The sequence below is a fragment of the Acinonyx jubatus genome, chromosome B3 (assembly GCF_027475565.1).
Source record: "Acinonyx jubatus isolate Ajub_Pintada_27869175 chromosome B3, VMU_Ajub_asm_v1.0, whole genome shotgun sequence".
NCBI lineage: Eukaryota > Metazoa > Chordata > Mammalia > Carnivora > Felidae > Acinonyx > Acinonyx jubatus.
Window position 1 is genome coordinate 117,349,324 of NC_069386.1, and position 121,896 is coordinate 117,471,219.

The window sequence follows — 121,896 nt, forward strand, 5'->3', positions numbered from 1 at the left end:
TCTTAAGGACCTACATATGCGTCACCTGGCCACACATGCACACGGGGAGAAGCCTGCCCCTGGCAGGCCAGTGGGTGTGCAGTGGGGACAGAGGGACCTGGGGTTAGAGAATTTCTATCGAGGAGGGGCTTGAGGTGGTGAGCTGGTAAGAAGATGAAACTGTGTACTTGGGTTAAGCTGCCTCTGCATAGCGAGCACACTTTTTCTTTGGGCAGGCTGATAGAACTCACTCCATGGGGGATAGTCCTTCCCCAGCTACTCCTTGGTTCTGGCACCGAGGGCATCCGCAGGAGATGCTGGTCTATACTGATCGCTGGGGCACTTACCCAGCTCACTCGCACTCTGCTTTCAGTTGTGTGATCAGACCCCTGTAGCCCCAGCAGGTTTCACTAGCCCCCACTCTTCGTCTGAAGACTCAAATGCCCAGACCTGGGGGACTTCTCTAGAAGGACTCTTCCTGGAGAAGGCTTCTGAGGGCCTTGGCCATGGCTTCATGGGCCCCATTACTGGCATCAGAAATGGTCTACTGAGCACTCACTGAAACAGGATGAGTGGGGCAGCAGAGCACGAGCTGGAGAATCAGGGCGAAGGACAGAGAAGGGGCCTGTTCTTGTGACCTCTGTGGCCAGCGGAGTAAGCATCTGGTCTCGCTCATGAATTTATTTGACATTTCAACGGACCCCAAAGCTTGTGTGGTTTTTGCAGTCTTACAAAACATTCAAAATAAATTCCTGCAGCTTGGAAAAGCTGAAGCCCGTTTCTAGCCCTTTGGCCCAGAGTTGTGGGGAACTGCCTCCCAGGGAGCTCCCAGAATATCCTCCCAGCCAAAAACTGTGCCATTCTGGCCACCTTGTAGCCTCTCTGGACCACTGCCTTCAGCAGCTTCCTGGCTCTATGAGAACCTCCTCCCCATCAGGCCCATCAGGGCCCAAGTCACTGGGTTCTGGGGAAGGGGCTGGTCCTCATACCCAGGCTTTCTGAGTGTGCACGCCGGTGGAAGGGGTGGATATTTTACCCACCCATTTGTAAGTCACTCATAAGTGACAAGTCCTCACAGGGGCCTAGGGGTCTTTGAAAGGAAACAGTCTGCATCCCCTGGGAGTTTCCTAAGAACTAAGGCCTGTTAGAGCTCAGACAGCACAGACTGAGGGGCCCATGTGGCTAGGAGGTCATGGCATGGAGCCCAGCCCAAGGAGGCCCCCTGAGCCAGCTGTCACCCCCAAAGCCCTCAGGACAGCTTTGCAGCTGAGTATAGGAGGCAGCAGCCAGCTCTGCCCTGCCTGCTAGTGGTAGAACACAGGGAAGCCTGGTCAGAATCAAAGACTGCCAGGCAGAGGGGGCCAGAATGGGGCTGGAAGGGCACTCAAGAGGGATTTGGGTACTCAATGGAGGACTCTGAGAGTTCCTTCTAGGCCAGTATCAGAATCTTGGGTAGAGGCCCAGGGAGGTGGGAAATGACCACTCAGCAGGCTCTGGCTAGCTGGAGGGAGCAAGTGTTTGACTAGCTGGGGCATATATGACCCAGGGATTCTGACTCCCTGGAAGGTCATTTGAGCCCAACCTTCCAGGTGACACCTCTCAGCACACATCAACTCAGTATCCAGCATCATTGTCCAGCCCTTGGGGACACATCTGGCTAACAGCCTGGGACAGCTGCTGTTCCACCTAGGACCAACGTGGTCACGTTGGTACTTGACCTTCCACAACCAAAGCTATGATCCTCCAAGGCCGCAAAATGTGTTGTCCCTGAATTGTACCACATAGGGTCACATTTTGATGCCTTTGCTTAAACTGCTCTCTATCTAGAATGCCTTCCTTCTCTTTGCCGATTGAAACCCTTTGCATACTCCAAGACTTCCAGATCGAATGTTACCTCCTTTGTGTGAACCTCCCCTGATATACACTCAGCCTTTCCCATTCCCCATCCACTGCATTCATTTAGAACGGATTGTCTCAGGGCCTGGGTGGCTCAGTCGTTTGAGTGTCCAACTTCTGCTCAGGTCATGATCTTGCGTTTTGTGGGTTCGAGACCCGCATGGGGCTCTGTGCTGACAGCTCAGAGTCTGGAGCCTGCTTTGGATTCTGTGTCTCCCTCTCTCTTTGCCCCTCCCTTGCTCATGCTCAGTCTCTGTCTCTGTCTCTCTCTCGAAAATAAACAAACATTAAAAAATTTTTTTTAAAGATTTAGAACTGATGTCTTGGGTTATTGGTCATATGTGTCTCCATCTTGACTATCTGGAGAAGTCTTTCTTATTCCTCTTTGTGTCTAACACAATGCCTGACACCTGGTATACATTTAATACTTCTTTGTTTCACTTAATCCACTGTTTCCCAAATAACGGGAGCCACACCCAGAGTAGGAAAGGGGGTTTTAGGTTTCCACAATCATAGCATTCGACAATGCAAGAGATTCCCTTTTCAGTGATCTTTCTAGCCTGATTAGATGAGTGAAAAAAAAAAAATCTGCCTGAGGTTAGGTCTCCACGCCAGGTCCTTCCCCTAACATTTCCCAGTCCCCCCTTTCAATAGGAAGCATACCACAGGGGTGAGCTTCCTAAGATAACTAGAATTTGAGAACATTTCATTATTTCAATTCTCCTGCAATCACCTTCTTTTTGTGACAAGTGGTACTATTTTCGGCTCAATAAGAGTGATACAAAGTGTCCTCGAAAAATGAATTTATTTATGTAGAAAAATGAGCCAAGCACTATTTGCAATCGCAAAAAAAAAGGTAAATCATCTAAAGGGTCAAAAACAGGAGGGTGGATAATTGTATATTCAGACAATGGCATAATAAACCACAGTTAAACTGAATAAACGTGAGCTGAATATACTAACCTGGTTAAACTTAAAAATCTAATGAGGAAGGGAGAAAGCAAATTGTAGGAGGATAATACAGTATGGTATCACTTATCTAAGTTTAAAGATATGCAAAACAATACTGTGTATTTTACGGAGCCGTGCATTCATAGTAATTGTGTAAAAACATACACTGGAATCATGAATGAACTCAGGGTAGTGGTTAACTCTGGGCAGAGAGAGAGAGAGAGAGAGAGAGAAATTTATAGAGGAATTTTCAACTGAAAAAAAATCAGAAGCAAGATGTGCCAAAATCTTAAGGTTTGAACAATCTGGATTGTTAGGCATATTATTTCCAATACCTTTTTGTATGTTTGTACAAAACTTCATATTATAAAATACTTTAAAATTGATAAAATACAAAATCCTGCTATTTTAACAGTATATAAATTCAAAGGAAAATAATAGAAGAGGGAAAAGATCAAGGAAAATATTATAAAAGTGTTTGGCTGTGAGGCTAGTTCAAGATATACTGCCTATTTTGAGACAATGGCTTTAAAAGTCCCCTGTAGGGGTGCCTGGGTGGCTCAGTTGGTTAAGCGACAGACTTGGGCTCAGGTCATGATCTCACCGTTAGTCTGAGGACTCTGTGCTGACAGCTGAGAGCCTGGAGCCTGCTTCAGATTCTGTGTGTCCCTCTTTCTCTGCCCTTCCCCTGCTCGTGCTCTGTCTGTCTTTCTCAAAAATAAACATTAAAAAATTTTTTTAAGTCCCATGTAGACCATAAATTTCATTAGTGCAGGATCTTTCGCCTATGGTTACAATGTATCTCACACACCTAGCATTGTGCCTCGCACAAGCTTACTAAATCATCCTTGTGTGCAATAAATTCCCACTACATGCCAGTTTCGTGAGGACACGCGCTGTGCCCGCCACTGCTGTTATCTCCATGATCCAGCACAGCGCCTGGCATATAGGAGGCTTTTCAAGTACTTGTTGAAAGAATAAAGAATCCCGGGAAGTCGTAACGCAGTTCCAAGCTCCACCAGAAGGTGGCACTTGGTCCTTGGCCCTGAGCAACCCACTAGGCAATTGCCAGAGAGGTCAGGCTGGCCAGAAGCCATTAGCCAGAATGGGCCTGCGTAGAGGAAGCAGATGGACAAGACTGCCACTCAGCCCTCCCCAGCTGATTTGGAGCGGTTGTGTGGACTGCCAGATGAACCCACCCTTTATCAAAGCTGCAGAAGACTATCTGGGGGAGAAGCCGAACCCCCAGATACACAACTTGTGATACCGTGTGTGCGCCTGTGTATGATAGGTGCCTACGGGTGGCACCCCGTCCATGTTCTTACACGCCTGTGCACATATACCGGCTCTATTGTGGTGACAATCTGCTTTGCACATCTTCACCTCATTTCACAACTTCTAATAGTGCACCCTTCCACTCCCACCCTGCACTATCGCACCTTCCCCCCAACTTCCACCTAAATGCCAATGAATAAGTTCCCCCATGATCTCGCCCAACCTATGGCTCCAGCATCACTCCTATGGCTTCCCTACACCAGGGCGCCCGCTTGTCCCCAGGCCAGTGCCAATAGTGAAAGGGCCTTGTCCTCGGGCACTGCTACACCTCTGGACCCCACTCCTGCCGCCTCCCCTCTGCTTCCCCACAAACTGTCCATTGACCCCCAGGGACTGCAGCTCACAGGGCTGCCTTCTCCTCCGAGCTCCTCAGCCATAGCTGTCCCATTTCTTTATGCTTTAACATGAACTTTCCGTTACTAGAAAGCACATTCACTGGCACATATCTGTTCATCTCTCTAACTCCCTCTCTCTAACTTTTAAGTAATTGAGTTGCTTTCCCTGCAGGAACAATGCCTTTGTCACTGGGCTGCCATCTCCTATCCCCTGCTCTGCACACTAGCTCTTAGGAAGCATGTATCAACTTGCACACATCAGGAAAGGAAAAAACTGAAACACGTGGGTGCTCCATTAACCCTTGTTGGCTGATCCTGGGTGTAAGCAACTTGGCAGTGCGTGGGTGTACTCTCGGCCTGCTTGAAGCTGGGCCTTCCGTGGGCAGCAGGGACTTCATCCACTCATTCAACAGATACTCAATGAGCATCGATTATATGCAGGCACTGTTCTAGGCACTGGTAATATAGCAATGAACAAAACAAAGCCTCTGTTTTCATAGAATTTACATTAGTGTGGGCTGGGAGACCAAACCATAAATGCGGAAACAGAAACAGGTAAAGCAGAGTGAGGGGAGAGAGGGTGGGGCAGGAGTAATCAGAGACCTGTCTGAGCAGAGATCTGAACGAAGGGAGGCAATCCTGCTGAAGTGGGAAGAGTGCAGCAGCCAAAGAAAACCCGGGGTGGAAGGCCATGAGGCACACGGTCCTCCAGGATAAAACTGAGGGTACAAGTGTCCTTACTGTGCACTGGGACTGAAACCAACTGGCATATTGGGCCCAGGCCATAAAGCCAGAGCCCTTCCCAGCCTCCCCCATCCTGCCCCCAACCAGCTGCTCACTGCCCAGGGCTCCCGTGCCCTCTATTCTAGAGACACCTGTCATACCCAGACAAGGCCAGTGCCCCTCAGCCATGAGGATCCCAGCTGGGATGAGGGCTGCCTGGGAGGCTCCCGACGCTGCGAGGGCGCCCCCAGCGGGCAGCAGGGATGCCCGGGGAGAGGGGAAAAAAGCAACTCGCAAGGTTGGGGAGAGACTTAGTCCTGTAGATTGCACGAGTCGCGCTGACACGTAGCTGCACAGATGAGCACACAGACCCATTCTCCCACGTACCTACTGTACCCCAGCTCGAGCGGGAACAGGCTTCGAACCCAAAGTGCCCTTGAGCCCATACCGCCTCCCACGTCCAGCCACGCGAGGGCCCAGGCAGACCTGCGTCCCAACTGTATATACACTTGTAGCCAAGTTGAGGCTTCGCTGCCAGCTCCGTTCCCGGAGACGCATCTGCCTTGGCATTCTGGAGCCCCGACCTCCTCTACCTACCTGCGCTCTGAGCCCGCTCGACCGCTCTCGGGTCTCAGGCGCCTGGAACGCCCACCCCGCTGCCCCTTCGGGGCTCCCTTTTGGTTCCCGGCAGCGCTGCGGGAGTCTGCGGGCACCAGTTAGCGGAGGGCAGGCGAATGCACCCGCGCCTTGCGAAAGGATTTAACGTCAGGTCTCGGCGAGCTGGCACGAAAGGGTGAGGATGGTGTTTGTCTCTGCCCTCAACTCTTCGAAAGTGGGGCGGATCTCCGAGCCTCAGCTTCGGGACCCCGGTGCTGTTTGCTTGCAGTCCTGAGGCCAGAAGAACCAAGGACACGAGCCCGGGGCCCTCTCTCCTCTCGCCTGCCCATCCCTCCACTAATGAGCACACGGAGACCCGCCCTCGCTTCCCCCGACCCCTCTGCAGTGCTCACCCCGTAAGTCGCCCTCGCGGCGGGGTTGGGAGCGCAGCCCCGGGCCGCTGCGGGGTTCCGAGGCGCGGGAGAGCCGGGGCGGCCCGGGCGCGGACTGCGGGCTGCTGCTGGCCCAGGGGACTGCTTCTCCAGGTCTGCGCAGGTGGCTGGGCTCGGCGCGGCTGCTGCGCGCGGGGCGGCCTCCTGGCCAGCGCGTTGGCGGGCCTCCGGGCGCTCCCCCAGCCGAGTTGGGCCCGCTCCGTGGGCGGCAAGCCCGGGACGGGCGCGTCCTGCTCTCGGAACAGACTGTACACCTTGGCCGCAGCCGCGGCGGGGTGACTGCCCCCGGGGCGCCGCAGCCGGTTCGCCTCCCTGCCAGCCGGCTCGTATCTTCCCACTGGGTCCCTCTGAGCGTGACCCATGCCCACGAAGAGAGCCAGGGTGAGGGCCAGGAGGCTCCCGCAGGGGTTCCGCAGGGCGCGCCCGGTGCAGCGGTGGGTGGTCGGGGGCCTCATGGCTCCGGGGGCGACTGGAGAGCGGTGAGCGCGGGGAACAGCCCCGGGGGCTTGCGGCGCCTGCGCTCCGCTCCCCTGCCGGCGGCCCGCTACTCCTGGTCTAGGGGCTCCGAGCCAGCCTTCCCCGGGCGAGGGCTGGGCGGCGTGAGCGCTCCGGGGCTGGGCGCCCCGAGCCTGGCGTCCGCTCGTCTCCAGCCGGGTGCGCACCGCCGCTGCACTTTTCGCGCCTTCTCCCGGTCTCTGCGGCCTTCTGAAGGGGAGACGGACGCTTTTATTTTTGGAAACTTCCCCCTGTTTTTTCGTCTCTTTTATCTACATCATGCCCCCTCCTCGGAGGGACAGCTCAGCCCCCTCATTACGGGAGAGGGAGAGAGGAATTCCAGCAACACCCACTTTGGCACCGGGACGCGAGCGGGCGGCGAGGGGGGTTAACCCGTGAGGAGCTGGGGGCAGCGCAGAGCTGACCCGACGGCTGGCGGGGGAGACGACGCCTGCCGGGACGGGGGCACCTGGTCACCTTTCTCTCGTGCTGGGCAAGCTCGAACTGCTGACCTGTCCCGCATTTATGTCCTGCCCCCGCGCTCGGGGACAAACTCCCGGTTGGGTGACACAGGCTGCGGCCTCGAAGGTCTGAAGGAGGCCAGGAGAGGTATTAAGAACGGCGTGACAAGAGACTGGCCCGGCGGGACCGCCGTCCGGCCCCTTCGCTTCCCGCCCCGGCCACTGGGGGCGCCCGCTGCGGGATCCGCTAGCCTGCGGCGGGGGCGGGGCCGCGCGGGGCAGAGCACGGAGCTCGCCTCCCCCTCCTCGCGGCAGGACGCGTGAGCGCTGGAAGGTCGCCTAGGGCGCGCGCCCTGCCTGGGGCGCGCGCCCTCTAGTGGAGCTAGCTGCGTCCTCCGCCACCTTGCAGCCGCTGCCGGCCGCCTTCGCTCCTAGGTCTTAATCCTTTTCCTGTTGCGTCAGGGTCCAGACTAGGCCTGAGGCGGCGATGGCGGATCCTGGAAGAGATATCATCTTTTAAACAAAGGTATAGATATAGAGGATCTAGAATAAGGTCACACAGGAAACAGCGTGTATCCAAAAAGGGAATGAAATCCTGGCCTCCTGCTTCAAGCTCAGAAGCCCATACTCTGGACCCCCAGCCCCTCTTTCCCAAGGGAATTTCCTGGAGGTGGGAGAGCCGGCGGATTTGATGAGTCTGTGATTGACCTGGGTGTGCGCAGTGAGCTCATTCACACCATGACCCTCGGCCCCAAAGTCTAAAGGCCTGGCAACCATGCTGTCCCGGGTGGCTTTCTACAGCCTCCTGTTTCCCAGAGAGGAAGAGTGACAAAGCAGGCAGGACAGCACCAGTGGATAACTTCCCACACTACCAAAGTACGGTCGGTCAACACCTGATGTTGGAATTCATGCCCGCTTCCCTCTCCCTGGAACACTCACCTCCAAGATGTTTTACAGAATTAGCTTTTTGTCACTTCCCCTCCCAACTCAAATATCACCTACCTCCTGGAGTGGTCTCTCTGAGCCTCCAATCTAGAGCAGCCTTCCCGCTCACTTGCAGCAAGCACATCACGCTGCTTTGCGGTCATTGCTCTAATGCCTAGCTGAAAGTATCCTTTTTATTTGCTTGCCTGTGCAACTGACCTATTGAATGGGCTGACCTTGAAGAGGGACTATCGGGAAACAGCTACAGTTTCCTCCCCTCACTGCCTTTACCCATGTTACGGTGAATTCCTCTTCTCCGCCTTTAATGACATCTCAAGCAGAGTCCTTGGCTTGCCCATCCCCACCACTCACAAGAACAGTCTCATTTCTGCAATTAAGACCAATTTCCAGGCACTAAAAAGTCTGGTCCTATCCAAATCAAAACCTCATCCAATTTAATCAATCTTCGCATCCAATTTAATACTCCTCCCCTCCCCTCCCCCATGGGCCTGTCCCCTGGCTGGAGATCCTGTTGTGGGGAGAGTAGGGCATGGTCTGTTTTTCTAATCTTCCTTTGCTGCTGTGGCTCCCTTGTGTCAGAGTTGGGGGAGAGGTGTCAGAGGGAAAGTGGCAAAATCCTATGTGACAGGTGCCCCTGGCTGGCAGGTGCCAAGCGCTTGCCCTTTCATGGGCACCTTTGTGGGCTCTTGGGAGGCTCTCTGCAGGACCTCCATCCTGCACTGCTGTACCAGAGCACTCTCTGGCCAGCCTCTTACAGACCCCTGTATTTCCTGCCTCTTGTGGGACTTGCCTGCCAATGCCAGCAAGTCACTGGTGACTTGGCTGCTCTTGCTCTGCCATAGAGGCCACTCCAGCCAGGCTCCACAGTCAGAATTCTCCAGACAAAAGAAATGCACACAAGTCTCTTCACTTATGCCCATCCTGAAATCCTGAAGACATGTGTTGGGCTCCTTCCAGAATGTCCTTGATGTGCTTGGGGGCACTGGAATGCTTGCGACTTCCAGCAACTCGGCCAGCATCCATGGAAGGAGAATGCTAGTCTCCTCTTCTTGGAGGCCCCCAATCTCTATGACTGGTTCTTGTGGGGCTTGGTTTGCATTGAGGAGTGCCCTCAGGGGAAATCTCAGCCTTGCCTACTAATACCGCGGTTCCCTACCTCAACAACTTTCTTCAATCCCTTTCATGTATAGACTGGAATTGAGGGATGTGGCTAAGTGTTGTTGAACTTGTTCTGCCTTTAGGAAGGTGTCCAGTACTTCTCTTTGGAATGTGAGAATATTTAGTCCTTATTGTTCTAGGCTGTGCAGCCTCAGAAGAAATTCAAAGATCACAGAAAAATCCTGTTCAACAACCTATAAAATCATGTCTGATTTTCCAAGCCACAATGATAAAGGAATAGATATCTTGTCCACGTGGCTCACCACTCTTTCTCCAGAACCCAGAACAGTGCTTGATTCCAATAGACAGCCATGAAATATGTGTTCACTGGGTGGCTAAGTACACGAATGACACAATGGTCCCATCAAGTAAAAAGGGCTGGCTTCAGGGCGCCTGGGTGGTTCAGCTGGTTAAGCATCTGACTCTTGATTTCGGCTCAGGTCACGATCTCACGGTTGGTGGGATCAAGCCGCATGTCGGACTCTGTGCGGACAGTGCAGACCTGCTTGAGATTCTCTGCCTGCCTCTCTGCCCCTCCCCTGGTCACTCTCTCTCTCCTTCCCCCCCAAAATCAATAAATAAACTTTTTTTTTTTTTTTTTTAAGGGATGGTATCACTAGATCCATTTTAAGAGAGAAAAACTCAGTTCCTGGTATTAGTTACTGGTCTAAGTTCATGTGCTGGCTTCCTCCAAGGCTGGTCCTAAGGATCTCCTTGACTCTTGTGCCTTGTGTTTTGAGATGAATGCCATCTGAATTTCCGGAATGCTCAGTGCTCTCCCTGAGACACTGCACCTTCCCAGATTTGGGAAAACCTCAGCTTCACATTCCACCCCCCCACCTTGCCCCCTGATCCACCCCACTCTTTAACTCTGGGCTCCCCATTACCTGCCCCTTTCCTTCAGGAGCTCGCTTCATCCTTCGATGCTCACCTTACAGCCCCACGAGCCTCCCAAGGCCAGAAACCTTGGCGTCATCTTCGTCCCTGAGCTATTTTTTCCTCCCATGTGTCCAAGTCATTATTACTGCTCCGTCTCCTTCGTCTGCATTGCTGGAAGTCTGCCGCCCATTCAGTCTCTCACCGCTGGCCTCAGCCAAAACCCTCACGCAGACACATTTCCCTCACCACTAGGCGCCCCGCCTACTCCTTGGTGAGTACAAGTGGTCCTTGGAAGTTCCCACCCTGGTCTCCCGGGGCTGCAGCCTGGCTAATCTACCCTGAAGACTCTCCTTCTGCCCCACCCCGGTGCCATCCTCCTGTCCTGGCTCCCGCTCACTGCCCATCCCTCCTCTCCCTATAACTGGATTTGTTGCTACAGCTCTTCAGCTTCTCCAGTCCCATAAACACTTGAGCTTTTTGTTTGTTTTTCTGTTTTTGAGCTGCCAGAATTTATGGAGCCTACTATGGCCCAAGCACTGTGCTAAGCATGCTACATAAATTGGCTCATTTCAGGAAATAGAGGAGGCATTATGATTTCCCCGTATCCGAAGGAGGAAACTGAGGCTGGGAATTGCTACCGACTTGCTTGTGCAAGATCACTCGGCTGGCACGTAGCAGACGCAGGACTCCAACTTTGGCCATTTCCATCTGAGCCAAGCTTGGAAGCCTGTATCGTGCTGTTTTAACCCGGGGCTTGGGCCTGGGCAGGGCTCCTCATAGCTGAAGTGGTACCTTTCCCAGCACCTCTGCTGTTGGCACTACCTAAGCTCGTCCACTGTATATTCCCCACTGCCCCTTTCCCTGCCTGCGAGCCCACAGCTCAGTTCCCCCTGTAATGAGTTCCTAGAACCTTCTGTCCCTCTCTACCCATCTGTCCGGTAAGAGAAGGGGGGCTAACTGTTTCCAGCATGGCCCCTGACTCACTGTGTGTCACTTCCTCACCCCTGATCCCAGCTTCCTCCCTAATGAGGCACAGAATGCTGCTGAGCCTAGTCACCCCATCTCTGGAAGGCCTGCAGAGAGAGGCAGAAGGGACTGATAAAAGATTCCTGTGGGAAAGGTTTGCCGGGACGCATGCACCACAGAAGGCCACGACAGTCTGCTGGACACCCAGGGCAACCTTTTTGCTTTCCCGTGTCTTGTGGGAATAATGCTGGCAGCCACATAGCTACCAGAACTTAAACTAATTTGGTAAATTGGGACCAAAAGCAAGGAATGAATTTCTGTTCCCTTTGCTGAGACCCAGACTTCCAACAGAATTCCAGGGATTTTTCCTCCTTGGAAGTGACTGGACCTCCAGCCCTGAATTCCTCTCCCCAGGAGAGCTTGTTCCCCTGCTCAGAACAAATAACACATTTCCTGGTTAATCAGTGGGCAGAACAGCTGAAGGAAGCTGGATTGGGCCCCCAGCCTTCCAAACTGGAACAGCCCATGGGCTCAGATGTTCTTGTCCAGACGCTGGGCAGCTGGGACCTCTACACTGTGAGCCTCAGCCTCCATTTTTGGAAGGTGGGGGCTGGATGAAGAGTCCCCAGCTTCCTCCTGCATGAGGCCTTCAAGGCCCACAGGGGCTGCGGAGATCATTCCACCTTAGACGCCACGGCCTGGCATCTGCCCAGAGCTCACCACCACCCTGCCTTGGTCTTCCAGTACTGTCTTTTCCAGGTGGGCATGAATGCCTCTGTCTTCTGTGAACTGAGCTCAGCTCTCAGCTGTGCTTGGCTTCTATTTCCTCATCTGAAAATGGAAACAAAGATGCTCCTCTTGCCACCCCAATCTCCAGGGCAGATAAGATAAGCAGCCCATCTAACCCGTGACGGGGAATCAATTACCATGATTCCATCTGCCAGCTGATCTTTCTTGAGCGCTTAAAATGTACCCGGCACTGTGCTAAGTGTTGCACAGACATTTTCTCATCTGATCCTCACAGTGCTCTACTTCATCATGGAGCAGACGAGGAAATGAAGGATCAGAGAGGTAAAGAGGCTTAGCTACAATCACAAAGCTAGTAAGTGGCTCCACTAGGATTCATTCCTGGCTTGTCTGGTTTCAGACATGAAACTAATGTCAGCTTCCAGAGGACCATTTCTCCGCACCTCTGACTGGGAACTGGAAACATTCACAGCTGTTTGTGGGGTGTTGTTGTGTGTGTGTGTGGGGGGGTGCCGAAGGCCACTTGGGCTGCTGTCATAAGATAGCCCCCACCAAGCACACCCCACCCTCCTCAAGTCTGTTTACAGCTAGGTATCCATTTTGGGTCAGGGGCAGATAATGTTATCAAGCCAAGGGGAGTTTCAGTGAATCTGATTCCCTCTCATCAAGGAGCAGGAGGGAATCAAGCTTACCCTACACCAAATCGGTTTCAATTGCTAAGTAAGGCTCATCTCCCCCCTCAGCTTTTTTCTTTGGAAAAGAAAAATGACATCAATAGAGCACGTATGCGTCCCTGTGTAGTAGGCATTGTAATTCCCATTTCACAAGCCCAGAGGGGTGAAGACTCTTGCTCAAGGTCATGTAGCTAGGAGTCAAGCCAGAATTCCACTAAAGAGTCTAACAGCTCCAAAGCCCATGTTGTTTCCACTATAGCACGCTACACCTGCTCCAGAATGTTTTGCAATGATGTGGAAATGCAATTCTTCAAAATAACTGATTTTACTCCGTTTCTCTTCATTTCCAGTCTCTTTCACAGTGGGCTGATCTGAAAGTTCTGGGCACTTAGCTCAAGCTCAGGCAACATTTTCTATTCACCTGCATAAATTCCTTCAGCCTCTGGCCAAAGTAGAATCTCCTAGAACTCCTGGAGGGCTGAAGCATAGCTTCTCTCCAAGCAGAGTCTCTGAAGACCTGAGCAAGAAAACAATGTGGGCAGCCTGGAAGGGATCCTCCTTTTATTTCCTTCCAGTAAGACCACAGGGGCTTCACGTGCTCTACTGGGGGTGGGGGCGGGGGCTTATTTGGATGGGGAGGAATCCCTTACTCTGTAGTCCCATGGGCCAAAGGACTGTGTAGACTTAGCCAGGATTCTGGAATGGCTGTACTGGAATTTGAGGACAAGGCAAGTAGGAACAACTTCCTTTGGCTGTCTTTGGGGTCTCCCAGCCTGTCCCCACCATGGCTTCCTGCTGGATGCAGTGGCATTCTCTCATGCCCCAAAGGATAAGAGTTGTGGGGATAGAGAACAAAAGGTGCTGTCCAGTCTTTTCCAGAAAAAGCCGTTCCCAGGGAGGCTCGTAAGCAGCCTCCCATGCGTTCTTTATCATCCAAGCAAAGAAAAGGGGGATAACACCTGCTATCATCTCTTGACCTCTATTGTCCCCTGGATCACAGGCTGAGAATGGAGATATCCTGGTGCCCTCAATACTCTCTCTAGGACCCCAAGCCCTTGTGGATACGCTTGGACTCTAAAATTTTTCAGGACAGGGCACAGACACCAGTCTGGGGAGTGGGGGAGGAGGTGCAGCCAGATCCCAGTGGGCCCCAGCCTGCCTGCATGACTCATTCCTTATTTCTGTCCACTCTGGTCTGAGTGCCTTGGCCCAGGGGCCTCCAGAAGGCTGTAACATAGGCTGGCCCCTCGCCCATCGGGGCTCAGCAGACAAAAATTAAAGATCTCACTGCTCAGGAACTTACACAGACAGCAGAGGCATGCTCTGTGCCTCACCAGACCAGACCTCAGGCCAGAGGACGATGATGGCCAAGGGAGGAAGGAAAGGCGTCTCTGACATCTCCCCCTCCTCTCTATCCCCTACATCTAGTCGTGAAGCCCTGGCCACTGCCCACTCTCTTCTCACTCCTCCTCAGGTCATCGCCCAAAGATGGTTGTGCCATGGGCATTCCTCGTCTCCACTGCACTCCTCCCCACCTCTGCCTGAAGACAACAGTGGAGGAGAAACAGACTTGTAAACAGCTCATCACACGTTTTCTGGCAACAGAGTTCTGATCAGGCCTCTCACCTGCTCAACAACCTTCAGTGGCTCCCCATGGCCTCACAAATCAAGCATGAACTTCTTACTAGGCCTAGCACACAAGCTTGTCTCACACACATCCCCTCATGGTATTCCCACTTGCTCAGAATTGCCCCTAGTTTCCTCCCCCATGTCTCCTCACCCAAATACCTTGGCTCACAGCATTTCCTTCACCTGGAATATTCTTCCCATCACTGCCTGCCTCTTCTTTAACTCATATCTCAAAGGCCACATCTTCTAAGAAGACGTCCCAGAACCCCTACCCCACCCCAAGTCTGGAAAGCTTGCTCCCTCCACTGAACCCCTGTAGCTCTCAGTGTACCTCACTCCACCCTACATGACTAGTCCACAGCTGCCAGTCCTTAGTGGTGGGAAATACATGGGGCTTTGGAGTTCCACTCTGCACTCTCCTTTACCAGCCACGTGTCCCTGGCTAAAGTGACATAACCTGTTTGAGCCACAGTTTCCTTACTAATGAAATAGAAACTGTAATGAGTGTCTTTCTAAGCATCACATCTAGACAGAGCACCCACATTTACCGACCACACAACACTGCAGGTACAACTGATCAGGCCAGAGAGGAGCAGCTGACCCAAGGGTAGCCTTTTCGTTAGCTGGTCAGTGACCTAAGACTTCTGCAGTCTGACTTGAATGCAGACATCAATGGTTACTGGAAAAATCAAATTCTGTGTTGAAGATTTGAACTAATAGACTTTACTTTGAAAGCCAAGCCATGGGATCAAAACAGAACAGGCAAGTCCCAGTTCTTGTGAGCTTGCAGTCCAAGGTGGTTCATATAACCATAGGACAAAAAAAGCCAGACAGGTGTAGCTACTTGCCCAGGGTCACGCAGCTGGTCAGAAACACAGAGAGAGCCAGAGCTCAGCTCTCTAGAGCTGGGTTTCTTCCAGGGTCGTTGGCCCCTGCTACAGGCTCAAAGGCATGTGACTCTGAGCTAGTTGTCTGAAGAAGACCAAGGAGCCACCATGCCTGCATCAACCTGTGCCGGCCCAGCTTTTGCACAAAGAGCTACACCCTTGAAGGAAGCCTTTAACAGACAAGGTCAGATCACAGCAGGGAGCAAAGGCCCTGGTTCTAGTCCCCCATGTGCCCCTGGTGCCTGCCTGTTCTGTCCCTTCCTCTTCCAGATGCCAGTTTCCCCATCTCTAAAAAGAGAGGATTTTACTGGATGAACTCAAATTCAATGTCAACACTAAGATTTTGATTTGAGGAGCAGACAGACAGGGGTGGGTATGGATCCAAGAACTGTAGGATCCACAGAATGTGAATGCTGGAGGGGACCTCCTAAAGAGATCAGCCAGCCCATTCCTTCAATTTACAGCCAAGGAAACTGAGGCCCAAAGCGGGAGAGATACTTGTCCAAGGTCACATGAGTGGTTCTTGGCAGCCTCAGCTCTTGAACCCGGGTCTCCTGACTCCCAGACCTCTCAAGTCTTTCTCTTTCAACTCCCTCAAGAAGCTGGGAGCTATTTGGCTGTCTCAGCCAGGGGAGCCAAGAGTGGCTATGCATGTCAGCAGCAGAGCCTCAGAGCCTGGGAACATCTCCGACAGGATAGGTACATGTGCCAAAGCTGCTGGTGGGGAGGGATGCAGCTAGGAGCCAGGGAGGGCGTATTGGAGATAAGCTGTCAGCATCTCTCCTCTTCCAGTTGGCAAGAAGAAACAGAGAAGGGTCCATGATGATTGAGGGAAAACAACCCCCACTTCTGACTGAGCCATTGCTCCATGGAGGGCTGGCATCTCTCTCTCTCTCTCTCTCTCTCTCTCTCTCTCTCTCTCTCTCTCTCATAAACACACACACACACGCACATGCACATGCACACGCACATGCACACATACACTATCCACCCCTGCCTAGCTGCTGAAAACTGTCACCCCACATCCTTGGTCTCAAGATGTGTATTGATATCCTCAAGGGCACTATTTGGTGCGACCTGGAATTTCTTTCACTGCTTGAGATGTCGCTAAGCATCTGTCTACCTTCTGATGCTTGACCTGTCATGATGCCCTCCCATTCCACAAACATTTTTGAAGGTCTAATATTTGCCAGACACTGCGCTAGGCACTGGGGATGGGTTGGACATCCTCACTGCCAGTGCGATGGTGGGTGCTTCAATAGGGAATTAACAGTCTCTTGGGCTCACTGAAGAATTGCTTGCCATGCGGAGTGGCAGTTGGTTAGGAGGAATTTCTAAGAGTCTTGACTTTGACTTGAATCTTGAAGGCTAAAGGAGAGTTTACCATGTAGGGGAGGGGAATGTGTCAAGCACAGGTACTGCCTATGCAAAGGCAGGATGTTAGATGAAGTCTGGGCTATTGGGGGAATTTCAATAAGCTCATGTGGCTGGAATTTAGACAGGAACAGAAGTCATGGAAGGAGAGATGAGGGGTAGGCGGGGGTCAGTTCATGGGGGGCTTAACTCTAGTCTGCTCCTTTTCTCAGAAAGATGAACCTGTTCCCCACATCCAAGCCATCACCCTGGAGGGGCAGACCATTTATCTGGAATTCTGAAACTGATGTCCTTTGGTCAATAGCAGGGGGTCATTTGTATGGGGAGGAAGCAGCATACTCATAACTCATAACCTGTCAACCCACAGAAAGCCACCCCAAACAAACATCAATTGACATAAAGCCAGTGAGTCTGCCGTGCTTAAAAGCAATCCCCAAGCCCTACTTCCAATCAGTCTGTTCCCCCACACAGAAATTATAGAAATTGTGGAGTTGCCAATTTGGCAGGTTTGGTCTGTCCCCAGGCTCCTACTGCTATGACCCACCAACTCTTTCCAACCCTTTCACCAAGTACTGTCCTGAATTCTCCCACTCTCTTTGGACCCAGATTTTCCTGGAGACTCAGCTCCCCCCCCCTCCACAGTCAGTCTCCTGTCCCCCAGTCTCATTCTTGCTTGGTCTCAGATTCCTCTCCAATCCCATAAATTCATATTGTTGAAGTTATGTCATGCCTCATACCATAACATGAATCTCCAAGTCCCACTCTGCACCCTCCAGCTTAGCTTTGCCCCATACATAGATAAGCCATATGCACTGACGTCAAACAGAGGACTGGGGAGTGCCTAGTGCCTTTCAGCCATCATTCATTAATCATCCCTTTGTCAGGCATCAGGATTGCCAAGAAGAATAAGGCTTAGTCCCTATCCTCAAGGAGCATCCGTCGTGGTAGGAAAGGCAGCAACATCTATCACGGTAAAGGCTATGATGGAGATAAGCTCAATATAATATCACTGAATATAAGGACAGAGCGCTCCCAGCTGGGAGTGTGGGGCAACTTTGGTCAGGGAAGATCCTACTGACGATGCCATTTGAGCAGGGTCTGGAAAGTAGGACAAGTTTCAGCCTGGAGCAGGAGGAAAGGATAGTGAGGAGTAGGCACAGCAGTGAATACCAGCGTCAAGTTTGCAAAAATTAAACCACGCCAGAGTCTACCCCATTTCCTTTTTCAACGGAGTTACTGATCAGAAAAGTTTTTGCCAGATTTTTGAATGGTAGTCAAATGATATTCAAATGATATTCAATGTGGATAGGCTGGGGAAATGTGGAGCCTACAGTAATGCAGTTAGAATTATGTGTAGATGTTGAAACCACCATTCCTCACATTGAAGAATAGGTGGAGATCATTGAGGTCTATAGTAGCATATGAGCCAGGGCTGGCACCTTCACAAGACTTCTCGCAATTTGGATGAAGTCAGAAAAAGCATTTTTATGAACTTTTCACATGACATAGAACTGGAGGAATAAATGATAAAAACTGGATGATAGAAGCAAGATATAAACTGATCTAGATAAATCAAGATTTAAGAGAGATAAGTGGAAAAGTCTTACATCTTGGTCCAAAATAAGTAATGATTAAAGGATGAACGATACTTACTTTGATAGAAATTCATGTGAAAGGACTTTATTTGGGCAGGGTGTTGAGGGGAGGTACAGAGACTGTCCAAAAGGGAGATCTCGGTTAACTACTGGTTTGAAATAAACTAACAACGCAAACTTCTAAACAGTCGAGTGCCATCTTGGACAGAATCCAGGGCTTAGAACAGGAAGGGCAACAATATACTCCAAGCTATAAAGATTAGAATGGCAGTTTTGTGCTTAATGCTGCTGCCATGTTTTAGATGGCTTGTTACAACTCTGAAGCATGCCCAGGAGAAAGTGACCTGAATGAAGATAAATACAACCTAGGAGGAGTACTTGAGATACTGGAGAAGAGTCTAGCAATTTTCAACTGTTTGCAAGATTATTGGGTAAGAGAATAACACAGTTGTTCTGTGTTTGCATTAGTCATAACAGGTTAACTTCAGTAACAAAGAACCTCAAAAGAGTAAGTTAATTTTTGCTCATGTCAAGTAGGATTCCAATTCACAGGGTCATGCAGGGCCCCCTAGGATCCTTCCATCATGGAACTCCAATATAGAGATTCTTCCTCCTCCTAATTCAGCCAATAAATAGAGGGAGAGAGGGGGAAAAAAGGTGGAGGACGCACAGGGTTTTTAAGGGCAATGTCTGGAAGAAGCAAGCACCATTCTGTCCACATTCCATTGAGGAGAACAGTCACATGATCATACCTGGCAACAAAGGAGGCTGGAAAATGTAACCTAACTGGAGAAAAAGGTTGTGGGTGTGGACTTGGAAAAGACTGCCTTAGGAGTGGGAAGAGTTCAGAGTTTGATATATCCACATGAAGACTTGCACACAAACAATGTGGACTTAGCAACATTATACATAAAAACCAAAGCTTAGCTATTGGCTAAATGCCCATCAACTGGTAAAATCTGGTATATCTATACAATGAAATACTATTCATCAGTAAAAAGGAGTGAGCTACCAGTACCTGCTACCACATGGATGGACCTCAACAACATTATGCTCAGTCAAAGAAGCCAGTCCCAGAACCATATATCGTATGCTTCCGTCTATATGAAATATCAGAAAAGGGCAATGCTGTGGAGACAAAGTAGATCCCAGGGACAGGGATGGGAGAAGGGGGAGGGGAGTTAACAAGAAATGGGCACAAGTGATCTTACTGGGGTGGTACAAATGTTCTAAAACTGAGTGTAGGTGGTGGTTGTACAACTTGGTAAATTTACTAAAAAATAATTGAATTCTACAGTTGAAGATGGTGAATTCTATTACATACAAATATGCCTCAATAATTTTTTTTAAGAGTTAAGCGTTTAGTACTTTGAGGTTGAGGGAAGGAGAATAATCCTATAAAAGAAATTAAAAAAGAATATCCAAAGTGGGAGAAGGAAGTGACACAGAATCCAAGGAAAGAGAAGATTGAAAAAAGACAACTCTGACCAAAGTTATTGAGACGACACATAGAATGTTAATAGTATTGTCTCTGCCACAGCAGAGTTCACAGTGTTGTTCCAGATCCAGGATCAGAAATGAGGAAAAACAGATTGCCACTGACAGTAGATGCAACTTTTGGAGTTGTCCAACAGCAGGACAGATCCCATTACTGAGTAATGAGCTCTGTGACAGTGAAGGTGTTCACAGAGAGGCCGGATGGGCATCATAGAAAGGATTTCGATGTGGGAGGAAGACCTCCAAGGAGTATCTGAGTCTGTGAAGGGCCAGGGTCTTCCGAAGATTTGATTACCTCTCTTCGTCCAAGGCCTCCTCTCCACTCTTGGCCTTGAGGTCCTCGTCTCTGACATTGAGAGCTGCCCTTTGGGAAAGCAGAGTGGCTCTGCCTCCTGAAACCCTAGGCGTCCTACAGCCACTGAGGGCTCCTTAGAGCTGTGAGCTAGCTCAGGGGGTAGCAGCCTGTACAACAGCATGTTGCACCAAAGTCAATGCAAAGAATCGAGTAGTCCTGGGAGACCAGGGGAAAATAGACTGAAGAGCCAGAGAGATGGCACGAGAAGATTAGTGCTCATTTTAAAGTCACACTTGTCCACCATCCCCCCAGAGTTAGGACATGGGAAGGAGAGAAGGCAAGATGAAGTTCACGGTCACCGTGGGGAGGGGCCCTGAGATAGGAAGAAGAGGAGGAGACGAAACACAAATGTAAATGCACATCTCCTGAGGGGCAAAAGGGAGCGGGACCCACCGTGTGAGTGGATTTGAGAAGAATTTAATGCAGCTTTATTAATTGGAGCTTTGTTTGTTTGTTTGGTGCCCAATCTTTGTCACCTGCCAGTAATAGCCTCCATGGTATAGAAATAAAAACCAACATCTAGAAGTTGGAAGAGTCTATTTTTCAAGGACTTGGAAGGCTGTGTGAAGCTGCTGGATGGCCCGAGCAGTCATGGTCATGACTGTAGCTGCTGGCTTTGCTCCAGCATGAACTCTGATTCCAATGCAAAAGGGAAAGAATCCTTCTTAGCTCCTTAGTGGACCTGACAAGCTACAGTGCTTCCTGGTCACCAAAGCAGACCCTCAAAAGGCAATTCATTCATCCAGAAAATCTTCCATGTGCCAGGGCCCCTCACAGAGCTTGCAGTCTGTTCATTCTGAGGTACAAGGAAGACTGCCCAAAGTTCCAGGGAATATGCCAACCCAGGTGGGTAACAGGGCTGGAGAAAGACGAGCTAAGTGCATGCTTCTGAGCCTGCCTCATGGAATCAAACCCAGCGGTCTTTCTTTTCTCTAGACAAGAACCACAGCTGGAGAAGTGAGAAGGAAGGAGGAGACAGCAACAGTGTGTGGTTGCTGTCTCATTGGATAGATGACATTACCGATATCTGGATTGCTGCTTTCCCAGCCACCGGGGCATTGCATGAGATAAGTAACCAGAACTACTTTTCCTAATGCCGTAGCTCATGCCACGAGGAATCAGAACCAAGGGGCCTGGGTTACTGTCCCAGCACTCGAGAGGAGTAAAGGAAAAGTATCAAGGTGTGCAGTGTAAAGGTGGGGTCTCAGCAGAATCTCAGAATCAAAAGGGACCTCAGCAGTCACCTAATCTCCACCCATCCACCTCCCCTCCAATTCCCCCAACAACCACAGATTCCAATAGACAGAGGGTTCCAGGTTTTGCCTTCTCTGGTCTCTCCTTCCACATGCCCTGACCCCAGGGGGTCCTAGAGCCTGGCAGTTTCTCAGATGATCGTGGCCTCCCTACTTGCGCACCAAATGGTACCAGAAGCACAGGTCAGCTGGGACCAGTGGCTTTCAAACTCTGTAACCACAGCTCATGATAAGAATTACATCTTGCAGCATGGTTCACCACACATGGGCCCATATCCTTAACGAGCAAATTACCCTTGCTACATGCGATGTGCTCTCATTTTTTTTTTCTTTCGGAGTGCTGTTTGTGACTCACTACACTGATTCCACAACCCACGAATATATTACAATGCTCACCTAGGACTGTGGTCCCGAAGAGGTCGGATAACTAGGCAAATCAAGGGGGCCGGTCATTTAGAAGTGACTGGGATCGTCAACGTATATGCCCCAGAAGTAAGGTTTGAACCCCTCAGCTCAGAGAAAAAGGAGGCAAAGGAAGATTCTATCAGGTCTTCATATGTATGAGGATGTTTGTTTAATGTAGAGAAACGGTGAGGACATATTCTTCATGCTTGCTGAGGACAGTGTGGAGGGAAGACGACAGAATACTGCAGTGGAACAGATTTCAGTTCCACACAGGATTTGCAGGTGAGCACATGTGAAGAAGGGACAACAAGAGCTTTACACGCTGAAAGAGGTTCATGTGACATTCCTTCTGTTAAAGGCAAAAGAAAGGCAGATGTCCTTAAAGGCTGGTTAAATTCTTGTCAATCTGGAATGGTTTTAATGTTGTTTTTTCAGAAGATGGGGAAGGGATTCATGGCTTGAGGTGGTCTTGTCCAGCCCTTAGCGCTCATGACCTCTCAGATCGCCCCAACAAAACTCACCTGGGACTTTCATGCTGGCCGGGTGTTAGCTCAGGAAGGTTGGGTTAGATCGGTGGGATCCCTGAGCAGAATGGCCTCCCCGTTTCCAGACCCTGAAAGAGAGCCAGGCCAGGGAAAGTGAGAGAGAGAGAGAGGACCGGCAGGGTCGGCGAGGGGAGGAGGGCTGCATGCTGCGTGCCAAACGCTCTATACTGGGTGAGAAACAGAGGGCGCTGCGGGAAGGGGCCCCTAGCAGGCTGTGAGCTCAGTGTTGGGTGGGAGACCGGTCTGGCTCCTGTTGTACCTGCACTAATGAGCTGGAAGCAGGCGGAAACAGCTCAGCATGTGAAAGCCAGCAAAGGGAAGGCCCTCCCCATGCCAGCTGGACGGGAGAGGACCGAGCGGGGTGGGAACAAAGCCCGTCCCCTCTCCACACCCTGAATTCACAAACTGGAGGCTGGGACTTCCAGGAGAAGGGACTTGGGAGGTCAGGGCAAATCAGCTGAGGCCGGAATGAGGCCTCCTGGGGGAAAGGGGATTAGAAAGATGCCAAGGGTCGGTGGCATAGGGGGAGAGAGAGCCAAGGGGTTACAGAGGCACCCTGCCAACCCTGCGGAGGGTAAAGGCCCCAGGGGGGTCATCAGCTGTAGCCACAGATCCTGAGGAGAGAAACTGAACAGAGGCAAAGTCTGCATGGCCAACTGGCTTAATAAGGGCAGACAGAATGGATGAGTCGTCCCAACCCCGCCGGGGCGGCAGAAATGGCCACAAGTATTCACAGACTGTAAACACCAAGAGGGACGGGGCTTGTCTGGGTCTGCAGGGACCTGGCCAGGCCGGGCAGGGGAGGGGTAGGGCTGAGATGGAGGGCTGAGCCTGGCATTCTCTTCACTGAACTGTCCAGAGGTCCTGGAGGAAGGGACACTTTGGGAGCTCCGCAGCCAGCTCACAAAGCCCCACTAGAACCAGGAGCTGACAGAGCCCCAGGTGGGTTGGTCACTCCTTCAGGGGCCCAGGGTCCGGGAATTCAATCCTGGCATTTCTGCTTGGACCCTAGGCACGGCGCTGGTGTGCAGGAGCCAACTCTGCCTCCCAGTGTCAGGTGGGGCCAGGGCAGGATGGCAGAAATCTACCAGAAGTAGAAGCCCGTCTGACCGGTCTGATCTGTATGCTCCTTGTTCAGCACTGACTGAAGCTGTGACCTGAACTGAGGCTGTGACCAGGGACAAGTCACCTCTTGTCTTGGGACCTCAGTTTATCCACCTGCAACATGAGACTGAGCGAGCTCTGTATGCAATGATTTTCATTGGTATAGCCTTTCCCTCAGCCTGCGGTTGCCATGGGAACAGCCCAAGTCAAAGGTGGACCCGGCAGGCAGGCAGTCACTAGCCTGTGGGGAAGGTGGGCTTTATCAACGTGTCTGCCAAGCATCCCTGCTCTCTCCTATTCTGGGAATAGCATTCCTTTTTCTTTACGGAATTTCCTTCCATTTTCTAGATCATTCTAATGGGGCAGCCAATTGCAATACCTGCCACAGGGCACATGATCCAAAGTAGCCAATCAGATTCTCTTCCATGATTTGATCCTGAAGCAGAGACACACATTTATAACTGTGGCAGCTTCCAAAAAAAAAAAAAACAAAAACAAAAACAAAAAAAAAAAAACACTCCAAGGAGTTCTTGGGGCTGAGACCCTTATTGCTGCCTAGATTCCTGACCTCCTTCTCCTCCTTTTCTTTTCTTTTCTTTTCTTTTCTTTTCTTTTCTTTTCTTTTCTTTTCTTTTCTTTTTTCTTTTCTTTTCTTTTCTTTTCTTTTCTTTTCTTTTCTTTTCTTTTCTTTTCTTTTCTTTTCTTTTCTTTCTTTCTCTGAGAGACAGAGAAAGAGAGAGAGAGAGCACAAGGGAGCATGAACAGGGAAGGGCAGAGGGAGAATCTTAAGCAGGCTCTATGCCCAGAGCAGAGCCCAACACGGGGCTCAATCTCATGACATGAGTCGAAATCAAGAGTCGGATGCTTAACCAAGTGAGCCCCCGGGCGCCCCCTGACCTTCTTGATATCTACCTGTTTAATTCTTATTTCATTTTGTTTGCTCCTAAAATCTCACTGGTAACCCCACTCTTTGTTTATGTACAAATTAGTCAGAGTCCTTGTTGTTGTTGCTTGCAGCCAAAGAACCCTAATTTATACACAAAGCAAGAGAGAGAGAGGCTAGATGGATTAGAGGCTAGGCCCCTCCTCTCCGCAGGCCTCCCTCCTTTGTGATCCTGCTTTCCAACTGGCTCAGCTTTCCAATAGCACTCGGCTCATAGAGGAGACAAGGGTGAGTGGGGTCTATTTGCTCAACAAGACTGCAAGCATCAACAACTAAGGACATTTGTATTCCAGATACAGATGGTCTGGGGTCTTGTGTGCTTTAGGTGTGCAGTTTCGTTGACTGAAGATCTAACAGCTTGAAGCAGGTAACTGCAGTGGGGACAAAGCCTAACGAGTATCAGGGGATAATGTGTGGAGGGCAGATAGAATCAGCTACTGAACAGACCAGGGCTGGGACAAGGCGAATCCCAAGGCATCCAAGTGATGAGTGCTGGGAAGAAGTGGTCAGGGCTCATTTCGAGGTGTTTGGGGGAAGGCCCACTCTGCCCCCCAAAATATCTCTTCTGCCTCTTCAAGAATACTTCTAATTCCTGAAACAAAAGGCAACATTTAGATATAGAGCTGAAAATGCATCTACCCCTGGAAGAGTGAAAACAGTATTTTCATTCACTCTGAAATATAAATCATGAGAGTAGGCCTGGATAGAAGAAAAAGGGCTATGAGCATTTCCACGAGGTGTGGAAAGTGCAAAGGAGTCTGCAGGTGGAACCAGAGGGTGAGCATTTTCTGGGAAAGAAAGCCTGGTCCAAGTGCATGAGATACACATCGGCCTTGGCTTCAGGTTCTAGAAGTTGACTCAGGCAAACTTAAGTGGGGAGAAAGAAAGTACCCTGCATCTGTTCCATAAAAGAAGTGAAGGAGATTGAAGGAGGTGTTCAATTAGCTAGGCCTGGGAAGCCAGGGAACCAGGGCAGCTCTGGGAGTCTGGGTCATAGGAACCCATTTGCTGGCTGGCTTGGATGATTCCAAGCCAACTGTTTTCTGTGGTCAGTAGTGGCCCCGCTCCAGATTCGAATTCCCCAAGAGAGAGTTTGATGAGTGTACCTGGGGTCCTGTGCCCACCCTTTGGGGGTGGATGGGTGGGAGAGTCCCCCTGGCTGGCAGTCCCACCAGGAGTGCCTGGGATTGGTGCAGTGGAGTTCCCCGAAGGAAAACAGAGTTCCTTTCTCCGAGGAAGGGGAAGGGGTGGTGGGCACACAACAGATGTTCACTACACATGGCATGTCAATTTAGAGTGGAGGGAGATGAGTGGGGTGGGGTGTGGGAATTTCCAGGATACACCAGAATCTGCCATAGGGGCCAAGGCTCTTGCTCCAGCCCTGAATTCCATCTCCCTCTTCCCCTGTAAAAGCGAACACTGTTTCTGGTCTTGACAGCTCGATAGAATTGTCTCCTCAGCTTCCAGTCACACTCGGCTTCTGCTAGAGTCATTACCACCCACCTGTTCTCCATGCAACAATTCACAGCCAATGGACACACATCTGGCCTGCAAGAGACATGCTTGGAAGTCTCCCAGGCTGCTTGGAACAGACCGGGGACAGCTCAGGGTCAGCCACCAATTCCCAGGCAAGGAAACAGCTGGCCTGAGAGCCATGGTCACTGTGTCCTAAGCGGCTGCACACCCTTCCCCCGCCAGGCAGCTTGATGGACATGGGACAAGTGTGTCCTGGGACGAGCAAAACCCCTGGGATTCAATACTGGGTCCTGCCCTCTTCCTCCATCAATCATATGGCTGCCCTCCCCACTCCCACCTGGTTCTCCAGTGGTGAAGGAGGGGCTGTTACCCTGTCCTTATTAGGATTCCTTTACTTTTCTTCCCATTCCTGTCCACAGTCCTCCCTCTGAGCACCCTGGAAGTTAGGAGAAGTCCAGGTAAGGGTTTGATGGGGAGGGCCAGAAATATTTTGGTGGTGAAAGTAACTGCATCTAAGTTTTAAAGATGTGAGTGCAGAACTCAACGGGGCTCAAGGAGGCCTCTAGGTCATGGTTTTCAAACTTTTTTAAAAATTAGCAAAAAAAAAATCTTTGTGCAGTGTTTCAGCATTCAACAATATTTATTGGATGCCTGCTGTATGCCAGGCACTGTGCCAGAGGATACAGCAGTGGCAGTACGGACATGATTCCTGCCCTCGCGAGCTTATGGCCTAGCAGGGGGAGGCAGACATTAAGCCAATAAGGAGGTAAGTAGATCGATAATGAGTTACAGTTGAAGTAGAACTGTAAAAAAGTTGCATGTGGCTAGGTGGCCTCATATGGACTTGGGGGCTGGTGTTGGGGAAGGTATCCCCAGAGAAGTGACACGTGAGCTGAGATCTGGCAGGTGCATAGGAAACAAGCAAAGAGACAGGGAGAAGAGAGGTCTAGGCAGGGGATACTATGAGAAAAATCCCTGAGGTTGGAAAGCACTTACGTCGGAGGAAATTGCAGAAGGCCGCTGTGGTGACACCGGGCAAGTCAGATGGTAGGGCAAGAAGGTGAAGGGATGCAGGGACCAGAATGCCAGCTCGTGGGCCAGCTCAAGGATGGAGGCCGCAAACTGGGGAGCTGCTGTAGCTGAGAAGGGGCCTTCCTCCTACTCCCTGCCACACACACACACCCATATCCACTTGCCTTGTAGCCGCTGAAACATCTTGGAGGAATCACAGAGTTTATCAGAACACAGCTTGGAAACTCCTAATCTGGCCCTAGTTGCCATTTTCAGATGAGAAGAGAGAGACTTGGCAGTCATCCACCCCCAGTGCCCTCTCTGTCAACTCTGGGCACCTCACCCAGCCTCCCTGGAGAGAGGTTGGCCGGATACCATCCGGGGACAAACTTTGAGAACACTGCACAACCAATTGTTGCAAGAAGGAGGGGGCGGTCTTGGGGGCCAGCCCCAAGGATGGGATTTTGCCCCTGTCTTTCCCCCTGTGCTGAGAGAGTCCCTGACACCCATGGCCCCTCCCCATCACTCATCAAGAGGCACAGGAAGGCTGCCTGCCAGGATAGCAGATCCCACTCAAGCTCCAGCCTCAACATTCCTCTCCACCCGGGGGTCAAGGTCAAGTGTGGGGTATTTTCCCAAGCCCTGGGGAATGGAGGCGCCTCCTGACATCTACAGCTACTGCCCTCAGCTACAAGGGCGGCTACTGAGAAGACAGTCTGGAGAGGAGAGCAGCCAGCCCGCTCGCAAAGCAAAGCTGGGGAGGAGGGGTCTGAAAGAGATCACCAGCTGTAGCCCGGGGAAGCAGAAAGAGAAGCTGGCTATAAGAAAGGGGGGTGCATGGCAGGAGTCTGAGCTGAGGCTGGGATTTTCCTGCCCCAACTCGGCTGGTCCTCATCTAACTAAACCCCAGGGTCTGGCCTCTCTGGAGACCCTCACTGGCCTTCCGCAGCTCCTAGGCGAAAGCCTGAAGACAGAAGCTGGACCAAGACCCCCCAGCAGGGGCCAGGGAGACAGGCATTACAGACCCCTTTGCAGCCATGCAAGGGGACAAAGGCCAAGAAGGTCAGGCAGTGGAAAGGCTCTGATGATGAGGCAGGAGGCAGAGGCAGTTGCGTCTGGGCCAGATCAGGAGCAGCTCTGGAGAAAGAAGTCTCCTGGGGTCCAGAAGGTGGTTTCATCCACTGAGGCTGGCCTGAGGCTAAATTGTGCCATGACAGCCTCCTCCTTCCCACTTCTCCCTCAGCCCCTTATCTGGGCACTCGGTGAGCATCTGGCAGCTGCCCATCGTCCCCTCCTCCCCCAGAGGAAGGCAAGTAGAGAGGAACAAGGGAACAGGTGTCAGAAGGCCAGAATTCAAGTCCTAGCTGCTTTGCATTGTAACTGTGTGGTCTTCAGCAATGACTGCCACTTCTCTGAGACTTCACTTCCCCTTCTGTAAAAGCAGGATGCGTGAAACCTACAGTAAGACTCTAGAAATGATTGGATGAGAAAATGAAAGAAAAGATCTTAGTTAACCATGGATACTCCTAATGTGATAGGGAGAGAGGAGGGGGGAAACGGGGAAGTACCGGGGCACATTTGAATTTTCAGAATGGGGTACTTGATAAGTGGGGGGAGCTTCCAAAAGTTTCACATCTCATTTCCAAGCTAGAGGCTGGGCTGGATAGTGGGTGGGTACTCTCTATTATAGAGAAAACGGGAAGAGGAAAGTCAGATCTCACAACACACGTCAGCCAAGAGCCTGGGCAGACAGTGTCTCCTCCAGAGGAAGGGCTGGTGTTCTCTGCTCCATTGCCCTCTGGCAGCCACTTAGCTCCTGTTTTCCTCATTAAGGATGTCTGTAAGGATGGTCCCCTTTACATTGCTCACATGCGGTCCAGAAAAATTCAGAGTCCCCAGAAAGACAGCATCAGCTACATTCAACCTCACCTCCTGGTTGGAATAACAAGGTGGGGCCAAACTTAGGGCAGACTGCAGGGAGTCAGGACAGAGAGCACTGACTCCTGAGAGTGGGATCCAGGACCCAGAGACCTCACTGTGTACCCAGCAATGCTAAGCATCAGGGACACCATAAAATATAAAAAGCTACTGTTTGTTGAGCACACACTATTGGCTTTGTGCTAAGCACTAAAATATATTATCTCATTTAATCCCCATAACAACCCTATGAAATTGATGCCATTATTATTTCTATTGTATAGATAGAGAAATTGAGTCACAGAGTAATTAAGGACCTCAACAAAGGGGCTTATCGTTCACTGGGGTCGCGAGACTATAGGTTAATGGCTTCATGTGAGAAGGGAAAAAATTCTGAACTGCTTCCCACAATCTCAGATAGCTCATTTCACAGTTCCACTTCACCACCTACCTCAGTGTCCCTTGACTTCCACCTGCCACGATGGTGGCTGGACTCAAAGGGCAGATGGCACTCCCTGTCTAGGGTTGGTCACCCTTATTTTCCCAAAGTGTATCTAAGACACGGTCGGAATATTTCAAAAGGAACTTATCTAGAAAACTGAGAAGAAAATAGAGCAAAACATAAAAAGCCAAGAATCTGGGGAGAGATGAGTTTATAAGGCAGTTTTCATGTCCTGAGATAAGGAAAGTCATAAGAGCTATTGGTTGTGCCCAAGTATCCGATACTATCCTATGCTCTTGATATATGTTATTTTGTTTGATCCTCAAGGGTACCCATGGAGACAAGCATTACTATTCCCATTTCACAAATAAGGAAGCAAATGCTCAGAGAGGTTGAGCAGCTTATCCAGGTCACACAGTTTGTGAGGAATGGAGCAGGGAGTCAAATCAACCTTGGCTTTTAACCACCTAGAAAAAAGAGACGGGCAATGGTGGGTACAACTCTCCCAGCTGCCACAGCCCGAGTCACCCAGATCCTAAACTGAAGGGCTTCAGCTTGGCCCCACTGCTCTATCTGAGACATTTTATCTATTGCTCAGGAAAGAATCAAACACTTTTCCTCCTGGACAAAGCTGGAAACACATTGGTGAATCTGTACCTTCTGGGTCTTTGTCTTTTCCCACGTATGCAGACCAAAACAAAACAAAACAAAACAATAAATTAAAACCCTTGTATTTGTACTTGTCCTTCATTTCAAATGACCCTCATGACATAATATAGTTTCCATATTTCATTGGTCAGTCACTGGGCTGATGGTTCCTGAAGCCCAGAGATAATGTGAGTGAAGCCCTTAACCCAGGGCCGGGCATAGAATCCGTATTCAGCATATTGTTGTTGCAATGATCATCATTGAGAGACCTCTTCCTGTGACCACATCAGCAAGTTATCCCTGATCCCCTTGGTAGAAGATAACATAAAACTGATGACGAATTGCAAGTTGATACCAACAGCTACTGACAAGTAATATTTCCTGAGCAGTTACTACCTGCCAGGTTTTAGACTTTGCAGCTTACCTACATTCTCTCTTTTAATCTTCATAACAACTCAGAAAGGTAGAAATTGTTTTTAGTCTTTCCCTTTAACTGATGATGAAACCAAGACCTGGAAATAGTAAATAATTTGCTCAAGGTCCCACAATTCCCAAATGGCACGCCTTGAGTTTGAACCTTGATAGCTAAGTCCAGAACCTGCACTGCTAACCTCCAGACTGTACAGCCTCTGGAGATGAGGGACAATGACAAAGAAGGAAGATGTTGTGTGCTGGGGTAGGCAGGGAAAGCATCCTAGATGGAGTGGGCCCTACTTGAAGGAAGGACAGGATGGTAAAGCAAAAGAGAGGTAACTTTTAGGCTGGAAGATGATCCCAGAAGTCACATGGGACCCAAAAGTGGAACATCAGGAGGTCTCCCATCCTTGGAACATGAAGAATTGTTACCCCTCTAAAGCAGGGTCATGTGGCTGTCCAACAAAGGGCCCAGAGCTTGAACAGGAACCTATGGGGTCTCTAGCATCAGAATGGAGAGAGAGAATGACAATAGCTCTCCTGGGAGGCCCTGGGCATAGGATGGGCCAGAGTCAGGTGGGCCTTGTCATCTTCACATTGACCACAAGGCTTGCTTTGAGGCAGATGTTTTGCTTTGCTATGACTATGGTAGAGTTGCCCCAGCAAGTATGGACACAGAGGGGCCCACGGGCCAGGGATGGGCCACTGCTGGCCAGCGGAGGTCTGAACGGGAACATGTGTGCAAGCCCAGGCTCAGTCCTGGCTCTCACATGCACTGATGGAATTTCACTTAGCTCCAGCCTGGCCTGGCCCGGCAAGGCTGCAGCCAAAGGGAGCCTGGAAAGAAATGGCCAACCTTTCTGAGAGCCTGGCTTAGGCCAGAGGAGTGAAAAGCCTGGAGGATCCTTCTCTGGGCAGGCACCTGTGCGTGAGAAGCCCCTGGCTCCTGTCACCTGTCTTGTCTAGCCCTCACTGCACAGTGAGCTTGCTGACTTTTATTGTGGCCACGTGTGTGCACGTTTTGCTTTCCTATTCTACTTCAAGTCGCTGTCACTCCAAGTGCGGCCCATAGACCAGCAGCAGCAGTATCACTTGGGAGCTTGTTAGGAATGTTGAATCTCCTCACAGAATACTGGAGCGGAATCGGCATACAGTAATCCCCCCACTTATTTGTGAGGGATACATTCCAAGACCCCCAGTGGATGCCTGAAACCACAGAGAGTCCTGAGCCATACACACACACACACACACACACACACACACACACACACACACACACAATGGTCTTTCCTATAGGTACATACCTATCAGAAAGTTTAACTGATCAATTAGACACAGTAATAGAGTAACCACAATAAATAATAATAAAATAGAACCATACATTGTAATAAAAGTTATGTGAATGTGGTCTCTCTCTCAAAATATCTTAGGGCACTGTACTCACGCTTCCTCTTGTGATGATGTGAGATGACAAGATGCCTCGGCGATGAGATGAGATGAGGTAAATGACGTAGGCGCTGTGACCGTGTTAGGCTACCAGTAACCGTCCAATGATATGTCCGAAGGAGACCCATCTGCTCCTGGACCTGACGATGACTGACCTTAGGTAACTGAAACCACAGACAGCAAAACCACAAATAAAGGGGTACTACACGATCCCCAGTAATTTGAATGCACATTAAAGTTTGAAAAACTCTCCTACTTGGAAGCAAGAGTTATCCGTGGCAAAGTTATCTTTGGACAAGTAAGTTTTGTATCCCAGCTGCTTGGCAATAAGTAGGTACTCAATAAATATGTTTCAACTTTTTATTTTGAAATCGTTTTAGACTTACAGAAAAGTTGCAAAAATCATACCAGGCTCACATATACCCTTCACCCAGTTCCTCTGATGTTAACAGCGCATATAACCACAGGGCGGTTACCAATTCACCATGGGTAAATTAACTAAACTACAGTTCCTTTTCAAAGTTCATCACTCTCCCCTAATGTCCTTTTTCTATTCCAGGACCCCTCATGGCATTTCATTGTTGGGTCTCCTTAGTCTCTTTTGATCTGTGACAGTTCTGCAGGTTGTCCCTTTCTTGCTAATGAGTACTCCTCAGTTACTTTTTAGTCTGTCGCCTTGAGTATGCCTGACATTTTCTCATGATTATATTAAAGTTAGGCATTTGGGGCAAGAATATCACAGAACTGATTAGTGGTGATGTGAACCTTGATCACTTGGGTAAGCTTGGGTTTGCTGGGGTTGTCCATTGGTTTTTCTACTGTAAAACCACTGCTGTCCCTCCCTTTGTAGTTAGTATCTTGGGCAGGGGAGGAGAGGGATTTTTTTGAGACTCTGCAAATATTATGACTGTCCTCAAACTTCTTGCCAAGTAATGTTAGCATCCATCACTGGGTGGATCTTGCCTACAACAATTACTGCTGTTGTGCTTCTCTGGTGGTGGTTTTGTATTTCCCTCATTCTGTATGTATGTATGTATTTTTATGTTTATTTATTTTTGAGAGGGATAGAGACAGAGTGTGAGCAGTGGAGGCGGAGGGAAAGAGGGAGACAGAAACCGAAGCAGGCTCCAGGATTTGAGCTGTCAGCACAGAGTCTGACGCAGGGCTCGAACTCACCAACTGAGATCATGACCTGAGCCCAAGTCGGAAGCCCAACTGACTGAGCCACCCAGGAGCCCCTCTCATTCTGTATTTATTAATTGCAATTCTTCTACAAAGAAGACCAGCTCCTTCTTCCCATTTTTCTAAAAAAAAATTGGGGGGGGGGGAGTGGGTACCTGGGTGGCCCAGTCAGTTGAGCGACTGACTTCGGCTCAGGTCATGATCTCATGGTTTGTGAGTTCGAGCCCTGTGTCGGGCTCTGTGCTGACAGGTCAGAGCCTGGAGCCTGCTTCTGATTCTGTCTCCCTCTCTCTCTGCCCCTCCCCCACTCATGCTCTGTCTCTATCTCAAAAAATAAGCATTTAAAAAAATTAAAAAAATTTTTTTTTTTTTTTTTTACTCAGTAAGGACTCTTGGCTATTTTATTCTATGGGCTATACTCCAATCTTACTATTATTATCTCATTTTGTTCTTCAAATTGTTCCATCCACCGGGAGCTCCCACACGTTGGTGCCTTGTCCTTTTGCCACCCCCCAATCCTTTTGCAAGCATTTCCTTATTTTCTGTCACCACAAGATGTTCCAGGTTCATTTTGTCCAGTAAACATTTTTGAATGACTAAATGGTAGAATGAAAAAGAAGGTGCGTGTATAGAAACCTCAGCCCCTCTGTGATTCCCCATCTAGAAGATGCATCCAATTCCATTTTCAGCTGGAAGGAGGAATAGATGTTCCCATGACTCACAGAATCACTCACTTCCACTACCCTATGAGGGTCAGGAAAAGTGAGAGAAACTTTTAACCCGAAGGCAGAAGAAAGGGTAACTGTGGAGACTGTAGGCTGGGTAATTGGTCTGCCCTGCAAGTTCAATTCATGGGCTTAACATCTCTAAGCAATGTGAGGTGGTGCGTAAGAGCACACTTGCTGGAGCCAGATGCCTGGCTAGTTCTGCTACTTACTGTGAAAACTCCCCGTGCCTCAGTTTCCCCAGTGGTAAAATGCAAGTAATAATAACAGCACTTGCCATGATGTTGTGTAATGACTAAATGAGTTTAAACGTTTAAATTGCTTAGGACACTCTGGGGTACACGTAAACATTCAACAGTCATTAGCCAGGGGTCTCACATTTGCAGCAATTATCGCAGCCTGCTGAATTCATGCAGCAATTATTCACTGAGCATTGGGGTCTGCATTGTTGTGAGCGGGTTCCATCCGTGAGCAAAAGACAAGAGTCATTGTTCTCATGGAGTGTACATTCTCTTAGAGCACAAATAGCCTAACGCCACAAGAGGCTGCGAAACTTGTTAAGACAGTGGTAGGGGGGATGGAAACAGCTGCTTTGGCCATCCACCAAAACCACTCACCCCTTCCCGGTAAAAGTGTTCCTTTTCCTCTGCGGAGCCTCCTCGTGGTACGACGGGATTGAAGTCTAAGCCAATCAAGACATCGTACTGTCCTAGCTACAATGATTGGTCCAGGCAAAGACACATGACCCAATCAGAAGCAGGGAGATATTTGTGTTGGGGCTCCTATTGGTCAGAACCTCTGAACTCAGAGCTGAGGCAGTGGGCGGATGGCCTGAGAATAAGCTACGACCACACAACACAGGGCAGAGCTGAGAGGGAGAAAACCGAGCCCTGGTGGCCGTAGTCAAGCTCCTGAGTCAAGAACGGGCCTGCAGTCTGCCCTATTCTGGACTTTTCAGTTACACAACCCAATAAATTCCCTTTTACTACTCATTACTGAAAGAATCCTGAGTTTACTTCAATCCCTCAGAAAGCTGACACCTCAGCAGGAAGCTGGACCCTGTTCTGAGCTCCTGCCCTCCCTCTAAGCACTGAGTTTCCTGCCTTGACCTCGAGGGCAAACCATCACACACACGCACGTACGCACACTCACACCCGTCACCACTCCATCCCACTTCCTACCTCGGGCCCACTCCCCTGCTTCCCAAGAGCAGCGATCAGCCCTCCCTCCCGCATTCTCCAGAGCTGGAGCCTCTCCCTCCTGCTCACCCTACCCCCTGCCCCCCAAACACACACACCTCTCAACTCGACTGTCCTCTTTCTGAGGCAAGTCTAGCTGAATTCCCAGTCCTCAGTCTCGCCTTTTGCAGCCCCGCCTCCTCCTGTCCAGCAGGACTGAGGGGTGCTGCCCAGGAGAGAGATCGTCCTGCAACCTCAGGAGTCACACTGAGGCTCACACCCTAGAAGACTCCCTTTTCATTACCTAACTTGTCCCCAGGGTCTTTCTTAAGTCTAGGCCTGAGCAGCTGACTCAAGGATGTTTGAACTCTCTGTGCCCTGGTAGAAGCCATTTGCTAAGGGCAGACCAGAGGAACCCAAACTTCCCCTTCCTTTGAGAACATGGCCGTTTTTCTTCTCCAGATTCTAGGGAACTCACTGTCTATACCACTGCACTAACATTTCTTGTACTGTCCTCTAATCCCTGTTGTGTTAGCTTTTACTCAGTATATGATTTGCCTCTTTGACTGATTGCTGTCTTGTTCAAACTGCCACAACAAAATGTCATAGACTGGGTGGCTTAAACAACGGAAATTTACTTCTCACAGTCTAGAGGCTGGGAAGTTCAAGATCAAGGAGACAGCAGAGTCAGTGTCTGGTGAGAGCCTTCTTCCTGGTTTGCTGTGTTCTCACATAGCAGAGAGAGAGTGAGCTCTGGACTCTTCCTCTTCTTATAAGGATACTAATCTCATCGTGGGCCCCGACCTTCATGACCTTATCTATACCTAATTTCCTCGCAAACTCTACCTCCAGGCCCCATCACACTGGGGATTAGGGCCTCAACGTGTGAATTTGAGGGGGACACATTCAGACCATAGCAACTGTAAGCCTAGCACAGTGCCTGCGAACACTGAATGAAGAAATCAGTGGTTGAATAAAGAATTACTGAATGGATGGTGAAATGAGTGAACGAATGAATAAATGAATAGACCAATAAGGAGAGACAGTAACAGGACTGGGATGGAGTGGCAGAAGGATCAAAAAGCCCTAGAAGGGAAGGGGCTTGGGCCCAGGGAGGAGAGGAGCAGAGATAGGAGACAGGCAGGATGATGGGGCGAATACTATGGCAAAATGGCAGGACAGAGATATGCCACCAGATCTCTTAGTGTTCACATAGAACCTGGAGGTTGGGCTTTTTGCAGAGCTCATTTATTATCTTTGTAAAACTTTTTTTTTTTTTATGGACGTGCTATTTGTCAAGGACATTGTGCATCTTGCTTTGACGTGGTCAGTCTTGATGGCTGAAGGCTCTGCTCTGGCATATCACTCCCCCAGATGTGGGAAGGACAGCTGGTCAGATCACCAGCACACCAGGTGCAGCCTCTGGGGAAGGGCCTGGGAGGTCCCGTGGACTTGAGGTGCCTCCTGAGAGCCCTTCAGTGAGGACTCCAAGTCCTCTCCAGGGCAGGGCCAAGGCTGCTGGGCTGCTGTCTCTCCCCCAAAGGCTCCCCTTCTCTGCCCTCTGTCACCCACGCCACATCCCTGGTTCTACACTGGCATTGCCTGAGCTGAGGGGCCCCACATGACCAGAAGAGCTGCAGATGTCTGCACGGATTTGCAGCTACGAACGAAAAGCCAAGGTTTGTTTTGAATGGATTGTGGCTCTGGAGAGAAAGCCTGGGGATGCAAATCCGCCATGAGTGGGATGCAGATGGGAAGCAGATGTGGGATGTGGAAAGTCCCTGCTCCAGCTTCTAAGGCCCACCTTGGAGAACTCATCCCTTTCCCTGTGCGAGGCTGATGGGCAAGGCTGCCCTGGGACCAACCCCAACCACAGGAGCCCCAGCTCCTGGCCGAGTCTGCTCAGCTGTGGACCCTCTTCTCTTTCTTCCCTTGTGCATTTCTCTGTCTTGCATTCCTATAGGATATGCCTGTACTCCTGTGTCTCTCTGAGCTTCTGTCTCTCTTTCCATCTCCCAGTGTCTCTCTGTTTCTCTCACTCTGTCTCTGTCTTCATGTCACTGCCAGCCTTACTCTGTCTCTTGCTCTCAGACGGTCTCTGACTCTATGTCTGTCCTCTGTCTCTGGCTCTCACTCCCTCCCTCTTCTTGGCTGCTTACCAAGGCCAGTGCCCCTACCCTCCATGCTTGGATAAATCTGCCAATCAGCTTGAGCCCCTGGGGTGAGGAACAGGAAGAACAGGCTAAGGGCAGACGCCCCAGTTCCATGAAAGAAGGAGATTTTAAGCCAGAGAGGCCTGGGCAGGCCGAGGCCAAGAATTTCTCACTTACCCGTAGGGCTGGATATTTAGTCTGAGTTGGGGAGGGCAGGTGGCAACCAGCCTGGAGCTCCAGAGTCTGCAAGAGCAGCTCCACGGCAGCCCCTCTCCGGCTTGAGGTTCTTCAGTGTGACGTCTCTCTCTGCCTCCTGGTCTGCACCCTGCCCTCTCCAGCACCAGGGAGAGGCAGGACAGCTGAGCACCACGGTCACTGCCTCCCCCAAGGACACAGGCCCAGGTGAAGGGCAGGCAGGACAGGATGGGGTGTGTTTTGTTTCCCCCACTGCTCTCCCAAGAGCTGGGAGCAGCCCTTCCCTTTCAACCCCGGCGGGGCCTCAGACAGTCTCCAAAGGCAAATGTGCTTTTTCTTTGGCTTGTGTACAGTCTAAATACTTTATCCAATTGATATGGGCTCCACAATCCAGTTGTGTTATTTTCTTTTATGAATCTGTCCACAGCCCTTTGAGCCCTCAGGCAGGGCCTCGGGGCCATTTGTGGCACATTCCCGAGGCCACTAGTGTCTCCCAATGTCTCTCTGTGTAATCTCACATGTTAACTTTAAATTTGTGTACAGGCCGTGAGTGCTATACAACTTTGCTGGGGGGGGGGGGGGGTGGCGGGGCATGGATCTTGAGGGCACACTGAAAACAGGCTGCTGTCATTCCTAGGAAACTGGAATTGTTTAGAGGGCAGTTTCACAAATGCTTCTGCGGCTGTGAATGAGGATGCTGTCAGAATACAGCTGGGGCCTGTCTCCCTGGCACTCTCCAAGTCTCTGCTCCGGGCTGCTTTCTCCAAGCAGGCATTTGGTCTGCACCCTGGGGCACCCTGTGGTCCCCAGCCTGGGGCTGGCGCCGAGTGGGCATCACCACAGCACCACATCACGAGGCCTGGACTCTGGAGGCTTGTGGTGGCTAAACCCTCGGTTCTGGAACCTAGGCCCTGAGCACCTGTTAGGTGCTGACTCTGTGCTAGGCAATGCGTGCGCATGGTGAGCAAACCACATCGGGGCACTCTGCTCAGAAAGCAAGCAAAGGGTGGTGAGACCAGGGGTAATGGTCAGGGAGGGCCTGGGAGAGCACGTTGCGGAGGGAGCAGGTCACAGCCGCTGTCTCTGAGCTTCAGGTTGCTTCACCCGTGAAATTGGGAGGATTTGGTGAGATAATCAATACGTGATAACTAGAGAGAATAAGGACCGTGTAGCTAAAGCAGTTAGCAGCAGACAGGGCATGGGTACAGCAGGTGCCGTCAGTACTCTGCCCACCCTGTGTCTTCCGGTCTCTGTACCACTTGGGGACACCGTGCCAGCACCTGTCTCCAGCTGTTAGAACCTGCGTTGGCCACCTGCGTGGAGGTCAGGGAAGTGCCTGTGGAGTTCTGCCCTTGGCCCCCAAGGGCAGCCCCTAACCAACAGCTCCAGGGTGGGGTATAAACAGCTCCATCTCCAGAGCTCCCTGCACACTGAGCCACTTCCCGCTGTGGCCTCTGGCTTGACATCACATCCTTGGTTGGTGCCCCCCTCTTCCAGGACCCTCCCCCACTCCTAGGAATATTCTAAAGAAGTCATCACTTTCACCCAAATCCTTGTTGCAGGATCTACTTCTGGGGAATCCAACTGAAGACACTGGGAAATGCCCAATAAACAGAAAGGTTGGCCATTTCTTTCCAGGCTCCCTTTGGCTGCAGCCTTGCTGCAGCCAAGGCTGTCTTCGTGCAGCGCTACCTTCCGGTCAAGGTGGGTTCTCGCCTGTTCCTAAGGAATCAGTGACAATAGGCTTCTAACTCTGAGGAAATCTGTGCTCTCTGTATTTGAACACACAAAGGTCAGTGCCATAGGAAGCTGGCAGGGTGGTCCCTGGCCTCTAGCTCTCAGCCCTCAACTCAAGAAACGGAGACACTAGCTTTGGGACTGTCTGTGTCCTCCCTCCAGGGACCTGCAAAAGGTGCCAAAAGATGGCATAAAATTCATATCTAACCATTATCATCTTTCTCTACCTCTGGGAACCCCCCAATGGTTATCCTGAAATTAATCCTTTATTGTTTCTCTTCCCATATCCCATCAGAGGGGAAATGGCAGACCCACACAGAGACAGAGGCAGATCCTGATGCTGGTCTGGATTACTTTTCTAGTCTTTGTGATGTGTGTGCTATTCGCTAGCTTAAAAATCTTTTGTGACTTTTTTTTCTTATTTTAAATAAATATCCTCCTTCATACCTAATTTGTATTATTTTTCTTAACAAGGGCTCCCCAAAGTTTTTAGCTTCCAATGACAGGAAACCTCAATATACTTTGACCATCTGATGAGTAAAAGAATTTTCACAGACTGCCTTCCGAATCTGTGTATTTTAGCCCTTGTTTCTTTTCTCCTACCTGAATACTTCTGAGTACTTCTGGTACTGTGATAAGCTTTAGACGCTGCACTTGTCACTGCATCAAGTGAATCCCTACAGTGGGCAGTAGGAACATTCCAGAAAGCCACTTCTAACCACGTCAGCTAGCAATAAATGCATTTTACAGCATAAACGTAATACACATAACCCAAGTAAATGTTTTCCCAACATAACTAAGTGGCAATCTGACAGTAAACCCAACTGAATGTATTCCCAATTCAAATTCCCTTAGTCATGCCCCCGAATGCCACAGCCACCTCCCCCCACCTGACATAAGGGTGTGTCAGAGGAGAAGTCATGGAGACAGTGATCTCTTATAAAATATATGATCTTGAAAAAAAATATGGCCTTGGAAGGGGATCGTGCAAGCCAGGAGCTCCAAGGGTGTATATGGCCCATTAGCTTCTCTGGACACCTGCTTCTGGTGGCTGGACTCAATGTGAGGCATCATACTTGAAGATCTGTGGGTTTTAGCCACTCCTTTGTATGTGTGTGAGAAAGAGAAGAGGGTGCCTCACTATTATTCTGGGTTCTCCTTTCCTTTGGTGCCCCTCAACCCTGAATCCATCAGGCAAGGCAAAGGACGGACTGCAGATGAGGCCTGTGGTCACCGTTCAAAGTGAATTTGTGACTCAGGGTTGGACTTCACAGCAGGAGATATCAGGATTCATAAGCCAAATTGCTCTCCTTTTGCATTTTCTTGGTTTAATTTACCTCTTTAATTTTTAAACCAAAGTTTCTTCTGGAAAAAAAAAATTCCAGGGATTTAACTACAGCCAGGCCAGGCCAGTTGCAGGAATCAGATCACCCAAAAGGGCAGGCATGGTGGGGACAGGAGATTCCCCAATCCCAGAGCCCCACTTGGGCCAGAAGAAATGGGAAAGGCAATGTCAACATTCATAGGAGTTTCTGTGATTTTACAAAACATCTTTCACAACCATTATCTTTGAGCCACACACTCCCTCTGTATGCTATGTAGACGTTACAATCAGTATTTTCTAGTTAAGAGAAATTAAGCAATTTATCCAAGAAATATTCGACGAAGAAGGGGCAGGGGCAGGATCTGAACCCAGATCTTCCAAATTCAAATCTACAACAAAGCCAAAAAAAGCTGTGCATATTGATCTGCCGTTGTTAATAGGATACTTTTTTTTTTAGGCTTCATATGTGTCAGATTGTACAAACACTTTTCATAAATTCTCTTATTTGACCCTTACCTGCTGACCTGAGTTGGGTCTGAAGGGCGAGGAAGTTAGAGGGGGCAGAGACGGGTGGCACTCCTCACTTGCTGTGGGCACACCATAAGCAAAGGCTCAAAGGCAGGAATGTCCTGGGCTTGTTTATTTCATGCTTGCGACTCACTGTCCATGGGGCTCTGGCCCAGTTAGGTGGGGCTCCTGTGACCTCTCGCCAGCATACTCTTCTGTCCTAGTGGAGAGAGGACATGAAGTGGGCTCTGGCAAGTCACTGGCAGGAGCGTCTGGAAGAGGCCCTCAGCCTGTCACTACCCACACAGTTGCTTCTCTGCAAGACAGATGCCTGCCAGGGTGAGCTGGTTGTCACTGAGGCTCCTAACTTTCCAGCCAAGTGATGGGCTTGGTTCCCACACCTCAGCTTTGAAGTTTAATGGTGCTCCTGGCAGCCCACAGGGCCTTGGCCAGCTCCCACCCTTTAGCGCCTCTTCCATTCCCCACCAGGGGCCTGGAGCCCAGGCCTTTCTAACGCGCCTCCTCCAGCTGATCTGGATCAGAGGAGGGCCGGCCTCCTGCCCTGCAGAGGGGGGTGGATAGTGCCGGCTCTGCCCTGGAAGGGCAGCAGAAGCCTCAGGAGGCATACAACAATGGGACCGGATGGAGAATGCCGGCCAGAGGGGCTCCCTGTGGTCCCAGAAGTCAGAGGACCACACAATCTGTCTCCGGTTTGGAAGATGAGCAGAGCACTAGCAACTCTCTTACTAGCTTCTCTGGATTTGACTGTCCTGCCCCCAAACTCCAACTCCTTTGAGTTCGTGTGAGACAAAGCGTCGGGGCCAACTTGACACCTAGACTCATCACTGGACGTGCAACCCTGGGCAACTTACTTCACGGTGGCTCAGTTTCCTCATCTGGAACGTGGAAGTAGTAATTGTCTTTACCTCGTAGATTGATGTGAAGATTAAATGAGTTAACACAGGCAGGTCCTTGAACAGGGCAGGGTGTGGTATTAGATGCTGGCTATTATTATTACAAGAGTTTGGAGATTGCTCCCTAAAAGTCCCCCAGTATTTTCCCTTGGGGAGTTTCTGTCACTTAAAACGGATTGGGATTTCAGGGCAGGTGCCAGAGGAAGTTGAAATGCCTCCTGGTGAGACTTTGAGGCTGCCTTGACTAACTGCTACCACTGGATTACTTCTCTCCTCCACCTCCAGGCCTGGGCTAGGTCCACCACTCTGCTTTGCTTCAGCTTCTATGCAGCTGCTAGCAGGAGAAAGAATGTTTACTACCTCGTTAGCACTTCCCGACTGTGCATTGTGGGCACTAATCACTTCAGTTTGCTCCCTCTGGAGTGACTCCGGGCTGCCTTTGAAAAGCAGGCCATGTGATGGCCCAAAGACATCCCCAGCTGGTCCCAATTCCCTCCCTTCCTTGCTCCCTTGACCCAGGAAGTGAAACAACTTACAGGTTAGATTTTGGTGATGTGTATGCACACTAAAACAAAAACAAAAACAAAAACAAAAGCTCAGCCCCTTAATCCTTCTGCAGCACCTGAAACAAAAGCTTTAAATGACTTTTCCGAGCCTTCCTCCCCCTCCTCTTCCCCATCCCACACCTGCAGACCGGTCCCTTGCCCTCGCCACCGCGGTTCGGTACAGGAATCGGGGAGAAGGCAAGGGCCCAAATCTGAAGCAGATGTTTGGGACGATGAGTGAGGTTGGGGTGGAGACAATAGGAAGGATGTGGACCTTGCTAGAACTGCTTGTTGCTCTGACCTGCTGCCAAGGCCGAGAAAAATAGAGGGACTGTTCCTGGTTAAATACCCAGCTTTTCTCGTGCCAAACTTTCCCGGGCCTCAATCCTCAGAGTCTCTGGCTCTGCTTCCAAAGTCCTCCATATCCTTGTGCCAACCACTATCTTGGCCCCTTTTTCCCACCACGCGAAGCCCCCAAGCCCAGCCTGCACCCCAAAAGCAGGAGTGGAGTTGTGCGTGTGTGTGTGTGTTTTAATCCCTGTATAGCTAATCCACAATGGCATTTTTGGAGCCAAAGCTCCAGATACAGCCTGACAAGAGAGTTTTAAAATGCTGCCTCTGGGTATGAGAGGCTGTCTGGAAGACATAGCTTGGATGCCAAAACCAAACAGTTTTCAAGGTGTGGGGGAGAAAAGGGGGATCCTAAGTCAGAATTGTTGATCCACTGTGAGAAAGGCAGACACCCCCCACGCCCCCTTCCAGAGCTACACACATGTGCCCATCAGGATCCAACATGTCTGCCTTGACTAGGATAACAAGTGCCAGATCTATAGGAGGAATACCCAAGTTTAATTGCGTTGCTCTGACCATTTGAGGAGACACAGGCTGGCATCATCATAAACAGATTATGAGGAGAAATCCCTCCGGGAGAAGAAGACGGAAGGTTTTCCTCAAGGCAATAGCCTGACCCAAGGGCCATCCAGCTATGATCCAGCTCAGAAGCTTGGGGAATCAACATTAGGATTTGCCCAAACCCCAAAGAGGAACAGGCATCTGCTGTAGCGCACTACAAAGAGATGACGAAGGATTCCAATTTCCTGGGTGTGATGGACATCAAGGGAAATTGGGGTAAAGCTCAGTGTTTCCACCCATAATGGTCTCAACCAATTTCATGGCTGTTCACGAAGTTGACTTGTCTCTTCACGCCGCTGGACTCACTGGAAATAGCATCACTTTCTTTCCTTTGCCACCGCTGTACGAACCCTTATTGCTGTTAGTGTTGGAGATACCTCCCTCTCCCAATCCACTCAAGATTTTAATTTCATTCACCGAGCTGCAGGCTACTGGCCAGTTCCCCCATTGCCAAAGTCAACACTTCAGGTCTGCTTTGTCTGGAAGAGAAGGTTAAAGGGAGAGAGTGGGTCCTGAGATCTGAGTTCCCTTTCCCAGCCTTTCCTAGGACCTGCTCAGGTGATGGCCAATTCATGGCACAATGGGGGTCTCCTAGCTTGGAATCCATCTTTGCAAATGTTCTTGCTTCTCTGAAAATCAACAGGGAACATAAATTCCCTCCCTTTGTATATGTGGAACGAGCCAGACAAATTTCACTTGCAGCCGTTACTCCTATTCTATGGAAAGTCTCCAAGTCCATAAACAGAAACTTTCCCCCCACCCAAATTAAACAAGAATGAGAGAACCTATGGGGATTGATGGTGATGGGTTTGGGTGGTCAAGCCTCGGGGGAAGGAAATGAAGGAAATTAGATTATTTATATGTCTGTCTCCCCAGACAAGACTGTGAGCTGCTCAGAGGCAGGGATCACATTCTGTCTCGTGTGTCCCTAGCTCCCTGCACAATGCCTGATACACAGGAAAAGTCTGCTAGAATGCAAAGGAGGTACAGAGAACTAAAGGGAAAAGGGAGGCCACAGAACCAATGAGGGAACAGAAACATCAGATTTGGGTGTCTGGTTTTTTGGTGGTGGTGGTGGCAAGGGAGGTACATTTGTTGGAAACGAAATGACTGCCTGGAGCAGGATTATACCTAGAACTTATGAGATCTAGCACAAAATGATGACACACACATAACCTTCTTCTTACACAATAACACAACATTTTGTTTTCAACAGAACATAAAAGCCATCAAAGGCTCTCTAGCTGGCTTGCAAATACTCTGATATCCCTGACTCTGCTAATAGGCAAAGAGAGGAATGTCCTGGCAATTCCTTCGAGTGGGAGTTCTGAGGAGAGAGGGAACATTGTTGGTCTGCAGGAGGAGGATGGGAAGATTCCCAAAGTTTTCTTCATGTTGAAATCCATGACGCAGGTGAAGTGGGGACTGTAGAAATGGTGACCTCATCCCAGACAGGTACAGGACCCCTACCCGGGGAAGATGCTATGCTGATAATTCCAACAGAATCAGTCTTGTTTCAGACGTAGCTCTCCCTTTAACTGGCATTCTTGAAAACAGTCTGCTTCCTCAGTGAGATAACCACCAGGAATTTGGCCTTTACCAAACGGTGCTGTGTTTCATGTAAGGAAAGTTTTGAGACAAAAAGATTTATTTAAATGAGCCCTTTTCTGCAGACTTAGTTACCAGAGATAAACATCAGGGTATTGTGTAGCGTGTCTGACCTCATTCTAATGATTTCATTTGCATGCGATCTATGGATTTTTTCTACCAAACTGGGGATATTAAGATTTCAGGATTTTTTTTCCTCAGTTATATCCTCAAGGGTTTCTTGTGTTCTTTATGCAGGTTCATTCAAGCTTGGAAGACACCTCCCTCAAGCCATTAGCTGGTATTCTTTGGAACTTTCTCCATGCAAAAGATTTTAAAGCCACTACCAATAGTTATAATTCTTAGAGGAAGGCCTTCTCCCTACTGTAAATCCCAAATCATCAAGTGACTGACAGGTAAACATGAGCATAAAATGTTTATCTGTCACACAGTGTCACCAAGCAAATGCAAGGCAGAGTCACGGAGCCCTGGTGGCCCACTACGTGGGCTGTTCCCTAGTCTAACCTAATCTGCCTGAGACAGACCGGCAAGAGTTTGGGCCTTGACATGAAACAGGCCCGTGTTCAAATACAGCTCTGCCACTTAATCGCTAAGGAAGCTCAGCAGTTACTTATCCTCTCAGAGTCTATCTGTGTCTTGTGTGGCATGGAGAGAACGAGACCAACCTCGCAGGGTCATTGTCGGTAATAAGATAATAGCTATTAAAGCTCCTAGCATTAGGGAGGAACTAAAAAAAAAAAAAAAAAAAAAGGCCACTATTATCATGATTCAGTAATCAGATGAGCTACGGGAAGTTGAGGGTATTTGGTTGCTTATCTCTAGATTGCCTATTCCACTATGCCACATGAAATAAGTTTGAAATTTATACCACCTTTGGCCTTTGCAGAGTCTTATGAAGGAAGGAGAGGTCTCTTCTGACCTGGGGGCCTTTTTCACAGCTTTTTGGGCTAGACATCTTGAATACCCATTCTCTCTGGCCTGCCTGAACATGGCAAGGAGGGAAAAGAGCCACCATCCCAATCCAGTCATCCACTCTAGCATCGTCTACCACTCCTACATCCATATAGCCTCCTGCTATGGAAATTACCGGGGCCCAAAGCCATAGGCAATATGGTAGCACACATACCATAGATAGGAAAACCTCCCAAGAACTCGAAGTTATTAGCCACTTTTCTTATTTAGTTAATTGCATCATTTTGCAGGTCAGGAAACTAATACTCAAAGATTATCCTGCCCAAGGTTGAACCATGGAGTTAAAAATATCAACATTCAAACTCATCAATTCACAGCTCTCTATCCTCTGAGGGTCCCCTTCTGCCCACTTGACGCAAATAGGTCTAAGAACATCCTCTTTGACAAAAGGCCAAATGATGGATGCCTCTGCTGCAGAGGAGGCTACAAGCCCAGGGGCTCTGGAGTCAGAAACATAGGATACAGGTAGGTTCCCTTCATTAGGGTGGGCCACCTGGTCAAGGACACAATGATGTTTATAAAAGAAATTTATCGGGGCACCTGGGTGGCTCAGTCAGTTGAGCATACGACTTTGGCTCAGGTCATCTCACAGTTTGTGAGTTCGAATCCCACATCAGGCTCGCTGAAGTCAGTGCAGAGCCTGCTTCGGATCCTCTGTCCCCCTCTCTCTGTGCTCTTCCCCTGCTCACGCTCTTTCTCTCAAAATAAATAAAACATACAAAAAAAATTTATCTCCTCACCCAGCTCCTTGATTAGTCCAAGACTCACTTCTTCCTAGAGTTCTCCCTAAGAGATTAAGTCCTAAGACCTTGCTCACTCAGAAAGTCACCTGGTTTGCCAGCAGACCCTGGTCTAAGGCATTCATGGTCACCAAAGATGATAAAAGCTATGTTAGTCTGCTAACTGGGTAGCAACCGCACCCAAAGGCTTCATCCTGGATGAATTATCCATTCTTTCCCTGAAGGAAGGTCAAAGGGATCTAGAAGGGGAGCCCCACACTGTTCTTGTAAGGTGATGGATATCATGGTTCTGTGATGTGTTTGATCCCGGCTCCTAGATGTACCACCTCGTGTTGGAAGAAGCCGCTGTAGCTGGCTGGGCTCTACCGACAACCTGGACCACTTTGCTAAAGTTACTTCTGATGCCGTATCAAAAACCTACAGCCATCATTCCTCTGACATCTGGCAACTGACTGGGTCTGCCACATCTTCTTCCACCAGGAATCCGTGGACCATCCTGTAGAGACCACACCTGAGCCCAGGTCCCTGCTGTGGCTATCACAAAGTGTTATGTGAGCAGAATTAAAGTGGACTGAACCGGGTAGGGGGCGGAACGGAAGTATTCACAGCAACGCACAGCTAGCTCTAGGCGGCACCTCTGTATCACTCTATTGAGCGTAAATCCAAATCATCACAATATGTCCTGTGCGTTTCTAAATCCCTCCTCTGTACTCCAAACCAAAAAAACTAAGCTCTCCGATAACTCTGGAATGGCATTCTGTTAGATGTTGCACAAAGGCAGTACTCTGAGTCAGAAATATTAGCCTGTTTCACAATTTTTGAGACAATTTAGCGCTGAGTCATTTTCTTTTTTCTTTTTAAATTTTTTTAAATGTTTATTTTTGAGAGATTGCAAGCGGGGGTGGAGCAGAGAGAGGGAGACACAGAGTCCGAAGCAGGCTCCAGCTCTTGAGCTGTCAGCACAGAGCCCAACGTGGGGCTCGAACCCATGAGCCATGAGATCATGACCTGAGCCGAAGTCGGACACTTAACTGGCTGAGTCACCCAGGCGCCCTTCCTTTGTAATTATTAAATTGTGCATGCCTGTTGACCTTTTCTTTGTATATATGTTCCATCTCAAAAGAAAAAAAGGAAATTTGTTTTTAAATAAAAGTATTACAGAATACCTGAAGTTGTTCGATTATGCTTGAGGGTCTAAGTGAAGCAGAAGTAGAGACAAGGAGCCTCTGGGTCAAGCCACCTGTCAGAGAATCTCTATTGTGGTTCTCAGAGAAGTGTGGCTGGGCAGAGGTCGGAGGGCTCACTGCAGTGGCTCAGAGGTAACAGTGCATGACAGGCTAAAGTTAGCACTTACTGTGTTAATTCAAGAGCAATCCGGCCACCCTCTTGAGTCTTAAGAATAACTTCATGATAGGCTGAAATCAATCAATGATGACCGTTCCCAGGGACTCACTCAAAGCCATGAGAACAGCAAGTATAAAAGACGTAGGACTGGTAACCTAAAAACATGAAGTTAGAGGGGCAGAACTGTGGTTTTTTTAAGGACATCTCATATCACTCAGAAGCTTGAGGACGTGGGAGTAGAGTGACAGCACTCTAAGGGTGGTGTTCAAACTTAAGATTCCAATTCACTAGGTCTGGGAGATGGGGCAAAAATCAGTACTTTAAACACAATTCCAAAGGGAATTTTGTTGATCTTCCAATTTTCCCAATTGGGAACCAATAAGTAATGACACCAAGATTACTTCCCCAATAAGGCCAGGGCCCCGAGGTCTGGTTTTCTGCCATGCTTAGCTTTGGTTGGAAAAGAATTGGTACCACGTGCCCCTCGCCTCCAAACTTTTTGAGAGGCAGTATTTTTGTCTGCTATGCCAGCCCACTTCGGGGAGAGTGGGAAGGGGGAGAGGAGGCGTGGAAATAAGCGTGATTGTATACAAACCAGAAGGCTATACACATCACTTAACAGTGGTTACCGCTGGATGGCAGGTGAATTATTTCTCTCGTGCTTTTTATTTGCAAATTTTCTATGCTGAGTTTCTTACATAGTAAAACAACAAATTCATGTTTAAAAGACTGATGAAAACAGACACCCTCTGCTCTTGCCACACTGGTTGCTTGTTCAGGAGGTGGGCGCAAGCACCTGTCAGGCACCATGGCCCTGCCCGGCATCAGGGACAGCGGTCAGGGAAGGACGGAGGCGCGAGAAGAGCTGGGACAGGCCAGGGCTCTGTGCGCATGTTCTACCTGGCGCTGGGAACTTCTGAAAGAATTACTGGGAAAATGCAAAAACATTTCCAAATCTTTCTTTTCCTTCCCCACCTCCAGTTTGAGCCCTGAGTCGCCACTTAAAGAAGAGTCACTCGCTACATAACCCTTTTCGATATTTATTTCCTGTACAAAATATTTACAGTCTCACTACAGCTACCTGGCCCCTTTGCCTGGCCTGACGGACCTGCAGCAGGGCTTGGTCTCTAGAAAACACGCTGATGCTCTCCCTGCTGTTCACTTGCTGCTTGGCTTCCTTCAAAGACACTAAAAGGCCAGTCGTTCAGCCCGCCTCCCCCAAGTACCTGGGCCACAAGGGCATAAACAAAAGAACCGGCCAAAAGAAGAAACACGAAAGGAAAAATTGCCCGAGAAGTAACACATATTCCTCCTTCTCTCTGACATGTACCTTTTTCTCCCATATTGACTAGTACCAGAGCAAGATTAGAAAAAAAGAGAAAAGGAAAAGGCCAAACAGAGCAAAGATACTTCTGAACAGACTTGGGAGAGGGAGTACACTGGAAGAGTAGAAAACCACAACAGTATCAAAGGGTTTTGTTACACAAAGACCCTGGGGCCGAGGCCCACCACAGGCACGCAAGCGGCCGCAGCCAGCCGCGGTGGCACCCAGGATGCTCTGAAAAGTGCTATGACTGGAGCTTAAAATGACAGATCTAGCCAAGAAAATCAAATCGAGCTCCAGCAGTAGTCTCTGGAGGGCCACGGAGGGGAGAATGCAGAGTCCAGAAGAGGATCAACTGCCAAGGACAGCAGAACCAGCCCACGTACCCCCAGCTGGAAGCCCCTCTCCGGGCTCAAGGGGCAACGTCGCCTTGTCCAGGGTGATGACGAAACTCGCCTGCATGTGTCCCATGGGAAGACACTGGGGCAAGCAGCAGCACCTTGTCCTGGTCCCTGAGGAGAACAGTGACCGTGTGGCATGGAGGACCCTGTGGGTGTCGAGGCCCTGACGCTGGATCCCAGACCCCAAGAATGAGTGAGGTCGGCACCCATGCCAAGGACAAATGACGACTGCGAAGGAGTGAGGTCAGGCAGCAGCGGGAGCAGCTCGGGAGGGCTTGTTCCTTGTGATCCCTGGGAACGGGAGGGCTCAGACATGCTTCCGGGAGGCCAGGGCATTGCCATAAGTCCTGCCTCATCTCTGGCCTCTGCACTTGCTGGTTTTGGCAGTAAGGATGGCTTGTAATATTCTCAGAGTTGAATGCCCCGTTGAGAAGGGTAGCTTGCAGCAAAGCCTTCTTAAACACAGAAATTTGGAGAGTTGATGAGAGTTTGAGTCTTGAAGACGTGTGTATTCAAACTGTAATGAGAAAGGATGGTGTGATCTTCCAAGAGACAGCTGCAGGTTCTCTTCAGTCATCGTGTAACCGAACCTACTAGATCGTCCTCCCTCCACTGGGACTCCTGCTGGCAACTGACAGAGTGAAGTCACTGAGCAGCTGGGTGTTTGTTGTCTGACACAGCTCTTCTATGTATGTTCCTTGTGCCCTGACCCCAAGGACCTGTGACTGAGCCACAGGACCCTTTTCCCTTGCCTCAGTGCTGCCAGAGAAAACCAAGCAAAGAGAGAACCAGGCATCGTTAGCATGCTATTCTTACTGTCTCAATCCCTTGCTACAAAATTTTCTTCTGTAGAAAGCTAAAGAATCCCTAGCTCTTAGCAGACTGAATAAGTTGAAGGTAAGTGGCCAGGCCCAGCCACACCTCAGTGTAAAGAACAAACTCAGGGACAAACGTCAGTAGTCTTCAAGCCAGCCATGTGCCTAGACGTGTCCCGGGCCCTAAGGGAAAATCATATTCGGCACTGGAAGCTATAGCCCAGCTATCTTTCACATTCTTGGGTCTGTTTTTCTCACTGGCTCAAACTCAAAAAAAAAAGCGTAGAGAGTTCTTTATGGATTAATGATCATTTCCAGAAATGCCTTCAGGGAAAAAGCTCCTTTTCCAGTTCTGACACCACACACAAAAAATCCTTTTGTGCTATCAGTCCCCATTAGAGGTAGTCCAGTGCCACGGCCTGAGCCTGCCATTGTGCAGAGGGACAAAAATGAAGACTGCTCATGTGGGCCCCTTCCTCGCGGTGCTTCTCCCGGCTCCTGGTGAGAAGAGGCAATCACCATGCCCACAAGAGGGACTCACATCACCTCAGGTCAAGTAGTGAGGGCTGCAGAGGGGATCTCTCAGGGATACCAGCAGAGGAGGCTGAGCAAGGAGGAGGCCAGCCTTCTAAGAAAGCCGAGCCCTTTGTGTAATCTTCCTCAGCTAGTGAAGCAGCTCCTGCCACCGAGATCTTCTAAGAACCAAATGAAGTTACGGCAGCACGGTCCTCCTCTCGTGACTGAGTGAGCAGCTCACATGACACACCGTGCCCAAGTGGCCCGTGGGAGAAATGTGTAAGGAGCAGCAAGGGAAGGATCCAGCTCACAGATGACCAAATACTCCAGCTACTGGGGAGCATGCAGCAGCTTCTGGCCGATGGTTCCGTGTACGCTACGTGGATGTCTGGGTCAGTGTTATCACGCTGTTACGTGCACCCAGGTGCTCCAGAAAGCACAGGGCCGGGGGGATGGCAGGAGGGCGGTCAGAGCATGCCAAAGCCCTCGCAGCCCTCACTGATGGCCAGCTGCAGCATCCTGTGCACCTCTTCGTACGAGTCATACGTGGGGAGGCACAGCTGGTTAAAACTGGAAGGGCAAGGGGAGAAGGGATTAACTCACACTGCCAGAAGCACTGGCAGGGGCTGGGACGACCCTCCCCCGTGAGCGTGCACTGGACGGTCTGGTACGCACCACGTGTGTGCAGTCGGGAGCGTGCTGTGGGTCGGAGCAGCAATAATCTGGAATGAGGGACAGAGGGCAGCGAAACCTCCGGGTGGTAGCTGAGAGGAGCCTGTTGTGAACTGTAGCAGCCGAGCCAACTCCTCCTGGGTCAGACTGGAAACCACAGTCCAGAACCATCTCATGACCTGCCAGAGAGAGAGAGCACAAGGTGGGGTCACACATAAGTGTGCAGCCTAGGATCTGACCCCTGGGGAGAGAACAGGATACTCTGAAGTGGGCGACAAGGGTAGCAACGGTTACAGTCGACAACCTCTTTACGAATTTCTGTTGTCACACAGTCAGCAGGGTGGTCGTTGATTGCCTGGTTCTATTCCTTTGCATTTCTCACGTACGACTCCTGTGGCAGGCAGCACAACAGCCCCGAGGGACCAGGGCTCCCTTCTGCCTGGACAACCACCTGTCTCTCCCTCATGTGTCATTTTTTCCCAGTCGATACGTCTGCCTCTCTGATTCCTGGATACTTCTCTTCTGAAAGCTTTTCCTTGTAACAGGGCACAAATCCAATGAAAGGAAGTTTGGCCCACTTACCTTCTCTCTGAAATGCCATGAGCCGCCAACGACCACTGCGTGGGCTTTGAAGTCAGACACACTGATGTCCCCAGTCCCACACATCAGCAGCTGGAGAAAATAGTCAGGTGTTACCAGGACAATCAGGGGACAAAGACGCAACATAAGGTCAAAATTGCCTGTGTTAACATGCAAAATATGGAATAAAGAAAACACCAGGAAAAAGACCATAAGGTGAGATCATAATGCCAGAACTCTGCTTTAGGAAAATTAATTATAACAGGCCAATGGTTCCTAACCAGCGTGGTAAAAATCACACAGCTTTTTAAAAAAATATGTAGATGCCCAAAGCCTTACCCCAGACCTATGGAATCAAAATCTCCAGGAATGGGTTAGGAACTTGTGTATTTTGAAAAAGTTTCCTGTTACTGATGTGCACCCCTAATTAAGAACTACTGGGTGATCAGTCGATTCAACATCTGACTCTTGATTTTGGCTCAGGTCATGATCCCAGGGTCGTGGGATCGAGCCCTGTGTCGGGCTCGGCACTGGGTTCGTAGTCTGCTTAAGATTCTCTCTCTCCCTCTGCCCTACTCGCACAAGCTCTCTCTCTCTAAAAAAATAAAATAAAAAGGCACACAGAATAAGAACTGCTTTCTTGTTTAAAAAAAAAAAAAACAACAAAAAACTGCTGCAGACTATTTTGAATCGAAACAAAGGACAAAAAAAGAACCAAGTATTTACTGAGTCTGCTTTGGAGAGAGCCTAGGAACACCAGGAAGAAAAGGCAGGCCCGTTCCCTCTGATGAAAAGTCCCAGCTCCTATGAATATTTCAGATGGCCTTTTCTGTTTCCCTTCTTTTGTGGATTGGGATCCATCCTTCTTTTGTGGACTGAACTTTTACTACCTTCCCTTTAGCCCGGCCTCTACTTGATCAGATAAATTAAAAAGTATACCAAAAAAATGAGAACATTAATGACTTCAGAGGCCCAAACACCTTGTTGATATCCTAATTTGGTTCAGGCTCCAGCATGTGACTTAGCAGACTGTGAGTACTTACTCAATAGTTATAAAAAATGATACATCTTGGGCACCTGGGTGGCTCAGTCCGTTAAGCGTCCAACTTCAGCCCAGGTCATGATCTCGCGGTTCGTCAGTCCGAGCCGTGCGTCAGCCTGTATGCTGACAGCTCAGAGCCTGGAGACTGCTTTGGATTCTGTATCTCCCTCTCTCTCTGCCCCTCCCCAGTCTGCACTGTCTCTCTCTGTCTCTGTCTCTGTCTCTCTCTCTCAAAAATCAATAAATGTTTAAAAAAAAAAAAAAAAGATACATCCTAATCAAGAGACCAGAAAAGCCCAAATTAAACCTGAGGAGCCTTGCCTCCTTCAAGAAGAACCTGCTAAGCTAATGAGTGAGAGTAGAGTGCGGGTAGAGTGCCGAGTAACTGTAAGAGACTGTGTCCTTCCTTCCTACTCACTTTTAAACGTTGTTACAAATGCCATGCTTCGTGGTAAAACAAAATACACCAGTAGCTAGCTATTCCTCAGCCCCCAAAATAAACAGCACTAGATGATAGTCTATGGGAAACTTTAGGCTGAGAGATGGAGCGTTCATTTTGTTTGAATTTCATGTATGAAGGTACAAATGTGATGAAAATTGCACCCGGCTTTAATTCTTGTTCTTGAAGCCAATTCAGTTAATAAGAATAAACACTCTATAAGACCACGTGAAACTACTTTTTTGTTTTCTCATTTTTGAAGAATTTCCTCCTTACAGGCAACAGTCTGCAAAAACACACTCTTCATAAAATCTGTGTGAAGTGGGAACTGATAAGTTGCCTTGTATGTATCATCTGTGAGCAAGTAAGTAACCAACTGATTTTATTTTTTGCCCACAAGTTCTATTTTGATAATTACAGAATGGCATTCACCATCTTATAGCATTTTTCGGTTGTTACAGGATCTGAATAAGAATATATTAACTATACAGTGTTGTGACCCCAAGCTTTGAAATATGTCACATCTTTTGGTTTGTCTCCTTCCCTGGGACATAGCTCCATGATGGCAGGGGCTTTGTCCTATTCACTGCTAGTTCTCTAATGCTTCAAATGTCCAAAGGACGTTTGTGTAAGTGTCTCATACAGGAGACAATAGTCTCTGTACAAAATATTCTATTATTCCTTAAAATCAACTTTAAATGTCATGGGATTTACAAGGACTGCACACAATACCAATGTTCTTTACTATTCAACCAGTTATCAATAATATTTGATGAATAAATGACTATTAATTATTACTCTTCAAGGGTAATTAGCTACAGTTTCTAATTTTCACATTCTAATGTTCTGAAAGCTGGTGAAAGGGTAAATGCATGGGAGGGTCACAAAAGGGAAACCAACTCTAGAACAAAGGACCTCCCCACCTCATCTCATAAGAGAAGACACAACAAGCTGGTTCCTGCGTGCACACTCAAAATACCCAGTCAAGAATGGGGGTCTGCAATTGCAAGCACTTACTTCAAGCTCGTTTTCATCAAAAATGGCCAAAAGGTTCTCAGGGACCAACTCATTCAGACCTGAAACAAAGTAGCCAAGTTAAAGCCAGACCCACGTTGTGGATATGGGGATTTTTATCTCAAGACCAAGAACAGACAGGCTCTCACCTTTTAAGAAGTGTTCCACCTCCTCTTTCACTTGACTGGCCAGTCGATATTGGGCCAGTAGATTTAAATAGAAGATTTTATTCGCATTAGTGACTGGGGTTTGAGCTCCACCTGTCATGAGCTCTACCACCTGAAAGAAGAGGCAAAAGAGACGGGGGAGGCTATGGCTGGGAGTTGACGACACTCAGCCGCTACGTCCCATAAACACAGCATTATCGAACTCCATCACAGCAATGAGTGTCTGCTGCACCCTCAACCTCGCAACACACCTGGTTTCATATACTTACTAAGCTTCAGCGGTCCTACCACAGCACATTCTACTAGCTACTAGGGTATTGGAGCGAGCCTTCTCTGACCTGGTCAACTAGTGGGGACGGAACAGGAAGATATTACGGTTCCTTGTCAGCAAGAGCCTCATGTCTCTATGATCCCAAATTAAGCCCCTGCTGACCTTTGGGACACTGTCATTCCCCCAAAGCTACTTATGCAGTGACACTTCACTATCACGAAGTTCTTTTTCTACTGGAAAGGAGGAGTGGGTAGGATATATGGGTACATGTGTCTTTCGCTCCATTAAATGGGCCAAGATCATCAACCGTGGGATGCAATGTCCTGATATGGTTGCCACTAGCCTCACGTGCTTACATTAATGACAATGAAATAAAGTGAAAAATTCAGTTATTTGGTGGATAACAAGCCACATGTTGGGTGTCCAAAAGACAGCCCAGATAAAGAACATTTCCATCATTGCGGAAAGCTCCATTTGACAGCCCTGCTGTAGAGCAGGCTGGGAACCACGGGACCCAAGTTCGATTCTCTTTCTCACCTTATCCAATTGACCTGATTTATTATATTTCTCTTCTGCAAAGACGAGCTCCATCTCACTCATGTCATTGTTGAGGATGAAGCAAACTTTAGATTTGTAGAATTCTGGGTCATCTGTTTCAAAGTACTGAGAAGACAGAAAGACAACAGAACATGACTACTCGTACCCAGAAAGGCAATTTGTAACTGCCTGGAACCACTTACCCCTCCCCCCTTAAGAACAATGAGCGCAGAGTGGAGGAATTCCAGAAGTAATGGCCAGGAGCCTTGGTAAAAACACATACCTAAGACATTACCTTATAATGCATACGTAGGCCTATGATCTGGGCTAAAAAAGAGCGGGTGAATCGAGCTCGGACCAATTGCTTGTAGGCTCCTCCTAGAGAGGACTCATAGAGACACTTGCCCACCAACCGCCCTGCAAACTCATACACCTTCAAGCGTAGATGAGCAGGGCGATTAGGATTGGGATGTACCTGTGAAAGAAAGAGATTAAAAGGCTCTGGGGCACTTGAGTGGCTCAGTTAGTTAAGCTTCTGACCCTGACTCGGGGCATGATCTCACAGTTCATGAGTTCCGGCCCCACATCAGGCTCGCTCTGCTGTCCACCCAGAGCCACTTCAGATCCTCTGTCCCCCACCCCCACCCTCTGCCCCTCCTGAGTTTATGCGCTTGCTCTCTCTCTCTCCCTCCCTCTCAAAAATAAATATTAAAAAAATAAATAAATAAAGGCTCCGGGCCATTTTTCTTCAAGCCTGGTTCTGGAAAGACCCTCCCCGACAACTCCATCCCAAGGAAGCAAGAATTTCAGTGTTAGAATCAAAGAGTTGTCTAAATGCCATTAGTTGTTTGGTAGCTAACATGAGTAATTTAGACTGACTGGAAGATAGAGGGCAAAGATGGATTTACAGTAAATAGAAGAATCTTACATTAAGTCTGTGGTCCCTGGCTGGGTATGGAAGTTAACCAATGGATGATGGGAGGTCTTTTCCCTAAACCTGAAATTCTTTCAAACGAAGTCTACTACTCTACTGTTTATACCTCTGCCTAGTCAAAGATCTAGTTCAAAAGTCAATGGCCTTAGGTATATTTTGAGAAAAGTGGCTTAATCATTATAATAGTAATTAGTAGAATGGCCATTGCACTAAAATACTTTTTAGTCAAATACTCATCGTCTGCATTTTCTCTTATTTTGCACATGAAATAATAAAGGCAAAGAGGAGGGAAGCAATCTAATTGGTTCATACTGTAAGTATCGAAATTAAGAACAAGACACAGGTTGTCAGATTTCCAGGACAGCTGCATGATCTCAAACCCTTGTTGGAGTTACGTATTGTGATGCAACTGACATTTTCCACCCGCCCACAGGGAAGTCGCAAACTCACTAATGCTTGGTTGTTGTCACTGAATCGGGTGAAGAGCTGATTGGTGGTATCAAATAATGCTTTGCAGATTAGCTCGAACCATTCCCGACGAGGCCCTCCCCAGTCCAGAGCTGAAAGGTATAATAAAAATAAAAAGGGACTCTGGCCTACCACCTCTTGTTGCTTGTGTTCCTCTATTCATCATTCGACACTCTCCACCTTCCTTCCATTCCACTACGTGAGTGTTTCCCCATTCCAACCCACATAAACTGCGGGCTTTTTTTTTTGGAAATCCCATCCCTTTCTGTAGGATTAAAGGACTCAAGGTATTTTGTTCACTAAGCTAATGCCCCCTAGTATGGAAACATGGGAGATCAGAGATCCCAGGAAATGGACTTTTCTCTTGTTCTGCAAAGGTTACTACCTTCCCTTCTGGTCCCAACTCTTAGCGCTTGCCTCCAAGTCCCTCTGTCTGTGCTCTACAGGCTCCACCAAGCTACCTGGCCAGTAAACACCACATCTTCTGTTTCAATTTATGACTTCTTTTTCCTTTAGGAAAATAAGCTTGGGCAGGGGCAGGGGTAGGGGGGATATTTTTGTTCTTTGTGGAAAGCAGGTAAGGAGGAGAGGAGGAGTGGGGAAGAGAGTTAAAGAAAATGAATATGAGGGGCACCTGGGTGGCTTGGTCGGTTAAGTGTCCAACTCTTGATCTGGGTCATGATCGCACGGCTCATGGGATGGAGCCCCGCATGGGGCTCTACTTGGGATTCTCTACTCCCTTCTCTCTGCCACCCCCATCTCTCTCTCTCTCTCTCTCTCTCTCTCTCTCTCTCTCAAAATAAATAAACTTAAAAAGGAAAAGAATATGAAATTTTAAAACTGACCTTCTTCGTCTTGGAAAACCACTTCAAAGTTCTTGCTCCAATCTGAGATGGAGAAATTCCGGGTAGCTTTCAGAGACTGAAAAGCAGTGAAGGGAAGGAAACTGTCAGAAGACTGGCTGGCATCTCTTGGGTGTTCAACACAAAAACACAAGAACAATGCCATTGTCCCTGTAACCATTAGTACTTGGAGGAGATACAGTACTCAGATATAAGCTTTAATCATGCCATCTTATTATTTAAAATGCACAGATCTCCGGAAGAAACTTAAGATTTTAAAAAACAACCTAATTCATCTTTATACCATTGCTTTGTTGGGAAGTTTTGAAGTTTTGTTTTTTTTTTTAATGCTCATTTTATTAATTAGAAAACTCTTACATGAAGAAATAAAAAGGACTCAAATCAGTAAGCTGTCAGCAAGAGAACCAAGGAGTCCTGGTTTTCAAGTACAGTGTTCACTAGAAATCTTTATCCACAGGCTATGTTCAGACAGGGAGCCATGCCACACAGGGAATGTGGCTGAGAAAAGGGGTTTCCAGTCACACCTACCAGAGCCAAACATCACAAACACTTTCTGGACAGGGACCAAGCCTTCTCATTCTCGAGGAATGCAAGAATTATGCCAGTGTCTGTGCAGTGGAGACAGACACACATCAGGTGCTCCTTTTCCATCAGACCAGAGTGACAACAAAAGTCATTTCCTTTTAATCCAACAAGAGCTCTTCTATTCCAAGGATTCAAGAGTAAGAACTTTCTTCTGTCAACCACTACTTCTACCTTCCCCACACACAAGTTCCAGGAGATGGTTCAGGAATGAGTTCGGTACGGATTATAAAGCCGACGTGTCAACTAGTCTCTCCCCTGAATAACAGGTCTTGAACAAATCTACTCCAAACTTAGTACATAATCAAACAAAGAGAAGAGCAGTTTTTAACAGAGATGTTTAAAGAGAAGGGAAATTGGGGTTTCAACCTGCAGAACATAACCAAACACCAAAGAGGTTTCTAGTTGCAAAATCCTGACAACTGACAACGGAAATGAAACCTTACGCACCGATTCCAACAACGTGTGTCTGCTGACCTTCAGGGTGACTTTGGAATGTGGTCTTTTCATATGCACCTGCCGAAGCTCTCGCTGGAAAAAGTTCACCTTGTCCTGAAAGGTCTCGGAGCCTCCTGAGGAGCAAGAAGATCCATCATGATCACAGCCTCATCTCAAGACACCTGTGCAGTCCACACCACACCTTCAGACGCCCAGCGTGGCTGGGGTCACTGCCTTCCCTGTCAGAACCCCTGTCCAATCTTACCTATATTCTTATGGAGAGAGCGGATGAAAGTGGCTGCTAGAATGTTCCTCTCCTTACAGCTGAGCTCCACGGGCGGCTGAATGCCATCATCTACCACCAGCGTCAGGAGCTTATGAACGGGGTCGGGGCCGAGGTATGAAAACTAACAAAGGACAAAAGAAAAGGTTTAGTATAAAACCCTCATATCCAGCAAAAACTTTCCCTATCCCTAACCTTCAGTACCAACCAACCAACAAGTTAAGCCTGTTTTCTGTAAGTGAGTACCTACTAGGAGTGTATCACTATGTTTTTCATCTCTGTGCTCTACAATCCGATCTTATGTTAAATTACTGGAGTCACAGAGACTGCCTTTAGTGAGGATCGCAGGTTAACAATACAGACCTCCTAACATAAAATATAAGAAGGGTGTACTCTCGAAACCAATATTGTGCTGTATGTTAACTAACGAGAATTTAAACAAATAAAAAAAACTACCAAGGTTATTATAGGTAAATGTGTGTGTGTATGTGTGTGTGTGTGTGTGTGTGTGTGTGTGTATGTGTGTACATATAGATATAGAAACACACATACACTGTTGAAGGCAGGAAGGATATACAAATACCTGATGAGGTTGGGCAAACTGGCTGGAGGAAAGCAATTTGCCTTTAGATTCCAAAAGCTCGGAAAGTTAAAACATATGTTTTTCATAAATGAGAATGCTGATTCTAAAAGAGTTAGCTTTAGCATGTGGGAAAACCAAGCTTGGGCCAGAACTGCCAACACCTTCTCCATTAACTTAGTCTCGGGGCAAAAGAGAACTGTTGAAGAATTCTGATTTGCTACTAATTCTTGTTTCTTTAGGCATGTGTCTTTCTAGAACTTCTGTATTCTTCATGCCACGTTGTGAGGACAAAAGACGACCCTTTCTTTATCCGGCAATGAATTCCGTGTGCACCGTAAGAACTTCCAGAAGCACCAAAAGCCCTTCTAGGAATAAACGAAAGGCTGAAACATTCCAGAATTGAAGCCTGCTCAGCATAAACCAAATGTAAGGTTCAACTTACTTTTGTTCCTGGGCATACTCGGAAGGTATAAAGGCGCCAGGGAATGATTTTCAGGTAGAACTCCTTCACTGAGAATTGCTGGAGGGACAACATACAGAAAAGGAAGTGAGTGATAAATAAAAAGGGTCTATCTGGGTACTGTAATTAAAAAATCAGAGTCCCTACCTCCATTCCTCATAACCCTTTCCCTCTAGGGACAAAGAGGATACTTTTTTAGTACTAAAATAAAATAAATAACATCAATTCTATCTTAAAACAGGCAAATTGAAAATATTACTCTGACAATGCAATTTCACACAGAGACATTTCATAATCTTCCTATTCAAGTCTTACTACCAGTTCTAAATGTCTGAGATCAGATTTTCACTTTATGAGTAAACATTTTACCTAGAAACAATCAAAATCTCCTTCTGTTCAGCTGAGTGCTGCTCAGACTTCCTCAATGGACAGGAGATACCTGTGGCCCCTACCCACTGCTTTATCTCTATTAGAATGGTAACCAGGGGGGCCCGTGAGTGGCTCAGTCGATTAAGCATCCGACTTCGGCTCAGGTCATGATCTCACAGTTTGTGAGTTTGAGCCCCACGTCTGGCTCTGGGCTGACAGCTCAGAGCCCAGAGCCTGCTTCAGATTCTGTGTCTCCCTCTGTCTGCTCTGCCCCTCCGCTGCTTGCACTCTGTCTCTCGCATTGTCTCAAAAATAAATAAACATTAAAAAAAAAAAAATTAAAAAAAAAAAAGAATGGTACCCAGGATTTGCCATGGGAGGCCAGGTGGGGGATGGGAGGGTAAAGGTGGTCGTGTGGTTGCAAACAAAAAAGCACATAAAAATGGTGAGAATAAAGAAGGGTCTCTTTATACTATTATAAAAAAGAAAAAGACAAAGCCAATCACTTTTAATCTAAAAAAAACCTGTTATCTAAATGTACAGATCTGGCTTTTTCTTGATTTAAAACAAGCTCTTCATTAAGAAAATTTCAAACACATGCTAAAGAAGGGAAAATGGTATGATGAACTCATCATCAGCTTTAACAATTACCACCTCGTGGTCCAACTTGCTTCATCTGTACCTCACCCTGGCCCTCATTCCCACTCCCCTAGTTCAAAGCAGGACAAGCTTTTAATGACACTTAGCAAAGTCTGAAGTAGAACGGAATTGGGACTCAGTTTTGGTTATGAGATTAAAGGGATAGAATGGGATGTTTCAAGAGCTCAGTTTTCCGAGGTCTGAATGAATAAGCAAAATACAAATACTCAAAAGAAAATCCTAACACAAAGTGCCTCTTAGCTCAGGGGCCTTGGGAAGTTCACCTCCCTGCCTCTGCCAAAATTTCTGTGTCCCAATCTTGTAGCCTGAGAGAGACATGCATTTATTGTGGTTTCATGAATCCAAGAATGAAAGATCAAATTGTTTCAAAACAGCAGAAGGGGCCAACAGTAATTTTTATACTAGTGAAAAATTTTTAATGGTCAAAAGTAGCTTTCTTTAAAACTCTGAGAGCCATTCCTTGAAACACCTTCCCAGAAGCAATCAAAGGGCAGAACGCCTCAGGTGCTCTAAAGCACCAAGGTACACAGACCTTCTAGACAGTCTTAATCCAGTCCAGTCCAAACATGTGCGGCAAAATTGGGGGTGGGGGGGGGCGCAATCTTCTGCTCAAGCTTAAGTAGCCTCTCTTGGTATCCCAGAAAACCTACAAGTCAAAGATCTTGCCCTGACTCTCACACTAATGCTTTGTGGTTTTATTACCGATCGCCAAATATATGCAGGTTTAGGCAAGGGGATTTTGAGACAAGAGTGATTGGTCCAACCTTTGGGGACACGTAGCAGTACACTTTCTTCGGTTTCTTCACCTTCTCAGGGGTCTGGCACTCAGAGGGTGAGTCTTCATCTTCCTCCTCCATGGCTGTGGAAGGCCGGCGCTGGGAGGAGCTCATGTGCATGGGGGGAAGGTGCCAAGGTGTGCTGGTACAGTTGGTGGCATTATAAAGATAAGCCTCAAAGTAAATGCTCACTCCTGAGGTGGACACGTTGCGTTCGACAATATTCTTCTCATTCTCTGAAGTAGTAACAAGGAACAAGGTTGTAAAGTAGGAGACGTGGGAGGAAAAGAAAGACCTGTCACTAGACCTTTAGTCCAGAGGACTCTAAGCCAAGTGTGGCTCAGATGGCAAACGTTTGTGAGGTTGGTCAGAAGAACGCAGACAACACAAAGAACAAGTGGCCTGGGACCAGGACTAAATCAGAGCTTTTCTTTCAACTCACCACTTAGGACAATGATGTCAAATTCACCATTATTGATTGGCTGATTTTGGTATGAAATGCAGGCATGGAAGCAGCCACGAGAATGCAGGGTGAGTCTCAAGAACACCTGGCAGGTCTGCCTGTTGGAGGTCACAGACTTCTCAAACGAGACACCAGAGCTCTCTTCTTCTTGGGGACCGAGCTACAAGAGGAAAACCGAGCATCAGTGAACATAGAAAATTTGCCCTAGTGCATGGCAGTTTACTCTTTACAAAGAACTTTCCTATTACAAGTTAATCTAAGCCTCATAATTACTAATGGGATTGGGCACTGTCAGATGAAGGAAGGACAGTACAGAAGTCAAGGTGGAGATGAGAGGAAGTGAATCAGTAAGGGTGAGAATGACAGAAAAGGAGCACACAGAGAAGGGAAGCTGCTTACCTCATGAATGGACAAACTGTAATTGTGCTCATCTCTCAAGGATGCGGAATTGTTGGTAGGGTTGTCGTACTCATCTCGGGGCACTATTTGAAGGGTGTGTGGCTGTCCACAGGTCAATACAAGAGTAGAAAAATGGCACACTATTTTGGTCTTGGAAGGAACCACCATTCCTGAAACAGACAATGAAATCTAATCCTTAGCGGGCAGCTTATCAGAGCACAAAGATCTCTTCAATCGGTGAGTCCCAGAGAGCTGGGTCCTGTCCAATTCTTAGGGATAAACACCACCATGAAGAAGATGAGAAAAAGAAAGAAAAAGATTAATTCAAATGAACCGGGGAACTCATTTTCACAAATTTCTAACCACTGCTGCACTACACAAAAGGAGAAAAGGACTCACAGGAAACAGAACTGAAAGCTACATTGTGTCTACAGTCTCACTGGGAACCTACAAGTGAGGCAGGCCTCAGAAATTGGCGCTAAACAACCGCAAAACAAAGAAACAAAAAAACTCAGAAATACTTAGGTGGAAATCTAAGAACACATGTACATGTAGTATGTTGAAAACTAAAAAATGCTAGTGAAAGAAATGAAAAGGTCCACATAAAGTCAGAGGTCACCAAGTTCATGAACTAGAAAGCTCAACATAGTAAAAATGTCAATCCTCTCCAAATGATATTCATGTTTAATATCATTCTTATCAAAATCTCACCAAGAGTTTTTGTAGATATAGCAAATATTGTTCTAAAATTTATACGGAGAGGAGTTAAGACGGCGGAGAAGTAGGGGGACTGGGATTTCCCTCATTCCTCAAACACAGCTGTTTTGAGGTCAGAACATTTGGAACACCCAGGAATACAGGCTGCAGAGTCACAGAAAAATCTCCACAAGTGGACAGAGCAGCTTGATGGGACAGAGGTTTGTGTATGTGAATTCGGAGAGATAAAATGGGCAGTGTAGGAATGGAGGGGAGGGGAACCCCTTCTGTGGAGAGACAAAAGGGAGAGAAAGGCTATGGAAGTATGATATTGTGTTTGGACAAGAGAAAACCCTCTCCAGACCACGGACTGGGGAACGAGAAATACGGAGAGTGCCAGTGTCTACTTTGCAAACAGCCGTAGGAGCTGAAGATCAGCGTTTTCAAGGGTGTGTGACTTTCTCTGTACCGGAGCCGCTGCCCAGTGCACATGCCTGGCGGGGAAGGGAGTCAGCCCCTGGGCGTGGCAGTGATCTCAGGGGCACATTGGGAGAGGACAGTCCCCTCCCTCGAGTACCGTGGTTCGAGGATTTATTGCCCCCACAAAGGACAAAAGATCTTGCAAGAACTGGCCAGCCAGAGGCCCTTTGTCAGATGGGTGGAGTGGCGTTACCCTAGAACCAGGTCTGTGTGGTGCGGATCCTTTAAGACATTGGGTTTTGAATACTAGCCTAACGCCTGGGAGGCCCAGGACAAGCCCTGGTCCAGGGAGGAGGGACTGGGGCGTCTCCATTTTTCTCCCCATCACCAACACAGTGGGGCTTCAGGGAACAGGACAGCGGCCCCCAGTGGAGGCGATACACTGACCAAACCCTGCCCCTCCGTACCTGGTAACTGCTTATCTACTGGAGTGAGACTGACACTGACCAAACCAGAGTGACACTGACAGAGCCAGACGGCCTCTCCTGCAGACCAGCAGAGCCACCGGTCCCAGGCCCCAAAAGACAACTGTCCTGCAGTTTTGTATGTTAGTCTGTTGGGTTTTCTTTTCTTTCCTTCTTTTTCTTTCTATCCTCCTCTTTTTTTCCCCCCCTTTGGAATCAGGCTCATAGTTTCTGATTTGATTTTTGGTCAATTCTGACTTATATAATATATATAAATATATAATATATATATATTATGTCTATATATTACATACAGATACATATAAAACATAATATATATGTATATGTATCTTTTTTCCTTTCTCTGCTTTGGTTGTTTGTTTAATCAGGCATTTTCACTCTATTCTTTTTACACACTTTCTGTATCTCTTTCTTTATTTTCCTCTCTCTCTCTGGATCAAGCCGTATAGTTTCTTTGATTCTCTGCCTGGTTTTTGTTGTTTTTTTTTTTTTTTTTGCCCCTTTCGTTGTTCTCTTTCTTTGGGATAAGGTTCCCCCACCTTTCCTTTTTTCCAGGGTTGCTTCAACGAACATGTCAAAGCACACCTGGTGGAACGTCCAAACAACCCACCACTATGAGCAGTGGGATACAGCAGCCAAATACACAACAACAGAGTGCACACAACACACTCCGGAAACAGTTCCTGAAGTGCCAGACCCTGGACAGCGTATGACCCGTTTTTAATATAGCACTCACAGGTATGGGACACATAACAAGCTATTAAAACACGTATGTGACAGGGGTGCCTGGGTGGCTCAGTAAGTTAAGCATCCAACCTTGGCTCAGATCATGATCTTGCGGTTCATGAGTTCGAGCCCTGCATCGCAGGCTCTGTGCTGACAGCTGAGAGCCTGGAGGAGCTTACTTCAGATTCTGTCTCTGTCTCTCTCTGCCCCTCCCCCACTCATGCTCTGTCTCTCTCCCTCTCTCTCTCAAAAATAAAAATAAACACATAAAAATATATAAAACACGTACAAGACAGAAACCTGACCAAAATGACAAAATGGAAGAATTCTCCACAAAAGGAATTCCAAGAAGAAATGCCTGCCAGAGAATTGTTCAAAACAGATATAAACTATATATATGAACAAGAATTTAGAATAACAGTCATAAGACTAATAGCTGGGCTTGAAAAAAAACACAGAAGAGAAAATACATTGCAATCCAGGCCTATCTCAAGAAGCAAGAACGATCCCAAATACATCACCTAACCTCAAACCTAAAGGAACCAGAGAGGCAGCAGTAAAGAAAGCCCAAAGCTAGCAGAAGAGAAATAATAAAGACTAGAGCTGAAATAAACAATACAGAATCCAAAAAAACAATAGGTCAATGAATCTAAGAGCCAGTTTCTTGAATGAATAAACAAAATTGATGAACCCCTAGCCAGACTTCTCAAAAAGAAAAAAGAGAGGACCCAAATTGATAAAATCACGAATGAAAGAGGAGAGATCACAACCAACACCACAAAAATACAACAAATTATTAGAGAATACTATGGAAAATTATATGCCAAGAAACTGGACAATCTGGAAGAAATGGACAAATTCCTAGACACCCACACACTACCAAAACTCAAAAGTGAAGAAACAGAAAATCTGAAGACCAATAACCAGCAAAGAAATGGAATCGATTATCAAAAATCTCCCAACATATCAGAGTCCTGGGCCAGATGGCTTCCCAGGGAACTTCTACCAGACATTTAAAGCAGACTTAATACCTATTCTTTTCAAGTTGTTCCAAAAAACAGAAATGGAAGGAAAGCTTCCAGACTCGTTCCATGAAGCCAGCATTACCTTGATTCCATAACCAGACAAAGACCCCACTAAAAAGGAGAATTACAGGCCAATATCCCTGATGAACCTGGATGCAAAAATTCTCAACAAGATACTAGCAAATTGAATTCAACAGTATATTAAATGAATTATTCGCCATGATCAAGTGGGATTCATTCCTGGGCTGCTGGGCTGATTCAATATTCACAAATCAATCAACATGATACATCACATTAACAGAAAAAGGATAAGAACCATATGATTCTGCCAATAGATGCAGAAAAAAGCATTTGACAAAATACAGCATCCTTTCTTAACAAAAACCCTCAAGAAAGTCAAGATACAAGGAACATACCTTAACATCATAAAAGCCATATATATGAAAGGGCCACAGCTAATATCATCCGCAATGGGGAAAAACTGAGAGCTTTCTGCCTGAGATCACGAACACGACAGGGATGTCCACTCTCACCACTGTTGTTTAACATAGCATTGGAAGTCCTAGCCTCAGCAATCAGACAACAAAATGAAATAAAAGGCATCCAAATTGGCAAAGAAGAATCAAACTTTCAGGGGCGCCTGGGTGGCTCAGTCGGTTGAGCGTCCAACTTCGGCTCAGGTCATGATATTGCTGTCCATGAATTCGAGCCCCGCGTTGGGCTCTGTGCTGACAGCTCCGAGCCTGGAGCCTGTTTCAGATTCTGTGTCTCCCTCTCTCTCTGCCCTTCCCATGCTCATGCTCATGCTCGGTCTCTCTGTCTCTCTCTCTCTCTCTGCAAAAATAAACTTAAAAAAAATAAAAAAAGAAGAAGAATCAAACTTTCACTTTTCACAGATGACATGATACTCTACATGGAAAACCTGAAAGACTTCACAAAAAAAACTGCTAGAACTGACACATGAATTCAGCAAAGTCACAGGATATAAAATCAGTGTACAGAAATCAGTTGCATTTCTATACACCAATAATGAAGCAACAGAAAGAGAGATCAAGGAATCAATCCCATTTGCAATTGCACCAAGGACCATAAAATGCTTAGGAAATAAACCTAACCAAGGGGGTAAAAAAAAATCTGTATGCTGAAAACTACAGAAAGCTTATGAAAGAAACTGAAGATGACACAAAGAAATGGAAAAGCATCCCATGTTCATAGATTAGAAGAACAAATATTGTTAAAATGTTGATACTAGCAAAGCAATCTACACATTCAATGCAATCCCCATCAAAATAGCACCAGCATTCTTCACAGAGCTAGAACAAACAATCCTAAAATTTGTATGGAACCACAAAAGGCCCTGAACAGCCATAATGTTAGAAAAGAAAACCAAAGTTGGAGGCGTCACAATCCCAAACTTTAGCTTGTATTACAAAGTTGTAATCATCAAGACAGAATGGTATTGGTACAAAAACAGACACATAGACCAATGGAATAGACTAGAGAACCCAGAAATGGACCCACAAATATATGGCCAACTAATATTTGACAAAGCAGGAAAGAATATCCAATGGGAAAAAGACAGTCTCTTTAGCAAATGGTGCTGGGAGAACTGGACAGCAACATGCAGGAGAATGAAGCTGGACCATTTTCTTACACCATACACAAAAATAAATTCAAAATGGATGAAAGACCTAAATGTGAGACAGGAAACCATCAAAATCTTACAGGAGAAAACAGGCAACAACCTCTTTGACCTCAGTCAAGGCAACTTCTTACTTGACATGTCTCCAAAGGCAAGGGAAATAAAAGCAAAAATGAACTATAGGGACCTCATCATGATAAAAAAGCTTCTGCACAGCAAAGGGAACAATCAAAACTAAAAAGCAACCAATGGAATGGGAGAAGATTATTTGCAAATGACATATTGGATAAAGGGCTAATATCAAAAATCTACAAAGAACACCCGAAAAACAAATAATCCAGTGAAGAAATGGGCAGAAGACATGAATAGACACTTTTCCAAAGAAGATATCCAGATGGCAAACACATGAAAAAATGCTGAACATCACTCATCATCAGGGAAATACAAGTCAAAACCACACTGAAATACCACCTCACACCAGTCAGAGTGGCTACAAGTAACAACTCAGGAAACAACAGATGCTGGTGAGGATGTGGACAAAGGGGAACCCTCTTGCACTGTTGGTGGGAATGCAAACTGGTGCAGCCACTCTGGAAAACAGGGTGGAATTCCTCAAAAAATTAAAAATAGAATTACCCTATGACTCAGCAATAGCACTACTAGGAATTTATCTAAAGGATATAGGAATGCTGGCTGATTCGTAGGGGCACATGTACCCCAATGTTCACAGCAGTGCTATCAACAATAGCCAAATTATGGAAAAGAGCCCAAATGTCCACTGACTGATGAACGGATAAAGAAGATGTGGTACATATACAATGGGATACTACTTGGCAATGAAAAAGAATGAAATCTTGCCATTTGCAACAACGTGGATGGAACTAGAGGGTATCATGCTAAATGAAATAAGTCAGAGAAAGACAGACATCATATGATTTCACTTACATGTGGAATTTAAGAAACTTAACAGAAGACCTTAGGGGAAAGGAAGGAAAAATAAGACACAAATAGAGAGGAAGGCAAACCATAAGAGACTCTTAAATACAAAGAACAAACTGAGGGTTGACGGGGGTGGGGGGTAGAGGGGATGGGCAAAATGGGTGATGGGCATGGAGGAGGGCACTTGTTGGGATGAGCACTGGGTGCTGTATGTAAGTGATGAATCACAGGAATCTAGTCCTGAAGCCACAACTACACTGTATGTTAGCTAACTTGCCAATAAATAAATAAAAATGAAAAATAAATTAAAAAAAAATACTCAGGTAAATGACCTCCCCCCAAAATGAAACAAAATAAAATTTATATGAAAAGAGAAAGGATCTAGAGTAGCTAAAATAATTCTGAAAAAGAGTAGAGCAGGAAGAGTCAGTTTACACAATTTCAGGATTTAGTATATACCTACAGTAATCCAGACTCTGTAGTACTGGTGGGAGGACAGACCCATAGATCAATGGAACATTAACAGAAAACCCAGAAATAGACCCCTACAAATATGCCCAACCACTCTAACGAAGGTACAAAAAAAGGGCAATGTTACAGGGAAAAGATGGTCTTTTCAACAAATGGTGCTGGAACAACTAGACATCTAGAAGAAAAACAAAAACAAAAACAAAACCTTTACACAGTATACAAAAATTAACTAAAAATGGATCAAGGCCTTATATATAAAATGTAAAGCTAGGAAATTTTTAGGCAAAAAAACAGGAGGAAACCTTTGGGATCTAGAACTAATCAAAGAGTTCTCAGATACCTAAAGTATGACCCTTAAAAGAAAAAATTAGTAAAGTGACTTCATCAAAATTAAAACCTTTGCTTTGTGAAAAACCATGCTAAGGGGATGAAAAGAAAAGCTAAAGATTGATAGGAACATATTTGCAAACTACGTATGTAACAGAGGACTCATCTGTAGAATATATGAAGAACTCTCAAAACTCAATAGTAAAAAACAAAAGCATCCAATTAGAAAATGGGCAAAGACACTTCACCAAAGAGGGGAAACGGCGAATGAGCACATGAAAAGACGTTCAACATCATTAACCATTAGAGAAATGCAAATTAAAACCACCACACCCTTAACAGAACGGCTAAAATTAAAAAATTAAAAAAAACAGTGACAATATCAAATGCTAGCGAGAATGTGAAGAAACTGGATTGTTCATGCATTGCTGGTGGGAGTATAAAATGCTCCAGACACTGTGGAAAAGAGTTTGGCAGTTTCTTAAAAATACTAAGCGTGTAACTACCATACAACTCAGCAGTTGCATTCCTGAGCATTTACACCAAAGAAATGACCACTCATATTCACACAAAACCTCTACATGAATTCTCATAGGTTTATTCATAATATCCCTAAACTGAAAACCACCCAGATGTCCTTCGACTGGGGAACAGTTAAACAAACTGTGGCACATTCACACCATGGATGACAACTCCGCAATAAAAAGGAGCCAACTGTTGATACATGCAACAACTTGGATGAATATCCAGAGAATTATATTACATTCTTGAAGTGACAAAACTACACAAATGGGCTGCCAGGGGTTAAGAAACAGGTAGGTGGATAGGGGCGCCTCAGTGGCTCAATTGGTTAGGCATCCAACTCTCAGTTTCAGCTCAGGTCATGATCTTTGCAGTTCATGGGTTCGAGCCCCATGTTGACGGTGCAGAGCCTGCTTGGGATTCTCTCTCTTAAAAAAAATAAACTTGGGCGCCTGGGTGGCGCAGTCGGTTAAGCGTCCGACTTCAGCTCAGGTCACGATCTTGCGGTCCGGGAGTTCGAGCCCCGCGTCAGGCTCTGGGCTGATGGCTCGGAGCCTGGAGCCTGCTTCCGATTCTGTGTCTCCTTCTCTCTCTGCCCCTCCCCCCTTCATGCTCTGTGTCTCTCTGTCTCAAAAATAAATAAACGTTAAAAAAAAAAATTTTTAAAAAAAAAGAAAGAAAAAAAACTTAAGGAAAAAAAAACACAGGTGGGTGGGGGAGGGAAAACAGGTGTGGCTATAAGGCAACATGAAGGATTCTTGTGGTGACTGTATCAATGTCCGTAACCTGGCTGTGATATCGTACTTTAGTGTTGTAAGATGTTACTACCATTGGGGGAAAATGGGTCAAGGATACACCAGATCTCTTGGTATTATTTCTTACAACAGCAGGAGAATCTACAATTATCTCAAAACAGAGTTTCATTTAAATTTAAAAAATAAAAGGACTGAGACATATTGTAAGGATATGAACTGTTCCCTGGTGGCAAGGGGATGGGGTGATGATAATTCATGGGGAAATAAAGGGGGAGATACGTGGGGATGGAGATGGCTTGGGAGCCACCTTGTCCGCAGCCTTCTTCCTTTACAAGAGAAAGAAAACTGAGGACCAGTCAAGCAAAAATACACAAATCTTAAGCCCTTCTTGTTATGGTTTGACTCTAACAGGTTCCCAAACTCCTCTCATTTCTGTGGATACCAACTTGGCCAGTACTTAATGACACCCTCAAAAGGAAGCCAAGGCAGGGCACAAAGAGCAGACAGGATCTTAACACACTACACAGATTTGTTGCAGAATCAGAAGTCAGAGATTACACCTTCAGGCTTCCAAGTCAGTGAGCATCTATTATCTGGCATAAAGGATACGGGTGGGGAAAAGGAGAGATAGAGGTCTCAATTCTTATATACCAGCAGCTAGGGCAGACACTTTGTCATGAGAAGTAAAACACATGTTGGTAGCAAGGGTGGAATTAGGTTGAGGTGCTTTTACTTGAAAAGATTTCAAAAATTAGAAGAATTTACCTTTTGTCTCTTCTGGCACCTTTGCCTCTTAAGAACTTACTAGGCTGATGACCCAGCAATTCTACTCTTAGAGAAATAAAACCATATGTCCACACAAAAACTTGTACATAAAGGTTCACACCAGAATTACTCACAACTGCCAAAAGCGAAAACAACCTAAATGTCCATCAGCTGGTGAATGGATACATAAAATGTGGTATATCCATACAATGGAATGTCATTTCGCAATAAAAAGAAATAAAGTACTGATTCATGCTATAGCATGGATAAACCTTAAAAATATCATGCCAAGAGAGAGGCAGTCACAAATGGCCACATATTGTATGATTACACTTATATAAAATGTCTGGAGTAGGCAAACCTACAGAATAAATAAATGATTACTTAGGGATGGGGGGTTGGGGAAAATGGGGAGTGACTGTTAATGGGTGCTGAATTCTTTTTTGGGTGACGAAAATGCTCTAAAATGGACTGCAGTGATGGTTGTGCAACTCTAAATTGTTAAAACCACTTATCTGTATATTTTAACTGGATGGATTATGTGCCACAATCCATGTAGATGGGAAAGCGTTTTTTTTATTTATTTTTACTTTTATTATTTTTTTAATGTTTATTTATTTTTGAGACAGAGCATGAACGGGGGAGGGTCAGAGACAGAGGGAGACACAGAATCGGAAGCAGGCTCCAGGCTCTGAGCCATCAATCAGCCCAGAGCCCGACGCGGGGCTCGAACTCATGGAGTATGAGATTGTGACCTGAGCTGAAGTCGGACGCTTAACCGACTGAGCCACCCAGGCGCCCCGAAAGCGTTTTTTTTAAAAAAAGACAGAAAGCAGAAAGAAAATCGAAGGAAGGGATGGCAAAAAAAAAAAAAAAAAGAACAAACATACCAGGCTGAAAAATCTTGTAGTAGGGACTGTAGGCCACGTTTAATCCACCAAGCTTTACTGAGATTTCGTAACGCCCAGCCCTGCGCACAGTGAAGGCCACCTTGACCACGTTGGAACTGGGCTCCTGGAGCACTTCCTGGGTCACTGGAATTTCCACGGCCAGCTCAACATGAGAGATGTGAACTCTCAGTCCCACAGGCCGGTGTGCGGGAAAAGGCTGCCCGTTCTTGTAGAATAACTGCAATGAGGAGAGAGGGCACTCGTTAGTGAGCAGGAAGAGAGAACTCTTACCCACCTGACTGGAGAGGGGGTGGGGCAGGGAGGAGGTAGCGGGCAAATCCCAGTACCCACTCATTCCTACTGTCCTGCTCATAGGCACAGAGAGAAACACCACACCTCAAAGAAAACCATTAAATCATGAACAGATTCTTAACTTGTTCAGAAGGCAGGGATAAAATATACATTTTATTTTCAAATTGACATTTCTGAATGCATTTCAACTGAACATTTCTGAACCACAAATGCTGCCTCCTCAGTATAAGCAGCCCTTTTTATTATATTATCAGTGCTAAACTGAATGTAAAGGTAAGTCAGCGGATACCAGTGGCACGGAGTGAGCTAAAGCACCAGGCAGGGCTGGGGGGAGGGGGGGCGCAGGCTATCAAGCCAAGCAGAATGCTGCAGTGGAGAAGTCATCACAGGGGGTGGCAAACTTTTCTGTAAAGGCCAGACAGTAAATATTTTGGCTTTGTGGGTCATACACAGCTACTCCACTCAACTGTGGTTAACTACTCAAGTGTAAAAGCAGCCGCAGGCAATACAGGAAGATGGATGGGTGTGGCTGTGCTCTAATAAAATTACATTTACAGAAACAAGAGGCCGGCCTGATTTGGCCCTCAGGCCATAGTTTGCCAACCCCCAGTCTAGAACACCTATTCCTTCGGTAATAGTTTTCTTGTTTTGAAAAAGTAACATTAAGTTTTAAACATCTTCAAAGCTAAGCACCTACAAGACCAAAACGATAGAGAAATTTGTGACCCTTCAGATATTAACACTTCCCAAGTCCCTGGGAGGGGCTGAAAAACAAGGAAAAAATGTTAACATTCCAGGCCAGCACCACCAACAGGATGAACTGGGCTCTGGAAAGCAAGTGATTCAGAAAACCCAATGGGTATGGAGACAGAAACATTCCCTTACATGCACTCGGAAGGCCATGCTGTGGCCCACCTCATAGGGGTCCTTCCAATCCCAGGAGACTTTGCAAGACCGGGGATCCAGGTAATTTCCCCGCACGTAGTCATAAATAGTCCGGTCCCCTCTGCGCTCACGGTCCTCATTCTGGAGGAAGCTGACTACACGTGCGGCAAGCTCAAAGAGGAACTTAATTGTGAAGAAGAACGCAACCACAGACACTGTGATTCCACCTATGTAAAAGAGAGAACACACATACTTCCTGCCAGTTACAGCTTCTCATTGTGGAAAAGACCGGCCAACTTTCAAAAAGTGAAAGAAGTTAGGATGCGATACAAGACTTCCAAGGAAACACTGTACTGGGTCACTACCTCTGTGGGTGAAAAGAGGAACTTCTACATCAGGGGTCAGAAATTACAGGCCAAATCCCATCCACTGCTTGTTTTTGTAAGTAAAGTTCTATTAGAACACAGCCCCACCTATTCATTTACCTATTGTCTAGGGCTGCCCTAGCCCTAAAGCAGCAGAACCCAGTAGTGGTACAGAGCCTGTACGACCTGGGAAACCAAAATACTTACTCTTTGGCGCTTTACGGGAAAAGTGCCAACCCTTGTTCTATACCGTGGGCCACATAAAATGCCCACCCCCTACATTCCTGCCTACGCTAGGCCCTCACAGAAGCAGTAAAACGAATGTGAATTCTAGTCCCTCCATTTGGAAGTCTTCCCCTCTTTTGTCCACTTAGCAAAAGCTCTCCCCAGTCCTCACCTGAGTTAGGGGTTCCTTCTTCTGGGCCCCCTCAAACTCCTGTATATTCACCTATTATAGCTTTTCTCCCCTTGAGCATCTTCCCCTTCATGTTATGAGCTTCCTGAAGGCAATTTTTGCCTTATCCGACTTTGACTCGGCAGGAAACAGTATCTGGCATGGACCAGAATTACTCAATAAATATTTCCCAAATGAATGAATTCCACTGCCAACTCTGTGAAGGTACATTCTGGCGTGAACAGAAATATTTCTAAGTCTATTTTCAAGGGGAAAGGGGGTAGACGGGGAGGCAAAAAGGATGTAAGCAGCCCTAACAAAAATAATAAAGAGCTCTTTCCACAACATACCAATAACGTAAAACATCAGGTCCCTTCAGTGCCGCCAGACAGCCGAGGATCACAGCTGCAGCTGCAAAAGAAAACTTGTTTAGTGTTCTCTCCAATTCTTCCTTACAGCCATCTCAGAGAGAGACAAAGAACACAGGGCTTGAGTCAACTGACTCTGGCCTTACTGTGTTCCTGTCCTCTCTCTCCAGTTTGATAGGTGCCCTATGACAAATTTCAGCGAAATGGTGACTACATCATTTCTCCTAAAGACTTCCAATCTACGACCACCCTAGGAATACCACAAACAGCCACTTGCTTTATTGCTAATTACAAAATGCAATAACATGGCTTTCATCTTCTCAGATCCAGGGCCCCAAGACAGTTTCCCTCCCCCATGCAAAGTAGTGCTAATTAACACAAGCAAAGAGGATAATGGAGTCACTTTCCCCTTCTATTTGCCTTCTGGAAGTAATTCATCTAAGTAGAAATAGTTATATCAAATGTGGATTTTTAAAAGCAAGTATTATTATCATCATGCTGGCATGTAATTAAAGTGAACCACTGGTCATCCCAATAAGAAGCAGCGGGCATGTAAGAGAAGTCACTTTTGCTGTTACCAATCAGACAACAGGTCCCATGGAAGATGAGCTCAGCAGAAAGGCCAAGGACAGGAACAAAAGGAGGAGATTCTATTTATCCTAAGTGATGCCTGTCAAGGTCAGAACAATTCAAACAGGGGCCAGGGTTCAAGGGGACACTTTCACTGTTATTAAACTTGTTTCCAGAATAAGACGTCAATCTTCATTACTCGTTTGAACCACCCAAGGTATTGCCAAGAAAAAATGCCATGTACACTGACAGTGGTATCAATCGCTGAGTTCTGACCTTAGTAGAACCTGTAAAAGCTCTCCATTCTGTAATGCAGTGAATTCATTCAAGTCAATGTATATAAGGTTATCAATATTATCTCAACTCAGCGCCTTTTATCTGCTCTAGAATATTACTTAGAGACAATACGGCTGAAAATTTCTAGGCTCAAATTTGGGAGGGACCAAAACAGGTTCTGTTTTTGTTGTTGTTGTTGTTGTTGTTTATAAATAGGGTATGCTTTTATGTCTAACTGTACTGGAAAATTTTAAGTGAGAGACCGGAAAATGGCCATTAGCTCCTCTGATAGCAACAATATATCCAGTGGAATCCACGGAGAGTAGGTAATTTGAGGAATGACCATGTCAAGTTTCATAGAAATCCCTGTTCAGACTGGTCTAAAATCTACTGGCAAAGAAATCCACACAGGGAACATTACAACAGTCAATACACATGGATTAGGCTGCTCCCCAAAGGGTCAATTATAAAAAGACAATATATAGACCCCAAATTTGGGATCACAACTACTGAGCCTCCTGCCCAAACAGGCAGCTCATATCCCGGAACCTTATGCTGAAAGCTGCTTTCGTCTCTCAAAAAGCATCTGTCTGCACCTTACACGATGTGCTAGATGATTTCGTAGAACCCAAACTGGCAGTTTAACTGTCTGAATTCACTGAAATACTCCCTCAGTTGGATGTCATTCAATCTGATCCATGATATGAAAATTTGGCCCTTAGCAAAGCTGTAACACTCAGCAGACAAGAAAGTGTATGTGGCTGATGTTATAGGACTTGTGGCCTCAAGTCTCTTACTCCTTGGAGGAACAAGAACACCACCAAATGTATGGCATTCCCAGCATTAGGGCTGGGAAATTCCTATGTACTACCTCTGACAACTATAAGAAGCTTTACTGCGAGAGGTGGTGGACGAGCAGTAAGTCAGAGGCCTGCGAACCGGTTCCAAGGCCGCAACTATGTGACCTGTCCAGGCTTCGGAACTCTCACTGCTAAAAAAGAACTGAGATTTACTAATTTCTATGGCACCATCTCCTTCAGTGCGATAGGACTTCAATATAACTCCCCACAGCCATCAGGACCCTAAAATCAAACAGTAGAGCAAACAGGACAATACAGAGGGTGAGGGCGTGGACTCCAGAGCCGGCCTACCTGAGTTCATACCTATTCTCTGTCACTCACAGTGCGACATTAGACAAGTTATTTCATCTCTCTGTGGAGAGCCAGTTTCCTCATTTGTCAAATGGGGTATATCTATGTGTACCTCACAGAGGTGCTGTAAGGATTAAATGAGTTTACACACGTAAACAGCCGAGAATAGTGCCTGGCCCAGAGTGAGTTGTCAGTTTTAATTGTTATTAAAATCATTACCAATAGTGGTAGTGCCATCACTATCCCTTTGTGTCAGAGCCAGTAGAAAACTCCAGGAACCTCTCTACTGGCCCCCACTTTCTCCAGTGGGAAATGCATCAGAATTGTCTACTGAAGGTAGGTAATTCTGGCTTCTCTTACTGTGTTTCAAATCTCTGCCTACATGGGAGTTCTTCACACTATTCTACTTTTATGCCTGAAAATATTTATAATGAAGAAGTCAAATTCATCCAACAAATACTGGGTACTTACTTAATGTGCCAGGTACTGGGGGAACAGTGTTGGGACAGCCACAGTCTCAGTCCTCATGAAGCTGGCAGTACTGAGCTCGACCTTGCTGAGTCCTTGTCCATTTTCTCCCCCACTTATTTTTCAACCAAACCGTCATCACTGATCCAGAACACCTAGACCTTTTCCAATCAGTCAATTCTACATTTCTAGTCCAATTCCCTTTATTATTTTAAACCCGGATACCTATTACTACTTTTTTCCAAACCACTCTCCTCTCTTCTCCTGGAAACCTCTTTATGGCCAGGGAATTAGCTCTGTCGATTCACTGCCCTATGATCTGACTTTTACAAAACCTCCCACTTCTCTACAATAGCTCTCAAGAAACCCCCCAACAATAAATATCTACCCATCTCTCAGCTGTCACATTTTGAATTTGCCTTCCTTTTACATTTTCCTCCTGTCTTGTTCCTCTTGAACGCTGTCACAAAGCCTTCCTGTCTTTATCACTCAAATCATTTTTATTCCAGATTTCACTTCAATTCTGTAAGCATTTTCTGTCTCTTCCTGACTCTGGCAAGGCTCTCCCTGCTCTGTCTCTGTTCCTATCCCCACCCACAGTATTCCCTTGGCTTCATCTCCACAAAACCTTATTTTATCCTATGATCTACCTGACTCGAGTCCCTTCTATCTTTACATATAGGCTCTGAAACACATCTCCATGCTTTGCAAAATCACTTCCTCTGCCTAGACTAACCACTCCCCTCTCATGTCTCCATCCGTGGGCAATCTCCTAACCTTAAAGTCTAGGGAAGGTCCTGTCTTCCTTGAAATCTCCCTTGAGCCTCAATTTAGAAATTCTCTCCCTCGTCTGAATTCCCACACTACTTTTATTTATCTTTTGGCACTTACATTCTCTTTCATTTTAGTCCTGTGTTTGTTTTATTTTCCATTTCAGAGTGGTAACATGAGGCAAAGACTAGTCTTCAGAATTCTCCACAGCATCCAACATAATTGCATACAGTAATTGCAATAAGTATGAATGAAGTATCTGAACAGATAGGGTCAAATGTCTGTTCTTTCCTTTGTCCAGAATGCCTAGGGATCAGGAATTTTCTAGATAGGACCTCCTTTTAGATACAGTTTTTAAAGACTTCGGTAACTGGCAGTATATTCACTTGAGCCAGGGACTGTAAACTCTTTGGACCACAAGTTACCAACTGACTTCAGTTCTACAAGTATATACCAAATACCCACAACTAGAGTCATAGGTTCTCATGCATGGCCTGGTATCTGGTTTTCTGGTTCTATCTTCCTTATCTTGAGCTTTTATTTTTCTATAACAGCTTCTATAGCACCCTCCACTTTCTGCTGCTTACACTTCTCCTTCATAAAATTATTCTGGAACTCTTCCCAAGTCTAACTCAAGCACAAAGAAGCAGTATGTTAAGTCTCTGCCATACTAATTCATGCAATTTGGCTGCACGAGTATTTTTTTTTTTTCAAGTTCATCTCTTTAGTGTTCTTGCTTTTACACAATTCAGCAAACTGGAATATTCTAAGCTAGAAGAATAACAGTAGTAGTAGTAACATAATACTCCCTACCTTTACTAAGCCGCTTACAATAGGGCAAAATACCACACTAAGTGCTTCTATGTGCTAGCCTAAGTAATTGTCCCTGTAACAACCTGGCAAAATAAACACTATTATTCTCATTTTACAGATAAAAAACAACAACAACAACAACAACAAAGCTGGTCTTGGAAAGGACTTGCTGAACATCTCCCAGCTGGTTAAATGACAGAGCTGAGACTCAAGCCCATGCCTGACTCTGAAACCCAATGTTCTAAACCTCATACAACACTAAACCAGGAAAGGAAAGGAGTCATAGGGACAGCGAGGTATTTGGGGAGAGGGAAGATTTAAAAAAAACAACAGGTAAAAGAAAGTATGAAAAACATTACTTAATCTTCCTGGGAGGAATCCCAGCACAAGGTTAAAATTAGAAAAATAAATGCTTATGGCCCCTTTATAAATCTTTTGAAACAAAAATAAAGCATGACAAAGGAAAATGGAATGCAGTACCAATTATCTAATGCAGAAATATCACTTGCTTACTAAAAGATCCCGGGCAAGTTGCTTAATACTACAGTACTTTGGCTCACATTACCTACAAAGGGCGGGGGAGGGGGAATACTTGAAAACGCCTGTCTCAAGGGAACGTTAAGAGTTGACTAAAGGACACATTCTAAAACTCTCTGCTTTTTTAGGAGGCTAAAGATTTGTAATTACAATAGGAAATAAATTTTAGCCTGGACATCGAAGATGGGTTGTGAAAGTCATTTCCCAGAAACAGAGAACGGATTTCTTCATCCTCAAAGGTGCTCTAGGGCAGGGGATCGATTCTAACTGCAACTGTGCACTTCAACAGCTATCCGTTGCTGAAAAGGCTTAGGAACTGGCCCCTGAGTCCACTTTCTGCATTCCAATAACAAGTGAATGTTAACTAGTCTATGGTCTTACCTTTAAACGAGGGCCCATGTTCTGAGCACCAGGTCGAGCACTCCTATTCACCAAAGCAGGTAACTTCTGGCACCATTCACCTTGTCCTCCAACTTCCACAGGGGAGAAAACTGCTGCAAGGTCAACGGAAAGCGTCTGTCCATCAGACACTCACTGAGGATATGTCACAGGAGCAGAGGGTCAATAGTTCTGGAATGAACTGGATGAATTCCAGGGTGGAGAAATATAGCCCCAAAACCTGTTATCCCGGACTTCTCTCTAGGGCATGGTGCAATCAACTGCCAAAGGATGCATCTGTTCTCTTGTCCCAGGATCCTACCCGACAGAGAAAAAAAGGTCAGTAGAAGAGGTTTTTATTTCTGAAAGAGAATCCCCAGAAAACAACGAAGAGGATATAGAAGAGGCAGGAGAAATTCCGGGGCACTAAAAACAAGCAAGGCCTGGTAAACTTGGACCAAGCTTTCCCTGTTAAAACTCCACAAAAAGGGGCAATGGCAACCTCACTGCCTTAACTGTGTCACTCCCCAGAAGGAAGCTCCAGCTGACTGCGATCCTTCATTAGGAGCAACTAGGGACAGCTTTAAAGAGCGAGCCTCATCACTACCACATGCCTAATTCCAGTTTAATAGGGCTGCAGCACAGGGGCTGAGAATAAGGTGAAGAGATATGAAAGCACAGGATAGGTGGGGCCACAATGCAGAGGGCCTCGTATGCCATATAAGGAATCACGGCAACACTCACTTGGAAAGGGGAAATCACCAAAAAGCTCCAAAACCTAATCTATCTGCCCATGCGGTCTGCTCCCTTTGCGCCCACGTATGCATTTCCAAGACATGGTTTAACAATGCTGGTTTTATTTTTAAAATAGTGTTATTTACTTTTCTGAGCGGGGAAACAAAAATCTGTGGACTTTCAAGATAAAGTCACTAAGTAAAGTCTAGTAAAGTCAGCGTGTAACTCAAAGATATTCATGAACTAAATATAGCAGAAAGGGGGTTATGGCAAAGCATACGCAAACAGCCACCATAGAACAAATGAGAAAAGACTACTCATCGCTAAACAAAGAGAGATTCTCTTTCCACATGGTGGGAACCGTGCTCAGTGCTTCATATATATTAACTTACAACCCCAGGGCACAAAGGGAATTATCCCATTTTACAGATGAAGAAACTGAGGTACTCTCTCAAGATTACACACATGAGCAGTAATGATCAATTAAACCCAGACAACCTGGACCTAGAATCCATGCTTTTAATGACTACCCTACTTGCCTCCCTACCGTGGGAAATCAAGAAAGAAAACCCACAATGTTAGTAAGAGCAGCAGAACAGAGTAAGTGAAGGCTAGCCGATCAAACAAGTTGGCAAACTTTTCTAACAAAAAATAAACAAGTATTTGTATTTATTTTAAAATATGGTGATAGAATTGCCAAATACATGAGCCAAAAGCCGGGTCAACCAGCAACTGGAACCAGATTACAGGATCCACAAGCAAGATAACAGTTACATAAACTGTAAGAGATCAATTAGAATGCTATCTAAGCATTAAACAATGACACCTTTTAAGGAATAACAAAAGAAATTTCTCACAAATAAAATGTTAAATACAAAGCACAAAATTATTTACATGGCATGAGTGCAATTTTTAAAATATTACATGAACAAGACTAGAAGGAACATAAAAATACTAGTCATTTTTTGCTGTATGAAATTATAAACAACTTTCATTTTCTACCTGTATCTTTCAGTGTTTTCCAAATTCTTACTGATGTAAGAACATATTAAAAGTTTCTACTTCTGGAAAACAAATAACTTTTTGGGGGAGAACAGGCAAGTTATCCTTTTTTTCAAATAAGGAATATAAAAATTAGCTAAAAATAAAAGAACGTACTGAAATTTTTTTAAAAAGTTTTTTTAAGATTTTTATTTATTTTTGAGAGACAGAGACAGAGGACGAGCAGGGGAGGGGCAGAGACAGAGGGAGACACAGAATCCGAAGCAGGCTCCAGGCTCTAAGATGTCAGCACAGAGCCTGACACGAGGCTCGAACTCACGGACCATGAGATCGTGACCTGAGCCAAAGTCAGACGCTTAACCGACTGAGCCACCCAGGCGCCCCCGAATGTACTGAAATTTTATTTAAAAAATTCTTTTAATGTTTATTATTTATTTTTGAGACAGAGAGACAGACAGACAGAGCATGAGCAGGGGAGGGGCAGAGAGAAAGAGGGAGACACAGAATTCAAAACAGGTTCCAGGTTCTGAGCTGTCAGCATCAGAGCCTGACACGGGGCTCGAGCCCATGAACCGGGAGATCGTGACCCGAGCCAAAGTCAGACGCTTAACTGATTGAGCCACCCAGGTGCCCCTGCAATTTTATTTCTATTCATTATGATCTTAGTGGGTCTCCAGCCCTGTAATCAGCTATTTGGTTATTAAATAACTCCTAGTTTTTTTTTTAAAGATTTTATTTGTAAGTAATCTCTACCTCTAACATGGGGCTCGAACTTCAACTCCAAGATCAAGAGTTGCATGCTCCATGGACTGAGCCAGCCAGGTGCCCCAAATAACCCCTAGTTCTAACATCATCTTTACTGCACCCACCACAATCTACCACGCGTAACCCCTCACAATGCTTCAGTGTCTCTAGTAAGCCTCAAAATTCAGCTCAAGCATCATCCCCCTTCCTGGTCCAATTCTCAGGCCCTCTGAGAATTCCCCCCATGCCAGGCAGAACCAATCATTTGCTCCTCTGTGATACGCCTATGCTGAAGATACCTCTATTATAGCATTTATTAGTCTGTATTGTAATTGTTTATACAGTAGTGTCTCCTAATGACTTCTGGGATCTCGGAAGACACTGATGGGTCTTACTCTTCTTTGTCTCCCAGTAGCTAGTATACTGTTCGGTTTATCGCTTAACTTTGATAAGTTCCCCCAAGTGATTCCTATAAATATTGAAGCCTCAGAAGCTTGGTCTAGGCTCTAGGGCAGTCCCTCTGAGAAGCGACCTGATATTCTGTATCTCTAACAGACTCACAGGAAAGGTTGATGCTTCTGGTCTGCAGATCGAGCTTCCAGGAGCAAGGGTCTAGAGCAGGAATTGGCAAACTACAGCCTGCAGGCCAAATCCAGACAGAACCTCGCTACAAGAGCAAAGCTGAGTAGCTGCAGAGACATATGGTCTACGAAGCTTTCCTATCTGACCCTTTACAAAAAAAAAGTTTACCACCCTCCACCATAGGGTCTTAGCCTTAAAGGTACATAACTGCTTTGTGTAAATTAACTCATTTTTATAAATGAAAAAAAGCATAAAGTCATTTTCTTCCAATCCAGTTCTGCCCCCTCTTAGGAAAAGAGCTATAAAACTTGCAATATTATGCAAATATTTCTCCTGGTGAATTTCAACTGTTATTTAAAAGTGTTACGGGGGCACCTGGCTGGCTCAGTTGGTAAAGTGGCCAACCTCGGTTCAGGTCATGATCTCAAGGTTCACGAGTTCAAGCCCCACGTCAAGCTCTGGGCTGACAGCTCAGAGTCTGAAGCCTGCTTCAGATTCTGTGTTTTCCTCTCTCTTTGCCCCTTCCCTGCTTGCACTCTCGCTCTCGCTCTCTCTCTCTCTCTCAAAAATAAACAAACAAAAAAAGAGTTCTACGCCTCCCATACCCCAAGTAGGAATTTTATACAATCATTTCCCAAAGTACAAGTTTCCTACAATTATGCTTGCATTTCATCAAGGCTATAATTTCCTAAAACCAGTACCTCAGGGACCAATACTATATCCAGGTTTCTAAAATTATTACTATACACATTACTGACTCAATATCTACTTTTAAACTATTATTAAAAATCCTGTGAAAAACTGACGTGAAAGTCCACTTTGGAATTCTGGTGAATAACAAAAGAGGCAGTGGCAGCAGACAGGAGTTCCAAATATCAACCACTGAATCCCACAGAGAAAGACAAAAGAAAGACATTGGCTTTGAAAGATGTAGTCTTCAGTATTCTCTATACAGAAGCACCAGCCACAGTCCAGGAAAATCAAATTAAAACAAAACAAAACAAAACAAATCATTCAATAAGCAAAACGCTGACAGTTTAGAGTGACCTAAGGAGGTTCTAAGAAATAAAGTGCACCATCAGATACTTCAGATTATTTACGTTTTCGTCTGCTTAATTTCACCGTTGGTTTATTCTCCCCCAAATCCCCACCATAAAAGACTGCCTTCCCCCATCAAGTTTATTCTCTTGAGATATTTACACAGTTGTGTATTCCTGCTATCTCGGTTCAGCCAACTTATACGGTTTTCATTTATATTCTTTCCTCATCAGTCAGCCCCTCCAGTCTCTTAATCGTTCTTGTGGGTCTTCTGTGAACTCTCTCCAGCTGGTCCCCAGCGATCTGGTAATGAGGTGCCTCCAACTGACTGCAGCCTTCCAGGAACAGCCTCGTTAGAACAGGATGAGCTCACCCTCCTCGGTTCTATGACATAACACTCCTGAGTAGACAATCCCCCACATCACAGCAAGCTAGAATGCCGCCATATTAGACTATGACCCCATTCCATGCTTCTCAGATTTGGGCACTGGGGCATGTCAATGTGCTGGAAGGCAGGGGATAAATGGCACATGTTGGTGCAGCAACTTTTCACTAAAGGATGAGGTGGGTGGGGAGGGGAAGCCCTGTTCACGTTAAAACACTCATAGGTAATAAAATAGAATGCACAATTTGCATGAATGTCTAAAGATAAAATATGAGTGTGGTCAAGATATTCAGAGATTTGATACCTGATGCAGAAAGGCTGCTTGGGGCTCTGCTCCCAGCCCCCAAGGGGTTACATGCCCACTATCCTCTACCACCAGCGGTAATCAAGCTTAAAAGTTTGAAAAGCACTACAATCCCCACTCAACTCATGGTCTATTACCCCACTATCACTCATCTCATACACTCACATTTTAAATAAAATTATTTTTTCTGCTATGTTCCCCATCCTTGGATATCTATATTTTCCCTTTGCCTAACATAATTGTAATTCACTGATGGTAATTAACCAACATCTTCGTGTTCCTCTGTAAGGTTCATTCTTGATTCATTTCATATTTCTTGAACATTTGCTGTCTGCCAGGCTGTGTGCTAAAAGCTAAAGTAACACGGAAAAATGAGACAGGGTATTTTCTTAACCTGGATGAACTCAGTCCAAAGTGGGAGCTGGACAATACAACGAGGCAAGTGCCACAAAAAAGGAATAAACAATGTGTGGGGGGGCAAAGGAAGGAGAAAGGTAACTTTGCCTGAGAGTGAGGAAGCATTCACAGAAGAGACAAGAGAGCTATTAAGACCGAGCAAGCATTCGCAGGGCAGGGCAAAAAAGACCAGTACCCTAGGTGGAAAAAACAGCATAAGCAAAAGTTCTGAGTCAAGAAAGGGGATGAAAAAGGTCAGCATTATGAAAACAAAGTGTTTAGAAAGACCAAATGGGGCCAAACTGGGGTGACTGATTCTCAGTACAGTACAGTATAATGCTCAAGAGCATGAATCTTACTACTGAGTAATCCCGGACAAACTACTTCTCTTCAGTTGCCTCGGGAATAAAGTGGAGATCCACTAAGAAAAGGAAGGGCTGGAAACTAGCCCCGGGTGACTTGGCACTAGACGGGTGCCTCAGGGGATGTGGCTTTAACTGCCAACCAGGCTGCCCGGTTGCCCGGCTACGAAGGAAGTTTGCACCCAGGCCACAATGGCAGCCCAACCTGCAGTAAATTAGGAAGATGGCACTGTGTATACCTGAGGGACTAATTGGTTTTCCAGAGAAACCCCATTTGGAAGCAACCACAGCAACGATCCAAAATACGGACTGTTGGTTTTTTTTTTATTTCTCAAGAATGATGATAACACAGGGACGTTTGGGTGGCTCAGATGATGAAGCATCCAACTTCAGTCCAGGTCTTGATCTCATGGTTTGTGGGTTCAAGCCCTGCATTGAGCTCTCTGCTGTCAGCATGGAGCCTGATTTGGATCGTCTGCCCCCCTCTCCCTCTGCCCCTTCTCCGCTCATGCTTTCTCAAAAATAAATAAACTTAAAAACAGAACAGGGTGGCTGGGTGGCTCAGTTGATTAAGTGTCCGACTTTGGCTCAGGTCATGATCTTTCAGGTTTGTGAGTTTGAGCCCCATATTGGGCTCTGTGCTGACAGCTCAGAGCCTGGAACCTGCTTCAGATTCTGTGTCTCCCTCTCTCTCTGCCCCTTCTCTGCTCGTGCTCTGTCTCTCTCTCTCTCTCAAAAATAAATAAACATTAAAGCAAATTTTTTAAAAGAGAATGATGATAATACAAATCTACCTTTACTGAGAACCTACTACTACTGTTTGAGGTGCTTCATGTATCATGTAACTCACATCAACCATATAAAGTACCTACATTGTTATCCATATGTTACAGATTAGGAAACAGAAGCACAGAGAGCTAAAATAACTTGCCTATCGTTACCTAGATGACAAAGGAAGGAGTCAGGCAATGTGATTCCAGAGCCTGATGTGTCAAGAACCCCAAGAAAGGAAAAAAAAGAGAAAAGATTCTTGGGATAGGAAGAATGAGAGCTCAAGAAATACTTAACCTGGAAATTTAAAGAAATATGATTTCATTTTAGACTTTAAGGAACCACAACCAAAGAAGCCAAGAGGTGTTTTTTAAGTTAAGGGAGAAAGAGGCTTACACATTTTAAAAGAAATAACTCTGGCGGTAATATAAGAGAGACTCTGAAGAGGAGGACAGACCACTGGCTGAGAGACCAGAAGATGCTGGTCCAAGGGAGCAGCGAGGAACTGGTCATGATGCAGAGGGGGAGAGGCTAGCGTAGGCACTGTTTCCCAGTTAGAAACAACAGGATTAGTGACCTATGAGGTCAAAAAGATAAAGGAGAGCAAGAAACCAAGGACAAATCAGGAATTTTTACTCTTGGGAGCCTGGATGAATGGTGGTGGTGAAGGAAAGACACAGAGCCAGTACAGAGGGAAAGATAAGCACAGAACTGAACATGTTAAGTTTGAAGTGTCCATAAGATATCTGGGTGAATATACCCACAAGACAAATGGACATAAGCATCTGAAGCCCTGGAAATACCAGTACCCTGAGGGCAGTTAAAAGACACAGGAGATTAAAAAAAAAAAAAAAAAAACAAGACTGGCATGGAAAACAAGTAGACCAAGAAAAAGACCAATTACACAACTCTGAGATCAACCTTAAACGTACTGCCTTCTCCCCCAAAAAAGGAGCTAGCAAAAACTGAAAAGGAACAATCAGAGAAAAGGGAAAAACTGTAAAAGTGGTTTACTAGAGCCAAAAGGAAGTACTTCTAGAAACCGGTGGTCACAGTATTAGAAACAGTAATGATTTAGGCCAGAGGGGGAATTCAAAAATCAGCACCCAGGTTTTCTTCCTTGATTATTTGGAACTCTCATTCTCTGATCAAGCAACTTCAAATAAAATGTGTATCTGATTTCCATCTATTCTCATTAATAATAAAAATCTTAGCCTAAACTTGACCCAACACTGATAACTAGTAAGCTCTTTGCAACTCAATTCAGGGATACTGATTATTTCAAAATTATCTTAGTGCCTATAACAAATTCAGATCTGAACTAATCTGAATCCAGTCTCTAATCCCACATAAATCAATGGCAAAAAAAATCATATCAAAATCAGCTTTATTGAGGTACCGCTTATATATAGTAAAAGCCGCCAACTTAAGCAATTAGAGCTTTGCCAACTGTATAAGGTTATGGATATAAAACACAATGGTGATACAGAACATTTCATCATCCCAAAGTCTCCTCATGATCCCCTTGTGCAACCACTGATGTGCTTTCTATCACCATAGTTTTGCCTTTTACAGAATGCCAAATAACGTTCTATACAAAATGTAGACCTTTGTGTTGTGGCATTTCTTTACTTACCACATTATTTAGACCCGTACATGTCATTACATGTACCAGTAGTTCATTCCTCTTTATTGTTGTGTAGCAGTCCATTATATGGGCATATTACAATTTCTTTATCCGTTCACCAGTTGAAGGACATTTGATTCTATCCAGTTTGGGGCTGTTCAGGATAAAGCTGCTACAAACATTCAAGCCCAAGTCTGGTGTGGACACATGTTTTTGCTTCCCTTGGGTAAACAGCTAAGAGTGAGATTGCTGGGCCATATGATAAGTATATATTTAACTTCAAAGAAACTGCCAACCTGTCGGGGTGCTTGGGTGGCTTAGTTGGTTAAGCATCCGACTTCTGCTCAGATCATGATCTCATGGTTCGTGGGTTTGAGCCCCACATTGGGCTATCTGCAGTCAGCATGGAGTCTGCCTCAGATCCTCTGCCCCCCTCTCTCTCTGCCCTTCCCCTGCTCGCACACTCTCTCTCTCTCAAAAATAAATAAAATAGATATTTAAAAAGAAAAAAAAAAAGAAACTGCCAAACTGTTTTCCAAAGCACCTGTATACGATCTTGCATTTTCACCAGCAACATACAAGAGCTCCAGTTGTTCACATCTGCCAACACTTGGCATTGTTGATCTTTTAAATTTCATCATTCTAGAACAATCCAACAAGAAGACATAGTAACTTTAAATACTTATTCACCCAACATGGAAGCATCCAAATACTTCAAGTAGTTAACAACAAACATAAAGGAAGTAATCAATAGTAGTCTAACAGTAGGGGACTTTAAAATCCCACTTACATCAATGAACAGATCATCCAAACAGAAAATCAGTAAGGAAACAGTGGCCTTGACACATTGGATCAGATGGACTTAACAGATATATTCAGAACGCTCCATCCTAAAACAGCAGAATACAGTCTTTTCAAGTGCACACGGGACATTCTTCAGAACAGATCCATAATGGGCCACAAAACAAGTCTCAACAAATTCAAAAAGATCGAAGTCATAACCATGCATCTTTCCTGACCACAACACTATGAAACTAGAAATCAACCACAAGAAAAAAATCTAAACACACGGAGGTTAAAGAACATGCTACTAAATCTTACCCATTCTAATAGGTGTGAAGTGGTCTCTCACTGTGGGTTTTTGTTTTTGTTTTGAGAGAGAGAGAGAGAGAGAGAGAGAGAGAGAGAGAAAGAGAGAATGACAGCGAGGGAGGAGGGTAGAGGGAGGGAGAGAGAATCTTAAGCAGTGTCCATGCTCAGCTTGGAGCCCATCCTGGAGCTAAATCTCACGACCCTGGGATCATGACCTGAGTCGAAATCAAGAGTTGGACGCTTAACCAACTGAGTCACCCAGGCGTCCCTCTCACTGTGGTTTTGATTTGCAATTCCCTAAGGACTAACAGCATTGAGTACGCTTTCGTGTGCTTAATGGCTATTTGTGACACTTCTTTGGTATCCAAATCTTTTGTATTTCTAAAAATCAAGCTGTTTGTCCTACTTAGTTGTTTTCAGAGTTCTTTATATAGTAGACACATGTTTGACAAATATTTTCTGTGGTTTGTTTTTAACATTTTCTTAATGGTATTAAAGAATAAGTTTGGAATTTGATGAAATCCAACTTATCAACATTCTTCTTTTAGGTTGTTTTTTGTATCCTATTAAAGAAAAAAATCTTCGCCTAACACCAGGGCAAAGATTTTTTTCTAGAAATTTTCTCTAAAAGTGTCACGAAAGAAAATCTCTTGTTAAAATATTTAACAGGAGTACACATGAAGAGATGCTCAATATCACTAATCAGGGAAATGGAAATCAAAACCATAATGAGATATCACCTCACACTAGTCAGAATTGCTAGCATCAAAAAGACAAGAAATAAAAAGTGTTGGTGAACATGTGGACAAAAGGGAATCCTGTACACTGTTGGTGGGAATGTAAGCTGGTGCAGCCACTGTGGAAAACAGTCTGGAGGTTCTTCAAAAAATCAAAAATCGAACCACCGCATGACCCAGAAATTTCACTTGTGGGTATTTACCTGAAGAAAATGAAAACTAATTTGAAAAGATACATGCACTCCTATGTTTACTGCAGCATTATTTACAATAGCCAAGATATGGAAACAACCTAAGTGTCCATCAACAGATGAGTGAATAAAGAAGATGTGATGGGACATATGTAATATATACATATAATGTGTATATATATATATATATATATATATATATATATATATATAACATACACGTATATTTAAAATGAAATATTACTCGGCCATGAAAAAGAATGAAACCTTGCCATTCACAGCAACATGGATGGACCTAGAGGGTATTACGCTAAGTGAAATAAGCCAGACACAAAGAGACATATACTGCATGGTTTCACTTATATGTACAATCTGCAAAACAAAATAAACAAACAAAAACAGACTCATAAGTACAGAGAACAAACTGATGGCTGCCAGAGGAGAGGGGTGTGAGGTGATGGGTGACATAGGTGAAGGAGAGTAAGAGGTACAGACTTCTTTTGTATTTATTACAAAATAAATAAGTCACAGGGATGAAAAATACAGCACAGGGAATATCATCGATAATACTGTAATAACTTTGTACGGTGACAAATAGTAACTATACTTAATCGTAGTAGGCATTTCATTATGTATATAATTGTCTGGGGCACCTGGGTGGCTTAGTCAGTTAAGTGTCCAACTCTTGATTTCGGCTCAGGTCCTAGTCTTGCAGTTGGAGACCCGGCGCCTCATTGGGGTCCTCACAGACAACACGGAGCCTGCTTGGGAGTCTCTCTCCCCCTCTCTCTGCCCCCCCCCGCATGAGTGTGCGCATGTGCTCACTTTCTCAAAATAAGTAAACTTTAAAAAATAATGTATATAACTGTCCAATCACTATGTTGTACATCTAAAACTAAGAGAATATTGTATGTCAACTATATTGTAACAAAAATAATTTTTAACGAGTTTTTTAAGCTCTTGCATTCTCTTTATTTCATTAATTACTCAGTTTTATTATTGCTTTCTTCCAAATTCAACTTCCCATATTACCAAGCAGGATTTAAGTTACAGCCTATTGCAGAATTTGGGAAGATTTTTAATCTTTTAACAGATTCCCCCTACTCTTTAACCTAATAAATGGCATTTCTAAATGTAGCCAATGTTTTAGTCCCTCAGCTCTCCTCAAACTGACATAAACCTTCTGGACCCCTGATGCTGGGTCTTAAAACAACAACAACAAAATTCCAAAACCCAGACCATGCACCTGCAGGTTAAGCCAAGGACAATGAACTACTTGCCCTTCTGGTTTTAAAGAGAAGCTTTTATAAGCTCACTATCACCTGAGAGGAGGCTGAAAAAAGTTATCATTCACTGGTTAAAAGAAAAGTTAGGCTTATAAAGGCTAAGCTGGCAGACATAAAAGTAATTCTGCATTTTTTAATATTGATTTTCTCTATTGAACTATTCTCTTGAAAACAAACCAGAGTTCTTCAGACTTGAAATAAAGAGTACATATGAAAGCACAGTTTAGATTCAACTGCCCCCTGGAACAGACTTTGCCATTCTCAGCACAGTTCAGAGAAAGGAGGGAAAAAGGGATTCAAAGCTAATGTGAGTAAAACAGGGAAACAAGGGCCAATTTATCATTGCTCATTTTGTAACTTCCTGGGATGTCTGGAGAAAAAAACAAAATAGAAAAACTGGCTCATCTATGCCCCATCACAGTCTTTCATCTACACCAAGAAAACAGCAGCTTCAATTTACAACTCTCTCCAATCGTGATTTTTTTTTTCTATTTACCAAACGGAATCTACTGTGCCTGATCCACAGAATCAGGACAGGCCCCTGTGTTCCCATACCATGGCAGCTTTTATGCTTAGGTGACCCTGGGCCACTGAATCTTGGCTATAATAGGAAAAATTTTAAACTAATTCTCTGAATCTGACAAGCCGTCTCCCTCAATAAGTCTAGGAAGGTGTCATTTCATTAACTGTGCATGAAGTGGCAGGCACACAGCCAGATCTACAGCCTAGTGGGATGAAACTGGAATTGTCACACATGCACTTAAAAGCCAACAAAATTTCTACCTCTACTACCGTCTATTCTGTTATTTTTAAAGAAAATAACTTATTTACATAATCAAAAAAAAGAGCAATCTTAAATGAGTATTTTATAGTTCTTTAAGATTCCAGGAAGAAAAACTCAACTAGCCACAGAATTGGCAAACTAAGACGGCTCAAATTGAAGGAGAAACTCAACACTTACATAGTATTAAAACAAAACTTCTGTTGATCTAATAGTCAATGCTACCAAACGAGGATTTATTAATTTCTTCAAATGTGTGTTAAGAATCTATCATAGGGGCACCTGGGTGGCTCAGTCGGTTAAGCATCCGACTTCAGCTCAGGTCATGACTCACAGTTCATGGGTTCAAGTCCTGCATCGGGTTCTGTGCTGACAGCTTGCTCAGAGCCTGGAGCCTGCTTCGGATTCTGTGTCTCCTTCTCTCTCTGCCCCTCCCCCGCTCACACTCTGTCTGTCTCTGTCTCTCAAAACTAAACAAAAATAATAAAAGAAAAAGAATCTATCATATACAAGCTTATGTTGGACCCTGAGGATTCCAAAATGAGTAAGATGGTCCCTGACCCCTTAGAAACATATGGTTTAGTAAAGAAGATAGTCAAGTAAACAAGTGGTGATAGTTCCATGTAGTAAAGTCTATGAAGGGAGCACATGCTGTTAGTGGAGCCCAAGAAGGGCCCCTCAATCAGGATTAGCTCTTAGCTTCTCAGAAAACTTCATACCACCCTCCTGGGAGCAAAGCCAACTCTTCGACCGAGTTAACAGTGCTTTGGGAATTAAGGGGATACTAAAACACTACCTATACAGTATTGTTTATTCTCATGGTCAATGACTTTCTCTCTTCAGCACTGGTCAGAGGGGATTACTGATCCACATGCGTGGCAGAGAAAAAGCCACTGGAAACCCCAGCCTATTTATCCAAACTGCACAGCACATGGTCTAAACACAATATAGTATCCTGGACTGGATCTTAGAACAGAAAAAAGGCTACTAGAGGAAAAACTTGTAAAATCAAAAAAAAAAAAAAAAAAAAGGCTGTAGTTCAGTTAACATGTACCAATGCTAATTTCTTAGATGTGACAAATGTACCGTGGTTATGTAAGATGTTAACATTAGGGGTAAAGCTACATGAAAGGTATATAGGAACTCTCTGTTCTATCCTTGCAACTTCTCTGTAAATCTAAGATTATTCCAAACTAAAATGTGGTTTTTAAAAAATTACATCTTGTTCCCACTTTATATTCTTATTCTTCCTAGGATTCTGATCATGCCACTTTAATCCCTACCCCAATCCAGGTAATGCTTGGTTAAAACACTTGTTTTCAAATCCTTTTCAATCTTTTCCATAAACCATTTATGCAGCCCAGCTGGGTTTCCTTCCTCAGCAAGACTTGAAAAATTAGCTCATACATACAATGGGGGGGGGGGGGGGGCTTGGAGTGGAACCTCTCTAAGTGGACAAAAGAGGGGTTAAAATAACCTGGGCTAGATCTCTGGATAAGAGCAAGGGGAACCTGCAGAAAATGTATGTTGTATATTATTAGATTACCTTTACCTGAACTCTGGCCAAAAATAACGAATAGAAAATACAATGAACAGATACTGACTACCAGCATCTCAACACCAACAGGCAAACTGCACTGAAATGATGCTGCATCTAGAAGTTCCAAAAAAAACATGGTACAAATTATCCAACTATTCAAGGCAAAAATTCATATTAAAATCGTATGGCATTGTTCAATTCAGGTTAGTGTTTACCGTGACTGTTTGGTTTCTTACAACTAAATGAACACTCTATTAAACCACATTTGTAGAACAGGCTTCAAGAGTTCCACCAGGAAAACATCATGGTGATTCAACACCGTATCAAGGCTTCAGGCATGCGCAGGCGCGCACACACTGACGCATGCGCACATTTACATACACGCGAACTACAATCAGGCTTAACAACCTCACAAGTTTGAAAACCACTGTATAAAAGAAAATTAGTAAAAGGTAAACATTCATGAACGCTTCAAAAAAGAAACCAAAGAAAGAGAACTGAAATTCAAACCTAAGCTATTTAATGACTAAAGTCATTTAAAAAGTAAAATGATACACTAGAACCCATTCAGTTCATAAAGTCTGATTTGTTATAGGGTACGTTGTAATATTAAAACGGTATGTGTAATATATATTACACAACGGCACTCCAACCTGGACCACTTCCATAAAAATGGACAGGCAGAATAACTCTTATAAAATAGTTCAATTTACATACCTCTGTTGAACCACCTACCATAATTGATCTGTTCACAAGTCTGTCTCCAACACAGGTCTGAGCTCTTGAAGAGTACCCAGCACACTGCCTAGGGCAGAACAGGCCCTTGTTAAGTGCCTTCTGAATGAACGGACCTCTGAGGTATCTTTGCAATCCCAATTCAGTATCGGTATCTTAGGGGCAGAAGATGCTGTACAACATGCGATATTTTTAGGAGGCGGCCAAGTAAACAGAAAAATAATTAATAACAAGTAATGCTGGGGGAAAGAACTCAGTATCACATGAGACATAAAAATAAGTGTAAAAACTGTAACTTGAAAATGAAGAAAATATCTGTGTGTTATTTTTTTCCCTTGATGGGCACAAAAGTGAATCTACCTTTAACTTTCTAACATTGAAATACAAGCGTTTTAAAGGAATCTTTCATTATCCATAATTTTATAAAGAAATTTGTTATTAAATTAGTAAGTTAGACCAATTAGCGAATGGAATGAATTCCAAGCCCAATTATGTGTTCAAAACTGTGGGTTGAATGCCTTAAAAAATTCTTTCAAGATTGCAGAAAAGTACAAAACAACCCTCTTGACTGCTGAGAAGGACTAAAACCATTTCTTTTTCTCACAAGTATGTAATCAAAAGCAATTACTTTCTGCTCCCACCCAACACAAAGCAACACCATCTCCCCACTCCCATCACCATCAAAACATGCTATAGAGCATCTCAGTACTTTAACCTTAGGCTATAAGAATCCCAGAATGCGATAAAATTACAATTCAACAAAAACATTTTTCTAAGTATGCTCTCATTCCCTGGGGTGTTCCTTCACTAACATTGCTCCCTCTCAAGTATTAACAAACAAGGAAGCCAGAAAATTCTCAGAACAGATATTACAAACTGCTTTTTAAAAAAATTGTTATTGTTCATGGATTCCAATATTCATCGTACACATTACCAGGAGAGTGTTCTGTCAGTTCTTCTGCAAATTACTATTTAATTATTTGCAATTTTCCCTCTGAACCTATCTATAATACTGATCAGTATCCAAATGTTTAAAATAAACTGATCGTGTTTGCTTAAAAAGGTTATTGCCTAAGCACCAAGAGGTGCTAATGCATTGAAAAAGTGGTAGCTCTCAGTTCTACCCACGAATGACAGCTTGCAGACAAGCTGTCTCAAAGAGATTAGGGACTTTCAGTGATCGCAAATGGGGTAAAGCAGGAGGCACATACAGTATCTGTAGATGGTTCAATGATAAAACTGTTTCAACATAAAAAATTTGGAGCCTACAAAGTCAGGTATGTGAACTACAAAGCTATTAAATGCCTGCAAGCCCAAAAGAAAAAGGAGAAGAAGGAAGAAAACTGTGCCTATACACAAATCAACACGAGAAATCACCCTGCGGTTGAAGTTTCCAAGAACTGAAAACTTTATAAGGTTCTTGTGGATATCAACACATTTCAGGTCCAAAACAATGGGTATGTGTACCCATTGTTATCCAAATTGTATTAAAATACAATTGGCATAAAATTCAAATACCACCACATGTTGGAAGACACACAATGAAAATAACAGGGTTTATTTGTGGTGGGTATTGTTCTAGGGACTTCACATTTTTATTCATTTAGCTCTGATAACATCCCAAAAGACAGGTTCGACTGAGATTATCTCCACTTTATAGATGAAGAAACTGAGGTACAGATAATGTCATACAGCTAGTAAGAAGCAGAGCGAGGATTTAGAGCCAGCTCCATTAGTCAGACTCCAAAGTTCATGTTAACCAATACACTATGTTTCATACTAAGAGCTATGCAAAGGCCAGCTTTTTTTTTTTTTTAACCTAATAACCTTTTTGGATTTCAAATGCAAGGACAGCTTTGTGCAATAAGAAAAGCACAGGCTTTGGAATTAAATCAAACTCCAACAAACCTCTGAATACAGTTTGAGCCTCGGCTTCCCCACATGTAAAAGGAGGGTACTCAAGTTATCGTGAAGGTCAAATAAGGTAACATAATTAAAGTGCCACGTACGGTATACAAGATAGGGGTTCTTATCCTTAAGTTCACAGACCCTAGAATGTCCACAGATGGGCTTCGGAATCTCTGAGTCTCACCGATTGTATGACAAATGTATGTGTACCCATTGTTTTAAAAGTCCCTGGCCTTCCACAAAGCTTCAAGGGGGTACGTGATCTCCAAAAGGTTAAAAATCACCAAAGTGCACAGCAGCTACTCAAAAAAAAAAAAAAAAAAAAAATCGAAGTTCTCTTTCCCTTCTTATTCTCAAAACCTCTCCCTTTTCCAGTAAGGGTGACGCACCAAATCCTCCCAATAAATGGTAATTATTCTCCCACCATTTTCCTGGCTTGGTAATTAGTAACATATGCAAGCTTATGCTCCAATTTTCTGGAGAGAGTCTAAAAAAGGCCCTCAAACGATGATTCACCCCCTCTGCACCGAAACGAATACACGGTATTTACTCGAGAGAATCTGGAGAATCGTCCACCTAACTGCACGAAGCACCATGTCAGCTAGGAGAACCAGGTAGGTACGACAGCCTCCCAGTTGCAACGTAGAGACCTGACACCCCAGCGCTGAGGGATGAGGAGAATGTATTCCAAACTACTGGGAAACCCAGAATTCCGTCCCCCCTACCCCAGTCCTGCCTCTCTGGAACTCTAGTGCCGGCAGGTCCTCGGGCACTGCGCCGGGCTAGAGTGGTGGAGGAGAGAACGTTACCCCAGCAGCGCGGCGGAGTCCCAGCTCGGCTGCTCCGGGAGGCGACGGCAGCACCCGGCGCAAAACCCGCCCAAGATGCTACCCCGAGAGACCCCAGTACAGATCACCGCTCAGGCTGGGAACCGGCTCCAGGCTTTTCCGTTTCCCAAAGCGACTTCCGCTTCCGGGCTAGCCTTTGCCGGAAGCAGTATTTGGATGATGCAAAAATGTCGCGCCGTTGGTGATTCCGGAAGAAACAAGAGTGCGGCGTGAACATGGTGCGAGGAGGGTCCGGGAAGAGACTTTGTCAGACCACATCTTGGGTGGAGATAGAGCCAGTCAGCAGTTAGCTAGATTTCCTCCGCATTACCCTTAATTATTTTCGTTCTGACTGTAGTTCTTAAACTGCTCTGAGCGGTGCCTGTTGTGCTCTAGCGAGTGGGGAGAGGGCCAGGTGGGGCATAGAGGCTAAGAGGTGCTGGGTGTTTGAGGGAAGAAGGGAAAGGGATGGAAAAAGACGAGCAAAAACTCAAGAAGATGCAATGTATTTCCAGCTCTTTTAACTGTAAAATTTCTATTTCAAGGGGAAGCAAAAGAAAGCAAGAAAGTATGCGACCATGAAGCGAATGCTTAGTCTCCGAGATCAGAGGCTGTGAGTATCTGGAATCAATCTATATCCAAAGATAGCAGAGTTAGGAGGGGATAAGTAGTAAAAGTTTTTGTTGTTATTTTGTGCTTACGTTTCAAAGTATTGTGTCTTGGATGTATATAGCATAGGATACTAGGAAAGTGTGTAACAGCCATTTAGATCCCGAGCGATTACACTGGGGAAGGGGATGGGAACTAAACATTTCTGAAGTGTTCGCTGTTCCACTGTTTTTGTATACTTCATCTGCCATATCACATTTAAGCCTCCTGAAAGCTTGGTAGGATTATCTTTTTATGTTTTTGCCATTACACTCCTACATTCCTCCCAGGGGTGGGGGGAATGTTTGTTAAAATGGTTGAAAGATGGTGAGGTCAGAGACCATGTTTATCTTGTGTCCCCAGCACCTGCCACTTAAATAGTTCTGAAAGAAAGAGTAGGAAAACACCTAGACTTCTCCGTTTTATAAATCGTACCAGAATCCACACCACTGAGGGAGAGTGGAATCATGTTCCCTATCGTAAGCTTCCCTGCTTCAGTGAAGAATAGACAAAGTTATTCAGTAAGGACTGGTCTTGGGGTGCCTGTCTGGCTCAGTAAGCAATAGAGCATGGGACTCTTGGTCTCGGGGTCATGAGTTCCACTCCCACATTGGGCCTAGAGCTTACGAGAAAGGAAGGAAGGGAAAGGAAAGAAAGAAAAGAAAGACGGGTCTTCATCGTGTTTAATAGCATTTGAACAAAGGAATGGCTTTCAGAGTTATTAAACTGTATTCTCTGGGGTGCCTGGGTGGCTTAGTTGGTTAAGGGTCAGACTCTGGATTTGGGTTCAGGTCATGATCTCACAGTCTGGGATCAAGTCCCATGTCGGGCTCTGTGCTGACATTGCAGAAACTGCTTGGGATTCTCTCTCTCCCTCTCTCTGCTCCTTCCCTGCTCGCACTCTCTCTCTTTCAAAATAAACATTTAAAAAAATTGTATTCTCAGCCTTTGGTTTGTATTTATTATGTAATTTTTAGGGAATTTGCCTCATTGATAATATTTTATTTGCAGTTAAGGGATAAATTTTATGTATGTATTTTTTTACATTTTAGCCTTTTATAAGAGGCATATGGAGGAAACTTTTTCCTCCTACTTTTGGAGCATTTGAGTCTTCAGAAGGTAAATGTCAGCCTGTTTCTCCACTGCACTGAAGTGGGTTTTGATCCTTGATATGAAGAGCTTCTGACAAAGAAATAATAGGTAATAGTATAATGCCTGTTTACTCATTGACAATTTTTATAGATTGTTGGCTAGAGATTTTTAAATTTCATAGTGTTTAACTGATTATGTTACTTCCAGCCTATTTCCCACACAGTTATTTGTGCTTAGAAAGTTTATGTTGATATAAACATAAAGACGTCTCAGGGGCACCTCAGTGGCTCAGTCAGTTGAGCATCCAACTTCGGCTCAGGTCATGATTTCATGGTTCGTGGATTTGAGCCCTGCCTTGGGCTCTGTGCTGACAACTCAGAGCCTGGAGCCTGCTTCAGATTCTGTGTCGCGCTCTCTCTCTCTCTCTCTCTCTCTGCCCCTCCCCCATTTATGCTCTGTCTCTCTCAAAAATGAATAAATGTTAAAAAAATTTTTTTTAAGTTACAAAGCAGAATTTCCTCTGTAGACCAAAACAAAACAAAAACAACACCTTAGAAACTTTAAATTTTGCATGAGGTTATAACTGCTATGAATTTTTTCTTCTCTCTTGCACTTAATTTGCTCTCTTTCTTCCAGTAAAGAGAAGGATAGATTGAAACCTAAAAAGAAAGAAAAGAAAGATCCCAGTGCACTCAAGGAAAGAGAAGTGTAAGTAATCAAAAATTTCAAGTTTTCCTTTAGAAGAGACATTTTAGAACCATAGAACTGTTAGAAATCCAGGCTTTCCCTGAGCTGATTTGCTCAGTCATTTGTAAATCTGGCACAACTGTGCAAATGAAAGTCATGTTGCTGAACATGTATCAATTCCAGTGGTTGGTGAACATGTATCAATTCCAATTTCATGGAGCAATAAATTTCCTCTAAATCTTGGGGATTAGATCTAAAATTATTAATTTTTTCTTCCCCAAGATCTTTGAAAAGAAACAATTGTTGTTGTCTAACACACCAGCATTTTGATGAAAGAATGTATCACCAAAAATAGTAAGGACAGAATTTCAGAATAAAGTCATTCCTTTTAAATAAATACACTTGATGAAACTTCATCATATTTTCCTTATTTTCTCATTTTGCCCTAGATTGGCAATGGATATATCATCACAAGATTTATTAGGATTTATTTCCAATGAATAAGGAAAAAGGAGCTTAATCTATAGCAAACTGTTTGAAGCAGAGACTTCATTTGCATTGTTAATATCAAAATATCAATGTAGACATTATTTTGTGTTTTGTATGTTCTTCCCTCAGCCCCCAACATCCTTCCTGCTTATTCTTCCAATATAACACACAGCTGGGCCCACCTTACCACATCCTGGTTGATACCAACTTTATCAACTTTTCCATTAAAGCCAAACTTGACTTAGTACAATCAATGATGGACTGTCTGTATGCCAAGTGTGAGTATCATACATTGCCTTTCTCTGATGTTTTAGAGAAAAATTATATTTACCCAAATACATGAAGGGAATGGGGTCCTAGTTAATTGGATTTCTAGCCATTGCTCACCATAGCAATGACCATTTTCAGTAAATTGAAATACAATGCAGATTTGACTGGGAACAATTAAACTTTCACAATTCAGAAAACACTTAGCCTGCTTTGACCATTGTTGTGGACATCAATTTTGAACATAGGATGGGAATTTTTTGTTTTAGAGTTCATTTTAAAATTTTGGCTAAATGAAAATTTATTATATTATTTTACATTAAGGAGGAAACATGCTCCATTCCACTCTAGTGTGAAAAAGCTAAATAAGGTATTTTGCCATTTATGATCACAGAACTAGAAGTGATGCTGGTTTATTCATTTTGGCCACAAAGGACTGGAATAGGTTTATTTGTACCACAAAGGACTGGAATAGGTTACTTACACCTTGGTATGCAGTTTACCATTAGTAGATTTCCCTTGTGTTTAGGTGTCCCCTCCTTCAAGTGATCTTCCTTCACCACCATGAGTGGTAAGAAGAAAGTCTAAGCCATGTGTACAAGGGAATAACTTCCTAATAGTGAGATCTGTTGCGTTTTGTGGTGGGTTTATGTTTATATATTTTCCAGTCATCTAGTTAAAGGTGCAAATGAATATTAGGCTTACGCTTTGCCGTAAGAATAAATCAAAGGAAAAAACTTTCACCTCCTTTAATTTTTAAAAGATGCTGTATAATGAATAATAGTTGTAGACTTATAGTAATGTAAATTTTGTTTATAGATTTATTAAAAATAATAAGTTGGGAAGATGAGGTAAGGAATGTGATGTAAGATGCATTCTACAAATGCCCTAAAATTAATAAACATAAAAGTGACTGCATATTTTTATTATATCAAGATATGAAGGTAACCACCAAATGAGAAAAACAGCTAATGAAGTAAAATAGTGGTCTGTGAGGATTAGAATTGGTGGGGTGGGAAAGCATCAGGGAATAGCAATTTTTTCATATGGATGTCTGTGTTCCAGTCTTCTGTGTAACATAATACCCCAAAGCAAAGTTTGAAGAAATATTCAAGAACAATACAAATTCAGTTACCTAGGAGATTCTTTAACTGTTTTTAAAGCTCTGGCTACTTAATTGTTCCTCATTTGCCTTTATACCTGAAGGAAGACTTTTATTTTCTTCCTCCCTTGAAGATGCCCCTTTGACCTTTCCATAGCTCCTGGTCCCTTTTCTGCCTGATGTTCCAATGAGGGAGGATAAGTTAGCTTTCCATCAACTTTCTTTTCTGTCCATGAGTCCTCTTCCCTGTTACCTTCCCTTTCTTGATAGTCATCTTCCTGGGCCTCCTTTCCTGCTCCAGAAGCAAGCCCTTGCTTGTTTCACTGCTGTATGGCTCTGAAATTGATCCTCTCAAGGTGCGTATTGCTCTCTGAATCCATGACTGTCTGATCTTACTGATTTCAGATCTCCATTTTACTGATTTTCTTCTGGACATGGTACTTTACTTGAAAATTTCTTAACTGTGTACACATCCAAAACTATCTCTGTACTTATAAAAAAAAATCTAGCATAAAAAAATTAAAGCTTCGTCTAATGCCTTTTCTCAGAGAGGGGCAGTTTTTCAAAAAATTTTTTTTTAATTTTTATTCAGTTTTTTAAGAGACAGAGAGAGACAGAGTGGGAACGGGGGAGGGGCAGAGAAAAAGGGAGACACAGAATCCGAAGCAGGCTCCAGGCTCTGAGCTGTCAGCTCAGAGCCCGACACAGGGCTCAAACTCATGAACGGTGAGATCATGACCTGAGCCAAAGTCGGACGCTCAACCAACTGAGCCACCCAGGCGGAGAGGGGCAGTTTTTAAAAACTCATATATAGTCTCTGAACTATAGGTAATTTTTGTTTATTTTTGAAAATGGATCATAGATTATTTACTATTTATATTTGTGCCTTTTTTAACAGCTTTGAAATATATTTCACATACCACTTAAAGCGTATGATTCAATGGCTTTTACTGTATTCAATTTTAGAACATTGTGTTACCCAAAAAGAAACTCTGAACCCCTTAGCCATCATCCCCAACCTTTCAAATCTCCCTCCCCTAGTTAACCACTAATTTGCATCCTGTCTGTATAGATTTGCCTATTTGGGACATTTCATTAAAATGAGATCATACAATATTTGGTCCTCTTCCATTTAGCATGTTTTCAAGTCTCATCCATGTTAAAGCCTCTTTCTTTTCATTATCAAATAATATTCTATTGTATGGCTAGATGACATTTTTTTTAAGAATTTTTTTTATTTTTTTTTAATGTTTATTTATGTTTTGAGAGAGAGAGAGGGAGACAGAGCATGAGCAGGGGAGGGGCAGAGACAGAAGGAGATGCAGTATCCAAAGCAGGCTTCCGGCTGTGAGCTGTCAGCCCAGAGCCTGACACCGGGCTCAAACTCACAGACTGCGAGATCACGACCTGAGCCAAAGTCAGACGCTCAACCAACTGAGCTACCCAGGAGCCCCTAGATCACATCTTATTCATCCATTTCTTCTTACTTTTTACATTGAACAATACTCTGGTTTCTTTTCAGATCGAATAAATCTTTCACCTTTTACTTTTTACATTGAACACATATATCTTGAACCCTTTGCTGTATCAGTACGTATCCACTAGGACCTCATTCTTTTTTAAGCTTACAGAGTATTGTTTATATAATTTTCAAAAGCCAATATCCCGTTAGATATTTGGATTACTTGCAGTTTTTACATTATTATAAATAAGGCTGTAGAGAATATCCGTGTGAATTTATCTCTGTTAGCGTGGAGTAATTTTTAAAAAATATTTATTTTGAGAGGAGAGAGAGAAGGGGCGAGGGGTAGAGAGAGAATCCCAAGCAGGCTCCACGCCGTCAGCACTGGGTCCTACTTGGGACTCCAACTCATGACCTGAGCCCGTATCAAGAGTCAGGCACTTAACCTACGGAGCCACTCATGCGCCCCCTAGGATACATTTCTAGAAGCTGTATTGCAGTATCAAGGGGTATGTATATATTTTTTAATAGGTGTTGCAAAATTGCCCTAAAAGGGCAATCCATATTTTTATACCTACGAACTTAGTGTGAGAATACCTGTCTCCTCAGTATTGGGTATTTTCCTTGTTTAGTCTTTGCCACTCTAATAGGAAGAAAATGAAATCTTGTTTCAATTTATATCTCTTTAATTAGGAGTGAGATTGAGCACCTTTATGCTCGCCAACCATCGTATTTCTTCCTCTATGACCCGAAGTGTATAAACTGAAATGTAGCATGGTAGTTAAGAATCCAGTTGATAGCCTGACAGTCTCCGTTCAAATCTTGGCTTCACCATTTGCTTCTACTTACTTCTTTGTGCCTTAGGTTCCTTATCTATAAAGTGGCGATGGTAATAATAATAATGCTACCTGATAGGTATTATTCTGAACATTAAATGAGATAAGCCTTGTGAAGTGCTTGGCACAGTGTCTGGGAATCAGCACATAACTTAAGCTATCATTATAAGGTCTCTGTATATTAAGGAAAGTAGCCCTTTGACAAATGTGTAGAAATATTTTTCCTAGTTTGTTTTTATTTTAATAGGACTGACAGCTGTCAAACAGAAGTTTTCTATTTTGATATGATCAAATGTACATTTTCTGATTAATTTCATGGTTTCTTTTGGCTCACATTTAAATTTTTTCCCATCTAGAATTTATTTGAATATAGAAAGAATGACGGGAATTCAACTTAATTTCTCTCCCAGATACATTTATGACACTTTAAGTGGTGTGGGGCTGGGACAGTCTTCTAGTTTCTTTATCAATAGAGATTTTATTTACCTCTGGTTCTTATTGTTCATTTCAGTATGCTTATTCTGCTGTGATTTCAGAAGCCTTATGGGTCTTTTAAAGACTTATAATGGGATGTAATTCAGGGAAAGTAAAACCAGTTTCTTTACAAGTTCTGTTATTAATCTGTATATTTTTTCCCCTGGCAGGTATCCCTTGTATAACTGACTGTGTAATGGCTGAAATTGAGAAGTTGGGGCAAAAGTATCGAGTGGCTCTAAGGTAGGAAGGAGCTGGTCTACATTTTGTTACACTGAAGATTCTTTTAACCATCCTCCATCTGTTTGCTGTCCAAAGATTTGTTGGATAATTAGTTTAAATAAAAATCATACAAAACTAGTTAACTATGATCAAGAAAGCAAACATGTGAAAGCTAGAGATTTTTAAACTGAAGCTTTTTGAATGAAGTTATTTAGTCATAGTAGTCTTGTGGGCCTCTTTTTAAGTTCTTCTAGATTTTCAATTAGAAAGTATCTTTTTATTAGTTTGTTATCTAGATATCTATTTTAGAATCTCATACGTAAAGTGGTGGCTCAATTGGTTAAGTGTCTGACTTCGGCTCAGGTCATGATCTCATGGTTCGTGAGTTCGAGCCCCACGTTGGGCTCTGTGCTGACAGCTCAGAGCTTGGAGACTGCTTCAGATTCTGTGCCTCCCTCTCTCTCTGCCCCTCCCTTGCTCATATTTTCTCTCTCTCTCTCTCTCTTTCTCCCTCCCTCTCAAAAAAAAAAAAAAAAAAAAAAGAATCTCACACATAAAGTATTCACATTCTAGGTTTTGAGCTTACTCTAGAAACTACACTTGAGTTAAAAGTAGTGGTTCCCAGAGTATGGTCCCTGGACCCCTAGGAGTCCCAGAGACCTTTTCAAGGAGTTAACAATACTATTTTCATAATAGTAGGAAGACATTGTCTTTGTCACTGTGCTGACATTTGTACTGATGGCAGAAATGCTGGTGCCTTAGTGCCAATCAAGGCAATGGACCAAAATAATGTTAGTAGTCTTTGTATTATTCTTCAGTGTCACTCATGACATTTAAAAACAAAAACAAACAAAAACCCAGGGTCACCTGGCTGGCTCAGTTGGTAGAGTATGCAGCTCTTGATCTCAGGGTTGTAAGTTGGATGTAGAGGTTACTAAAAAAACCAAAAACCCATAGTCACTTAAGAATATCCTTGATGAGGGCTGCCTGGGTGGCTTAGTCGGTTATGCGTCCGACTTTGGCTCAGGTCATGATGTCACGGTTCGTTAGTTCAAGCCCTACATCGGGCTCTCTCCTGTCAGCACGGAGCCTGGAGCCTGCATCAGATCCTGTGTCTCCCTCTCTCTGCCCCCTCCCCTGCTCGTATGTGCAGTCTCTCTCCCTCCTGCCTCCCTCTCTCTCTCTCAAAGATAAGTAAACATTTAAAAAAAAATTTTTTTTAAAGAATATCCTTGATGAAGTATTAAAATTTGTTGATTTTGTTACATCTCGCCCCTAGGGTACATGTTGGTTTTCCTTGTGATGAAGCAGCAAGTACGCCTCGAGCACTTCGGCTGCTTACCAAAGATTGAAGCTTGTCTCAATGAGCAGCTCTTGTGTGCTTGTTGGAATTGTGAGCCAGACCAGCTGCTTTTTCATAGAGTGTCATTTTTACGTGAAGAATAACTGACAAACACTGGTTTTTCAGACTTTAGTGTTTAGCAGATAGTTTCTCGAAAATTAATGCAGTGAATCTGTCACTTCAAGGAAAACAGCTTACTGTATCATAATGAGAAAGTTCAGGCTTCCAAGTGAAAATTAGAGTTTTGGAAAACCATGAGCTTATCACATTCCCAATACTCAAGACCTTTCTGTTGAGACCAGTGAAGGTGTTGGGTGTGCTTTTTTTGATATTGTATAACTATATGTGTCAGTATTTGGAAGATTTGTGTGATTCACTGAATCGCTATTTTCCAAATGATCATTATTGCAAATCAATATTGCAAAATCATGCCTGGGTGAAAGACTCATTCAGGGTCCAAGATATACCAGTGAATTTGTGTGTGTGTGTGTGTGTGTGTGTGTGTGTGTGTGTGTGAATGAATGAGTGTGTGTGAGTGAATAAATGAATGAGTGTGTGTGTGTGAATGAATGAATGTGTGTGTGTGTGTGTGTGAATGAATGAATATATGTGTGTGTGTGTGTGTGACCTTTTAGAGGTGTAAATTAGATACTATAAAATTCACCAAGTTTCATTGTATAATGTGATGGGCTTGGCAAATGTGTACAGTTATGGAACCACCATCATATCATGAAATAGAACATTCCCATCAATCCAGAAGTATGATTCCATTTATAATGAAGTTCCAGGAAAGGCAAAACTATACTAATGGAATATAGACCAGTACCTGAAGCTGAGCGTGAGAAAAGTGCATCTGCAAAGGGACACAGGGAACTTTTTGTAGTGATGGAAATGTTCTGTATCTCAGGTGTGGAGATTCTGATGTGAATATATCAATTTGTCAAAACTAATCAAATTTTACATGTATAGTCAGTGAATTTTATTATATTTCACTTATACCTAATAAAGCTAACTTTTTTAAAGGCAAAGAAAAACAGGAACCTAATGTATAAGAGTGGTAGTGTTTTAGATGAATGGGCAAGTGATTATTAAAATATTGATTATTCCTGTGGAAAGAAAGAAAACTGGGTTCTTATCTCACCTCTTTCATAAAAATCAATTCCAGGTAGATTAAGTGTCTAGATTTTTATGGAAAATCTAGAGAACATCTTAGTGATTTCAGTGTGGGCAGGAATTTCTGTCCAAACCATAATGGAAAACGAATTAATCTGACTATATTGAGATTGAATACTACCGATTAACAAAAAAACAGCATAAACAAAGTGAAACGACGAGCCACAGATAGTGAGAAGATATTAGTAACGCATATAATCAACAAAGGGCTTATTTTCAAAATTTATAAAAAACCACAAATCCATAAGACAAGGGCAAAATCCTTATTCGCAAGGAGATATCATTTCATACCCAGCTGATTGGCAAGAAATGAAGTCTGCTTAACGATGCCATGAATAGTTAAGACTGGGGGCAGTGAGGATTCTCATAAGGATGTAAAGTGGACAGTCACTTTGGAGAGCAGTTTGGCAGTGTTACTGCAAGAAGTTCTGTCTTCCCAGTCCTATTTTCCTCTCCTCTGCATAAACACTCTTCTCACCAGAAACATGGGCTCACTTTTCCCTGAACACCACTGAGCCATTTTATAGATGGTTGGTGCCCTGTTTGGAATGTGCCTGCCTTCACTTTGCTTGGAATGTTCTTTTGTCTTCATTTTGTTTAATCTCCATGTAATTTTTTTCAAAGTATACCAAATCCACAGTGACTTAGCTCCGACCTACTGCAACATGGAGTATTTTTCTTGCACTTGGTACCCATATGCTGCCTTGTATTTTTATTCAGCTTGTGACACGTCATTATTACATAATAGGAAGAACATGGCTCTCAGAATCACAGACTTGGGATTTTTCTTTTTCAAATTTGTAGGAAAGTAACATGTTTGATTTATTCATGGCAAACGAGATAAACATATACATACAATAAAAGGTAAAAGTCCCCTGTATATTCATACTTTGTCCATTTTTCTACCCTAAGAGTGACAACTGAGATGGGTTAGTAGATAGTGTATGTTTTTCCAGACTTTTTTTCTAAGACAATGCAAATGTAGAGAAAAACAGTGAAAGAGAGTTATATTTTTTTTAATTTTTTTTTTTTAATGTTTACTTATTTTTGAGACAGAGAGAGACAGAGCATGAATGGGGGAGGGGCAGAGAGAGAGGGAGACACAGAATCGGAAGCAGGCTCCAGGCTCTGAGCCATCAGCCCAGAGCCCAACGCGGGGCTCGAACTCACGAACCGTGAGATCGTGACCTGAGCTGAAGTCGGACGCTCAACCGACTGAGCCACCCAGGCGCCCCGAGTTATATTTTCTTAATTGAATCATACAGGTATATTGTTCCATGACCTGTTTTGTTTATTCAGCAATTTGAATTTTTTTGAGATTGTTAATTCAGCAAGTCCTGCCATATCAGTACAGACAGCTCTACCTCCTTTTTTTTTTTAGACAGGATGGGGCAACACAACGTATTTAACTTTTTCCCTTGCTGATGGATATTCAGATTATTTCCAGTTTTTCACTATTTAAAGTGTGCTGTAGTGACCATCCTTGTGCCTGTATTATTGCACATTTGTGGAAGACAACTTCTAAAAAGGAAATGGTTAGGTTAAAGTTGTTTGATTTTGAATCCTGGCTTTTCCCAGTTGTATACCTTCAACAAATTAATCTTTCTCAATCGGCTTCCTCATTTGTCAAATGGAAATATAATAATTCAGAGTCTTGTGAAGATTACATGACCTAAGGTGCACCAGCTAGCAGTAAGTTTTAATTCCCTTCTCTTTCTGTTGTCTTTCCAATTAGAAGATAAGCTGAAAGAGGAGAGGGGGGCCTTAAAATCGCCACGTGGATCAAGTCACTCTTATTTCACAGATCAAGACTCAGAAAGTTATCCAGTTGCCTGAGTATTTTTGTTAATCCAGTTTTGTAACCTTTTAGGATTGCCAAGGATCCAAGATTTGAACGATTACCATGCACACACAAAGGAACCTATGCAGATGACTGCTTAGTACAGAGAGTAACTCAGGTATCATCATTTAAATATTTACTTTGTGTTTCCCTTCATAGGAAGCATGGATGTCCTCATTTACTTAAGGAAGTGAGTTGGAAATGTATACTGTAACTGTAATGGAAAAATCGCAGGCTTGGGGAGGAGACACATGGGTTTCAAATCTCAGCACCTATGTTGATTGGGTGTGTGATTTGGGGCACTTACTGATTCTTTATTCCACAAGTTGTCTCCATAAAATGCTGTAAGGGAATGAATGTACATATGATATCAGGTTTCACCTCCCTGTGAATCAAACATAATCCATTTCCATTATTCCCCATGCAGGAATTTTATTCCTTTCCACTGTGCCTAACCATGAATGTTTTTCAGTTACATCTGAGTCTGCCAGGGTGCTGTCTTACAAGGACCCTAGAATAACTAGGTTTTTGAGTCTTCCGTCCTGGCCTCCTTGTCGGCACCACAAAAACTTCTGCTATTGATTGTCCTTTCTAGAGCCCCTCTTTGCTGAAGATAATCATCTTCATCTAGTGACCACACTTCCATCCCTTTAGCGACTCCATCCCATGGGTAGAGACAGCATTTGCCTTAATCTCCCACAGCACAACTGACACCAGGCTACAACTCTTCTCAAAACGTAATGAGAGATTTGGGTATGACGGAAGTAAAATATGATACAACTGGCAGCTAAATGTTGTTGCTTTCAGAGCTGCTAGGCTCAAACTCGTCCTGGAGACCCTGTTATAGCTTCATGGCTAGGAAGTAGCCTGCCTCCACCACTACGAGGTCTCAGAGTAGGCCCAATCCCAGAGATTCCAGGAAAGGCGAAAGCTATGCCCTCTAATCTAACACATCTACTTGCCTTTGCATAGAGTCTCTTGGGGTGTTTCCCAAACAAGAAATTGTCTTAAATGTGCCCTAAATGTCTTCCACTTATGAGACAAAAACCAATTTGCAGCTTTTGAATAGTTTTTCTATCTTCTTCCCCTCAAGATTCTTAGAGCTACATTATCCCCAGGTAACTTATTATTATGTTTTGTAAGTAAGAGCTCCTAGATTATAGTAGCTACTCAACAAATTGTTATCACCTTTTCTTTGCTCTTTACTATGAATATGAGTAATTCTCCAGATTAGCCAGTGTACCATTATCCAGTATCACAAAGTAATAGACTCAGGGGCGCCTGGGTGGCGCAGTCGGTTAAGCGTCCGACTTCAGCCAGGTCACGATCTCGCGGTCCGTGAGTTCGAGCCCCGCGTCAGGCTCTGGGCTGATGGCTCGGAGCCTGGAGCCTGTTTCCGATTCTGTGTCTCCCTCTCTCTCTGCCCCTCCCCCGTTCATGCTCTGTCTCTCTCTGTCCCAAAAATAAATAAAAAACGTTGGAGAAAAAAAAGTTTAAAAAGTAATAGACTCAATGTGTGAATACTCAATGGGTGTCTCTTATTACAGCACAAGTGTTACATCGTGGCCACAGTTGACCGGGACCTTAAACGAAGGATCCGGAAGATCCCTGGAGTTCCCATCATGTACATTTCTAACCATAGGTGAGACTGTCTCTTGGGGAAGTGATTAAAAGTATATAGTGGATATCAGTTGAAAATGAGGTCAGGTTGCAGGAAGATTTGAAAGTGATTGTCGTATCAAATGCTTATGTAGTTATAGTTGAAGAAACGAGATGAAGTAACAAGAACGAGGGCAAAAGATAAAGCTAGGATTTAGGAATGAGACATTCGCATTGTTACAATAAGACTAGTAGAAGAAATAGATGTGCTTTAAATACAAAGCAGTAATTTAAATTAAGCTAATTTGTTTGGCCAGAGAGATCTTTTTTTTTTTTTTTTTTTTTTTTTTTTTTTTGAAAGCCTAGTAGTTGTGATTAGCACTTTTTCTGGGAAACTAAAAGCTTATCAGAAAAAACAAAAACTGGTCTTTATCCTACTTGGATGTTCCCATGTCAATGCTTTTCAACGTGGGAAGAGTGAGTACAACATAGTGGGAAGAATGGGCTGAGGAATTGGGCTTACCTGGACTCAGTGCCTGGTTCCCTCACTTGTTAACTTCCTGACTTTGAAGAATAAAGATAATATGTTAAAGTCAGCATTTTGCTGTAAATCATTTATTATGATACCCCTTTGAAATGTTCCAACTGACAAAAAGGATTCATAGTGGGAAGATGACAGTGTTGTAGTCAGTAAAGGGTGGGTTTTTAGGTGGGTTCTGGACCCACCTTTCTTACCAGTGTTAATTTTTTTGTCCTGATCAGGTACAACATTGAGCGGATGCCAGATGATTATGGAGCCCCTCGGTTCTAATTCTAACACTCTAAAGATAGAGTTCCTCTGCCTTCCTTTACCAACTTTTTCTGTTGCCAGTTCATGTAGCAATACGCTGTAACAGGAATTATTCTCCTTCTTACCCATTTGCTCTGTTATGAGCTGAGTATGGCTGAATACACTCACTTTTGATGTTGTTTTGAAATTGACATTTTGTATCATTTTGAATTTTGTTGCATCTTTTTATAAATCAGATGATTGCACACATAATTTGATGCTTGTTATTTTATGTTGATCTACACAACAAATATTTATTAAGGTTATACTAGGTGCTTAATAAGGTATGGTCCTGCCAGCAAGACACTGATATTATAGGGGAAAAGAGAAACATGTATATGAATAAATATAATGTTGCCAGGTTACAAGTCAGAGGGAATAGACCTATATATGAGAAAAGAACGATTTCTTTCTACTTGGTTGGAATGGAGAGGGAGAAAAGGCTAGAGGAGTAATATTTGGCTTAATCTTTAAAAATGAATAGGTGCTTGGGGCACCTGGGTGACTCTGCCGGTTAAGCGTCCAACTTCGGTTCAGGTCATGATCTCGCGGTCCATGAGTTCAAGCCCCGCGTCAGGCTCTGTGCTGACAGCTCGGAGCCTGGAGACTGCTTTGGATTCTGTGTTTCCCTCTCTCTCTGACCCTCCCCTGCTTGCACTGTGTCTCTCCCTCTCTCAAAAATAAATAAACATTTTTAAAAAAGACTTTTTTTAAAAACGAATAGGTGCTTGCCCAATATGTGAAGTAAAGAAATTGAGGTGTAGGAAGCATAAGCATGAACAAAAGCATGGAGACATGGATGCTAATGGAATGACTGCTTGACCTTCTCAGAAAACTACCAGAAGGTTTTTCTAACTAGAATATAAGGGAAAGAGATCTATACCCGTATCTGAGGCTCCAGAGGTAGGAGGTGTCTGGGAGGGGGCCTTATATGACATGCTAAAGGGTTTGGACTTGAATGTGAGGTCAACAGGAAGTTAAATTAATTAAACTAAAAATGTGATTAAGGTGAATAACGTGATTAGATGTTTTAAATGATCACAAGGTAGCGTAAAAATAGACAAAGAGATCATTGAAATAGAATAGAAAGTCCATAAATTGGTATATTTATGGCAAGTTGGTGTATTATCAAGGTAGTATTTCAAATCTGTGGGAAAAAGAAATTTTATTGGAAGGCCAAATAGTGTGGAGTAATTCTACTGGAGTTAGAATCCGGATTCCACCAGTTAATACTCTGTATGAGTTGGGCACACTACATAACCACGTGGTGTCTTCCTTGTTTCCTCTGAACAATGTGCTGTCTAATCCTCCAAACAAGCCTGATAAAGTGGGATTAAATCGAACAGTACATGCCACAAGTTAAGTGTTGTTCAGTAAGTGTCAGTGATTATTATATTATCATTATGGCCAGTTGGCTATCTATTTGAAAAAAGTTTTAGCATTCCTGCTTCATATCCTTCATGAGAAGGTATTTCAAGTGGACCAAAGATCTAAACCTTTTTTTTTTTTTTTAAGCTATGGAAGTCTTAGGAAAAAAAACACAAAAAAATGCATCTTCTCTTTGGATAGAATTTTTAAGTAAGGTAGAAAACGTAAAAGCTGTAAAAGAAAAGATTGGTAAGTGACTACATTAAAATTAGGATTTCTGTGCAAGGCAGCCCCTCAAACTTAAGACAAATGGCTGACCAAAAATTGCAGATATCCGGTGAGACCCAGATTCTATTTTTTGGTTACTTATCGGTATTATACAGGTGATTTTCTTTAAAATACATGGTCAGTGTGATATAAGTGCATAAGTATAAATCTGTAAAGAAACGTTCACACATGGTGAAGCGTCTAGGAGGGTGTCTACTATACGGTTGGTAATAGAGAAAAATTGGAAAGAATGTAAATTTCCGTCAAGAGGATCTTAACTATGTTACATCTACACAGCTGACCCTTAGAACAATGCAGGGGTTGGGGGTTGATGCTCTGCACAGTTGAAAATCTGAGTATAACTTTTGACTCCCCCAAAATTTAACTACTAATAGCCTACTCTTAAGTGGGCTTTTTTTTTTTTTATTTTTTTAACATTTATTCATCCTTGAGAGATGGAGAGAGACAGAGCATGAGCAGGGGAGAGGGAGACACGGAATCTGAACCAGGCTCCAGGCTCTGAGCTGTCAGCACAGAACGCAACGCGGGACCCGAACCCACAGAGTACAAGATCATGACCTGAGCCGAAGTCAGACGCTTAACCGACTGAGCCACCCAGGTGCCCCACTAATAGCCTATTCTTGATTGAAAGCCTTATTGTTAACATATAGTCAATAAAAGTGTGTTTTGTTTATTGCCTGTATTATATACTGTATTCTTACAATAGCATAAGCTAGAGAAAAGAAAATGTTAAGAAAATCATAAGAGAAAATATGTTGCTAATACCGTATCAAAAAAAAAAAAAAATCCACATATAAGTGGACCTGGGCAGTTCAAACCCATATTGTTCAAGGGTCAACTATACTATGGAATGTCACGTGCATTTAAAAAGAATGAAGCAGATGGGGCGCCTGGGTGGCTCAGTCAGTTAAGCACGGACTTCGGCTCAGGTCATGACCTCGCGGTCCACAAGTTAGAGCCCCGCGTCAGGCACTGTGCTGACAGCTCGGAGCCTGGAGCCTGCTTCGGATTCTGTGTCTCCCTCTCTCTGCCCCTCCCCCGGCTCATGCTCTGCCCCTCTGTCTCTCAAAAATAAACATTAAAAAAAAAATTTTTTTTAAAGAATGAAGTAGATTTAAAAATGGCAGAAGACTTGAATTCAAAGACAGTTCTTTAAAGAAGATACACAGATGGCCAACAAGCACATGAAAAGATGCTTAATATCACTAATCATTAGAGAGTGCAAATCAGAATCACTAGAAGATACCACTGCACACCTATTCAGACGGCTGTTAACAATAAGTAAATAAACAACAAGTGTTGACAAGGATGTAGAGAAATCAGAACTGCTGTGCACCGTTAGAAATGTAAAATGGTACAGTGACTATGGAAAACAGGGTGGTGGTTCCCGAAAGAATTAAAAATCGAATCACCGTATGATTCAGCGATTCTGCTCCTGAGTATATACAAAAGAATTGACACGGGATCTTGAAGAGATATTTGCACCCCCGTGTTCACAGCACTATGCACAATAGCCAAGAGATGGGTCATCTAAGCCATCTAAGTGTCCATCAACAGATGAATGAATAACCAAAATGTGGTATATACATACAATAGAATATTATGCAACCTGAAAAAGGAAGAAAATTGTGACACATGCTACAACATGGATGAACCTTGAGGATGCTATTCTAGGTGAAATGAGATAGTCACCAAATGACAAAAACTGTGATTCCGCTTATGTGAGGTACCGACAGTAACCAAATTCATAGAGACAAGGTAGGAAGGTGGTTCCCAGAGACTGGAGGGAGTGGAGAATGGGGAGTTTAATGGGTATGTAGTTTCAGTTTTCCAAGATAAAAAGAGCTGTGGAGATTGCACAACAATGTAAATGTACTTTAAAAACATTGAACTATACACTTAAAAATGGCTAAAATGGGGGTGTCCGCGTGGCTCAGTTGGTTAGGTGTCCAACTCCTGATTTCAGCTCAGGTCATGATCTCACCATTTGTGAGTTCACTCCCATCTGTCAGCACCAAGCCTGCTTGGGATTCTCTCTTTCTGCCCCTCCACCCCTCACGTTTTCTCTCTTTCTCTTTCTGTCTCTCAAAATAAATAAACTTAAAAAAATTAAAATGGCTAAAATGGTAAATTTTATGTATGTTTTACCACAATTAATGATAATAGGAGCTATGTTACTTCCTGGAAACAACTACGACCTAATGTTAAGAAAAAGAAGCAACTTGTGGGATGTCTGGGTGGCTCAGTCGGTTGAGTGTCCGACTTTGGCTCAGGTCATGATCTCATGGTTTGTGGGTTTACGTTGGGCTCTGTGCTGACAGCTCAGAGCCTGGAGCCTAGTTCAGATTCTGTGTCTCCCTCTCTGTCCCTCCCCTGCTTGTGCCCTCTCTCTCTCTCTCTCAAAAATAAATAAACATTAAAAAAAAAATTTTTTTTAAAGAAAAAGAAGCAACTTGTAGAGGGGCACCTGTGTGGCTCAGTCAGTGAAACGTCCAACTTGGGCTCAGGTCATGATCTCACAGTTTGTGAGTTCCAACCCCGCATTGGGCTCTCTGCTGTCAGCACAGAACCTGCTTCAGATCCTCTGTCCCCATCTTTCTCTGGCCCTCCCCGGCTCATGCTCTCTCTCAAAAATAAATTAACATTTTTTTTTAAAAAGCAACTTATGACGGGGCGCCTGAGTGGCGCAGTCGGTTAAGCGTCCGACTTCAGCCAGGTCACGATCTCGTGGTCCGGGAGTTCGAGCCCCGCGTCAGGCTCTGGGCTGATGGCTCAGAGCCTGGAGCCTGTTTCCGATTCTGTGTCTCCCTCTCTCTCTGCCCCTCCCCCGTTCATGCTCTGTCACTCTCTGTCCCAAAAATAAATAAACGTTGAAAAAAAAAATTTAAAAAGCAACTTATAAGGGCACCTGGGTGGCTCAGTTGGTTAAGTGTCCGACTTCAGCTCAGGTCATGATCTCACGGTCCGTCAGTTCGAGCCCCGCATCGGGCTCTGTGCTGACGGCTCAGAGCCTGGAGCCTGCTTCAGATTCTGTGTCTCCCTCTCTCTCTGACCCTCCCCCGTTCATGCTCTGTCTCTCTCTGTCTCAAAAATAAATAAACATTAAAAACAATTTTTTTAAATAAAAAAGCAACTTATAGAACAATTAGGTATGGCGTGATACCTGTTTTACTTTGTTTTAAACCACAAAAACATGTAAATTTATATGGCAATATACATATATGGATAGAAAAAGGTCTGAAAATAATTCTTTTCCTACCCTCCCTTCTCTGCTAACAGAATTCCTCTTAGAGAAAACCATTATTCTAGGACTAGATTGTGGCTCATTCCTCCCCCAACACATAATATGGATGTTTCACCTCCTGGTTGGACCAATCAAAATATTCTTACTCCCTTTGCTGCTGTGATTATTTCAACCCTGGGAGATCAAACTCAAGCCAATTAGCCTTAACCAGAGCTTTTACTGGAGAGGTGAGTTGCTCTTATTCTCTGTGGAAGAATTGTTAGGTAATGTAAGCTTTGGAACTGAGTGATCATATTTGCCCTACATTGGAAAAGCTGACCTGGGTTTTACTTTCATTGTATAGTCAAGCCTAATCCTAACTAATATAGGATGTATGTCTCCTCAACCAATGGAGGGAAAAAATGGAAAAGGGAAAGTCAATCATAAAAATAAACAAAAATATATATATATATTTTGTCAAAACCCATTGGACTGCACCACTGGAGATTTCAACATTTCACTCTCTGTAAATCACAAAAGAAAAAAATTCAGACGAGGGAAGGAAAGAAGAAATAATGGTAAGTAGAAAACATAAAGTAAGATGGCAGAGAAAAGTCCAAATGCACAGTTCTCATGATGAATGTGACTAGGTAAGTTTTCTTATTAAGACGAATGCACAGGTTGGATAGTTTTTAAGTGTTTTTGAATGTTTATTCATTTTTGAGAGAGAAACAGCATGAGTGGATGAGGGACAGAGAGAGAGAGAGGGAGACACAACTTGAAGAAGGCTCCAGACTCCGAGCTGTCAGTACAGAACCCGACACGGGGGTGGAACCCAGGAACCGTGAGATCATGACCTGAGCTGAAGTTGGACGCTTAACTGACTGAGCCACCCAGGCGCCCTGGTTGGTTGTTTTTTAAATCTTGTGGCCGTGTGGTATTATAAAACACACCTAAAGCAGAATGACACAGAACAGCTAGAAATGATAGGTTTTACACTTAGCACACAACCCAGTAGTTCTACTTCTAGGGAACCTACCCAAGAGAAATGAAAACAATATTCACACAAAGACTTATATATCAGTGTTTATTATCTTCATTCATAATAGATAAAAACTGGAAACAACTCAAGTGTCTATGGACAGGTAGATGGATAAATTGTGCATTCACACAATGGAATACTATTTAACAATAAAAGGAATGAACTGATACAGCAACATAGATGAATCTTAAAATCAAGTTGAGCAAAAGAAGCCAGACACAAAAAATACACTGTAATTCCACTTATACTCTAGAAAAGACTAATCTATAGTGATAGTAAGTCATTGATTACCTGAGGTGGGGGTGGGGGTTGGCTGTGTACAGATTAAAAAGGAATTGGGGGTGGTGGTTATGGAAATGTTCTGTATTTTTATTGTGATGGTTACTTGGATATATTGATTTGTCAAAATGCCTTGAAATGCACACAAAATGAGCGCATTTTGTTGTACGTAGATCATACTTCAGTAAATTAAAAGATGGAAAAAGACATGCAAAAAGAATGTGCTGCTTGAATATGCAAGATGGAAACTATTGAGGTTTTCTTGGTGGCCTAAAATGTGGTCAATTTCATGAAAGTTCCATGTACACTTGAAAAGGAGGCACAATCTCTATTATCAGGATATTATCAGGGTAAAAGGTTGGTATTTGTCCATAAGATCTACCTGCATGTTTTTTGGTCTTCAGTACCTTATTATTTTTTACTTTGATCTGACTCAAGCTGAGAGAAATACCTTAAAGTTTCCTAATAGTATATTTTGTCTGTTTCTCCTTGTACTTCTTAGAGTTTCAACTTGATAAAAGTTGCTACTGTATCATTGTGTGCATGGGTTTTCATAACTGATATATTTTAATTGTAGCCTTTAGCGTTATAATGTATCCATTTTGTCTCATTTAATGCATTTGGGCCTGAATTCTATTTTTTCTGATATTGAGAACAGGATCTCTGCTTTCTCTTTCTCTTTTCTTTTTTTCTAAGCATTTCCCTTGTATACCTTCGGCTATCCTTTTATTTTTAGCTTTTTTCTGAATTCTTTGTCCCAAAACTAAGGTGCCCTTCCATGGCTTATCTTGTAGACAGTATTGCTAGAGACCAGTCATTTCTTTTTTTTTTTAATTTTTTTAATGTTTATTTATTTTTGAGAAAGAGACAGACACAGAGTGCGAGCGGAGGGTGGGGGCGGGGGGAGCAGAGAGAGAAGGAGACACAGAATCTGAAGCAGGCTCCAGGCTCTGAGCTGTCAGCACAGAGCTCAATGCGGGGCTCGAACTCACAGACCACAAGATCATGACCTGAGCCCAAGTCAGATGCTCAACCAGAGACCAGTTATTTCTATGTGTTCTTTTTTCTTTCCTTTTCTGAATGGGAGTGTTTACTGTGGTTGTCCTGTTCCTATTCCACCAATTGTATATTTGGTATATGAGGCCAGATAATTTGCATTGTCTTGGTGCATAGGTCTTTAAGTCAAAAAAAAAAAAAAAAAAAGCTGTACCTCCTGATAAAGATACTACTACATATACACCCCCTGCTGTGGAGACTGCTGTTCTTTACCTAGATATCCTGGGCTTTGAACATGATGTCACGACTAGATAAGATTTTGAGAATGTCTTCGTGATGGAGAGGGTTGTGTATATCTGGCCTCTGGTAAGGAAAGTGAGGAAGTGAGGTCAACATTTGGTAACTAAAAGGGTAGAGTGTAGCAGTTTGCGCTGTTAGGCAAATATTTCTGACTGTGTTTTATGGACCCAGGGCAGGAATACTGTCCCCCACCATGTTTGAAGTTAGGTGTGGCAATGTGAGTGAAGATGACCTATTCATTTCTAGACAGAAGCTTTAACAGTCACTGCGTGATTAGGTATGCTCCCTGTTTTTTTCTTGACAGTCATGAAAACAGAGATAGAAACTTGCTTTGCCTAGATCCCAGCCTAATGATGGGAATATTAGAGTGAATGGTAAATAAGGATTTGTTATTTCAAGCTATGACATTTTGGTTGGCTTTTTGTATGTTTTTATTACTGTAGTATAACTTAGCCTATATCAACTGATAAAGAACCTGTTAAAAAGTCTGGATTAGAATAATTAGACAAGAAAAAGAAACAGAAGGCATCTAAAGAAGTAAAACTATCTCTGTTCACAGATGATGTGATCTTATATGTAGAAAACCCTAAAGAAACCATTTTTAATTTTATTTTTGAGGTTTATGTATTCATTTTGAGAGAGAGAGAGAGAGAATGAGCGGGGGAAGGGCAGAGAGGGAGAGGGGGGGGGGGAGAGAGAGAGAGAGTCTCAAGCAGGTTGTGTGCTATCAGCGTGGAGCCTCACACAGGGCTTGAACTCAACAAACCGTGAGATCATGACCTGAGCCAAAACCAAGAGTCAGATGTTTAATTGACTGAACCACCCAGGCACCCCTATTTTTGTTTTTTTTTAAGTTTTATATTAATTCCAGTTAGTTAACACAGTGTAATATTAGTTTCAGGTGTACTAAAGAAACCATTTTAAAATGGTTAGAACTAATTAATGCTTTCAGCAAAGTTTCAGGATACAAAATCAACATGGAAAAATCAGTTGCATTTTAATATACTAACAATGACCAATTCAAAAAAAGAAATTAAGAAACCAATCCAGTTTACAGTAGCATCAGAGGATAAAATACTTAGGAGTAAACCTAATTAAGGAGGTGAAAGACTTGTACACTGAAATTTTCAAAACGTTACTAAAAATATCAGAGAAGATACAAAGAAACGGAAAGACATCCTGTGTTCTTGGATAGGAAGACTCAATATCATTAAAATCTTCATATTACCCAAAGCAATCTACAGATTCAGTACAATTTCTATCAAAATCCCAATGACATTTGTTTGCAGAAAAAGAAAAACAATGCTAAAATTCATACGGAATCTCAAGGGATCCCAAATAGCAAAAATAATCTTGAAAAAGAAGAACAAAGTTGGAGACCTCACAATTCCTGATTTCAAAACACACTGCGAAGCAATAGTAATCAGGACAGTGTTATACTGACATAAAGACAGATATATAGACCAATGGAACAGAATAGAAAGCCCAGAAATAAACCCTTGCATGTATTGCCAAATGATTTGTGACAACGGTGCTATGACTACACAATTGGGAAAAGACAGTCTCTTCAACAGATGGTACTGGAGAAAACTGGAACTCCACATGCAAAAGAAGGAGAAATGACTCCTACACCATAAAAATTTTAACAAAAATTAACTCAAAGTGGATTTAAGACCTAAACATAAGACCTAAAACTAAAAGAGGAACGTAGAGGGGAAACTTGAGGACATTGGATTTGGCAATGATTTCTTGGATATGACACCAAAAGCACAGGCAACAGAAGCAAAAATAGACAAATGGAACCCCATCAAATTTTGAAGAGTCCTTCTTTCAAAGGAAACAGTCAATGGAGTGAAAAGGCAACATATGAAATGGGAGAAAATATTTAGAAATCCTACATCTGACAAGGGATTAAAATCTGGAATTTATAAGGAACTTCCACAACTCAACAACAAAAAGCCAGATAACCCAATTTAAAAATGGGCAAAAACTTGAATAGACAATTATCTGAAGAAGGTAACACAGATAACCAAGAAGCACGTGAAAAGGTGCTCAATATCACTAATCATAAGTGAAATGCAAATCAAAACCATAATGAGATACCACTTCACATCCATTATGATGGCCACTATCAGAAGAATAGAAAATAACAACTGTTGGTAAGGATGCAATCAATATCTGACAAGGAACACTTGTCACTGTTAGTGGGAATGCAAAATGGTACAGCCACTATAGAAGCTAGTATAATGGCTTCTCAAAGAATCAAAAATAGAATTACCATATGATCTGGCAATCCCACTTCTGTGTATATATCCAGTAGCATTCAAAGCAGGATCTCAAAGAGATATTTGCACACCCATGTTCATTACAGCATTATGCACAATAACCAAGAGGTGGAAGCAACCCCAATATCCATTGATGGATGAATAAAGAAAGAAAACGTGGTGTAAATACACAGTGCAATATTATGCAAACTTAAAAAAGAAGGAAATCCTGTTACATTCTACAACATAGATAAGTATCAACCATTGTCCAACACAAAATAAGCCCATTATAAAAGGACAAATACTGTATAATTCCACTCATGAAGTATCGGAAGTAGCTAAAACCAGAGACAGAGTAGAAACATTGTTACCAAGTGCAGAGGAGAGTGGGTAGGGGAAATTAGTGTTTAGCGGATATGGAGTTTCAGTTGTGCAGGACGAAAAAGTTCTAGAGATCTGTTGCACAACAATGTAAATATACTTAACACTATGAACTATGCACCTAAAAATGATACAGGTGGTAAATTTAATGTGATGTGGTTTTTAGTACAATAAAAAATAGACAAGATTCCAAGCAATACACAGTGAGAAGTGAAAGTTTAACTATCAAAGGAAGCCCCGTTCCCATTAACCGTTCCCATTAAGAACGGCTGCTTTGTTTGCTATGGTCTGTGGGACTCGTGGACACAAGCCCTGTTGTGTTGTTCAGGGTTAGGTGTTTTGGGGACCTGTTCCTGGTGTGGGAGCCTTAACAGTTGGGGCACTAGATGTGTGGTCCAAACCCCTCACTCCTGAGGAAGAAGTTGGGAGTTAGGGGTTCCCTCCCAATGGTACGGCGCCATGCTGAGGATGAGCTTCATGGCGACAGTGAGTCTCAGCCTTTCCTACCTTGTTTTAGGTGAGTGTTTCCCATTTGCCTGATGTGTAATAGGCACTCAGCTAGTTTCTGGACTTCTCTCAGAAGGAATTGCTTTGTGTGTACATTCTGTGTGTCCCTGGGAGGGGGGAAGTTCAGGAGTTTCTGATGTCAGCATTGTGGTCCTTCTCCATAATAAGGAAATTTTTTAATTATAGAAAAATGCAAAGAACTGCTCAAAAATTGATGGGAACTTATGCAAAGACACAGGAGCCAGCTTGAAAAAGCTCATGCTGGCCAAATTTGAGAGTTTAATTATCAAAATTAATAATGACAGCAATGGATTATCACATTGATTTTTAAACTATATGTGACATATAACATTGTGTAAATTTAAGGTGTACAACATGTTGATACACACACTGAGTTTTAGTAAAGAATCTGTGAGTCCATAAGATATTAAGAATAGACAAATACAGGGGCGCCTGGGTGGCTCAGTCGGTTGAGCGTCCGACTTCAGCTCAGGTCATGATCTCACACTCCGTGAGTTCGAGCCCCGCGTTGGGCTCTGTGCTGACAGCTCAGAGCTTGGAGCCCAC

The 121,896-nt window shown here is 44.5% G+C and overlaps 3 protein-coding genes across 16 annotated transcripts in view; 1 reads left to right on the forward strand and 2 right to left on the reverse strand.

Annotated features, from left to right (window-relative positions):
- Positions 1 to 7,637, reverse strand: part of LTBP2 (latent transforming growth factor beta binding protein 2) — a 102,009-nt gene extending 94,372 nt beyond the window's left edge. Inside the window, exon 1 of one of the 3 annotated variants that reach the window (XM_027066165.2) lies at positions 6,230 to 7,634. In XM_027066165.2, coding sequence (XP_026921966.2) covers positions 6,230 to 6,723 — 494 coding nt within the window. In that variant the 5' untranslated portion in view covers positions 6,724 to 7,634. Of the gene's footprint in view, positions 1 to 6,229 lie in introns of all 3 variants that reach the window. The other 2 variants (XM_027066164.2, XM_053224711.1) reach the window with 2 other exon arrangements.
- Positions 7,638 to 48,185: 40,548 nt separating this feature from the next.
- Positions 48,186 to 96,772, reverse strand: AREL1 (apoptosis resistant E3 ubiquitin protein ligase 1). 9 transcript variants are annotated; one of them, XM_053224713.1, is made up of 21 exons: positions 96,602 to 96,764; positions 93,885 to 93,950; positions 79,580 to 79,894; positions 74,595 to 74,655; positions 73,486 to 73,712; positions 72,289 to 72,526; positions 62,626 to 62,795; positions 62,206 to 62,386; positions 61,752 to 61,999; positions 59,941 to 60,018; positions 58,898 to 59,039; positions 58,645 to 58,766; positions 57,595 to 57,670; positions 56,732 to 56,841; positions 55,643 to 55,822; positions 55,348 to 55,473; positions 54,522 to 54,651; positions 54,376 to 54,434; positions 51,881 to 51,970; positions 51,302 to 51,477; positions 48,186 to 51,196 (listed from the first exon to the last, which is right to left on the reverse strand). In XM_053224713.1, the coding sequence occupies exons 4-21, from the start codon at positions 74,608 to 74,610 to the stop codon at positions 51,094 to 51,096; spliced, it is 2,472 nt and encodes an 823-aa protein (XP_053080688.1). In that variant the 5' UTR covers positions 74,611 to 74,655; positions 79,580 to 79,894; positions 93,885 to 93,950; positions 96,602 to 96,764; the 3' UTR covers positions 48,186 to 51,093. The 9 variants fall into 9 exon arrangements, with proteins under 9 accessions (XP_053080688.1, XP_053080689.1, XP_014927126.1 ...); XM_053224714.1 differs by having other exon boundaries at positions 93,867 to 93,950; XM_015071640.3 differs by having other exon boundaries at positions 93,885 to 93,954.
- FCF1 (FCF1 rRNA-processing protein) lies at positions 96,770 to 115,228 on the forward strand. Of its 4 annotated transcripts, none has more exons than XM_015071637.3 (8): positions 96,770 to 96,858; positions 97,165 to 97,232; positions 98,996 to 99,067; positions 99,665 to 99,813; positions 103,847 to 103,919; positions 108,284 to 108,371; positions 109,801 to 109,895; positions 110,615 to 110,894. In XM_015071637.3, exons 1-8 carry the CDS (start codon positions 96,856 to 96,858, stop codon positions 110,661 to 110,663), a joined length of 597 nt encoding a protein of 198 aa, XP_014927123.1. In that variant the 5' UTR covers positions 96,770 to 96,855; the 3' UTR covers positions 110,664 to 110,894. The 4 variants fall into 4 exon arrangements, with proteins under 4 accessions (XP_014927123.1, XP_026921969.1, XP_053080693.1 ...); XM_027066168.2 differs by lacking the exon at positions 96,770 to 96,858 and adding an exon at positions 96,878 to 96,925; XM_053224718.1 differs by lacking the exons at positions 96,770 to 96,858; positions 110,615 to 110,894 and adding exons at positions 96,897 to 96,918; positions 114,778 to 115,228.
- The last annotated feature ends 6,668 nt before the right edge of the window (positions 115,229 to 121,896 follow it).

Bases quoted from the DNA above. Each gene is read 5' to 3' on its own strand.
- AREL1 (XM_053224716.1), bottom strand. The intron at 62,387-62,625 runs GTAAGCAGCTTC...TTCCTCTTGTAG, and splicing joins ACAGTTTGTCCATTCATGAG to CTCGGTCCCCAAGAAGAAGA. The intron at 55,474-55,642 runs GTAATGTCTTAG...CTGTCTTCTCAG, and splicing joins GCCTACGTATGCATTATAAG to TACTTTGAAACAGATGACCC.
- FCF1 (XM_015071637.3), top strand. The intron at 97,233-98,995 runs GTGAGTATCTGG...TCTTTCTTCCAG, and splicing joins AGTCTCCGAGATCAGAGGCT to TAAAGAGAAGGATAGATTGA. The intron at 108,372-109,800 runs GTATCATCATTT...CTCTTATTACAG, and splicing joins TAGTACAGAGAGTAACTCAG to CACAAGTGTTACATCGTGGC.